Genomic DNA, 144,179 nt, shown 5'->3' with positions numbered 1-144,179 from the left:
AGGTGTGATCTGTAATATAGAAAAATTAAGTACTAATTTACACTGGACCAATGGAGATGGCATAGTATCAAAAGATCTCAAATCAGCCTATGGAAAGAGAAAAATAGGTTTTGAAATGCCTATTAATTTAAGGCAGAATTTGGAATTCAAATCCCTGAATGGATGTTAGTAAACCAAAAGCCAAAATAGAAAATAGGATCTTGGAATAATTGTTAAAGACCATTTTATTGTTATTATTATTGTTGTTTTTGCAGAGGCAATGTGGGGATAGGGAGAGGGAGGTCATTATACCTGTTTCCTAAATTACAATATAGAAAATATAGCGAACTCACGCTGGACAATATGAGTCTTTATTTGTTTATTTATAAAATTTATTGTCTGCCCATCTTACAGGATAACAATTATTGAGATTGTGATTGAAGCCAAGAAAATATGAATGAAAGAATAGATGTGTCTCACCTATAGTCAACCACCTAGCCCAGGGGTAGGCAAAATTGGCTCTTCTATGATGTGTGGACTTCAACTCCCAGAATCCCTGAGCTAGCATGATTGGCTCAGGAATTCTGGGAGTTGAAGTCCAGAAGTCATAGAAGAGCTAACTTTGCCTACCCCTGACCTAGCCTCAAAGGCTCAGACTTTAGAATCTGTAGCCTTCCAGGGACAGCTTGATTATCTGCTAATATGCATCTCCACTTCCTCCTTCTAGTCATTAATAAAAATGTTGAGGAACACAGTATGCAGGAATGATTCTTGCATCTCACTTGACCCTGCCCTAGATGACGAGCCATTGGTGAACGCTGCATTCTTAAATATGGTTCTCCAATCAGGTGTGAAACCTAACACCTAATACTGTTCACCCACATTTAAGCAGCTTACTAGTGAGAAAATAAAAACAACTATTTCCAGGCCTCTACACTTCTTTGATAATTTGTCTCTGTGCCTTCCACAAATGTCTATTTCATTTTAAGGTAATAGCTGGGTTATTTATTTATCTAATATTCAAGAGCCATAAATATATGGTTTTCTAGTCAGGTACTGGGGAAAGAGATTTGTAACCAGGCTTGGTGCTTATATCATGGTATTACTCTTTTTTATTTTTAAAAAATATTGCCTACGGTTGCTTTAGTGATTGAGCAGCTACCTTGATTAAAATAACTAACTAAATAACGCAATATACTGTGCCATATCAACAACACTGAGTCAACATTGTCTTTAGAGGGATAAGTAAAGCAACCCTCCCTGCCAGGTTACTATTGTCTTTGCTTGTAGATAGCGAGCAGGGAAGATAACAAATGGCAATCATCTGATCATGAGGAGCTGCAACTGCCACAAATGCAAATCCCAAGAGCCTGAATCTTAACTATGTTGTGGTTAGCTCTGGCCCAGCTATTGCCCCAAGGACTGTGGATGTGGGGGAGACATCCACATGCTGCAGGCCTGTTTTGCCGCCCCCCCCCGGTGGAATCTGCTGATGAAGGCTCCTCTGACCAAGAAGACATGAGTGACAGGAAGGAGGAGAGTGTGGCAGACAGCTCAGAAGGAGATCAATTATCTAGCTCCTGCTTGGATTCAGAACAAGAGTTAATGATACAGCCACCCATGCGGAGAGCGATGCATAGGTAACAACAACTGAGAGATTATTATCAAAGAAAATGAGGCCACCTGTGGTTGGGTGGGGCTGTGGTAATTAGTGAGGCTGCTATAAATAGCAGCCTGTGGGTTTGGCCATTGTGGAGGATTATCTGATCATTGTGTTTCGTGACTGCTTTGCTGACTTTGACCTTTTGTGTGCTGATTTCCCCCTGCTTTGAGACTAAACCAGGGCAAAGTTTGTTCCATTTTGTGAAAGAAGAAGGACTGTGAATTGCCTCACAGCTGCAAGCTAAGTATCACAGAACTGATAAGGGACTTGTACAAATTACCAGTTTGTTTGGAGACGAGTGCTCTTTGCTCTACAAAAAGAGGGCTTAGTTTAAGTGAATTTTCATTATAAAGAACATTGTTTTGAATTTTCAAACGTGTGTGTGTGTGTCTGAAATTTGTACCTGTGAATTTTCGGGAGGAATCTACCAGAGAGCCCGACAGAACAAACTATGTCACCCAGCTGCACTACGACAGCAGAAACTGCAACGGTCTTGTAAGTACCATTCACTGCCATCAAAACTTTAAAGGTGACTGAACAAGTAGTCTTTAACCAAGAACTACCTGTACAGTTTAGTATGTAATCTTGTGAGAAGCAACATAGTAAACTACTAGAGGAAGAGAAAACAATATTACTCTTTGTTCGCTTCTTGCTAAGTTTTTTTTCCCTTGAATCTCAGTATGTCTCATATTCACATAATGTCCAGTTTGGATCCAATCCTAAATATCTATGGAACAACATATGCTTCTGCTATTTTGGCAAATTAAAGCTTTGTGAGCTATAAAGCCCTTTGTGGCTTAACACCTGCAGATCTGATGGATTGCTTACTCCAATCAAAATTGGTCCACTCCTTCCTATTAAATCATCTCAGCAAAAGCTATTTTTAACTTTCCACTTTTGGGGAAGTAAAAGGAGCCGAAGTCAGATCTCGCTGCCTTTTAGTAGCAGCACCAGCTGTCTGGAACGGCCTCCATTTAGAGAGCAGACTGGCCTGTCCCTGACACATTCAGGAAAATGCCAAAGACCAAGCTGTTCTGAAAAGCTTTCTAGTTAAGGCTTGTCATCTTTACTTTTTTTACTGACTGACTGAATGGGAGGGGTACTGCATTTTTCAGACTATAAGATGCACCAGTGTATAAGATATACCAAGAGTTCAAAGAAGTTAGTAAGAAAAAGAAAAAAAAGGTTTTGTCCTCCCCAACTACCAGAAACATTTTGCAGGCCTCCCAGATTCTCTGTGTGCCACATTTTTTTTAAAAATGGGCCTGTTTTCCACAACGACAACACCCCCCCCCCCAAATGGGGAACACAGAGGTTTTGAGAGGCCTGCAGAGTCCTTGTAGGGGCTGAGGGAAGGTAAAACACAATTTTTGTGGGGAAAATGACCCATTTTTTGCTGATTTTTGCAAAAACAAGGGCATTTTGCCTCCAACCCAGCCCCCAGGAGCACTCTGCAGGCCTCCCAATTTTTTGTGAAAAACAGACCCATTTTTCGCAAAAATATATTAATTAATTAATTAATTAATTAATTAATTGGATTTGTATGCCACCCCTTTCCGTAGACTCGGGGTGGCTAACAACAGTAATAAAAAACAGCATGTAAATCCAATACTAAAACAACTAAAAAACCCTTATTGTAAAACCAAACATACATACAAACATACATACCATGCATAAATTGTAAAGGCCTAGGGGGAAAGAATATCTCAGTTCCCCCATGCTTGACGGCAGAGGTGGGGTTTAAGGAGCTTACGAAAGGCGAGGAGGGTGGGGGCAATTCTAATCTCCGGGGAGAGTTGGTTCCAGAGGGCCGGGGCCACCACAGAGAAGGCTCTTCCCCTGGGCCCCGCCAAACGACATTGTTTAGTTGACGGGACCCGGAGAAGGCCCACTCTGTGGCACCTAACTGGTCGGTGGGATTCGTGCAGCAGAAGGCGGTCCCTGAGATAATCTGGTCCGGTGCCATGAAGGGCTATATAGGTCATAGCCAACAATTTGGCTTCAGGATGCCAAAAATGGCTGTATTCTGTGTATAAGATGCACCAATACTTCCACCCTCTTTTAGGGGTGAAAGGTGCATCTTATACTTTGAAAAATACGGTAGTTGTTTGTTTTAAACATTTGTTTAAAATATTTATTTTAACTTTTACAAATATAAGTTTAATTTTGTCTACATTGTGTAAACTATAAGGAATTCTCACTATAGTGAGACATAAATGCAATCAGCAATATCACATGAGAGAGAGAGAGAGGTAGAGAATCATATCTTAAAAACATACAAGTGTTAAAGGTGCTCACTTGGATGGGTTCAGGAGCCAAACTTTTTCTCTGCTGAGCTGATTTCTCCATGGCTTCGCTCAAGGACTCTGCATACTTCATCATTGCCTTCAGCTGGGAATCCGTCAGCACCCACAACAAGTCATCGAGAAGGAACATGAGCTTAGAGGCCACCACATTGCAATCCTTGGTCTGGCTCATAAACAGAAAAAGATCAGCATACTGTCTGAAAGGGTTATTTATTTATTCCCAAGAATAAGCAGCTTCATTGGGTAGCAGCTTTTAATTATTTTTCCCATAAATTGGCAATGGGGCTAATTCCTAGATAACCTCTGAACACAATAAAATATATCACTTTTATCTGAAAAAGTGATATTTATCAATATTTCAAAGAACTTTAAACAAAGCCCACTGTATGATTTTTCAACATGTATTTATAGAATAAACTGGCTTCCTTAATAATATGAGTTAAGAATACAGCATTTTTAAAAGATGCATGATACAAACTGCTGTTCATAAGAACTCTCAGAAATACAAGAAAAAATTATCAGAGTGACTGTAAATATGAACTGAGCTCAGGTAAGATGTTATACTTTATTTGGAAGACTACCTGAGCATTTAATGGAGGCATTCCTCTCAACCTTTTAACAACTTTTAAAAAACTATTAAAACCTAGTTTGTCAAGTTTCTGTTCAGACCCTTTTTAAAACCGCACGTATTGTAGTTCTTCACTTAATGAGTGGTTATTTAGTGACAGTTCGAAGTTATGACAAACCCTGATAATCACAATCCAGGTTAGAAGTTTCAGTGTCTGTTCTTTCCCTGACATGACCATATTTTTGGTCCTCAGCCTAAATCTGGTATTTAATTTTGATTTTCAGCAAAAAAAAAAAAAATGCCCATAGTGAATAATGGGTTCACTTAATGACTGCACTATTCACTTTATGACTGCTATTTGCCTAACAATCACCAAAAAGTCATAAAATTGGGCACAATTACATGATCACTTGTTTAATGACCATTACGACTTATGTCCATAATTGAGGGCTAAATTCTGGTTCTGAGACAAGAACTACCTGTATAACATATATCAAATCGTTTTTTTTAAAAAAAGTAAAAATCAGGGATCTGAAATTCTTGATTAACAAAATAACTGGGAGCTCCACATTTTGCAACTGGAATATATATATAGAATTTCAGATCCTTGATTTTTACTTTAAAAAAAAAAATATATTAATCCATAGGTCTAACTGTTTTCCAAACTCCAGAGCATCTCCATGAAGATATATTCCATTGCTTTATCTTATTAAGGGTGAGCTGGGAATTGCTAATGCTCATATCAAAAGATATTATGCATATTACCTGAACTCACTGTATTAATCATTCTACCCAATAATACTTTTCAGCAAAATACATACTCACTTTTCTCTTAAGTGATATTTGAATTTTGCCCTGGTTAGTAATAAGTCTTAGAGGGGTAGTGAGGGGATCTTGTTCTCCATTTTCTGTAGCATCAGCTTCAATTCGAAGAGTCTGCCAGGTGAGTTCTTTAAATGTTAAAACCTATACAGAGGAAGGGAAACAAAAAAAAAGTTCCTAAAATCGTCTAACGTAGTGTTTACATTATAGATTAGGAAGCAGGCAATTTAAGAAAGAACAAAGAATTACAAGCAACTTAGTTTATTTCAAAATGGTTGTAGCAAACTACAGAAATCAAACAGATGTGCAGAGCAACGAAAAAGGTAACCAAAGGTTAAAATCTTTGCAAGCCTACAGAAAGCATCCAGGTAGAAGGACACCTGTTTATGGGCCTACCTCTCCCTTATGTGAATCAGTGATTCGGGTAAAGCGAAGATCACTTTGCTGCCAGGTGGGGTTGACACTATATCCTTGAAGCTGCCATAATTCAAATGATGCATGGAAGGCCTTGGAGTGTATCTTGATAGTAATTGAATTGACAATAATGTACATTCCTTCAACAACCTTCTCTGCAAATCCATATTCACTGTAGAGGAGGAAATAATTTTTAATAGAGTATAAAGCTTTAGCTCATGTTAAAGCATGTAACTCGGAAATGTGTTTAGACTTTTGCAAACATACTGTATTTTTCGGACTATCAACTGGCTGCCGATCAGTTTCCGGTCACAATTCAAAGTGTTGGTTATGACCTATAATGCCCTACATGGCATCGGACCAGAATACCTCCAGGACCACCTTCTGCCGCACAAATCCCAGCGACCAATTAGGTCACACACAGTTGGCCTTCTCCGGGTCCTGTCGACAAAACAATGTCGTCTGGCGGGGCACAGGGGAAGAGCCTTCTCTGTGGTGTCCCTGGCCCTCTTGAACCAACTCCCCCCAGAGATTAGGATGGCCCCCACCCTCCTTGCCTTTCGTCAACTCCTGAAAACTCAGCTATGTCGCCAGGCCTGGGGAAATTAATATGCCCCTTAGCTATTATAATTTATGTATGGTTTGTTTGAGCTGTATGATTATTTTTGTAAGGGTTTTTTAAAATTGTTTTTTAACCATTTGATTTGTATATTGTGTATTGTCCTGTTGTGAGCCGCTCCAAGTCCTCGGAGAGGGGCAGCATACAAATCTAATTAATTTATTATTATTATTATTATTATTATTATTATTATTATTATTATTATCATTATCATTATCATTATTATATGATGCACCGGTATATAAGATGCACCAAGATTTCAAAAAGGTAAGTAAGAAAAAAAGTTTTGCCTCCCGGCCCGGCCCCCAAGAACATTCTACAGGCCTCCCAAAACTTCTGCACGCCCCATTTGTACAAAATATTGGCCCATTTTTTGCAAAAATGGGATGTGGGGGCCAGGCTTCGGGAGGCCAAAAATTGCAGTGTAAGGTGTATAAGACACACCAACATTTCCACCCTCTTTGAGGGGGGGGGGGTGCATCTTATACTCTGAAAAATATGGTATGTTATTTCTAGATCAGGATAGATAGCTAGATATTTTTTCTTTCAATTTTATTATTTAACTTTTTTTAAAAAAATCATTAACATATTAAACAGAATATTAAACATCTCCATACATGCACAAACAAATAAACTTTGCTTGCCCCATGAAGCCGATAACAAAAGAGGCAAGAACCATATGGTTTGTTTTTTAAAAATCTGCTATAATTAATGCTTCAAGCAAACACAAAGCACATTGTATATTGCATAGCTATTGTTAAATATTGGTCCCAAAATGACAATGTGCTACAGTTCCAGCTTTAGTACAGCTGCGACATATCTTATGTAAGTAAACTTTCTTTTTCTTTTCAAAAAGACAATTCCAGAGTATAAAATGGAATGCTTTCCTTTACATCGTTCTTCTTCAGCAGCTGAAAACAAAAGCCAACAAGATTTTTTTTACCGCCCGTCCAACATCTGGGAAAATTAACTGGAATCTGGGTTCCATCCATATAATAGATGCTACTCTTAGTTGCACCTTATTAGAAAAATATGAGAGTAGTTACAAGTCAAATCAAGGGGAAAAAAACTTGAGGAATCTGCTTGACACTTATAAGCTTCAAATTAACATGCATAACAAGGCAATCAAAGCCCATCTCATTTTAAGGGTGAAACGTGTTTTTAAAAGATGAGTCTTTGATTGCCTGGTCGCAGCTGTCATTTTTAACCCTGTTAAAAACCTGCAACAGACACCACGGCATCACAGTTCCTTTTGAACTAGAAAAGCAAAGATTTCACCAAAATGCACAGTAAGAAAAAATTTGAAGCATAATTTACCTCTGTCCTGAAGCAACAGCAATGGGAGATTGTCCATTGGGTGGCCTGGGCTCTTCACATGTCCGCATCTCCACTTCAACTTTATCCAAACACTGTGAAACAACAAAGAGAAAAACATGGAGAAGTAGAATGAAAGTACATGGAAGGAACTAGGAGAAAACAAGGTGACATTTTAAAATACCAGGAGAAAACAAGGTGAAATTTTAAGAAAACAAGGTGAAATTTTAAGAAAACAAGGTGAAATTTTAAGATTAAGAATTCTTTCCTAATCTAGTTACTGGGTTACACTTCATACTAACAGTGATGAAGTTTGCTTTTCTTAGCCAAGCCTATAAATGGAGTAAATATTTTGGGATTAGATACTGACTAGGCTGTGGTTTAGCTTGGCATGATGCGCAAATAGAACTAATTGTAAGCTCTTGGTCCATTTCTGGTTTGCTTTTCTACCTTAATATAGCTTCTAATGAATCAACAAAGGTGCAAGGCACAGTTGTAAAAAAAAAACACTGAACAAACCAATTAGGAATTTGTAAATGACTAGGTTCGCTTGTGTGCATAACCTTTAGTAGTTCAACCAACCAGTCTGCCAACCCTAACTAAGAATGTGATTTGTATTTTTGACTGATTTTGATGTGCAAAACTATCAATTTATAATTTGTTAGCAGTAAACAGCAGTAAATCTGGGTTAGCATGGGTAAAAGTAATACTGTGATAAAATCTCACCTTTTTGTCACTAGTTTCAAGCTATTTTTGGATTGTTCCATATGCCGAAGTTTTCAACATGCTATTTCTGTTTAGAAATGCACATACTATCCCCCACACTAATAAATATCACTACTCTTACTATCTAAAAATAGCTAGCAAAAATTAGAAGTCAACTAAGTTTCACATCCTCAAAAATCACTCCCAACTCTAGCAATGATGAAGACTGTCATGTGGGACCTGAAAAAAAGAAGGGCCTTTAAATTAAGTCATTAATAACGTAGAAATATCTTAGCTGAATCAGGCCAAAGCCCATCTTAGTTCAGCATTTTGTTTCTCACAGCAGCCAAACAGGTTTCTCTGGCTTGCTCACAACCAGGAAGACTAAGAAACATGTTTCTTGCCACTGCTCCCTTGCAACCTGTATTTGGAGACATACTGTCTCCAATATGAATAGCTCTCATTAGACTTCTTCTGTATTAAATTATCTAATCTTCTTTTGAAGTCATCTAATTTAGCAATCATTATCATACTCGTGGTAATGAACTGCAGATTAATTAGGAAAATAAATAAAGAACATTATATATCTGTTCTAAATCTGATCATTTTAATCAACCCAAACAATGCCATTGGCCTAATTTTCTTTTCAAATTCATCCCCACAATAAGCGTATAGTGAGTCTGCTCATATAAACAATGTCAGATGTTGCTTAGGACAGCAGAATAATACATGTAAAATGCTATCAATTCACATTTTTACAGGAATATATGGCATGGTTTCCACCCAAAACTGGATTCTTACACACAACAATGTGAGACACAACAATGCTGAAAATCTAAGAGAAAAGATCAGTGTATTTTACCACTAGCTTAATTACTTACAACATTTACATGTTCATCACAGAAATTACGCAGAATTATGCTTACAACTATAATGGATCTATACAGAGACCAATGACAGTATTATCCACATTTATTTTCAGGTTTAAAAATAAACTAGATTACAAATTCTTACTAACAGATAAAGAGGAAATAAACAAGATCATTACCAGACAGATTGGGTGAGTCTTCAACTTAGTCCACTGGATCTGAAACAACAGAACTAATATTAAATAAATAGGAAATGCTGCAAGGATTATAGCTTTAGGGTGATGCTAACAAGATCAGTTCAAGTGGCATGACAAAATTTGCTGCATGGAAATACACAGCCATTAAAAACAAAACCATTTTTTATACAAATGCAGATCAGCTGAGGGAAATAAAGAAATAAAGTAATATTTTGATCTTACCAGTACTTTGTCAAATGTACATTTAAGACAAAAATTGTATTATTTATAGATTATATTAATTAAAACATTTCTGCTCCTGAAAGTGTATCACCTATGTCAGCCCTTCAATTAGGGAAATGATGCAGCCACTTCAGAAAATAGATGAAGTTAGGTGAATCTGATGGTTGTGCCTCAAACTGCTACCCACATATTCATATTCTGGAACACATAATTAGCTATGTCCAAATCATAAGGATTTTGGAGTGCATTGCTCTAGGAAGATATTCAAAGCAATATATTATGTTGTGGTTGGCTCTGGCCCAGCTCCTGCCCCAGGGAATGGGGAGGTGGATGCAGGGGAAAATTCAACATGCCACAGGCCTGTGTTATTGCCGACAGAGTCAGTTCAAAGTTCAGTTTCCTCGGACGAAGAAGAAGGTGGGAGTGACTCGGCAGAGGGGGGCTTAGCACACAGCCCAGGCAGTCAATCTCCCTTATCTTCCCTTGATTCAGATGAAGATGTTTTGGACCCACGCAAGCGCAGAATTATGCGTAGAAGAGACCAAGTAAGGACATTTTACAGGAGATAAGAGCGGCCACCTGTGTTTGCGTGGGGCTCCAGTAATTAGGGCTGCTGCTATAAATAGCAGCATGTGGGTTTGGCCATTGTGGAAGAATATCTGATCGGAGTTCATCAGGAATCCTGGGTTGCTGGTTTCTGGAATTTGCTTGTTGATTTTTCACGCCTTTGAAAACAAAGCAGAGCAACGTGTGTGTGTGTGTGTCTCACTTCGTTGGAAGAAGAAGGGGTGTGAAGTTTCTTCACAGCTGCTAGCTAAGTACTTAATGACTGCTTAAGGTTAATTGTACAGACTACCTGGTTGTTTTGGGACGAGTGCTCTTTGCAATACAAAAAGAGTGCTTAGTTTATTTTGACTTTTGGGATAAAGAACATTGTTTTGAATTTTCAAACGTGTGTGTGTCTGAAATTTGTACCCTTGAATTTTCGGAAGGCTACTACCACAGAGCCTGGCAGAACAATATTACCGTATATACTCGAGTATAAGCTGAGTTTTTTAGCCCCAAAAATGGGCTGAAAAACACAGCCTCGGCTTATATTCGGGTCATTGACAAAGTCACCACACGAGGGCGCCATTGCTTGAGCCAGAGCGAGGAGGCACCAGCTTTTGTCCCCTCTGGCACGCCGTAGTTCCTCTCCCTGCCTCAAGCAAAGAAGGCAGCCATTTGCAATGGTGAGTCGGATTAAAAAGGCCCCCTGCTGTCAGATTCTCTTCCCCCTCCTTTGAAAGGATTTAAACTGTTTAAAAAATGGTATTTTGTGGTAGTTGCTGTCCTTGCTTGGATAGGATCTAATAATGTGTTATGAGACAGAGCTAGACAGGAATTCTTTTTCTATCTGTCTATCTTTCTATCTATCTATTTTTCTATCTATTTTTCTATCTATCTATCTATCTATCTATCTATCTATCTGTATCTATTTCTATCTATCTATCTATCTATCTATCTATCTATCTATCTATCTATTTTTCTATCTGTCTGTCTATCTTTATATCTATCTGTCTATCTATCTATCTATCTATCTATCATCTATCTATCTATCTGTATCTATTTCTATCTATCTATTTTTCTATCTAACTATTTTTCTTTCTTTCTATCTATCTATCTATCTATCTGTATCTATTTCTATCTATCTATCTATCTATTTTTCTATCTGTCTGTCTGTCTGTCTATCTTTCTATCTATATCTATCTATCTATCTATCTATCTATTTTTCTATCTGTCTGTCTGTCTGTCTATCTATCTTTCTATCTATATCTATCTATCTATCTATCTATCTATCTATTTCTATCTATCTATCTATCTATTTTTCTGTCTGTCTGTCTATCTATTTTTCTATCTATCTATCTCTATCTATCTATCTATCTATTTCTATCTATCTATCTATCTATCTATCTATCTATCTATTTTTCTGTCTGTCTGTCTGTCTGTCTGTCTATCTTTCTATCTATATCTATCTATCTATCTATCTATCTATCTATCTATCTATCTATCTATCTATTTGGTTTTCTATGCTGATAACCTCACAGCAGCTAATGCTGAAGCTCTTCTTTGGATACACTTATTTGTTTGTTTGTTTGTTTATTTATTTAATTGGATTTGTATGCAATCCCTCTCCAAGGACTCAGGGTGGCTCACAGCATATATAAAAACAGAACAATAATGTAAATCCAATTAATGATGAGAAGGAATCCAGTTTTGAAGGATTTTAACTCTTAGGTTTTAGCTTTGTTCCTGATCGAGCTACTTTTTTTACTTTTTAATTTATTGTTAATATTGTTAATTTGTTTACCCTCTTTTAAATTTACAGAGCTAGTTTACTGGTTTTCTTTAAAATAAATATTCTAAAACATGTCTCAATTAATGTAATTTTATTGTTTTCCATTTTTATAAGTTACCAGTAGCCACTGCATTTTCTAACCTCGGCTTATACTCGGGTCAATACGTTTTCCCAGTTTTTGTGGCAAAAATTGGTGCCTCGGCTTATACTCAGGTCGGCTTATACTCGAGTATATACGGTATATAAAAAATCTGTGGCCTCTGTCAGCATAACAATACACATACAGTTAGTTTTATTACGGTTGCTTGATCAGCAAAAAAGATATTGCTTACAGGATACTATTCCCACCAAAGAAAAATAAACAGGGGTGAAAAATCTTTCTCCTTCCTCAAGCACTCTTCCTTCGTAGTCTGCCTCTAAAGATCACAAATTATCCTATCAGAATTCTGGTCCATGTGAAAGCTGGTTTCAGAGAATTAGCTGGCCCATTAATATATTGTAGTGAAAGGATACAAATTAATCACCCGCTTTCCAGTACTAATGAAAGTGCAAAGAAATATATGATAAAAATTCATAATGGTCTTTAAAACTATAAACATAAGTCAAACCATAGAATGAATTGTTACCAATTTCACAAAACTTTGTTTATGTAATGAAGTTCACAAACATTATCCTTTACAAAGGGATCCACAACCCCCAGGCCATGGACCAATACCAGTCCGTTGTCTGTTAAGAGGTGAGCAGGTCACAGTAAAATAGCAAGTGAACCTCCCCCAAAAGTCTGTGGAAAAATTGTCTTCTACAAAAAGATTAGGGGCCACTGTTTTAAACAATTGTTAAGCACTAAAACAATTAGCAAGTAACATTTTAAAATCAGTGAAATCTCATTTTTGTATTTTATACTGTTTTCTGTTGCTGTGAGCTGCCCCGAGTCTGCGGAGAGGGGCGGCATACTAATTAATTAATTAATTAATTAAACAAACAAACAGACAGACAGACAAATAAATAAATAAATAAATTTTTATCTTGTTCTTCCCTTTTTTCAATACACATAATATATTTATAATGCGTTTACCAGTTACTAGTCTTCTTCCAAACAAAGGTAAAGATAAGTTTGGAAGAAAATATTAAACATTTAATATTAAATAAAATAAAATTAAATAAATAACAGGTAAATAACATAGGCTCATATAGGCCAAACTGATAAATTATTGCAATGTTACCCTTTAGTGTTTCCCACTCGTTGATATAACAACAATGAAATTGAAGATAGCAGAGAACATAAAATATTATTGTTATTATTTATTAGATTTGTATGCCACCCCTCTCCGAAGACTCGGAGTGGCTCACAATAATAAAGCACAGTACAAATCCAATGATTAAAAACAATATACTGTATACCCTGTTGCAATTGTAATATTGTTGTTTGGCATGTACATCTTTCCTAACTTACTAAATGTTGGGTCCTAAGCCCATTGCGTAAGAAATTCTTATGTTCCCTTAACTATGGAGCATAATCATTTATTACTGTAACTTATTTGAACTTAGCTCTAAAAACAAATAAATTACATAAATCTATCGGCAAGTATATTGACCTGTCAGAAAAGAATACATATAAGAAGCTTACAGAAGCTAAACAAAGTAAAATATACAAAAAATATATTTTTTTTTCATTACCAAATAGTTTGTCTGAGCATGTAATTGAACTGAGTAGACAATTACTAGATGTTAGAATTTCCCCCCGTAAAATGTTTCAATTTGGACCATCATCTTTTGGCTGTGGTGAGGGGGGCGTTTGCCCAGGTTCGCCTGGTACATTAGTTGCAACCCTACCTGGACTGGGAGTCTCTACTCACAGTCACTCATGCCCTTATCACCTCGAGGTTCGACTACTGCAATGCTCTCTACATGAGACTACCTTTGAAGAGTGTTCGGAAACTTCAAATCGTCCAAAATGCAGCTACATGAGTGGTCATGCGCCTCCCCATACATGCCCATGTCTCTGTAACACTCCGCGGCCTGCATTGGTTGCTGAATGGTTTCCGGATACAAATCCAAGTGTTGGTAATGACCTACAAAGCCCTACATGGCATCGGGCCAGCTTACTTGTGGGACTGCCTTCTGCCATATGAATCCCAGCGACCGGTTAGGTCCCACAGAGTTGGCCTTCTCCAGGTCCCGTCAACCAGACAATGTTGTTTGGCGGGGCTGAGGGGAAGAGCCTTCTCTGTGGGGGGCCCACCCCTCTGGTATCAGTTCCCCCCAAAGATTCGCACTGTCCCCACCATCCTCGCCTTTCGCAAGAGTCTCAAGACTCACTTATGCCACGCTTGGGGCAATTAGATATAGACCTCTTGGCCAATAAATGTGATGTATGGCTGCGATTGAATTTGTTTGATTGATTTTAATATATTGGGGTTTTAGCTTAATTAGTTTTTTTTAATTAATTAGATTTGTTTTCGTATTCACTGTTTTATATTGTATCCTGTGAGCCACCCCGAGTCTTCGGAGAGGGGTGGCATACAAATATTATTATTATTATTATTATTAATAATAATAATAATAATATTAATAATATTAATAATAATAAATCCTCATCTCAAGAAAACACAGCAGGTACACTTAATTTTGCTACTCCAGCAGAAAAAGATCAAGAACTATACTTTTTTTTAAATTAATGAATCTTTCAATTGTTTTTTCATGAAGCCTCTAGCCCTAACACCAAGCCTAATGGTGCTTAAATGATTATTTGCTTACATCAACTGAAAATGTAATTTTATTCCCAAGAAGCCTACGGCATTTTTTTTCAATAAAAGAACACTGCGTTCTTTATATTAATGTACAAGTATGACCACAAAATATAATCTCTCTAATTATGCATGAAAGTAAGTGTCAGATATGGCAAGATATGTCAGTGTCAGATATAAACTTTTCCAAACATCAGAGGATAGGACAAGAAACAATGAATGGAAACCGATGAAGAATAAAAACAACCTGGAATTAAGGAGAAACTTCCTAACAGTGAGAACAAGTAACCAGTGGAATAGCTTGCCTTCAAACATGTGGGTGCTTAATCACTGGGTTTTTTTAAAGAAGAGGGCTGTAGGGTGGTGAACATCTCTTCCAGTTCTATTCTGATTGATACTAAGGTGTGAAACCTAACAGCAAATTGACGATCAATTTAAAACTGAATGTCATCAGAGTGCTTATGCTATAATTTCTCTAGCATCTGGGATTCAGGATGTTCTGACCCAGCCTTAGCAGAAGCAAAAAGCAAACTCCTTATCACAAAAATACCCTCTTTATTTACCTCTTGTGAATTAAGCTCCCAGACAAAAGGCTGGAAATTAAGATCTGATGAGCAGTCTGTTGCACAAAATACAATGAGCAAAATATTCAGAAAAACAAACAGTTGTCTTCTACGACAACCACTCCCCTTTCTTTGTAATTCCCTAACCAGGGAGTGTGTCTGTGTTTGCTTTGCTGCCTGAGTCGACTTCTTGTTCCCATTGTTTACCTAACTGCTCTGCACATACGTGCACCTGGAACAGGCCCCAGCTGTTCTTCCTCCTCACTCATCTCAGCTTCCAAAGGCAACTGCCTCTCCGGTGGCTGGGACATGTCAGACGGCTCTGGCTCTATCTCTGTGTCTGATGCTGAGCATCCATCAGAGCCTTCCCCAGGCTCCAGAACCGCCCAAGTTCTTCCCTAACTTCCTCATTGTTTGAGTCTGCCGTCAGCTCCACTGGCAGCTGGCAGACCAAAAAATAGAACTTGATATTATTTTGTCAACTACTATAGCACAGGCGTCCCCAAAACTGAGCCGGGCAATTGGCAGACAAGTATACATGTTCCCTCGTTTGAGCGCAAATGGAGCTTGTGCACACACCTACCACTCGCATGAAACCATCCCCTCTCCCTCTCACCGCGCCGGGCCAAGCCAGAAAGGTTGGGGACCACTGCTTTAGCAGATCTCAAGTGCCTCTATGAGAATATTTGTAGAATAAGCAGAGGAACATTTACATCCAAATTAAAAAAAATCAGAAAAACGATTAAGACAGGAAGATACTAAATATCATATTAATAGTTATGGGAATTTTGGCTTACCCTGATGGAGGCCTTGTTACAAAACACTCGAGTAATAGCTAGCCAGGTGGGCAGATCCAGCAAATTCTGCAGAACTTCCTCATCCAGTTCTAGGTTTGTCAACTGCCCCTGCCCTTTGAGAGTGCTCAAGTTGATTTTATCAGGGGAGAGATTCTTTGTAAACCTGCAGTTGATAAAATTGGAGATAAAATTGAGCATTTCCATTGATCAGAACATTGAATAAAAATTTGGATTGATATAGATTTAAATTGCATGAAAGAAGCTGGTGGGATGCCATTACCTTAGTTTCAGCCAAGGTTTCATATCACAAACATTTATAGCATGAAAATAATAAGAGTGAAAATACAGTGTTCCCTCGATTTTCGCGGGGGATGCGTTCCGAGACCGCCCGCGAAAGTCAAATTTCCGCGAAGTAGAGATGCGGAAGTAAATATACTATTTTTGGCTATGAACAGTAGCACAAGCCTTCCTTTAACACTTTAAACCCCTAAACTGCAATTTCTCATTCCCTTAGCAACCATTTAGATTATTACTCACCATGTTTATTTATTAAAGTTTATTAAAAAATATATTTATTAAAGGCGGACGAAAGTTTGGCGATGATGTATGATGTCATCAGGCGGGAAAAACCATGGTATAGGGGAAAAAACAGCGAAGTATTTTTTAATTAATATTTTTTTTAAACCGTGGTATAGCCGTTTTGCGAAGTTCGAACCCGTGAAAATCGAGGGACCACTGTATATCATTGTTTTAATATAAATACAATCTACCATATTTTTCAGAGTATAAGACACATTTTTTTAATCCCACAAAGTGGGTGAAAACTTGGGTGCATCTTATACACTGAATGTAGCCCCACCCAGCCACACCCACTCTTTGGCTTCTGCCTCTCAGCAATTTACCTCCTTGCAGCAAACAGCGCAGAGCCTGATTAGCACAAGCAACTGATTTTCAGTCTCCCAACCCACAGCTGATTCAGGAGGCTGCAGGCAGGCCACCTGCTAAAACTGAAACTAGCTGCAGAGAGGCAAATACCTGGGTGGGAGAGGTAGAGGCAAAATCAGAATGTTATTTTCTTGTGCTATTGAGACTACTGAAACAGAATGCAAGGAGGTAGGTCAATAACTATAAATGTCTATAGACATTTTTTTTCCAGGAATTTAAAAAAAAAAAAATTATCCACCCCAACCACATATGCAATATAATATACCATCAATCTTAAAATACAATACAATGATAAAAAATTTAAATTGGGTATACATAATCCGTCCAGTACTACCTCCTGTACTTTTAACATTGGGATAAATTATTTTTTAAAGACTGCTTTATTATTGTTCTAGACAACTTAACAAAATGAAGAAGCTTTTTAAAATAAAAGCTTGATCTGAAGAGGCCCAGTGCTATTGTATCTTCTTTTAAATAGCAGAGAATAATGTATACTTCCAGAAAGCCACATTAATTTTAAAGAACTGTAAAAGTATAATCTGAAATGTAACAGTGCCCTGTTTTAGTATTAAGATAAGGCAGCTGAGTTAAATCCTGACTTAATCATGTTTGGAATAGATCTATTGAAATAATTGGGAGGAGTTAGTATGATTACATTTAAGAAAGCTTTCTGGCATTAATATACTGCCATAATGTACATTTCTCCAATTCTTTACTATTTCTATGGTTCAGCCACACAAGCACCAAAATACACAGCAAACAGGGTATATCTACTGTTTTGCTGGGAGGAAGAGGCAGATTTCCCCCCTTGTTTTCCTCCCCCGAAACTAAGGTGTATCTTTGCCTCGAGCCACCCAAGCTTATATCCCACTTATACTCGGTATAAGATGCACTGCTTAAGTTTACCCTACCAAGAGAATGACATTTCTCTTAAAATGTAATTGTTTTTTATAATTATATTGGACTTCAATGTTTGGTGGCAAGTTCTTAAAATTAGGGACAGTGATTCATAGTTTTATTTCGGGGGGGGGGGGAATATTGTACAGAGCCTGTTGTGCCCCCTTCAGCCTCCAGGCACTGGGATAGGACATCAACAGCATAATTCAAATGGCCTGGAACGGAGAAGTAAAGCTGGATATCATCAGCATACTAGTGATACCTCCTCACACACCATCCGATGACCTTACCCAACATCCTCATGTACATGTTAAGCAGTTTAAAACTGAGCTAGCTATCTTCTATAAAGTAAGACCCCTTCAGAATTTTCCTCCATGCCCAATAAAGATGTAACTAGGATTACTGGAAAATTATTTTTAATTTTAGTTAGATTCATCAATAAGTAATCTGCAACCAACAAGATAACTTTTCAAGAAAATGTTCTATTTATAAAACATGATTCAGCATCACAATGCAGTGATGAAATAAGGATGTTACCAGCTGCTAAATGTGATCATACAAACTGTACAGGGATCATATGCTCCTTTGCACTTCGTTCCATTCTTAAGCACAGAACTTAAGCAATACAGTGATCCCCCGGGTATTGCGATCCCGATCATTGCGAAACGGCTATATGGCGATTTTGCAACCCGGAAGTAAAAACACCATCTGCGCATGCGCGCCCTTTTTTCTATGGGCACGCATGCGTAGATGGCGCCGGGCAGATCAGCTGCTGGGCGGCTTCCCTAGGTCTTCCCCCTCTTGCTGGCGGGAGGGCGAGCGGCGGGCATCAGCGAGGAGTTTCCCCACCGCCCACGCAAACTCCTCGCTGCCGCTTGCCCGCCCTTCGCCCGCCCACGCCGGTTATTCTCGCCGCTTCCCAGCTGAGTCCTGAAGCGAATTGGCTTCAGGACTCAGCTGGGAAGCGGCGAGAATGAACGGCGCGAGCGAACGGCTTGTCCGCCGCCTGCCTGCCCGCGCGCCCACCCGCCCTTCGCCCACCCATGCCGTTCATTCTCGCCGCTTCCCAGCTGAGTCCTGAGCGAATTGGCTTCAGGACTCAGCTGGGAAGCGGCGAGAATGAACGGCGCGAGCGAACGGCTTGTCCGCCGCCTGCCTGCCAGCGTGCCCGCCCGCCCTTCGCCCACCCACGCCGTTCATTCTCGCCGCTTCCCAGCTGAGTCCTGAAGCGAATTGGCTTCAGGACTCAGCTGGGAAGCGGCGCGAGCGAGCAGCGTGGGCGGGCGAAGGGCGGGCGAGCGGCAGCGAGGAGTTTGCGTGGGCGGTGGGGAAACCCCAGCGCCGCTTCCCAGCTGAGTCCCCTTCCCAGGAACCTCAATCTTCGGCTCCTCACTAGCGCTGCGGAAGTTAAAAACACCATCTGCGCATGCGCAGATGGTGTTTTTACTTCCGCAGCGCTACTTCGCGAAAAATCGATCATTGTGGGGGGTCCTGGAACGGAACCCTCGCAATGATCGGGGGATCACTGTATACCTATTCATGTATACATATTCATCAATCCATTCTGTTTCAAAATAAATAACACTGCACACCAAGACAACTAGACACAAGAACAGTTTTTTTCTGAGCGCCATCACTCTACTAAACAAATAATTCCCTAAACACTGTCAGACTTTCTACTCAATCTGCACTTCTATTCTACTAGTTTTTCTCATCATTCCTATCACCCATTTCCTCCCATGTTGACTGTATGACTGTAACTTGTTGCTTATATCCTAAGATTTTTATTAATATTGCTTTTTCATTGCTTATTTGACCCCCATGACAATCATTAAATGTTGTACCACATGATTCTTGACAAATGTATATTTTATTTTATGTACGCTGAGAGCATATGCACCAAGACAAATTCCTTGTGTGTCCAATCACACTTGGCCAATAAAATTCTATTCTATTCTATTCATATAGAGTGCAAATTAGTAGGCAAAATAAATTAAATACAGAGAAAAGAGAATTTAAATTACTTTATAGCTTTATATTTTTATACCAACATTGTAAATTCCTTCCTTCCAAAAAACCTTGCTTTTATATCACTTCATACATAAACTTTTGTTTTTTACATTTTTAATTTATTTTTGAGGATTTTATCAGTTATTTCCAACCACAGCTTACTTAGTCTATCTTTCTTCCCAACATTTTCATTCTTTTTTCACATTTTTTGTGTATCATTCTTTTCGTATTATCAAAATATTTCAATCTCTTTTGTAACACCCATTCCATTTTTCATATTTATTAGATTTTTAAAATCACCTGTATTACTTTATAAGTCAGGGGTGTCAAACTCAAGACCTGCGAGGTGCTTAGATCAGGCCTACGGGGCCACTCTGAAACAATAAAGGATCGGTCCGTGATGCCTCTGCCAGTGAAAACGGAGGTTGAGAGGCCTGTGCGCGGCCCTCCCAAGGTCCATTTTTGCTGGCAGGGCACTCAGTCCACCACAGGTGCTCCCGACATGAGGTGCCAACACATCCACCCAGCCCCCCGAGGTCAAACACAACCTGGATGCGGACCTCAATGAAATTGCGTTTGACACTCCTATTATAAGTAATGCAAAGCATACCTAATATTCCTTCCTTCTTTTATTTCCTTCATAACAACGTCCTGCCTGTCAGACTACTTCAGCTTCAACCATAACAACATAAAAGCTTACAACATATTCAAGCTTAATATTAACTGCTCCAAACTTGACTGTAAAAAATACGATTTTAGTAATCGAGTTGTCGAAGCGTGGAATTCACTACTGGACTCTGTAGTATCATCCCCTAACCCCCAACACTTTACCCTTAGACTATCCACGGTTGACCTCACCAGGTTCCTAAGAGGTCAGTAAGGAGTGTACATAAGTGCACCAGAGTGCCTCCCCTCCCCTGTCCTATTGTCTCTCCCATATCTCATATATCTTCTCTGCAAATCTAATAAATAAATAAAATAAATAAATATATTTTTCTGCTATTCTCTCATAGTTATATTTTACTCCTTTATTTTCTCCTCTATTCTCCCTTTAATACATTTTACTTGATTATATCCTCTGTAACCCTCATTGTGTATTATACTGTATTGGATAAAACAAACAAACAAACAAACAAACAAATAACAACCTGTGAGGTGGGTTCAACTACTAAAAGACAGTGAACTGGCCCAAAGTCACTTGCTAGCTTTCATTCCTAACACAATATTAGAACTCACAGTCTTCTGGTTTCTAGAGCAGCACCTTAAGCATTGCACCAAATTAGATGTTAATAACCAACATCAAGGTAAATTAATACTTGTTGTTTTAGTCTAATTTTATTTATGGATTACATTCCTGATTACATTCCTGCATATGTTTCAAACTTTCATGCGTACAACCGAATCATCGCTTTCTTTAGTTTTCTTTAATCATATATGTACAAACCTATTAAACAAACTAGGTCAGTGATGGTGAACCTATAGCACGCATGCCACAGGTGGCATGCGGAGCCATATCAGAGGGCATGCGAGGCATTTTCCTATGTCAGTGCTGGCCAGCTGATTTTTGACCTTAGGGAAGGCCGTTTCACCCTCCGGAGGCTTCAGGGAAGCTTCCTGAAGTCCCGAGTGCGAAAAACATCCAACGGGCAAACCGGAAGTTTGAAAAAATAGACTTCTGGTTTTCCCGTTGTGCTGCTTTTCACATTCCGGTGCTTCAGGAAACTTCCCTGAAGCCTCCGGAGTGCAAAAAAGAGCACAATGGGCAAACCGGAAGTCCATTTTTCTGAACTTCTGTTTTGCCCATTGGGATGTTTTACGCACTCCGGGACTTCAGGGAGCTTCCCTGAAGCCTCTGGGGGGGGGTGAAGCCTCCGGTTTGCCCTTTGGGACATTTTTTCACCATTTCAGGCTTTAATGAGGCCTGTGCACATTTGTGGAGGTGGGGGGGTTGTGTGCGCATGCACAGGGGCAGCATGGGGGGTATACATGCATGGAGGAGAGAATGGATGTGGGCACATGTGCATGCACTAGTGCACACACACACACACCCTTCTGGCACATGAACCAAAAAAGGTTCCCCATCACTGACCTAGGGGAACATACAGATTTTTATTTCACTGTTCAAATATTGATTATTCCTTACACATGCTTTATTTTCATCGTATTATCATATTCAGCAGCCAACCTTAAATTCCATATTCATGCAAAACACGGTATAATTCAAGATTATTCGCCTTATCATATGCTTTCTTTAAAGTCAAACTTTTACTGCAGTTTATTTCTACTAGTTTTTTCTCATCATTCCTATCATCCTTTTCCTCCCACTCAGGACTGTAGGACTGTAACTTGTTGCTTGTATCCTAAGATTTTGATTAATATTGATTGTTTCTTCATTGCTTATTTGACCCCTATGACAGTCATTAAGTGTTGTACCACATGATTCTTGACAAATGTATCTTTTTCTTTTATGTACACTGAGAGCATATGCACCAAGACAAATTCCTTGTGTGTCTAATCACACTTGGCCAATAAAGAATTCTAAATTAACAAATATGCAATAATTTTTCATATTCACATATTTCTTAAATACCTGCTGAAAAGCAAAATCTGGATTGTAAATCCTCTGTCTGGCATAAAACTGAACTGCATTTCCTAAATTTTACTGTAAATTTTTGTACTTCTTCTATTAGAATCCCAACGATTTCCCATGCATACTTAATAAATTATCTCGTGTCACCAGGGTAATTGAATAGAAAAAAAATGACATATTCCTCCCAGTCCTGCCACTGCCTCTTGTAGACATTCATAAAAAAATAAATTTGATTATGCTGATAAAGCTTTTATTAATGACATGACAAACCAGATTTATAGCTTAATTGCAAAAGAACAAATTAATATCTGCTGCATTTTTAACACTAAAGAGGCTGCTTGCTATGTTGTCCCTCATTCTATAAATCTTTGAAAACAATCTACATACAGTAGCTGCCCCCTTTGCAGTAATAACTCTAGTTGGCAAACAGGATTAAAATTAAGGATAATACAATTTACACAAATAACAACACCTCATAAAATAAGAAGACATATATCTTAGGTCAATCCATTTTTAATCAATAAATCAAATGTTAACATATAAATAGGTTCTCTTAATAGGTATCCTGGAAATAATTTGGCATTGTCTACATAGAGCTTTATACCCAACAAGCAGCATCTTGAACAAAACTTGACACTATTCTGGAAATCATTAGAGCTTACAAAGCAGAGGTGTGTTACATGATTGTTAAAAAATATCTGAAACTGCTACGCTCCTGAATTCTGGACCAATTGCAGTTTCTAAATACTCTTCACAGGCAGCCCCATGTAAAGCACATTACAATAATCCAAACAGGGATAAATAAATAGGACATGAGCTACTCTGAGTATGACCTCGCAATCCACAAATAGGTACAATTGGCACACAAGCTAAACCTGGGCAAAGGCTCTTTTAAGCATGGCTGCCACCTGTTCTTTCAACAAGTGACACAATTTGATCAAGATTCCCAAAGTGTACACCATCTCTGTCTGAAGGAAGGCAATCCTATTCAAAACATAAGCAATGTTGGTTATGACCTTTAAAGCCCTACATGGCATTGGACCAGAGAACCTCCGGAACCGCCTGCTACCGCACAAATCCCAGCGACCGATAAGGTCCCACAGAGTTGGCCTTCTCTGGGTCCCGTCGACTAAACAATGTCATCTGGCGGGCCCCAGGGGAAGAGCCTTCTCTGTGGCGGCCCTGGCCCTCTGGAATCAACTCCCCCCGGAGATTAGAACTGCTCCCACCCTCCTTGTCTTCCGTAAACTACTCAAGACCCACCTATATCGCCAGGCATGGGGGATTTGAGACATCTTTCCCCCAGGCTCTTTATAATTTATGTTTGGTATGTATGTGCTGTTTGGTTTTTTAATTATGATAGGGTTTTTAGTTATTTTTAATATTAGATTTATGCCATTATAATATTGTTTTTATCATTGTTGTGAGCCGCCCCAAGTCTTCGGAGAGGGGCGGCATACAAATCTAATAAATTGAATTGAATGTGCTGTCAAATTGGACGCAGGACCCATCTTAGTCCAGCAGTCTGTTCTCCAAGTATCCAATTAACTGCAAAAAGAAGCCCACTAGTTTCCTAATCTTCTGTGTCCCTGATCCCTTAGAGACTGCCTCCAACACGTTGTGTTTTACTGCAGCTCAGAACTTTCAGTTGTTGAAATTCCAATTTCCCATTCCTAGCAAAATGAAGGTTCACAACCCAACATCCAGTCTCTAACCCTCCATAATGTTGTGCAAACTCCCAAAGTCCTGCACGGTGGATTCTGGTGATGTGTGGTTTTTAAGCAGCACATTGGTTCAGCAGGAACCAACAACATAACAAACAATCATCTTTTAAACAGTCTGTCTTTTCTTTTCTCCCTTATTAACAGAAAAATGTTATGTTTAGCTGTCCATCAGGTAGCCCAGAGTTTTCAAAATTAATTGAAAGAAATTATATTATAATCAAAATCACACCAAATTTGTGTGTAGAGTTTAAGCAATTGCAGTGGTGACAGAAACTTAATTGCAGCATCTGAAAGCTAACATTCAAACACAATACTGTACACATTTATAGCAACCTTGAGGATCACAGTTTGATTATAAATTATATAATTTGGTAGCATAATTGGATTTTGAAATCATGAATCATAAGGCCTGTTAGAAACCTAACTGATCCCATAAAACGGATTTCCCATTTCCTAATTAATGTGAATTATTTCATATATTTGTAGTATGCTGTGTTAATTTTAGTCACATTGACCTAGCAAATAAACCAATAACAGTTTTTGAAAGTAAGAAATAATTTCTCAAACACCGTGTACTGTATTACCTTTCTGTTCACAGACTCCTGAACCACTGGCACTAGGCTATTTCTGCCAATAAATTGAATACATTGACACTAAAGTTGCTATTCCAGATTCTCTATCACTATTTTTAGTTTTCTATCAAAAGTATGAAAAGGCTTCATTGTTGAGTTCCTTGGGTTAATGACAGCACTTGTGATTTTACTTTAGTTTGAAATTTCTGGTCCACAGCCAAATTCTAGGATGCTATTATATATGTTCAGAATTACTGGCAGATGCATAACATTTAAATCAGATGTTTCTCATCTCATTCTTTTCTACCCAATCAACCAGTTCCAAGAAAAATCATCTAAACGTGTCTGATAGTGGTCTATCAGTCATCCTGGACATTTGAATCCTTTGCTTTTACATGTTTTAGTGATAATCCACCTTTGCTTATAGACAGTTACTTAATCAAAAATGGGTCATTACTCACAAGAAACCATTTTAGCAATTAATCCCAGATGATTAAATGTTGTATTACATATAGGACTAATAGACTGGTTCCTATCTAAATACTTGACCATATATAATATTTAATACTATATGTATTAAAGAAAGCTTGAAATTCTTCATTATTTATGTTTTAAGTACTATGTTTTATTTTAAGCAACTTTGTGCCTGGATGTTTTGAAATATGTATCAACATTTTTCCTAAATACAGTAGTCCCTCACCTATCGCTGGTGTTACGTTCCAGACCTGGCCGCGATAGGTGAAATCCACGATGGGGAATTTATCGACTGATAGTACTTATTTAAGTATTTATATTGTAATTGTTTGGTAAGTTTTCATTGTTTTAAGTGTTTATAAACCCTTCCCACACAGTATTTATTTTAGATACAGTATTTAAATACGATGAAGTGAAGCCGCAGTAGGTGAAGCGCGGTATAGCGAGGGACTACTGTAACCAATTTATTGTAACATTAAGAAACAATGCAATATTGTACAAGTACAGGTCAGCCAATGGGAAATGCAGAATAAGTTTCTTGACTCCCTTTTTAATGCTATATTAGTGCTAACTCTTATAAAGTGTAGGGGGAAAGAGAAATTGCTCAAAAGTCAATTACTTTTCACTGTTTCTTTACTGGACAGGTAGTCCTCAACTTACGACCACAATGTGGACCAGAACATCTGTTGCTAAATGAAGTGGTCATTAAGTGAGTTGCTCCCCCTTTTATCTCTTTTGCTATAGTTGTTAAGTGAATCATCACAGTTAAGTAAACCATGTGATCATTAAGAAAATCCAGTATATCCCATTGACTTTGCTTGTTAAAAGCTGGCTGGGAAAGATGGTCATGTGACCCCAAGATGCTGGAGTCATTGTAAATACATCCTGGTTGCCTACTGTCCAAATTTTGATCATGTGACAACAAATATGTTGCAACAGTTGTAATTGTGAGTAGCGGTTGTTAGGTTTTCACATTGCATCGCAACTTTAAACAGTTGCATCGCAACTTTAAACATTTAAACAATATCATAAGCTAAGAATTACCTGTAATTTTGACTCTTAAAATCAGTTGTGCAGAAGATGCATTTTTACATTCCTTCAGACCAAAATATTACATCAAAGGCTTAATTTTTGGGCAAACTAAGAAAAGCCCAGGCTAACTTTAGTTTCTCAGAGCAAGGAAAGACCAAAATGTGATTAGCAGAAATACTAATACATTGAAAAATAAATCAATAACATATGAAAAGCATATATTAAATAGCTGTAATTCTTCTTTAGAAATGAGTATATGATTAATGAAACAAAAATAAATAAAGTCTTGAATTTACAAAACACATCCTTAAAAGACATTTATCTCATAGTAAGATTGTCACTTGGCTCAAATATCAAATAAAACACATAAAATAGTAGAAGCAGATTCATAATAACAAAATTGTCTCGAGTATGATTTCCTTATTTAAGAATTTTACATCACTGACTTCACATAAACTCTCAGTTTATGATGATTGCATAAAAATGTAAAACTATAATATCGTTACATATATCCTTCCTCAAAAGTAAAATGTTTCCCATTCCTTGCGAGGAATGCTTCCTATAATTTGAGAATCCAAAATAGTCTCATGGGCACCATTCATTTGCCAACTGTGCCGCCAATCATTTGCTTCCAGAATGTTTTCTCACTCAAACCTTAGGAATACTAAAGTAGACATTACTGAATAAACTGAAATACAAATACCAGTACGTATGTACTATTTATCACAACTACAGAGAATATCCATGACGTCCAGATTTTTAAACATATTTTAAAGAATAGAAACAATATTCATCAGAGAGAAAAACAATACAGTGTTCCCTTGATTTTCGCGGGTTCAAACTTCGCGAATAGCCTATACCACGGTTTTTTAAAAAAAATTAATTAAAAAACACTTTGCTGTTTTATTTTCTATACCATGGATTTTCCCACCCGATGACGTCATATGTTATCGCCAAGCTTTCGTCTGCCATTGCTGATTGGCCGAAATTTCGGCCAATCGGCATTGTTATCGCAAAAAAAATAATATATCAGGATCACTAAGTGTCTTATTTAATGGTGAGTACCAGTAATAATGGTGAGTAAATGGTTGTTAAGGGAATGGGAAATGGTAATTTAGGGGTTAAAATGTTAAGGGATAGCTTGTGATACTGTCCATAGCCAAAAATGGTGTATTTACTTCCGCATCTCTACTTCACAGAAATTTGACTTTTGCGGGCAGTCTCGGAACGCTTCCCCCGTGAATATCGAGGGAACACTGTATTGTAGATGTTCTGGGAACATCTGAAATGCCATCCACTTTTACCTCTCACTAGAATATGCTAGATGCCATAACTTTAAACATCTGCCATTCTTGCTGAGGAAGTAAAGCAAATGTTCAGTTTTTGATTTGTCTTTGTCTCTGAGGCTGGTTCCTTAATTGTGGGAAACTGTATTTTAATAAAATGTTGCATATTGTTATCATTTGTATACATTTTTATCCTGCCTTTTGGACATCAGTGCTCAGTTTCAAATGTACAACTTCTTTGAGGATTTCAGAATGAAGAAAGTACATTCCATAACTTAATGTGAACTGAGAGTATTATGTCACTTCAGCATTTACTTTCAGCTACCGGTACCAGAGTTATTTCAGGCAATTGCAGTCTATAACTTAATGGGGTAATGCAAATTCCCCAGCTAATTCAAAAGAGGAAAAACTAGAAATGAAAAAAACAAAGAGCTTTGTTCTCTTTTTATCTTATCTGAAAGATACTTCAAGTATAAACCTTCATTTTATTCCATATTAGTAGCATGTGACCTAAGTAATAATGTTATGTCTTGATATTTCCAGAGGTATAAACGTTAAACAAAGCAGAGACTGTTAGCCAATTGCTCAAAATAGTTGAATCCTTTCTTCTCTCTTGAAAAGAGTATATAGTGATTCAGATCAGTTTCCGGTCACAATTCAAAGTGTTGGTTATGACCTTTAAAGCCCTACATGGCATTGGACCAGAGTACCTCCGGAACCGCCTGTTACCGCACAAATCCCAGCGACCGATAAGGTCCCACAGAGTTGGCCTTTTCCGGGTCCCGTCGACTAAACAATGTCGTTTGGCAGGCCCCAGGGGAAGAGCTTTCTCTGTGGCAGCCCTAGCCCTCTGGAATCAACTCCCCCTGGAGATTAGAACTGCCTCCACCCTCCTTGTCTTTTGTAAACTACTCAAGACCCATCTATACCGCCAGGCATGGGGGAGTTGAGACACCTTTCCCCCAGGCTCTTTATATTTTATGTTTGGTACGTATGTGTTGTTTGGTTTTTAAATATGATAGGGTTTTATATGCTTCTTTTTTAATATTAAATTTGTTTCGCTATCATATTGTTTTTATTATTGTTGTGAGCCGCACCGAGTCTTCGGAGAGGGGCGGCATACAAATCTAATAAATAATAATAATAATAATAATAATAATAATAATAATTATTATTATTATTATTATTATTATTATTATTATTATTACATGATTTTCTGCTTGGGACAACCAACCTAAATAAGGATGATGTACCATAATCTAAATCTAGCCCAGAAAAATACAAAAGAATCGGGTTTGGGAGCTTCAAAGTGTGAGCCTTCGAGTTTGAAAGAGACTGAGAAGCAGGGAAATGGTAAGTTATTTGCTCTAAAAGTCTAAAGGAATCTTGAAATAATGCTGAGATTCCTCTCCAGGGATCTGATACAGTTCAGTGAACTTGGAACTGAAACAGCAGCCTGCAATCTTTTGGGCCCTGCAGACCAGTTCCATGGAGACGTTTTTTTCCGCAACCAGGTAGAATGCCTGCAATACTGCATTATATGACTCTTATAGATATGGTGCCTATAGCAATATTAATAATGAGGAGACCAAGAGAATGTAGAGAATATAGTCTTTGTTGACTATAATAAGACCTTTTACTGTGAAACTTAAGCCAGAATCCTTGATTATTCCTCTGTAGAATACCGTATAGAGTTTGGAGAAACAAAATGTTTCAGAATAAAAAGGTGGAATGTAACCAGGATACATACCTGTGTTTAACGTATATTCATTGTAAATATTAAAATGATATTATAAAAATTTAAGAATTGTATGATATCACAAATGGAATCAAAATCGGAGTCTGAAACAGGAACGATTTTGTACATTGATGATACCAGTTTATTAGCTGAAAGCAAAGACAATCTAGAAGTGTTTTTTAAGAAAATAAAAATGAAACGTGTAAAAAGTTAGATGTGATATCAACCAATATGCTTAATCAACTCAGTGTTTGTCTTAAGAAATAAAGTAATTGTCTGTATAATGGGACTCAAAAATAAAGAGGGAGAATAGAGTGGAGAAATAATCATTCCAGGAAAGATAATGACAATTTTACACAAGATCATCAAAGATAAAGATATTTCTACAATAATGAAGATTAGAACAATTAAGGCAATGTTGTGAAAATGGACATTGAGAAAGAGCAAGAAAAAGTAGATAGATGCTGGGGAAGACTATCTGCTTTCTTGAGGTGATAATCAACACATAGAGACTCATAAAGCTGGTTATGTCATCCAAAACAATAATGGTCTGGAAAACTAGTAAGCTTGATATTTACTGATAAAGGCAGATGGGGGGGAAAAACATTGGCATATCTTGAAAGAATCAAGATCACTGGGAACATGCAGATGTCATAAGTATTTGTCCACATACGTCAAGACTGGGATTAACTCAACTTTAAAGCAAATGAGGGGAAAAAAATCAGTGTGATGGTACTAAATCAGAAGCTGGAAAAATCTTGTCACCCAGTAGTAGTGTCTAAGAATATAGATTATGTATATTAAAGACTAGATGCTGGCTCCTAAAAATGTTGCCATTTCTACAACCAGTGCTTATTATTATCCATAATACAATTTTCTACTCCCCCTCCCCACCTGAAAAGAAATCTGATCCAAATACAAAACACAAGCAGAGGAGAGCTGTTTCAGTTTAACTTCACATCAGCAAGCAGGGGCTAGCATAGGGGAAGCTTCTGTGAGGCAAGCCTAAGGGAGAGAAGGGGATAAGATAGGGGAGGATTCTGTGGGGCGTTCCTGAGGGAGAGAAGGGGATAAGATAAGGGAGGCTTCTGTGCACAAGCCTGAGGGAGAGAAGGAGATAGCATAGGGAAGGATTCTATGAGGCGCTCCTGAGGGAGAGAAGGGGATAGGATAGGGGAACTTCTGGGCACAAGCCTGAGGGAGAGAAGGAGATAGGACAGGGGAGGTTTCTGTGGGGCGTTCCTGAGGGAGAGAAGGGGATGGGATAGGGAAGGATTCTGTGGGACGTTCCTGAGGGAGAGAAGGGGATAAGATAGGGGAGGCTTCTGTGCACAAGCCTGAGGGAGAGAAGGGGATAGGATAGGGGAGGATTCTGTGAGGTAAGCCTGAGGAGGTGGAGTGGTGGCCAGAAGAACAGAGGTGGGTAGCAGAGAGCACTGTGAGGGGAATTGAAGGAAATCCTGTAGTTGTAAATGCAGGCAAGTTGTCATGAGCCAAATTTTGATCATATGATTACAGGGATTAGGGTCAGGGTTAACTCTAGCTTTAAAGATCAGAAGCAAATGCCATTCACTGACTGTTTGAAATTATGATGGCACTTCTTCTAAGTCCTTGAAGTACTTAAAAAGTACATATGGGTAGTCCTTGCTTAAGATCATGTCATTAAATTACATTTGTTGAGTGTCATGGTCATTAAACAAGGGCCTATTTGTACTTTTTAAGTAATATACTTTTTTCGTATTTAATCCCCTTTGAAAGTAATCGTTTCAAGTGTTATTTTCAATATATTTTAATGTATCAGACAACCTGGATCTAGCATATCCAAGAGAAGGATTTCTCTCCTATTCATTTGTCCCACATTCATTCTGTTCAAGATATAAAAACTGGAAAAAGTAAAGATGGAGTAAAAATTCCAAAAACAGTATTATGTTTACATTAGTAAGTGTAATATTCTGCATGTATATGGCTGTTTGCTGTGTTCCATGGTCGAGTGTTTCAACAATAGTTTTGCCCAAAATCAGCACTTCCAGTTTTCAGCAAAATCCTGCCTATAGTGAACAATACATTTGTTTACTGACTGTGTCATTTGGTTTTTGACCACCATCTTCACTTAAAAGCTGAGGGGGTGAGGGTGGGTTTGTCAAAAAATCCTCACAACATACGACCATAATGGGCAAGGGTCTGCAACGGTTCTATGCCGAGGATTACCTGTAATTATAGTTCCCAGTGGATTAGTCTGTCCTCATGAAACTGATTTCTCCTCTTATTTATTATTTATTATTTATTACTTAGATTTGTATGCCGCCCCTCTCCGAAGACTCGGGGCGGCTCACAACACGTAGAAACAAATAATAAATAATCTAACAATTTAAAATATTAAAGATTTTAAAAAGACCCCATATACTAACAGACATACACACAAGCATACCATATATAAATTAAACATGCCCAGGGGAAGATGTTTCAGTTCCCCCATGCCTGACGGCAAAGGTGGGTTTTAAGGAGTTTACGGAAGGCAGGAAGAGTAGGGGCAGTTCTAATCTCCGGGGGGAGTTGGTTCCAGAGGGCCGGTGCCGCCACAGAGAAGGCTCTTCCCCTGGGGCCCGCCAACCGACATTGTTTAGTTGACGGGACCCGTAGAAGACCTCTTAAAACTATGTTTTTTGTTTCACCTAGAAGATTATTGTCTATTATCTATCTTGATTTTTATAAGTCATTAGGCTTCTTGGCTCTTTAGAAAGCATTGTGCAGCAAGTCATTGGTGAAAAGAGAGCGGAAGAGAGTGAAAAACGCTTCTTTTAATTTTTGTTTTAACTTTCTTCTACAAACCTTAATTTAAAAAAAAATCCCTTAAATTGACTTGCTTTTATTTCCTGATGCATTATTATACAATATTATTAGTAAAACCTGAGAAAACATTTCTAATGAGAATATGTGGTAACTATCTAATGACAAATATGCCAAAACAACAGGGTTTTTTCCTCATGCAATCACTGGGACAAGTAAGCTCTGGTTACTTGTCCCAGCTTCTGCCAATCTAGCAGTTCAAAAGCATGTAAAAATGCAAGTAGAAAAATAGGGATCACCTTTGGTGGGAAGGTTCAACACTCCGGTGCTTGCACTGGCTGCCGATCTGTTTCCGGTCACAATTCAAAGTGTTGGTCATGACCTTTAAAGCCCTATATGGCATTGGACCAGAGTACCTCCGGAATCGCCTGCTACCGCACGAATCCCAGCGACCGAAAAAGTCCCACAGAGTTGGCCTTCTCCGGGTCCCATCGACTAAACAATGTCATTTGGCGGGCCCCAGGGGAAGAGCCTTCTCTGTGGCAGCCCCGGCCCTCTGGACCCAACTTCCCCTAAAGATTAGAACTGCCCCCACCCTTCCTGCCTTTCGTAAACTACTCAAGACTCACTTATACCACCAGGCAGGCTTTTTTATACTTTGTTTTATATTTGGTAAGAATGTGCTGTTTGCTTTTTAAAATAATTATAGGGTTTTATATGTTTTTAATATTAGATTTGTTCCACTGCTATATTGTTTTTATTACTGTTGTGAGCCGCCCTGAGTCTTCGGAGAGGGGCGGCATACAAATCTAAATAATAATAATAATAATAATAATAATAATAATAATAATAATAATGGTAACAGTATTCCATGCACCTTTGACAGTTAGTCATGCCAGCCACAAGACCATGGAGCCATCTTCAGACAGCACTGGCTCTTCGGTTTTGAAACATAGATGAGCACTACCCCCTAGAGTTGAGAACAATTAGCACATATGTGCGATGGAAACCTTTACCTTTTATTATGATTATCATTCTGTTGCTTTGCATGTACACTAAGAATGTCTGCACTGAAGACAAATTCCTTGTAGGTCTAATAAGGTCTACTCTCCTCTCCTCAGCCAATGAACTCTCTATTCTTTTTATTATTCTATTATCTCAAACCCTCCTTTCAACTTTGCCCTTAAAGTAGATTTAAGGGCTTAAGGAAACTGTATGGATTGCATTACAACTCAAAACAATTCTCTTTCCTTTATCTCTCCAAAGTTGCATGCATTTTGCAAGTCTACTATTGCAATATGACTGATAATTCCCCACCAAAACAAGAGCAGATGGAGAAACAAGAACATTTAAATTAATAGGATTACTACCCTTTTGTTTTGATTGTTTATTGGAAACAATACAAGTGAATTGCGAATCACTGAATGGTGTGGGCAGAGATTTTTCAGTAATATCCTTCTACTTTCAACCCACTCCCTTACTCCCAAAAGACATTATTTACTAATATTTGCCAATGGCTCTTTAGAAAACACACTGGTATCAATACAGGTACTCCTCAACTTACCACCATCCATTCAATACCACTCTATAATGCCCTGGTCAGACCGCACCTGGAGTATTGCATCCAGTTCTGGTCACCACACTTCGAAAGAGATATAGAGACTATGGAAAGGGTGCAGAAAAGAGCAACTAAAATGATTAGGGGACTAGAGACCAGGCCATACAAAGATGGAACTGGGCATGGATAGTCTAGTAAAAAGAAGGGCCAGCAGGAACATGATAGGTACAGGTACTTAAGGGTACTTAAGGGGTTGCCACAGAGAGGAGGGGGTCACACTATTTTCGAGGGCACCAGAGGGCCGGACGAGGAACAACGGTTGGAAGCTGACCAAGGAGAGATTCAATCTAGAAATAAGGAAGAACTTCCTGATGGTCAGAGCGATCAACCAGTGGAACGGCCTGCCAGCGGAGGTTGTGAATGCCCCAACTCGGGAAGTTTTCAAGAGGGGACTGGACTGCCATCTGGCTGGGGAGGAGTAGGGTTTTCTGCTTGAGCAGGGGGTTGAACTTGATGACCTGTAAGGTCCCTTTCAACTCTAATAAATAAAAATAAATAAATTTAGTGACCACTCTAAGTTACAATAGCACTGAAAAAAGTGATTAATGATTGTTTTTCACATTTACGACTATTGCATTATATCTGTAGTCATGCAATCAAACTTCAGATGCATGGCAATTGGCATATGTTTATGATTGGAGTGCCCCAGGTCATGTGATTATCTTTGCAACTTTCTGACAAGTCAATGGGCGAGCCATATTCATTCAACAATTATATTACTAACTTAACAATTGCAGTGATTCACTTAACAACTGTGGCAAGAAAGGTCATAAAATGGAACAAGACTGACTTAACAACCACATTGCTTAGCAACCAAAGTTATGAACTCAATTGTGCTTGTAATATTTCCATACAATTAAGTTTTTCCCTGAGGAAACCAAGCACTTCCATTGCAAGAACCTCATACAGTATTTATCTAACATTTGACCTACATTGTTTTGTTTTCCATAAAATCACCTATTTTGCCAGCTAGCACCCTTATAAAAATGTATTTATTATGAAGAATATTGTTGATATTTCCTATAATTCTTTCCTGGCTCTTTTACTAGTTATCTCTAATACACTGTACATCTTTAGTAACTGTTTATGCAAGCAATGTTCTCTCTTCATAGATTTTGTGCATTATTGCATTTAATATTAAAGTGCTTTGGTACTTAAGGATAATCACCTTTTACAGAATCATTCTTCCAATATGTGAGGCAGTATAATTAATGAGTATGATTAATGCTAGACTGATAGTGGAGACACACGGCTTTAAAATGCCATACATCTATGAAAATTATTCAGTCAAACACTTTCTTTCCATTTAATCTACCTTATTATTGTTGAACATACTGTGCTAAAAGTCATAGTAAGTGCAACTGAGATCAAATCTAACCAAGTAATCAATAGGGATTGATGTCTTTGAAGAAAAATGTACGGAACATATAATAAATTAAAAAGTAGAACCATACAAGTCAGAAAAGTCTGCCTCTCTATGTACATTCTCAATTGTTGCTATTTTGTTTTCAAAGTCAGTGAGCTGAAGTAGGCCACTGTAACCAAAGGCAACTACACACTCCTGTACAAGAATCCCATTCATTCTACATTGCCATATGCAAGAAAACAGAATAGGGGGAAATGGCAGAATACAGTAACTCTGTGGCAAAGCTATTTATTTCCCATAATATGCTGATTGGGTATCAAGCTACCCAGGATTTGAGGAAGTTAATCTATTTTCCTTCTCTGTTTCTGGTTTTGCTTTCCTAGTCAGAATCATAAGCAAAACCATCTGGGGACTTTTAAAGCTTTTCAGATTAAACAATCACACTGTAATTTGCATTTTCCCCTTCAATCCATATTTAGCCCAAGAGATTTCATACTAGTAACAACTTATTAACAAGTGAAAATAAAAGCAAATGTCACACAAATTCCACAAGTTAACTACAGTAATGGGACTGGCAAATCTACCTGAAGCCATATAAATCTGAAATCAGATTCTCAGAGTGTCTATGTTCAATAATAGGTTATTGTTTTTCCCTCGGACAATACAAAATGCTTCATTGTTTTACTCATTTATTTGCTTTTCCATATAAACTCCTGGATTGCACAGTATTTTTTTTTCAGTTTTATTCTCCCTATAAAGTAGATTAAGCTGATAATATTTTTTTTAATGACGTAATGTTTCCTAGGTTTCATAAAGGAAACATTCATCTGAAATCCTTTGAAGGGTCTAAGGTACAGGGGTCTTCCAACCTTGGCAACTTTAAGACTTGTGGACTTCAACTCCCAGAGTTCCTCAGCCAGCAAAGCTCAAGCAAAGTTGGCTGAGGAACGCTGGGAATCGAAGTCCACAAGTCTTAAAGTTGCCAACGTTGGAAGACCCCTAGTCAAAGTTGGGAAAAGATTAAATAAACCCTTCAGGAACATGGATCCCTTCTTTACAAAACAAGAATCAGTAGGATCTTAAACCCTCCTCCGGGTTGGAAAGTCAACCTTCATCCATCCCCCTGGGTAATAAAAGAGGCAAAACACAAAGGACCATTTTAACAGACCTTCGTTTCCAGTGCAACGAATACAGTGGGAAAATATTATTGCTCAGGGCAAAGGGTGATAAATATAAAGGAGCCAAATGTAATATATCCACAGCTGGGTTTCTACTAATCCCTAGACAGGGGAAAGAAAGGCGTCAAAGGAGCAGGGGCAAACTGATCGTGGAGAAGGTGATCAAATATCACACACCTGGGAAGAATAAACAACAGCCGGGAAGGAGGATGGCGAGGAGGGGGGGGAGAGAAAGTGGTGGAGGAAACACCTTTGGAGGGTCAGAGCACCGTCCTCCGCTTTCCGCAGCGCCGTTTCCAACCGGGGCCGGCTCTCCCTCCGTTGAGTCCCCGGCCCGATCGTCCAGCGCCGAGCCCGCTCAAAACAGCTCCCACCACCACCACCCCGCCGTCCCCCTTTTTACCTGGACAGGTGCTTCAAGATCTGCTTCTTGATGAGACCAGCCATGACAGGAGTCGCGGGTCCTCTATCGCCCCGGGTGCCCTGTCATTCCCTTTGCAACCGGCCGCGGTTCTTGCAGCGCTCGCCGCGGCCGCCGGCAGCTTCGTCCATCCTCCGTCCTCTCCTCCACACCACCGCCCCCCCCCGCCACAAGCAGGCTCCGCCAGAATCCCGGCCGCCACCGCGGCGGAGTCCACCAAAGCTACCCGCGCCCCCGCCCTCTGGCGAGAGATTTGGGGGGGGGGGGGGGGCAGAGGCGGGAGGAACCGCCCGGTGTGGCAGCGCCCTCTATTGGCTCATAGGGCCAGTAGCAGCCTCGGCAACCTCTCCCGGTTGGCGGCGAAGCGGGCCTCAGGCGCAAAAGTTCTCGCGGCGCCGTCTGGGTTAGAGCTTGCTTGTTCCTCATCGGGCGCTAGGAAGAGAAGGCTGGTTTTGGAAGAAATACTTTAGTCCCGCGTCTTCGGGAATTTTGAACAGCACGTAAGAAAGAACCGCGTCCTACATTTTTTAAAAAAAGGAGATTTGGTCTCTGTTCGTGCAGAGACTGGATAGCCATCTGTCGGAAATGATCTAGGATTTCCTGCTTCAGCAAGGGGACGGACTATTGTTGTTATTGTTGTTTTGTTGTTGTAAGGGACCTTGTAGATCATCTAGTCCTGGGGAGGCAAATTTGGCTCTTTTGTGACTTGTGTACTTCAACTACCAGAATTCCTGAGCTCGCATGCCAGCTCAGGAATTCTGGGAGTTGAAGTCCATATGTCACAGAAGAGCCAACTTTGCCTACCCCGGATTTCTAGTCCAAACCCGCCCCCACGCCCCCCAGCAGAGTCCCTACACCCAGTAAAGGGCTGCAAAAATTTTACTACCACACTGTGAGCATGGCTTATTTTGTGGGTAAGGCTTGCAGGCCATGTGACCAGATGGGAATGACTTGATGATCATGTGACGGGTAGCGTAAAGGTCATGTGACGGGCTTAAAGTTGGCCGTCTTGACATCACTCACATTTAGGATTAGGGTGCCTGGCCTCTCCTCGCCTCAAAGAGATATAATTTCCCTATCTATTTACTATTACTCAACATCCAAAATATACTTTTTAATTCTATGTAGATATGCCATATGTGTACATACATATTACACACAGGCATACAAAAATATACATTATCTACTATATAAACTGTATGTGTACATACACACATGCATGCACAGCTCTTCTAAAATTATACACATTCAACTTCATTTACTGTGATAAGAAAAATATATTCAGAGCCCAGAAGGGGAAAAAAGAAAAAAAAATTAAAACTTTTCTACCAGTTCTGCTTACCTGACCATGCCCGTAGGAACCCATCACTGTCTACACCATTTCAGACAGATGTCCATCCAATCTCCCCTTGAAAGTCTCAAGTTTCCCCTCCCCCCCATGGTTTATAGAATTTATACATGGTATGCTTGTATGTATGATTGGTTCTTTAAATTGGGGTTTTTTAGATTATTTTTAATATTAGATTTGTTTACATTGTCTTTTTATTGTTGTTAGCCGCCCTGAGTCTTCGGAGAGGGGCGGCATACAAATCTAGTAAATAAAATAAATAAAATAAGTGTTGGGGGTCTCACAATCTCTGCAGGAAAGCTGTTCCACTGGTTGATTACTCTCACCATCAGAAAGTTCCTCCTTATTTCCAGGTTGAATCTTTCCTTGGTCAGCTTCCATCTGTTATTGCTTGTCTGGACTTCCAATGCTCTGGAAAACAGCCTGACCTTCTCCTCTCTGTGGCAGCCCCTCAAGTATTGGCACACTGTTATCATGTCACTCCTGGTGGTCCTTTTCACCAGACTGGCCATGCTCACTTCCTGCAACTGCGAATGCTGGTTGGGGAATTCTGGGAGTTGAAGTCCAGATCTCTTCAAGTTGCCACGGTTGGGAAACACTGCTCTAGAGGCTCTACAAGTTCCCTTCCAATGGTGGATTGCTCCTGATGTGGTCCAGTTCAGCGAACTGGTAGTGACAGCAGCAGGAGGTTCCGCCCACCCACCTGGGATGCTTCTGCGCATGTGCAGAAACATCATGCGCTCATGAGCGAACCAGTAGCAATGGGATTTACAACCCACAACTGATCCCTTCCAACACTATTCTGTTCCAAACGCTAAGCCATGATTTATCTCAGTGTGGATAACTGAGCAAGTCTGAGTTCACTTAAGCTTCTAACCATTAAAACAGTTTGCAAGTCACGTTAGCAGAACCACAGACAAGCATTTTCAGTTTCCTAGGTCAGGGGTAGGCAAAATTGGCTCTTCTATGACATGTCGACTTCAACTCCCAGAATTCATGAGCTAGCATGATTGGCTCAGGAATTCTGGGAGTTGAAGTCCACAAGTCATAAAAGAGCCCACTTTGCCTACCCCTGTCCTAGGTAATTGGGAAAAAGTGGGATGAATGATCCCACTGCTAGATAGATTTGTTGAACAACAATATCCCCACATGTTGTCCATAATGGGTCTATATCCACATTGTGTGAGGGGGAGGTAAGCAAGGAGTTATGTCAGAGTTCAACTTGGGCCTAACAGTACTCAACCTCTTCATAAGTGAAATGAGGGAACAGAAAGGATATTCATAAACTTTGTGGATGTCCATAAAGCTGAGGCTGATTGCTAACACTGATGTAAAGAACGTAACAATTGAGTCAATCGTAGTTCAACCCCATGCTCAAGCAGGAGACCCATTTCAGTCAGTGGCTGTCCAGTCTTTTCATCACTTCCGCTGATGAAGTACCCACAATTTCTGAAGACAAATGGTTCCACTGGTTAATTGTTCTCACTTTTGGGAAATTTCAACTTAATTCCAGGTTGCTTCTTTCCTTGGTTAGTTTCCATCCATTGTTTCTTGTTTTGCCTTCTGGTGCTTGGAAAATGAGTCGACCCACTCTTTGCGGCAGCCCGTTAGTTATTGGAACACTGCTATAATGTCAACCCCAGCCCTTCTTTTCTCCAGACTGGTCATACCCAGTTCCTGCATCCGTTCTTCATATGTTTGAGTCTCCATGCCTTTTGAACTGAATTTGAATTGAAGAGGGACTTGATAAACATGAATACTGGGCCTTATTCAGCCAAATGTTCAGTATTAACAAATGTAATGTTCTGTCCTTAAGCAGAGAAAAAACAGATGCACAGGTACACGTTAAACTTCACGGTAGTACTTGCAAGAAGGAACTGGAAGATTAAGAATTGTGCTGCAGTTGCCAAAATGAAGTTTGGGGCTATAGCAACAGCTATATATGCTGCACTGGTCCAAATGTACCTGGAATATTATGTCCAGTTCTGATTGCCACAATCCAAAAAGGACACTAAAACCAGTGCAGAGAAGACAAGCGAGTACAATAAGGGACTTGGATGCTAAATCCTGCAAACAGTAAAGAACGGGACATGTTTAGCTTATGGAAGAGAGAGAAGGTTATAGGGAGACAACTAACATTCCTCCAATACATGAAGGGGTATCACAGAGTAGAGGATATGAATTTATTCTCCACAGCACCTAAGGATAAGAAAAGAACTAATGAGTGAAAGCTTTATAGAGAGAACTCCAAACTATAAATTAATTATGAGAATCCCTTGGGAGAGGTATTAAGGAGTCAGAGAGCCTTATATAAGTTTCCTAAGCCAGATATTACTTCCTCCAATCTTGCCAAATAGAACTGACCTTCTTTAAACCCCTTTACCCACTTGCACAATGTGTTCAAGTATGCGACTTTTGTGTGTTCATAATTACAGTGTTCCCTCGATTTTCGCGGGTTATATTAATTTAAAAATACTTTGCGGTTTCCCCCCCCCCATACCACGTTTTTTCCCACCCGATGACGTCATATGTCATTGCCAAACTTTCATCTGCCTTTAATAAATATTTTTTGAAATAAACTTTAATAAATAAACACGGTGAGTAATAATCTGAATGGTTGCTAAAGGAACGGAAAATTGCAATTTAGGAGTTTAAAGTGTTAAGGGAAGGCTTGTGATACTGTTCATAGCCAAAAATAGTGTATTTACTTCCACATTTCTACTTCGCGGAAATTCGACTTTCGCGGGCGGTCTCAGAACGCATCCCCTGTACTTCAAAGCAGCAATTAGTATTTATGGTATTCAATTTGGACTGTTTATTGGTTTTTGTCTATCAACTCCTGCTGGATTGATATTTAGAAGATAGCTATTGTATTGCTCTTTGTCTAGAGTCCAGCTTCCACTATGCTGCACTTCAATAAATAATATTAAATATATAAATATATAACTTTCATGGATATATCTGTATATCTGTTGTTAATTTTGTGTAAACTTGGCTTTGGCTTCCTTCCCAAGATTAAAGCCATTTTTATTTCGCTTACACACCAGTTTTTTCTTTATTCTTGAACCAAACAAAATGTATAACTTCTGTACTATATTAATCATCAAATTCAGCTGGTTATAATAGTGGTTATTATATTTTTGTTTTAATTCTGTTTTTACTTTCATAACCAACTTTTTAATATTTATCTATTGCCACCTAACAAAACTGGATTATTTCCAATCCTCTATATTTCAAATTATTACAATTTTGAGTCCTGTTTTAATCCAGCTATCATCTCTTTCAATTCTGTTATTCTTATAAAGTATTCATTATATTAAATAGGCGTTGATTGCTTACCTGAACGCCTCTTCTCGTACGGTGAGTGGGTACAGCAGTCACGTGGGTTGCTCCTGTCCAATCCGATGGGACTGAGCCTAGTATTAAAAAAGCCTGCTGGATCCGCCCCTTCCCCAGAATTCGCAAATCCGTAGACTAGGCTCAGTAGTGAAGCTCCATAATGTTCAACTCTCATGTGTTAGAAGAAAGGTAGGAATAGAAGTCATAGAAGACCACACAGAAGGGAGGGAAGTGACTGCTGTACCCACTCACCGTACGAGAAGAGGCGTTCAGGTAAGCAATCAACGCCTATTCTCCGTACTGAAGGAGTGGGTCCAGCAGTCACGTGGGACATACCCAATAGATAGGTCCCTAGGGTGGGATTAGATTGCTATCGTGAGAGATAACGGATTGGAGTACCCTTCTGCCGAAGGCAGCGTCCGCTGAGGCGTAAGAATCGATTTTGTAGTGCCTTATGAAGGAATTTGGCGAGGCCCAAGTGGCTGCTTTGCAGACTTCCTCCAACGGGGCTTGAGTCGCCCAAGCGGCAGATGTGGCAGCACTTCTGGTGGAGTGCGCTGTAATATTCCTTGGAATGGAGAGGGAGGCTGTCTCATAGGCCTTAGAGATGGTCCCTCTGATCCAACGGCCTATTACTGATGAGGATACTTTGGATCCCATGGATCTGGGATGATAGGCCACGAAGAGTGCTTCAGACCTCTGAATGGCTCCTGTGCGTTGAATATAAATTTTTAGCGCTCTAGTAAGATCCAGAGTGTGCCATCTAATTGCCAGGGGGTGCTCCCGTTGGAGACAGAAGGAAGGTAAGACAATATCCTGGGATCTGTGGAACATGGAACTGACCTTGGGTAGAAAGGTGGGGTCCAGTCGCAGAACCACCTTGTCCTGATGGAACTGACAGAGGTCCTGCCTGATAGAGAGGGCTGCCAACTCAGATATGCGTCGGGCGGATGTAATCGCCACCAGGAATGCTACCTTAAAGGATAGGTACCTGAGGGACGCAGATTTCAGGGGTTCGTAGGGTGCCTGAGTAAGGGAATGGAGAACCCGTGGCAAGTCCCAGGAAGGATATCTGTGGATCTTAGCAGGTCTGAGGTTGACCACTCCTCTGAGAAATTCTTGGATTTCCGGAAAGGAGCGGAGGGGCTGCCTGCGAGGCCCCGCCAAGACAGAAGAGATGGCTGCCAGGTGGCGACGGATGGTGCTGGTAGAGAGGCCTTGGTGGAAACCTTTCATGAGGAAGGAGATTATCCTGTGAATGGGAAGACACAGGGGAGATAAGCCCTCCTGCGAGCACCACTGATGGAATTTGGACCAAGTATGGTCGTATATCCGGTTGGTAGACCCTCTTCTAGACTTCAGGATGATTTCCACTGTGTCTGGGTCGTACCCTCGCAGGTCTAGGTCTCTCCGGATAATAGCCAGGCGGTGAGGTGGAACCACTCCGGATCCGGGTGGAAGGAGGCCCCCTGCCGCAACATATCCTCCGAAACGGGGAGTCGCCAGGGGTCCTGGACGGACAGCTGTTGGAGGTCCGCGAACCAGGGCCTGCGAGGCCAGTGAGGGGCGATCAGAATTACTCGAGCCCTCTCTAGGATGATCTTGTGAACCACGTCTGGCAGAATTGGAATTGGAGGGAAGGCATACAGAAGACCTGGAGGCCAAGGGATCCTGAGAGCATTGATTGCCTCTGCTCCCGGGGATGCAAACCTGGAGATGAAGCGAGGGAGCTGGGCGTTGGCTTTGGTCGCAAACAGATCCAGCACTGGATGGCCGAACCTGAGGCAGATTCGGTGGAACAGTGCTTGATGGAGATTCCACTCTCCTGGATCTATGGTTGCTCGCGATAGCCAGTCCGCTTGGACGTTGAGGCTCCCCGAGATGTGATCGGCTAGGAGCGACGAGATGTTTCTCCGCCCAAAGGCCTAACTTTAGGGCCTCCCTCATGAGGGCCTTGGATCTTGTGCCTCCCTGTCTGCAAATGTGGCTTTTGGTGGCTATGTTGTCGGTAAGAATCAGAACATTCTGGTTGGAGATGTGAGGTTTGAATTGCTTTAGAGCTAGAGACACGGCTCTTAATTCTAGCCAATTGATGGGCCTGGAAGCCTCCTCCGGTGACCACGTGCCCTGGGCTAGAAGACCCTGGGCATGGGCTCCCCAGCCCGAGAGGCTGGCATCTGTGGTGACAACAAACTGGTCTGGGCACCGGAAGGGAAATCCCTTGTCTAGGGCTGGAGAAGTCCACCACTTGAGGGATCTGCGAACTGTCGGTGGAATGGCGATGCGACGAGTCGAGTTGCTGTGGCCCAATCTCTGGAATGGTAACAGAAGCCACTGTAGTTCCCTGGCGTGAAGGCGGGCCCAGGGGACAATGCCAATACAAGACACCATCTTTCCCAGTAGGGAGGATAGGGTGACGATGGAGGCAGATTGCAGGGATAGGATACGAGTGATGAGATCCAACATGCTGCGTTTTCTCTCAAGAGAGAGGAAAACCTGGGATATCTCAGAATTAATGACAGTTCCCAGATGTAGAATGGAAGTAGATGGCTTAAGGTGGCTCTTTTTGAAATTTATAGAGAAACCATGGTTCTGTAGAACTGACATGGTGGAGGAGAGATCTGCAGCCACTCCATTTTTTGAATTCCCATGAATTAAAATGTCATCTAAATAACATAAAATATGAATGGGCGTGGCCCGGATATGAGCCGCCAGGGATCCCAAGAGCTTAGTGAAGACTCTGGGAGCTGAGGAGAGCCCAAATGGCATAGCCCTATACTGAAAATGCCTGCCTTGAAAAGCAAAACGCAGACATTTTCTATGGCCTTTGGCAATGGGGATATGGAGGTAGGCTTCCGTAAGGTCCAGGGAGACCATAAAATCCCCCGGATGCAGGGCGGCTAAGATGGAGGATAAGGAATGCATTTTGAATTTCCTATATTTTATGAATTGGTTCAATTTTTTTAGATCTAAAATGGCTCTCCAACCTCCAGAGGTCTTAGGGACCACGAAGAGGATGGAGTAGAAGCCCAAGCCTCTCTGGAGAGAGGGGACCAGCTGGATAGCTTTAATAGCTAACAAATGAGAAATAGCCTCCTCCATTCGGATACGAGATGTAGAGGAGCTGGGAGAAGGACAAGAAATAAAACGGTTAGGGGGAGGAGAAATGAACTCTAAACGGAGACCCCTTTCCACAGTATCAATGACCCAGGGGTCCTTACAAGAACGGTGCCAGGCGGAGGAGAAACAGGCCAGGCGACCGCCTATGGGAAAAGAGGGAGACTCACCATCTGGATTTTTTGGAGGCTCTGGTAGAGGAGGATCCCCTCTGGTAGCGGGAACCTCTGCCCCTGGAGTTTCTAGATTGGGATCGAAATCGAGGGGAATACTGACCTGGATTCCTTTGAAAGGCGAAACCTTGATCCTGTTGACGCCCTGTGCGCCGAAAGGACTGCGGTTTAGAGGCCTTCTTGGTGGTAGGTCCTAAGACCTTTTTCTTGTCCGTGGTCTCTGTGAGAGGGTCCAGAAGGTCTCCGAAGAGGAGATTGCGTTTCAGAGGACCCATGGCTAACTGCCACTTCTGCCTTACTCCCGCCTGCCAAGGGCGGAGCCATAGAAGTCTTCTGGCCGTTGTGGAGGCCGCTACTGACCTGGCTGCAAATCTGGAAGATTGGAGAGTAGCATCCGCTACATATTGGGCAGCTGCGAAGATTTTGTTGAAATCTTGTTGGCCTCATAGATCATCTGGAGGTAGATGTTGTTGGAGCTGACGAAGCCACAAGAGCATGGCTCTGGAAAAGAAGGATGCTGCTGCAGCACTTTTAATGGCCCATGAGTCAGCGAAGAAACCTCTTTTGAGCTTTTGCTCAAGACGCTTGTCTTCTGGACGGAGGACCTCCTCTGCTTCGCCAGGCATGGCAGCAGCCGAGTGAAGAGTCTTCACCGGATCATCTGGCCTGGGACAGGCTAGGAGTTCCTCATAGGAGGGAGAGAGCTTGTAAAGCTTCTTGTCCTTGGAAGTGGGAGTGAAGCCAGAGGTTGGGTGGTCCCACTGTTTGAGCAAGGCGTCCTTAAACAATTTGGGCATAGGAATTACCTCATTGTCTTCCTGTTCTTCCATGAAATAAGGAAGATTTTCCTCCGGAGGGTCTGTGGAAGGAGTAGCCTGCTTTTCGTGCGCGGCTAGCCCCGTGGATACTCTTGCCTTAAGAAGGAGAGATTTGAAGAGTTGAGGTGGAAAGATGGCAGCTGGGGCTGGAATCTTAATTTGAGAGTCCTCATCTTCCGACAGACGCTGAAAGGGGTCATCATCCTCTTCTGCATCCACGTCCTCATTCTCTTCCTGAGAGGAATCAGAGTCCTCCATGACTGGGGCTCTGTAGGAAGGAGAAGAACTCACGGGACAGGAGGAACGTGGAGGGGGATGAGACAAGGAAGGAACATTGATGGCCGAGAGTTTAGCATCAATGGTTTTAGTCAAAACAGACAAGATAGACTGAAACTCCGGAGGCAAGGAAGAAATATCAGCCGGAAAAATAGGAGGATCCCTGAAGGCCTGAGAAGGTTCTGGCTGGGAGGAATCCTCAGTAATATCTGGCTCCTCTGGACCTAAGCCCCATTGGTTAGGTTGGGGTGGATTTAGGTTTGGCTCATCCAGGGATAGCACAGGAACCCCAGAGAGAGGCAGGTTAGAGGCCTCTGGGGGGGGTTGGATTCATATGCACTTGGGCCTGCACCTTTAAACGTTTGGCTGATTTATCATGTATTTTTTGCAGGGCTAGGTCCCTTCTCTTCTCAGCCCTGGTGGACTTAGCCAAGGAATGGGCCCCTGAAGAAGAGGAGGAAGAGGCCTGGGGGATATTAGTAGATTCATCACCAGTAGGCCTAACCTCTCTGGGACCTTTAGTAGTGCCTCTCTTGGGAAAAGAAGCCATAGTCTGAACAAATTACAGAAGACGAGGCTTGAGCCAAGAAATTTAGGGGGGAGAAGAATTTAATGAGCTTCCCAAGAGGAGAGGTGACCCTGCTCCTAGGCCAAGGAGCGGCTGCGACTTAGGGGCAATCCGGACAATGCCAAGAGTTCGTGTCCCTAAATGCAGCGTGGCAGGCCTCACAAAACTTAACTTAAGTAAACCAAGGCACACTGGTTGGAGGCCACTTCCGTGGAGAATAGACCTGAGGGACTCACAGCTACTCCAGGGTCAAGCGGCGGACTGGAAGCACTGATGGCTGACCAAGAAGGGCAAAACCGAAAGTGCGAAGTTACTGGGCGCGAGGGCCTTCGCGCCAAAAAACCCGCTCCGTTTAATTTGCAATCGGAGGGAACTAAGTCCGGGAGACAATCAAGTCCCACACCGCAGGAGGTAAATAGCCCTTAAATCGTTATGTAAACAGTGGCTTGCCCCGGCAGGACCTCCAGGCCGAGAGGAATAAGGTTAAATTCCAGGCCGGCCGCAGCGACAGGACGGAGGGAAAATAAACCGTGAATGGCTGTGCCGCTCACTTCTCCCCCAAACTCGAAGCCCGGTAGGGCTGAGTAGAATCCACTGCCGGCAAGCTTTAATAATAGAATAATCTTACTGTTTTAGAAGAGAAAGATCGAAGGGAAGGTGTTTTGAGAGGAATGAGTGTTCGCACGACCGCTGGATAGCGGGACTGAGCGAATTCTGGGGAAGGGGCGGATCCAGCAGGCTTTTTTAATACTAGGCTCAGTCCCATCGGATTGGACAGGAGCAACCCACGTGACTGCTGGACCCACTCCTTCAGTACGGAGAATGGGTATGCGTCGTATTCCCTTCCCTATTCTTAACCACCATTCCTTCAGACTCTGAAGAGATCCCCCTAGTTACAGCCGTCAAATGTTGGTGTAATCTTAGATGTGAGTCTAGGACACCCAAATTGCGAACTCACTCGGGGGGCAATTTCTCTCTCCCCCCCCCCCAAATCAAGGGTGGACAGTCGATATAGTCTTTCAGAGGCAATACCCACAGCCACTTGGCCTTGTCAGGGTTAGGTCTAACCTCACATCCAGACCCTCACAGCCTCCAGTCACTAGTTCATCATATTCACTGCTTCACTGAACTGACACGGGGTGGAGATATATAACTGGGTGTTATCAGCATATTGCTGATACCTCACCCCACATCGTCGCATGATCTCACCCAATGGTTTCATGTAAATGTTAAAATAGGAAAGGAGAGAGGACCAAATCCTGAGACACCACACAAAAGGATCTAGGGTTGACCTCTGTTCTCCTACCAATACCTACTAACACATACTAAAATCAGTTATCAGAAATAAATTGCCATTCTTTATTTCCAACCTCTCATTATTTATCTTATATTAACTATTTGATTCCATTTATTTATATTTTCTGAAAAATACCCATTCACTTAGCACTCATTTGACAATTGGCATTGGCATCTAATTCTTGCTTTTGTAAGATTTTATGAAATAATTTCTTGCATAATGACTTGGTGCAATTTGCATATTCCCTCCCTCTCTTCTCCAGCATTTTCAAATCTCTAGGCCACATATTTCTCCATATCTGTTGGCACAGAGCTGCTAAGCCTCTAAAGTGCCCGTTCTTCTGCAGTTTTAAACAGTTCAGTTGCTTTAGTGCTTTCCTATTTAAAATGTACATTTTTACATATTATCTTACAATGGCTTAAAATATATTTAAATTTATATGACACAGCCAACATTATTTATTCTACTTGTTTTAAACAATTGTTCCTAAATAAATGTCATTCATCCACAGATTTTCTGGCTTTTTATAATTCTGTTTGTATAGAATTTCATACAGTATTTTCTTTCATCTTTATTGGAGCATTGCCATGATTATGCAAAGGTGGCTGGGGAATTCTGGGGGCTGGAGCCTGCCAGGCTTAAAGTCGCCATGAACATTTAAATATGTTAAAGGGTTAAATAAGGTCCAGGAGGGAAGTGTTTTTTATAGGAAAGTGAACACAAGAACAAAGGGACACAATCTGAAGTTAGTTGGGGGAAGATCAAAAGCAACGTGAGAAAATATTATTTTCCTGAAAGAGTAGTAGATCCTTGGAACAAACTTCCGGCAGACATGGTTGGTAAATCCACAATAACTGAATTTAAACATGCCTGGGATAAACATATATCCATCCTAAGATAAAATACAGGAAATAGCATAAGGGCAGACTAGATGGACCATGAGGTCTTTTTCTGCCATCAGTCTTCTATGTTTCTATGTTGAGCATATTTGGGCAACCACCCTGCTCTGACTATCCAGAGTGGTTCCCAAGAATCAGTCTATTCACCAGTCCTTCAATATTTGCTGTGGTTGTCAGCTCTGCTTTCACAGAGACATCTTTAGTCCACCATGCTTCCCCAAAATCAACAATTTCACATTTCCATTAGTTTATACTTTTCACGTTTCAAATGCATTTGTTCTTATAAAGTAAGATTACATACAGCCCTAAGTTAATGACAGTAATTGAGACCAAAATTTCTGTCATTAAGCAATTTTGTTGTGAAGCACATCATCACATGGCCATGTTGCTTAGCAACAATAATTCTGGCACTGCTCCTACCAGCTTCTACTGACTTTGCCACATCAAGTATTAATCCCGAAGGAAGAAGTTTATGAAAGGCTTTCTCCGATTTACAAGATATTTATGCGGATGCTCATGTATACATTTAAAGCACACTGGGTATGTTTTCAAATTGTTTAATTTTAACAGTGCATATATTTGCCTTGAAGTACAGAAATTTTCTGTATAGCTGAAGAAAGCAAGTGTAAGTTACTGAAATATTTACTATTAAGAACCCATCTTGTATACTGATCATCAGTTGTCATTCCACCCAATGTAACAAGTATCAAGATGCAACAAGATGCAAAATCACTTGCACCTCAAATTGTGCAAACTATTTTCTGGCCCACAGACTAAGGAGCAGAAAGTTTAATTTAGTCTTTTTCTCCTATCCCATTCACAACTAGCAGTACTATTCTAAACTCTGTATTGGAAGGAAGCCTTCAAGATTGTTCTAGATTGTTCTCGAATAGTGCTGAACCTTTTGGCTCGCATGCCAAAAGGGTGTGTGTGTGTGTGTACCCACACCCATTCCCCCTCCCCCCATGCATGAGCATCCCTCCCTCACTGCCCCTTGCACATGTGTACACACATCCCATCCCACACGTGCGCACAGGCCTCACTGAAGCCTGGGACGGTGAAAAAATGGCAAAATGAATAAACCGGAAGTTCAGAAAAAAAGGACTTCCAATTTGCCCGTTGTGCTGTTTTTCGCATTCCGGGGCTTCAACGAAGTTTCCCTGAAGCCTTTGGAGGGCAAGACGGCCTTCTACAAGGCTGATAATTAGTTGGCCAGCACACGTATGCGCGCTTGAGTTGACATAGGGCAACGCCTCATATGCCCTCCGATATGGCTCCATGTGCCACCACTGTTATAAAACAATGATCAGAGTGGTTAAGTGTAGGGTGAGGGAATACCCTAGACCAAGGATAGACAAAGTTGGCTTTTCTATGGCAGGTGGACTTCAACTCCCAGAATTCCTGAGTTAGCATGATTGGCTCAGTAATTCTGGGAGTTGAAGTCCACAGGTCATAGAAGAGCCAATTTTGCCTACGCCTGCCCTAGACCAGTGATGGCGAACCTATGGCATGGGGGCCACAGGTGGCACTCGGAGCCATATCTGCTGGCACGCTAGCCATTGCCTTACTCAGCTCCAACATGCATGTGTGTGCCAGCCAGCTGATTTTTGGCTTGCACAGAGGCTCTAGGAGGACATTTTTGGGTTCCAGGGGGATAGGGGAGGGCATTTTTACCCTCCCCGAGCTCGAGGGATGCCTTTGGAGCCTGTCGAGGGTGAAACAAGCTTACTGGGAAACAAGCCATTTCCAGCCTCCAGAGGGTCTCCATGGGGATGGGGGAAGCTGTTTTCGCCCTCCCCAGGCATTGAATTTTGGGCATGGGCACTTGTGCATGTGCAATGGCATGCACACATTTATTTATTTATTTATTAGATTTGTATGCCACCCCTCTTCGCAGACTCGGGGCGGCACATGCTCTTTTGGCACTCAAAGAAAAAAAGGTTCGCCATCACTGCCCTAGACATTATCATTTCACTGATAAAAACACACTAAGTATGAGAACAAGTTAGGAATTAAGTGTTAATAGAATGCCTATACAAGTTGGAAAGGTATGGAAAGAATCACCTACCATGAGAAATATACCACCATAAATTATTACTATTTTAATGGAATAATCCTAGTTTCAGCGCACAAAATATGAGAAACCAAATATCGAAATTTTATTTTAACAACAAACATGAAAAATTATTTGGGAAATACTACAACGCCGTTGTCCAATATTTATGGTTCCCCCCTCCCCTGGCTTTATCTCCCTCCCAATTATTTTAAAAACAGTTGATAATTTGGGCAATGCAACTTCCACATCTTATCAGAAAGGCATACATCTTTAAAAAGAAAAAGGAGCAGTATGTCCAATTCCACTTTATCTGTCTGGGCGAGCCATTCCTGGTCTGGCTGGTACCATCATGGGTCTGGATGGAGGTCTCATCATTGGTGGCCCTGGCATCATTGGCATATGTCCTCCCATAGGCGGCCTCATTCCTGGACCTATGAAAGCAAAGAAAACACGAACCACTAATTTATAGGCTAATATGTCACAATGCTTATCAAGTTGTGATGAAAAGGATCTTCCTATTTGTGTGGAGCATTTTCTATATTTTCTTAACATTTTGCAACACAAAAGCAAATTCCAAGAAGATTTTATAGGCGGTTTCCTAAATCTTATCAGAACCAACATACTGTTTCATATTCTTGCAGAAGGATGCATATTTATCTGCTCATTCAACGACTATTCATGTCTGTGGCCACTTGTATTCTATTGTGCACTATTCTTAAGTTCTTCAAGAGATTTTTCAGTGCAAATATAGAGCCCTTCATAGGAAAGTAGAAAGAAAGCAATGTTGTATGAATGGAACTCTTTTTAACAGAGGCGATATGTGGGACCAAAGTAATAGACATGTATTACATATCATTTATTTAAATTATGGTAATATATTATTTAAAAAAATAAACAGCAAAAACCTAATTACTTTGATCTTATAAATGGACTAAGGGACCAGATAAAATTGGAATAGTAAAACTTGTACAATAAGATATTAGAATTAATTTTAAAGAATAAACAACTTTTTGTGGGAAATAATTCTTTTAATTTTTATAAAACATAATGATAGACAATTTCAGGATTTCAAAAACGACACTAGAGAGAACTACAGTTCTTAGAAGAAGAATTTATTATCATATAATATGATGTTAAGCACTGATGTTAAACAAAAACACTGAAGATTTTTTTTTAATGGTATCAGAAAATAGTAGCTACAATATCTATGTCAATAGTGATGTCTGTTTCTATGGATAGACTATGCCCAAAAAGTGTTATTGAGGAAATGACAGAACCAATTTTATCTGACAAAACAGAGAAGGTAGCAAAAATAGATTTACAACTGACAGGCCAAAAAAAGGATGTTTCACTGGATCTACAAAAAAAATTAGCTGAGGTTTTAAAATTTAAAAAGGAAACACAAATGACAAAGTGGCCTAGATAATTTTTCCCACTGAATTTACAAAATGTGAAAGCCTTGAAGAATGGGACTAAGAAATAAAGAGAAATCATATCCACAATATGCCATATTTGAATGAACTAAAGATTAAAACTATTAGAAGTGTTGATTTATTTAAAAGAGAAGGGAGGGAGGGAGGAATATCATAGTTTTAGCCTATATTTCCTTCCTTCTGTAAACCTACATACATTATATATTTGATCAGTGAGAGAAGCTAATAAAGTAACTCCAAAGTAAAGAGGTCTGGAAATTCTAGAGAAGAAATACTGTGAGTTTCCCTGTACGATAACGATAAGAACTAATCTTTATTTCTAAACTTTCTAAGTCATCCTTCTACAATGATACTGGCGCAGACTTGTTTCTTTCATAAAATTTCTTGTGGCAATCCCCAATATATCACTTCTAAAGATGTTTTTCTTGCTATGGCACAGTCCAAATCCTGATCCTTGGTAGAGGTCAGTAGCCACTAGCTGTTCCAGAAAAAGGATATAATGTACAGCAGCTAGTCTTTTACTATATACATTTTCAGAATAGGAAGATGTAAGCATTTATTCAATATAACCTACCAGGTCCAACTGGCATCATTCCTGGAGGAGGTGGTCCCATCATTGGCATCATTGGTGGTCCACCCATATGAGGTGCTGGCATCATACCAGGCCGTGGAGGACCAGCTAAAGTATAACAAAAAACAAATGTCAATCAGTTTTATATCAATTCAGTATCTCATAATGAAAAAAACATTTTAGTTATGTTAAAATTTATGTGCAAGTGTAAAATTTATATGCAAGTGCCTATTGGATCATAACTTATTAGAAATAGCAGCAGTATCCTTTAAAATGAATAATAAACTAATATTAAAATAAAATAATGTTGTGAGCCGCTCCGAGTATCCGGAGAGGGGCGGCATACAAATCTAATAAATTACAGTGTTCCCTCAATTTCCGCGGGGGGATGCGTTCCGAGACCGCCCGCGAAAGTCAAATTTCCGCGAAGTAGAGATGCGGAAGTAAATACACCATTTTTGGCTATGGACAGTATCACAAGCCTTCCCTTAACACTGTTCTGTTTAAGAAAAGTAACAAATCTTATGTTCCCGGGTCACCCTGACCCGGACCGAAAACTCTTCATTTGCAGTGCTTATGTTTGGTCTTTTTGAAAGCTTTTTTCACTTGGAAAGTAGTCTGAACATTTCTGCACACAATGATATGAAAATTGAAATGAAAAAAGTAAATCTTATTGGTTTATTTTGCGGATATAATGCACGCCCCCCCTGTTTTTGTGAAATTTTTTTCAATTTATGGATAGTTTTGCTTGCAAAATGCATTCTATTTTACTAAAGTTGGTATGGGATTGGTAGCTTGAACATTTCTGAACATAATGATATGAAAATTGAACTGGAAAAATTGATGCATATTGGTTTATTTTGTTGATGAAATGCACGCCCCCCCCGTTTTTTTTAAATAGTCTTCACTTTATGGATAGTTTTGCTAGCAAAATACATTCTATTTTACTAAAGTTGGTGTGGGATTGGTAGCTTGAACATTTCTGAACATAATGATATGAAAATTGAACTGGAAAAATTGATGCATATTGGTTTATTTTGCACATAAAGTATGCCTCAATTATTTCAATTTATATAAAAATTATGCTGTTAATTTCAAACTTACATACTTTTTTTTAGTAAAATGGATTTGTTTCATAAAATTAGTTCTCTGGCTACAATGTGGTTGATTTTCAAAAGGATATTCCAAATATTTCTAGACAAATATGTATAAACAGTGACAATAATGGCACACAGCAAGGCCGAGGGGGGGTGGCCCTTTTGTGGCAAAAATAAACCAATAAGAACCATTTTTTTCAGTTCATTTATATTTTTCTTATATTCAGAAATGTTCAATTTAGTATATCAAACCTTTTGGGGGAAAATTCCTTAGGGATTTGTAGCCTTAAAAAATAGAAATTGACACGAAATTTAAAAAGGATGGGGGGAGGGGCTTTTTGATCAAAATAAAAATATAAGTCTCAATTTTTCCAGTTCAATTTTCATATCATTATGTTCATAAATGTTCAAACTAGTTTTCCAGTTGAAAAAGTTTTCAAAAAGATCAAATTCAAGTACCTAAAAAAATTATTTTTGGTCCGGTCACATACGAACAGAAACAGATTCAAAGTTATGATTTTTTTTTGCCCAGAAAACAATTAGCCACCACCCCAAAAATATTTTTTGATGATCAGCATTGTTAAATTGAGTAAATGAATGCCTAAGATTTTAAAGAATATTTCGGATTTGGAGCATAAAAAAATAAAAAGTGAAAATGGTTGCAAGCAGCCAAGGGGGGGGGGAGGCCTTATTTCTGATGTTAAAAAACCAATAAGAATCATTTTTTTCAGTTCCTTTATATTTTTCTTATATTCAGAAATGTTCAAGCTACCAATCCCACACCAACTTTAGTAAAATAGAATGCATTTTGCAAGCAAAACTATCCATAAATTGAAAAAAATTTCACAAAAACGGGGGGGGGGCATGCATTATATCCGCAAAATAAACCAATAAGATTTACTTTTTTCATTTCAATTTTCATATCATTGTGTGCAGAAATGTTCAGACTACTTTCCAAGTGAAAAAAGCTTTCAAAAAGACCAAACATAAGCACTGCAAATGAAGAGTTTTCGGTCCGGGTCAGGGTGACCCGGGAACATAAGATTTGTAACTTTTTTTGCCCAGCAAAAACTAAGCCCCCCACCCCCCCAAAAAAATTCTCATAGAGAGAACCCCTGAAATGATGAACCAGCATGAAATTTCAAGTTTCAGATATGCAGGGAAAATTTTTTACAGGGACTCAAACTTGGCTTCGGGTCACATACGACCCGAACAGAACAGCAGGGTTAAACCCCTAAATTACCATTTCCCATTCCCTTAACAACCATTTACTCACCATTATTACTGGTACTCCCCATTGATTAAGGCACTTAGTGATCCTGATATTTATAAACATAATTATTTATTAACAATAATAATTTTTTTTGTTATTTATTTGCAAAAATTATTAGTTTGGTGATGAAGTATGATGTCATCGGATGGGAAAAACCGTGGTATAGGGAAAAAAACCGCGAAGTATTTTTTAATTAATATTTTTTGAAAAACCGTGGTATAGGCTATTCACGAAGTTCGAACCCGTGAAAATCGAGGGAACGCTGTATTATTAAATTATTATATAATATAGTATTCTCTCTTAGATTTCTATATACTAGATTTATCAGAAATAGGGTAACAATATTCATACATACGGATATTAGGCGGTGGTGGTATCATTGCTCCCCCAGGAGGTGGAGCAGAGAACGGGGTAGGTGGGATTTTGCCTTGCTGAAATGCAGCCGCTATATTAATGGGAAAAATCAGAAAGATATAAATATTAACAGACTACTGAAAAAATATTTTCCCAATTGTTGTACAACATATACAGTGCAATTCTGTAAAGTTTCAAATAATCCACCTTATTATGGTATACAATTGTCTGGATTTCTTATTGAAAATATTTAATTTCAAAATCAAATTCTATCAATTTCATCAATTTTAAATATTTTCAAGTATAAAAATAAGAGATTACCACCTAATATACAAACACTTTTTCCAAGCTTCCACTTTTTCCACAATTTGCACACTGATACAAATTCTGTGAGAATTATTCCCAGCTACAGTATTTTTCATGGGGATATGATGCACAGGGGTAAAAGACGCACCTTAGTTTGGGGGGAAGAAAACAAGGGAAAAAAGCCTCTGCCTCCCAGCAATTTGCCAAATAACAAACAGCACAGCAGATATACACTGTTTACTGTGTATTTCTTTGCATGCGTGCCTGGCTTTTTGGAAGTATACATTATTCTCTATTATTTAAAAGAAGATACAATAGCACTGGGCCTCTTCAGATCAAGCATTTATTTTAAAAAGCTTCTTCATTTTGTCAAGTTGTCTAGAACAATAATAAAAGTCTATTAAAAATAAGTCTAATAATTTGAACATTCTATAGACATTTATAGTTATATCTCCTTACATCCAGATTCAGCAACTGATTAGCACAAGAAAATAAAATCCTGCCTCTGCCTCTTGCCTGTTTCCAGCTAAAGCTGCACTTTAGTTTCACTTTCATTTTAGCATGTGTCTTGCTTTGCAGCCTCAAGTCAGCTTAGGGCCAGTAAGATGATGCTGAGTTGCTTGGCTTAACAGGCTCTGTTCTGTTTGCTGCAAGGTAGTAAATTGTTGGGAGGCAGAGGCCAAAGGGAGAGGGTGGCTGGGTCTACATTCGTTATATAAGACACACCCAAGTTTCCCCCTCTTTTGGGGGGGATAAAAGGTGTGTCTTATACTCTGAAAAATACAGTGAGTCTGAAATCCTAATTATAATTACTAGCAAGTTGCAGTGAATTCATTGGGATCAACTTCCATGTAGAATGTTCATGAAGAACCTGAAAGCAGCGACTGACTAAAATAGAATTGCTTTTCAAAACTTCAAACAAGGTATCAATGTGTTCAGAAAATATCAAATAAAAATAATTTCCTATTTCTAATTTCTACAAATAACCATACCAGTTCTATACAAAGATATTGAATATTTCTCATGAAATACTGACTGTATCAAGAGTTTTCCTTTAGGATTTTAGAACATGAATTCAATATTTTCCACTAAAATAAAGCAGTTATTTCTACCCAGCTATAAACTTTTAGAATCCATTCCTAATACAGGAAGCTGAGGAAGATATGGATTTTCTATAGACATCAATCATAAGGTAAAGAAATCATGTAGAACATGACTTCTGAAATTCTTTCCAAACCCCTTAATGTTCTGGATTACATGACCAATAAGGAGAGGTTCTAATGGTGGAGGTGACAAGAATCCATATCACTACTAAATCCTTTTATCATGGGGATGCAATGAGAGTCCATTGCAGTTGGGTGGCAAATTGCTGACTACAAGAACCAGGAGCACTACTCAAATGACCCTGAGGACACAGATAAACTTCCAAGCGCTTTGGCTAAAAGGATGCAAAGGACTAGCTGTCTGCAAGGAATATAAATCATTGCATTCCCCACTATCCTGTCAGAGCTGAAGAAGCAAAACATCTTCAAAGAAAAAAGAAAGTCCAGTTGCCTCCTGAAAAAACATTTTTGGGACAACCATGACCTGGATTATTGAGAATCTCTGCAGACTTATGGCAAATAAAGGTTAAATAAATAACTATACAGTATTTAGATTCAGTCTGTTTTCAAAATGTAGATATCTTTTGCCAGTTCTCAGCACTTAATTTGGACTTATTCCTTATAGACTAAATCTTTGTCTACCATACGTTGTCCACCATTTTATGAACAGTTACTCTGCTGTCAAACACAATCCTAAATATCTTTATATAATTTCATTCCAACATTTTATGAGATTAGAATAAAATAGCGTCTGTACTTCATACCAGAACATCAGAACTAAGAAATACAACACTATTTGAGATAAAACTTACTTGTTTTATCTATCAGGCTCTGTGCTTGTTCTTCCATCCATTTTTGATAGTAATCTTTCACATTCTCTTTATGTTTCCTGCCACTGCAATGAGTTTTCCTCACAGATGGCTGCAAGAAAAGAACACCCCATTACTCTCCAAGCACTCATCATACTTACAAACCCCCAAATTATCTCCAATGCATATGTATCTGGTCATAAAAATAGCTTCCCAATAAATTCTCATAGCCTTTAGAATTTACATTTATGTTACACACGTTCATTTCTCTCTCATGGCTTTAATTATAACTGCAATTAAACACATATTTAAACAGATGCAGCCTGAGTATCTAAACACATTCATTCTCATTAAAACTGATAATAATCAGTTCAAAACTTTAATTCTTAAATAAGGAATATAATCAGAACTAATAATTGAATGGAAAACTACTTTTAAATTTCTGATCATAACAGTGTGAAAATTTCTACTTACAGAGTCATGGGTGAGATAAGTATCACAGTAATCACAATAAAATCTGAAAGACAAAACAAATATTCATAGGAAGTAGGAATAATTTGCTACTAAGTTCTTTAATACGTGTTAGAAAAAGGTTAATATATTTCAGTAAGCCAACCTATAGTAAAGCCAATTTTGCTTTTGTAGTAAAAGCTTATTTTTCTTCAAAAATCTTAAATGTTCAGTTGCATTTACTTCAAATATACACTGCTCAAAAAAATAAAGGGAACACTTAAACAACACAATGTAACTCCAAGTAAATCAAACTTCTGTGAAATCAAACTGTCCACTTAAGAAGCAACACTGATTGACCATCTATTTCACATGCTTTTCACATTCAACTTTGTACTGAACAAAGTATTCAATGAGAATATTTCATTCATTCAGATCTAGGATGTGTTATTTGAGTGTTCCCTTTATTTTTTTGAGTAGTATATTACTAAAGCTATACTGTATCTGTATCCATCAATTTTCTGTAATAGTTTAACATTCCTAGCAACAAAATTAGGAGAAAAAATGTGTCTCTCCTGTTTGTATATAAATGTTTACCTAGCAATCTTAGACCCAACTCCTGATTCTGGAAACATCAATCACACACAATTCATTTCAGCAAATAGCCAAAATGTATTTAATGTACTTGGCAGTCAAGGAAATTTATATTCCTGGAAATGTATTTCAAAGAAGGGGAGAAACTTCAACCGCAAATACTGGAGGAAAACCTAAAGCGATGTTCAAATAGAAATCCATTTAGCCAAGCTAATAAGAGACGCTTATTCGTATTGCAGAATCTTCTTTTTCAGAACACATTCCCCCACCCAGCCGTCCTGCATTTCCATCTGTGATCCACCCAGTTCACTCACTTCGGCATGTTGACTCCAGGCGATGCGGTTCCGATTCCCGCAAACGTTTATGGGAAATGACGTTTTTGTTGCGCGACTTGGTTTTTTTTAATACAAACATTAACAGCACTTCCGGTAAGCGTTCAACATTGTCGGTAAAACTGTCGGACTAGAGGAAGAGCTTCTTCCGTGTCAAAGACTTTGCCGCAGGTGGAAAGTCCTCATCGATTGCGGAGGCTTCTGCTTCGTACTCCAGTTTTCAATTTTTCACGTTCAATTTTCTTCAGTATTCGTAATCAGTAAATCATTAATTCGAGCATTATGTAAGAATTGCAGTTCAATCATTTTGGAGTACAGCTGGTTATAGTTCACAATATAGAGCAGTGTTTCCCAACCTTGGTAACTTTAAGATATTTGAACTTCACCTCCCAGAATTCCCCAGCCAGCGAATGATGTAAATAATTTCCTAATTATAGAAATAACAGCTCTTGCTCTTTTTTGCCTACCACTATTGTTTAAAGGTTTTTGCCAGTGATAGACATATTGATTGGTGCAATAACCTAATCGTGATTTCAGTGTGGAAACATAAATTTTCAATTTTTAACAGATTAACACAGTTGGAAGGGACCTTGTAGGTCATCTAGTCCAGTGTTTCCCAACCTTGGCAACTTGAAGATATTTGGACTTCAACTCCCAGAATTCCCCAGCCAAGTTGCCAAGGTTGGGAGACACTGATCGAGTCCAACCTCCACCCAGGCAGGAGTGGACTGTATTGTGGGTTTTATAATGGGTTTTTTAATAGTTTGGTATTCATATTTGACTTATTATATTGTTATTATTTATATACATTGTTATATTATTATTAATAATAATAATAATAATAATAATTTATTAGATTTGTATGCCTCCCCTCTCCGAGGACTCACAACAAAAATACACAATATACAAATCTAATGTTAAAAAACAATTTAAAACCCTTATTATAAAAAATAATCACACAACCTAACAAGCCATAGGTAGCTAAGGGTGTTTCAGTTTCCCCATGCCTGGTGACTTAGGTGGGTGTTCAAGAGCTTTCAAAAAGCAAGGAGGGTGGGGACAATCCTAATCTCTGGGGGGAGTTGATTCCAGAGGGCCCGGGCCGCCACAGAGAAGGCTCTTCCCCTGGGTCCCGCCAGATGGCATTGTTTAGTCGACGGGACCCAGAGAAGGCCAATTCTGTGGGACCTAATCGGTCACTGTTGTAAGCCGCCCTGAATCCCAAGGGACTGGGCGGCATAGAAGTTGAAATAAATAAATACACAATTTCTGACAGATGACAGTCCAGTCTCTTCTTGAAATTTTCCAGTGATGAAGCTCCCACAACTTCAGAAGGCAAGTTGTTCCAATGGCTGATCGCTCTCATTGTCAGAAAAAATCTCCTTATTTCTAGGTTGAATCTCTTCCTGATCACTCTCCATCCAGTATTTCTTGTCTGGCCTTCAGGTGGCAGACAAGAAATATTGGAAAATAGCTAACTGTAATTTGTTGATTGATGGGCTTAACTGTAACCTATATAGTGAGTAAACATGTGAGACAGCTGAAATAAGCAGATGTAATCAATCAACTCACTGGTAGATAAAAAAGGAACAAAAACTGAACCAACCAAGCTAATATTTCAGAAATATACTTTAATATTAACATCTGGAAGATATCCAGAACAGAACAAGCAGCCCCATCAGTTTCTGGGGGAATCAAAGCAGCTGAATTCATTAGAAATACAGAAATAGAATGGATTAAAGTAGTAACAATCAAAAACTTCAAGAACTATTCTAACCAGTATTTCATATTTCAGAAAAAATTGTGATGAACTAAATTTGACAGTTGCACTAGAAGGAGAGTAGAGTAAATGCTAAATCCTCCATAAATATTACTACCCATGTTGAGATTTTTTTAAATAATTGGCAAAATACTGACTTTTCAGTTAGCCAATCTTAGGGCTGTTTTTATGCTTTCTTCCCAATAATGAATTTTCATTCATTATTGGGAAGAAAGCATAAAATACAGCCATAAGATTGGCTAGTGCAATTCACAATACTTGTCTAATTATTTATAAATAAATGCAAAGTAAAAAACCAAAGTATAAATCTACAAATGATTACATGTTTAAGTAAATAAATAATTGTGATGAGCAATTGTGGAAGTTTATGCTTTAAGTATGAGTAAGTTCTCATTCAATTTTAATAATCAAATGCAATTTGCTATATATATTACAGCAAAATATATATTGTATATATTAGATATTAGTCATATATATATATATGACTAATATCTATAAACTACCTAGAGTCCATTGGAATTGAAGCAATGGATAAATTGTATAAAGAAAGGTATGCCATGTTATGTATTCCAAAGTAACTAATCTACTTGGTTGTTAAACATTACATAATTACATGATTAATAATAAAAATTCATTCCAAGTAAATTATTTTATACTTTGTACTTGGATTAGTATTTGACTGGAATTCTAGATACTGGTATGTATATATTTGTATCATATATTTCACTACTTCATTGAACTACTTCATTGTTTTTTTTCTTTTTAATGAAATGTTGATTTTTCTTTTTGGCAAACCTAGGTTATAATTAACTACTAGACTCTTGCTAAATATTCACCTTTATTTAGGATTAAAAATCTTCTCTGAATTTAATGGAACTTATTTCAGTTACAACTTCATCCATTACTATAAGTACTACATGGATATTTTATTTTTCTATCTCACAGAGTTAAGAATTTCACTGTGATAAAAATAAACAGCCTTATTAATAACCAATAAAATTTGAGTAAACATGTAGAAGTAGGCTGAATATTGGAAATGGTTACTCTCATATTTTAAAGAAAATAAAATTAAAACTTTAAAACCCATTATCAGTCATTTATTTGTGGTGGTCTCATTTTTTCATATGCAAAACATGAATATTCCTTTGCCTGTTATGAAGTTTTCATACCTGCTATGAAACACAAAATGCAACTCATTTCATAAGGTGCATGTCATCTGAGCCAGTTACTTAACCATCTTTATGGTAACTATCCCATTCTTTTTTAATGATCAAACAACAACAAAATCTAATGACTTTGTTAGAAGGGGAAGGGGAAGAAGAGGCCATACAATTTAGGAATTGCAATTGGTAATCAACTACAGTGGTACCTATACTTAAGAACACCTCTACTTAAGAACTTTTCTAGATTAGAACCTGGTGTTCAAGATTTTTTTGCCTCTACTTAAGAATTATTTTCTACTTAAGAACCGGAGCCCGGAAAAATTTCCCAGGAAATTTAAGAACGGCACGAAGGCCAGTTTTCTGCCATTCCCCCTTTAATCCTGGCCATCTCGGGCTTTTCTGGGCTGCCAGAGGAGCCTTTCAGTGGTGCTTAAGGAGGCTTTGGCAGCCCAGAGCGAACGGAGCGTTTTCCTTTCTCTGGGCGCTTGGAGAGGGAATAAACTACTTCGCTGTGGTGACTCCCTCGCGCTGCCTTCCATACACCCGGCGTGAGGTTGCCTCCCTGAGCATCTGGGTGCGGAAGATCAACTCCGCTTTAGCCAAACCGAGAGATCACCACAGTGTAGCGCCAGCTATAAAGCAAGTGAGAGGAGAGGGGAGCCCTTCAGCATGGGAAGGAAGAGGAAGCAAGTAGCAGCAGCAGCAGCACAGGGCTGCCTTTCGGTCAAAGGAGCGGGAGGTTCCCCCTCTTGCCCGCCTGGGTTTCTCTCTCTGGTGCAGTGTATGGGAGGCAGCCTCGTGCCAGGTGTATGGGAGGCGCATGCTCCTCGCCGCCTCAGAGTTGCTCTTTTAAAATTTTAAATCCTTAACTTTTTGGATTTTTTTGATTCCCTTCCCCTCACCTTCTTCCTTCGGCAGCAACTGTCGTCCTCCTCTTCTTCATCCTCCTCCCACCCAAATTCCAAGCTTTTATTTCTTTCCAAATGGGTTTGCATGCATTATTTGCTTTTACATTGATTCCTATGGGAAAACCTGCTTCTACTTAAGAACGTTTCTACTTAAGAACCTGGTCCCCGAACGAATTAAGTTCTTAAGTAGAGGTACCACTGTAATTTCTTCTTATTTGCACGGGACTGATTCACGGAGTAAAATGACCTTCCTGTCCAAACGGCGGGGAAAATAACACACAATACAAAAACAATAGAGCAACAAATACTTTAATGACCTTCATAAACACGGAAGTTAAAAGTCCCAGGGGATTCAAAGGAAGTCCCCAAGCAAAGAGGGACGTGGCTCGGCTTCGATCTAAGGTTACTACCGCAGCTCACATGTTTATTATAAAGCTTGAGCAGAACTGGTCTCCTTTGTGAACTTGATTCCCTGGTATTGGAGGCACTAAAAGGGAAGTTAAAAATTACCACTGTCCCTTCCCAAGGAACCGTTTGAATTTTTCCGTCGTGTGTGTCTCTCTCCAGCCCTGGACTCAGCCCTAACTTCCTCGCCTTCTTCGCAACTTCGGGGATTGTCACCAGCTGAGACTCGGGTGGGTGGGATCGCTCTAAGATCAGCTCGTCTAGCGCAGGAGTAGGCAAACTTGGCTCTTCTCTGACTTGTGGACTTCAACTCCCAGCATTCCTGAGCCAATCAATGCAGGCTCAGGAATTCTGGGAGTTGAAGTCCTGCGTGCTTAACGTATTTCTCACCCCCTCGCGTTGCAAGATTTGTATTTTGATCCCTCGGGGCTGACGTCATCACGTTTGTGAAATCACGGTACGCGCCTGACGTTGCGCCGCGGCACCGGCGTGCTTTGCGTGCTGTTCGCTCACTCGCTCGCTCGCTCTCCCTCACTCCCCTCCCCCCTCCCCCATGCAGCTTTGAGCAGGCGGCAGCGGCGGCGGCTCACGGGCAGCCCGGGGCCTAGTGGAAAGGGGGCCGGGCTGGCGCGGGAAGACGGGGTCGCGCCGCCATGGAGGGAATGGACGTGGATCTGGACGCCGAGCTGATGCAGAAGTTCAGCTGTCTGGGAACCACCGACAAGGACGTGCTCATTGGCGAATTTCAGCGGCTTCTCGGCTTCCAGCTCAGCCCGGCTGGCTGCGCCTTCTTCCTGGACATGACGAACTGGTACACGCCGCTGGGGGTGAAGGAGTGGGACGGGTTGGGAGGGGGAGTTGGAGGAGTGCGGGAGGGCCGTTGCCCCTCTCGGGAGGGCCGAGTTGGAGGGCGGGAGGGGCGACTCACTTCTCCAGGCCCAGCTTGTTCTCCCGAGCCCCCCTCAGGCCCGACTAGGGAAGTTATACCCCGCTTAATGGAGCGCGGGCGAGAATTTGTCCGCGGACGCTGAGCTTGTTTAGGTGAGGGAGTAATGTCAGGCGGAGCAGCTCTTGTCAGATGTAAACAACCCTGACGTGACGCTTCTTCACTTGTAGGACAAGTCATACAGGTGCAGTCACCTTCCCTGGACGAGGCGTCGTGTGAGGCCTTCTTGCTATCGTGGTCAGGCATCCCACAGTAGGGTTCAAACCCCGTTTTTTTCCTCGACCCGTCTTGTTCTTTTGTAGAATAGAATAGAATAGAATTCTTAATTGGCCAAGTGTGATTGCATACACAAGGAATTTGTCTTTGGTGCTTGTGCTCTCAGCGTAAGTAAAAGAAAAGATACATTGGGCAAGAATCATGAGGTACGACACTTAATGATTGTCATAGGGGTGAAATAAGCAATGAGGAAACAACATTAATAAAAATCTTAAGGATACAAGCAACAAGGCATACAATCATAAGTGGGAGGAAATGGGTGATAGGAATGATGAGAAAAAACTAGTAGTAATAGTAATGCAGACTTAGTAAATAGTTTGTCAGTGTTGAGGTTTTGACAGTGTTGTAACTAGTTCCCTCACATTGCTGGTTGTTGTTTTTAGGGTCTCTGTTGCTTAATCCAAAGGACAATCTTCTCCAGCATTTTGATTTTTAAAAAAATCTGTTCAGCCTTTTAAAGGCGTTTAATGCTTTTAAGAAGCTGAATGGGATATTTAATAATGTTAATACAACAAGCCGACCAGTGTGCTTCCTTCCTCGAATGCTGGGCTGCTTCTTTTTGCTTTTAAATTCGAAGTCAGTCCTGTTTTGATTTCTTCTGCTGATAGGGTTTTTGTGTAATGTTTTTGCTTTCCCTTTATTGCCCCCCAGCAGTATGGTGAGTCATTGAGGAAAATGAAGCTTGCACCCTGAATCCAGCCTTTTGTGTGTGTGTGTGTGTGTGTGTGTGTGTGTGTGTGCGTGTGTGTCAGAATGAAATTGTATTGTTATTAGTAATAAATAGAATCGTCTACAGTTTTGGCTGATTGGATCTGTGCAAACTGGCATTCTCAAACCTTTTATTCAGTTTTAGTCACTGCCTGTTTATTATAGAAATTCCTAGTTCACAGGTTTGTAAACACACATTTTAAGCTATCCATGCTGTCTGTGAATAGAAGTGGTGTGAAGTCAGGGCATGTTTTTCAGCCTATGAACTTTCTCTTCCTGATCAAATTTCTATTGTCTCATGGGTTTTTTTTACTTTTATGCAAATCGCATATCTACAAACTATTACTATCAGTGATTGATTGATTAATTATGTGCCATCAAGTTGTATTGACTCTTAGAAATCATGTACTGTAGATAGTCTCCAAAACAATCTGTCCCAAACTGGTCGTACAAGTGTTATGTTAGTACGGATTGCAAAAAAAAAAAGTGTGCTGGCATATTGAACACAATATTTGGTGTCAAGTAGTGATCTTGACTGATCTCAAAAAGCCCCCAAACTTGGATGGTAAAACCTTAGTATTGTAATGGGAGTCTGCCAGGAAATCCTAGGTCTCTTTACTAGAATGGAGAATTGGAACAAATGTACCATCTGAAATGACAAACCAGTTCCATAATATTATTGAGAAAACTTCTTGCATGTGATGATGTAATCTCTGGTAGCTGAGTACATGTCAAGCAAGTCTTCCCTTTATTTCATAAAAACCTAGCATCATAATGAAATAAATAGATAAAAATTCTTTCATCCCAGTTCAGATTTCCTTGGGAATAATTCAATTTGAAATTAAGATGACTTGTTTGTAAAGCAGCATTATTAGAACTGAGCTGTAAAAATGGGTTTGACTCTGGTTAATGGTAGTTCCTTAGTAATTTGTATTCAATACAGGAAATTCTCACTTTGCTGCTATATATTTTGTCATGTTTAAACTGAAATTTGGGTTTATTTTTGTTATTTCTGATGTATGGCAGAAACATAACTGGAATGTACAACTTTAAACTATTGGTTAAATTAACATACATGTCTGCCTGGCCATCTTTAAAAGATATTTTCATCTACACATGAAAAGAAATTGTGCTAGAAACGTTTAATCTTAATATCTAAGCTATGTTGTCATCTGGCATCTCCTCAACTTGCACTTTTTAATAGTGCATTCCAGAAAGAAGATACCATCTCATCTGTATGATAGCTTTATGCAAGATTATCCAATGAACTTTTGAGACAAATGGTGTTGAATCTAGATTTCACAAGCCTTTGTTGCCCCACAAAGTTCAAACTTCAGAAATTCCATTTAAAAATGTCATAACATTGGGGATCTCCATAGATCTATTGTACCAATATGTAGTAAACAGAGATTTGTTGCAGCATAATCCTTGATGTCCTTTAAACTCTATGTTTCAATATTCAAGCATATAAGCGCAGATTCTATACTGGTATTCTGATAATTACTGGATTCTGGTAGTATGTGACTACTACTGTTATATTGTAAAGAATTCTGATAACAGATTAATGTGATCATATATATGAAGAAAAAAGTCTTCGGTATTTTGACTATATTTATATTTTAAATTAATCAGATGACTTTGTATGCATTAATAATGCAGCTGGGGTGAGTAATGCACCAAGAGGGGATAGCGAAGTCCATGGACATGTTATTTATTTAACCCTGCTGTTCTGTTCGGGTCGTATGTGACCCGAAGCCAAGTTTGAGTCCCTGTAAAAAATTTTCCCTGCATATCTGAAACTTGAAATTTCATGACTATCCATCACTTCAGGGGTTCTCTCTATGAGAATTTTTTTTGGGGGGTGGGGGGCTTAGTTTTTGCTGGGCAAAAAAAGTTACAAATCTTCTGTTCGGGTCACATACGACCCGGACCGAAAACTCTTCATTTGAAGTGCTTATGTTTGGTCAATTTGAAAACTTTTTTCACTTGGAAAGTAGTCTGAACATTTCTGCACACAATGATATGAAAATTGAAATGAAAAAAGTAAATCTTATTGGTTTATTTTGCGGATATAATGCACGCCCCCCCGTTTTTGTGATTTTTTTTTTCAATTTATGGATAGTTTTGCTTGCAAAATGCATTCTATTTTACTAAAGTTGGTGTGGGATTGGTAGCTTGAACATTTCTGAATATAAGAAAAATATAAAGGAACTGAAAAAAATGATTCTTATTGGTTTTTTAATATCAGAAATAAGGCCTCCCCCCCCTCGGCTGCTTGCAACCATTTTCACTTTTTATTTTTTTATCCTCCAAATCCGAAATATTCTTTAAAATCTTAGGCATTCATTTACTCAATTTAACAATGCTGATCATCAAAAAATATTTTTGGGGTGGTGGCTAATTGTTTTCTGGGCAAAAAAAAATCATAACTTCGAGTCTGTTTCTGTTCGTATATGAGCGGACCAAAAATAATTTTTTTAGGTACTTGAATTTGATCTTTTTGAAAACTTTTTCAACTGGAAAACTAGTTTGAACATTTATGAACATAATGATATGAAAATTGAACTGGAAAAATTGAGACTTATATTTTTATTTTGATCAAAAAGCCCCTCCCCCCCCCATCCTTTTTAAATTTCGTGTCAATTTCTATTTTTTTAAGGCTACAAATCCCTAAGGAATTTCCCCCCAAAAGGTTTGATATACTAAATTGAACATTTCTGAATATAAGAAAAATATAAATGAACTGAAAAAAATGGTTCTTATTGGTTTATTTTTGCCACAAAAAGGCCACCCCCCACCCCCGGCCTTGCTATGTGCCATTATTGTCACTGTTTATACATATTTGTCTAGAAATATTTGGAATATCCTTTTGAAAATCAACCACATTGTAGCCAGAGGACTAATTTTATGAAACAAATCCATTTTACTAAAAAAAAGTATGTAAGTTTGAAATTAACAGCATAATTTTTATATAAATTGAAATAATTGAACACGGGGGGAGGCATACATTTATGTGCAAAATAAACCAATATGCATCAATTTTTCCAGTTCAATTTTCATATCATTATGTTCAGAAATGTTCAAGCTACCAATCCCACACAAACTTTAGTAAAATAGAATGTATTTTGCTAGCAAAACTATCCATAAAGTGAAGACTATTTAAAAAAAACGGGGGGGCATGCATTTCATCAACAAAATAAACCAATATGCATCAATTTTTCAAGTTCAATTTTCATATCATTATGTTCAGAAATGTTCAAGCTACCAATCCCATACCAACTTTAGTAAAATAGAATGCATTTTGCAAGCAAAACTATCCATAAATTGAAAAAAATTTCACAAAAATGGGGGGGGGCGTGCATTATATCCGCAAAATAAACCAATAAGATTTACTTTTTTCATTTCAATTTTCATATCATTGTGTGCAGAAATGTTCAGACTACTTTCCAAGTGAAAAAAGCTTTCAAAAAGACCAAACATAAGCACTGCAAATGAAGAGTTTTCGGTCCGGGTCAGGGTGACCCGGGAACAGAAGATTTGTTACTTTTCTTAAACAGAACAGCAGGGTTAAACAATACAGCATCATATTCTCATGTACATTTCATTTCCCATGCTGTATTTATTTTTCCATTTTGTATTATTTCTCCACCCCCCCAGGTGTTTGAAAAAATATTTAAATACTTAATCAGGGAAAAAATTATGCAATGTTGATATTTATTTTACAAAATTTTGAACATTGTTAATAGATGTTTGAATATCTCCAAGTTTTATGTATAAAAAAATATCTGTTCTTTGAAAAAGAATGGTACATTATACTATATATAAGCTTCGAGCGGACCATGCAGTAAATAAATGATCATAGTATACAAGAGTGAATGAATATGGCTTCAGTGTTGACTTCTGCATTTTACAAGTGCCATATTTTCCTTCTCACTGTGTTTATTATCTGTTCCTGAGTTCTTCAGCTGAAGGTATAATTAGTTGATAAAAATAGAGATGTCAAAGCTTGGCTCTAGTATTGTAACATATGTTTAAGTCTATGGTCAGGTATGTTACAATGCCTAGCTATGTTGCGGCATGAAAAAGTAGAACAGAAGTAGATCTTTGTACAGCAGTTCTGATATTTGAATTTATATGGTGTGAATAATCATAGATCCCTATGCTCCAGTTTTGTTCCTAGCCTTAAATTAGTGGATATTTCTGTGATTTGTTTGATTGTGCCAGCTTTCAATTATATTTTAGTTAGGATTTGCAAATCCTTAAATGAAAAACAACTTAAAATGTTCTGCATTAAGAAACTATAAAGAACCATCAGGAAGAAGTGATCAGTTAGCATTGGTCTTATATTTATATTGACAATAAATAGTATTGGAAGTCCCTAGTTAACAACTAGCCTTTTTAGCAACCTTTCAATTTCAACTAAAGTATATTGAAAAATACATTTGACAATATGCAGAAGTGCACACAGAATTTCTGTATTCCTTCCTCAGCCTTGAATAGATATATCCTGGAATTGTGATGAAGTGAGTGAATGAATTATAGAAGAAATGCTTCCATTCAGGATAAGAGTTTTAATAGTTTTTCTGGAATTAAATTCCAGAACTTGTTAGAAATTTCAGAAAAAAACCCCTAGAGGACATAAAAGGCTGAGAAGAGACAGAACATTTTTATTTTGGTCTTGAAACCTTTCTAAATTGTTTAACTCGTCAATATAAACTTTCTGTTCAGAAGATTATGTTTATGTCCAAGGATAAGCAGAAAGGCAACTGCCTTAATGATTGATATGCTAACATAAAATCCATTTTTAATTCAACTAAGAAGGCTAACATTCTTATTTTTAAATGATTGTATCTTTCTATAATTTTTTAAAATAAAATTTGGATTTGAAATGCATAGCAATGTAAATATACAACTAAATGGAAATGATTTTTTTAAAAAAAATAATAGTATACAATCATAATGGCAACTTGGAGCAACCATGGTGATGACAAAAATGTGGCAATAATTAAAAATAATATTTGATGGTACAACGTAAAATGTTCTGCATTAGGAAAGTATGCTTAAACTAGCTGTATGAAAAAACAGTCAGGAAGAACTGATGAGCTAGCATTGCTCTTACATTTACAGTATATGTTGACAATAAAAAGTACACATAGTCCTTGGTTAACAACTGTCCTGCTTAGCAACCTTTCAAACGGACGACAGCTCTAGAAAAGTAGTTTTACAACTGGTCCTTGAACTTATGATAGTCACAGTGTACATGGTCACATTTATTTATTTATTCGATTTTTATGCCTCCCTTCTCCTTAGACTCAGGGCGGCTTACAACATATTAGCAATAGCACTTTTTAACAGAGCCAGCATATTGCCCCCACAATCTGGTTCCTCATTTTACCCACCTCGGAAGAATGGAAGGCTGAGTCAACCTTGAGCCGGTGATGATATTTGAACTGCTGACCTTCAGATCTACAGTTAGCTTCAGTGGCCTGCAGTACAGCACTCCACCTTTTGTGCCACCCTGGCTCGTTATCACAGTTAAACTAATTTGCAACTGGCAAGCATTTATGACAGTAACTGCATCCCACAGCCACATTCGTGAGCTTCACACCCATCTTCCAACAAGCAAAATAGCTGGAAAAGAAGCTGGCAGTAAATTACAAGTTGCAGCTACTGATGTTTTGCTTAATAAACTTGAATGATTCATTTAATGACCACAGTGATACTGACAGAGGTCAGCATGATTACATATTTCACTTAATAACATTGATCATTGCTGGTATTGCCAGCCACAATCAGGATCATTAAATAAATCGGTAGTCCATAATTCTTTTTAAAGTGGTTGATTGTATTGTCATAAACAATACAAAGTTTTGTGTCCCAATCAGCTGTACATTTTTTTCTTATCAAGGAGATGGCTGAGTAACTCAGTAGCTTGATTATATTTATTTAAGAGAAGTAATTTGCTATTGCTATTAAAGTAACAGTATAATACATTTTTGACTGATACATAGCAAGCTGTGTTTAACACTTACTCCCACTTGGTTAAGTGATCAAGTTCCTTTTTAAAGGCTAGGTCATTAAATGAAATGATCGCTCAGTGTACACATGACTGAGAGATTACTGGTTACTCCCATACCATCCAAATAGTTCTTCCCCCCCCCCCCCATATAACTACATCTGCATTACCGTCACTTTGGCACACAATGTTGCCAAGTGCACAAAATTTAGTTGTAAATGCATACATTAGTAGGAAAAATATTTCATATTCCTTATTACTATATTTGTGAGTGGTAGCTATGTAGGTATAATAGATTATCTAAAACACTGAGCTTGTCAGCTGGAAAGCTGACACCTAGATTTGAGACCCCAGTTCCATACAACAGGAGTGAGCTCCTGTTACTTGCTCCAGCTCTTGCCCACCTAGCAGTTTGAAAGCATGCAAATGAGAGTAGGCAAATAGGTACCACTTCAGTGGGAAGGTAACACATTCTATACACCTTTGTCATATTGTCACGTTGGCCACGTGACCATGGAAATACTGTTATTTTCAGACCATGCTGACTCCCTCGGCTAAGAAATGCCGACGAGTGTTGTACATAACCGGATAAAGAAAATCTTTATCTTTAAAACATTTCTATACTGCTCTTAAATTTCCATAATGTTCTGTTTCAGGCGACACAGTCATGAACACAAAGAAAATTTTTGCCATCTTTACTAGGAGATTTTCAAGGAAATAAATAGCAAAGGAAAGGTGTGTGCAAATGTCCATACACACAAACATACACATAAGAAATTACGTCCCCATTACTCCAATAAACTTCCCCTTGAGCGATTCCAAATCCAAAACAGTTGGTATGAGATGTCAAGGCAAAGTTCAAAGGCCCAAATGTCGTAGCAGGGTTTTTATCTGGACCAGGTCCAGAATCAGTCTTCAGATTTCAAATCAGGAGGCAAGGTATGTTGAGTCTAGGTTAACAAATAGTTATTGCCAATAGGAGGGCTTGAGCCTGCTACTCTTCTTAAATAGAAGCAACTCAGGAATTGCTCATTTGGAGGGGTGGCATTCTTTTCTTGCAAGGAGATTTGCAGAGTGCCTTTGTTCTACCCTACTACTATCTGTTATGGCAATCCCTTGTGTGAGGAGGTGGAAATAGCTTAGGTTCCTGAACTTCTAAGACTGGCAGCAGATAGACATGGTTATTGGGCAGCAGTGCCTCTGCCTGCAGCTGCCCCAGGCAGCAGTTTGCCCAGCAACTCTGGAACTGATTGCTTGCTGTTGGTTTCTTTGTCAGAGTCTGAGCTGGCAATTATACATGGAGATTTACAATAACACACAGCATCTAGATTCTAAGCCATTTTAGGTTTTACATTTTGTATTGCGGTTAAGTATACAAGCCAAAGAGCTCAACAATGGCCTTGGGATTAATAAGATTTTTACCATAGAAGTTTTCATAGCTGGTTAATATTAGCCAGACTTCTCTGTTCGGGTGTAGTTGCAGCTAAAATGCCATAACCAGTCTTAACAGGTAAAATTGGTCACAGATCTGGATCAGTGACTCCTTCCAGGTGGTGATCTTAATTCTTCATAAACAGGAGCCTATCAGAGAAGAAATGTTAAAATGGTAGCCAAGAACCACAGTGGAACGAAGAGCTAGTCAATAGTCCAGTTCTTTGTAATTCAGGCCATCTATTTTGAGAGCCAGTCCAGAATAATACAGTGGTCATTAGTATTGAAAGCCACTGAATGATCAAGAAGAATTAGCAGAGCTGTACTCCTTATCTTCTCCTTACATGGATTACATGAGCAGCAATAAACAAGTTCTTAGGTAAGAATCACATACACATTGAAGTTTTATAGCAATTTTCTTCAGCATTTTAAGGATCACAAATAGTTACTTCAGTGCAATATCATTCTAGTCAAATTCTTCAGGAATGATTGTCCCTTAGAGCAGTTGGGCTTTCTTGTAAGAAATATATTACCTCTGAATGGTGAATACAGATAGTCCTCAAGTTGGAACTAGAATTTTTGTTGCTAAATAGTATGGTTATAAGTCATCATATGATTGGACCTGATTTTATGACAACTTTTCCCATGGTTCTTAAGTGATTCATAGTGATAATTTAATCTCATGTGGTAGTTATTTATTAAGAAAATATATATGGCCATTCAACTCCCTGGTATTCCAGTTAGTTTACATAAATTAAACAAATCCCATGGTTAAACTAATCCTGCTTTCCCAATTAATGTTGCTTGCTGGAACTGTTGCAAATTGCAGTCACATGACCAAAGTATGCAGCAACCAGTCATAAATACAATCACATGATCATGGAGGCAGTGCACTGGTTGTAATGTCAAGGACATATCATAAATAACTTTCCAGGCTATTGTATGAGTGGAGAATAGCAATCATGATCATGGAGGCAATGCACTGGTTGTAACATTAAGGATTTATCATTAATAACTTTCCAGGCTGTTGTATGAGTTGAGAGTATGGAAAACTCAACCTTGACAAGATGGAGTGGCTGTGGGTTTTGCCTCCTAAGGACAATTCCATCTGTCCATCCATTACCCTGGGGGGCGGAATCATTGACCCCCTCAGAGAGGGGCCGTAACTTGGGTGTCCTCCTCGATCCACAGCTAACATTAGAGAACCATCTTTCGGCTGTGGCAAGGAGGTCGTTTGCCCAGGTTCACCTGGTGCAGCAGTTGCGGCCCTACCTGGACCAGGAGTCAAAGCTCACAGTCACTCATGCCCTCATCACCTCAAGGTTCGACTACTGTAACGCTCTCTACATGGGGCTACCTTTGAAGAGTGTTCGGAAACTTCAGATCGTGCAGAATGCAGCTGCGAGAGCAATCATGGGCTTTCCCAGATATGCCCATGTCACATCAACACTCCGCAGTCTGCATTGGTTGCTGATCAGTTTCCGGTCACAATTCAAAGTGTTGGTTATGACCTATAAAATCCTTCATGGCATCGGACCAGAATACCTTCAGGACCGCCTTCTGCTGCATAAATCATAGCGACCGGTTAGGTCCCACAGAGTTGGCCTTCTTCCGGTCCCGTTGACAAAACAATGCCGTCTGGCGGGACCCAGGGGAAGAGCCTTCTCTGTGGCAGCCCCGACCCTCTGGAATCAACTCCCCCTGGAGATTAGGACTGCCCTCACCCTCTTTGCCTTTCGCAAACTCCTAAAAACCCACCTTTGCTGCCAGACATGGGGAAATTGATTCCCCTTGGCCGCTCCGTTTTATGTATGGTTTGTTTGGGTTGCATGACTGTTTTTAAATCAAGGGTTTTTAACTGTTTTGCTTTTTAATCATTGGATTTGTATTTTGTATTGCTGTTGTGAGCCGCTCCAAGTCTTCGGAGAGAGGCGGCATGCAAATCCAATAAATTATTATTATTATTATTATTATTATTATTATTATTATTTACAAGAAAATAAGCAATTACACAATGTGGAATGCACATTGAAAGGAATGTGGTGGTATGGGGAGAAATGAAATTACAAAAGATTAAGCAGGGCACACAGTGAGGTGGTGCTGGAGGAGAAGGAGCCACAAGCGTGCAAATGGCCCATTGTATTCCCCATTGTGTGCCTAGTTGTAATCCCTTCCTCTCCAGTGAATGTAAATACAAACATTTTCTTCGTGCTAATTATCTCAGTAGTGGAGGAAGCAACTAAAAGGATGAGGGAGTGGAAAAAAGGAAAACACAGTATGATTATCCGTTTAGTGACTGATTCACTTAATGAGAGAGTTGCTGATCCCAATTGGTGATTAAAATTTATAGCAAGGGAGAAATATAACATTCCAATATATAATATATTCAGTTGATATATGATGGACAAGGTAGATAAATCTTCATGCCAGTAGTTTGGGGAACAAAGTGAAGGTGAAGACTAGATTGATGGCAACCATTTGAGGCACTCCAAGTCAAGAAACAGATTCCCAAAGTTTGGACTGGAATTACATAGATAGAAGCCATAGTAGCAGATACGTGAGATAAGTCTTTCTATATAAATTACATATAAAAGTTCCCAAGGTCAAATAGCTTCCATAATAATATCAATAGTGTAAAACATTAACTGAATAGTACCAGTAATATTTATTATCATAATAGGTCTTGCCTATCATGGTCGTAACTCATGACAGTCATAATAGCCTCATTGCTTAGCGCTCAAAGTGCAGTTATGTGACCACGAAAGGAAGAAAAATATAGCTTCTACTTTAGTCACTATGGTATAGAAGATTTTGAACTTAGTAATGTAAAGAAGCTTGTGTTATACAGGTAGTCCTCACTAAATGACCAAATTACTGAATTGTGTTCAGTAATTAAAATTACAAAGGTGTTGAATTAAGGGACATAAACTAATGCCTGAAGTTATGAATGTTGCAGCACCCTACAGTCCTATATAGCAATCTGTACTGTTGGCAACCTATTTGCATTCGCAATGGAATGCCAAGATGCTCACAATCATGTGATCACCATTTGCAATCTTACCTGTCAGCTTCTTCTGAAAGTCAACAGGAATGCAGGCAAGGAAGTTTGCAAGCTATTGTTGCAGGACTCCTGGGTCCTGGAGGATGGCTGAAAATGGTCCATCAGGTCCAGTGGTTCTCAACCTGGGGGTCGGGACTCCTTTGAGGGTCGAACAGGGGTCGCCTAAGACCATGGGAAAAGACAAATTTCCCATGATGTTAGGAACTAAAGCTTCTATTCTGGTGCTTGGAACATATTTTTACAATCCGATCAATCAGGCGTTTGCGGTGGGGGTATCCCTCTTACCTTCCTGCCAATCAAGTTAAAGCTCTGTTGGGAGAATTGGCACTAGACTTATGGTTGGGCGTTGGGGGTCACCACAACATAAGGAACTGTATTAAGGGGTTGCGGCATTAGAAAGACAGAGAACCACTGGTTTATGGGATTTTAAAGCAGTATTTCCAAACCTTGGCAACTTGAAGATATTTGGACTTCAACTCCCAGAATTCCCCAGCCAGCGAATGCTGGCTGGGGAATTCTGGGAGTTGAAGTCCAGATATCTTCAAGTTGCCAAGGTTGGGAAACACTGTTTTAGAGGATGGGCTTCCAAACTTCGCAAGAGTTTTGGACTTGTAGACTTCAACTCCCAGTTGCTGGCTGAGGAATTCTGGGAATTGAAGTCCACATGTCTTAAAGTTGGCAAGGTGGGAGACACCTGTTTTAGAGAGTGGAAGGACTGCTAGATTGATTTTCCCTCATAAAGGGTGGAGTCTAGCGGTGAGTTCTACTTACCTTCCCCATTGGTTCACATCACGACAGATGTGCACATGTCCCTTCCCAGAAATGACCCTCTGTGCATGCACAGAAGCCTTTACACTTGCTCAGAGGGCTTTTTGTAAATCTGCGGTGACCGCAAGACCGGTTCAGGAGCGTGGACCACTGGTCATCGCTGCCAATTCGGCGAGCAGCACCAAATTTCTGCTACTGGTTCTTAAAGAACTGGTCCGCACTGGCAGCAGCCCATCACTGGTGGAACTCCTCCTCAGCTCTTAAAAAATGAAAGATGAAATGTCTATGACAAAAGCCAAGTGGGGGTTTAGCACAAGGTGTTTGCCAACCTGGAGTGTTTGGAGCCATGCTGGCTCCAAGCGCCCCATCCTAAAATCTCATTTAAATTTCATCATGCACTTTTTCAGCCAGTGCCTTTGAGAGAGGAAGGGCTGTATGTCAGATTGCTCATGTGTTGTCCCTCTATCAAGCAGCCTTGCCATTCTCAAAGGTGTTGGCTGGAAAAATGGCATTTACTAATTTTCTAGCCAGAAAGCTAGTGAATACAGTACAGTGGTACCTCTACTTAAGAACTTTTCTAGATAAGAACCGGGTGTTCAAGGGTTTTTTGCCTCTACTTAAGAACCCGAGCCCGGAAAAATTTCCCAGGAAATTTGAGAGCGACACAAAGACCCGACCAGTTTCCTGCCATTCCCCCTTTAATCCCGGCCATCTTGGGCTTTTCTGGGCTGTCAGAGGAGCCTTTAGATGATGCTTAAGGAGGCTTTGGCAGCCCAGAGCGAACGGAGTGTTTTCCTTTCTCTCTGGGTGCTTGGAGAGGGAATAAACCACGTCGCTGTGGTGGCTCCCTCGCGCTGCCTCCCATACATCCGGCGCAAGGTTGCCTCCCAGAGCGTCTGGGTGCGGAGAGGCAAAAGGGGATGCTCACCTCACCACCTTCCTTCAGCAGCGACTGCTCTCTTCCTCCTCCTCCCACCCAAATTCCGAGCTTTTATTTCTTTTCTAATGGGTTTGCGCACATTATTTGCTTTTACATTGATTCCTATGGGAAAAATGGCTTCTTCTTAAGAATGCTTCTACTTAAGAACCTGGTCACAGAACGAATTAAGTTCTTAAGTAGAGGTACCACTGTATTTCTAAAGGCTCGAAAGCCCCAAACCCAGAGTAGAGGAGAACTGGCATGCTGGGATGAAGGAAGGATGTTCAGGTGCCTCCTTTCTCCAGCCCAGCAGTATGGATTCCTTCTACACATGGAGGGGAAGGCAGGGAACGACCTGAAGTTGCATGGAGAAAGGACTCCTTGAGTTCCAAGCTTCATTTCTCATGATTCTTTGAGTGCATGAATGGAAGTGAGTGCTCTATTTTGGCAGGTAGCTCTTTTGCTTTATCAACTTAGTGACTCATGCAGTTAGTTAGCAAATGCACCTGGGAAGGCTGGGATTGTGGTCATTGAGGTGATCAGGTGGGTACTTCGCTTAATGACATCAATGAACTAGGACCAAATTTTCAAGTCCAGTTTTGGTTATTATGTCAAGGAATGCTTCTGAACACCTTGAAATAGAATGAAAAATCTCTGTTCCCTCTTTCACAGGAGTTCATTTACAGTGATACCTTGTCTTACAAACTTAATTGGTTCCGGGACAAGGTTCTTAAGGTGAAAAGTTTGTAAGATGAAACAATGTTTCTCCGTACTGAAGGAGCGGGTCCAGCAGTCACATGGGTTGCTCATGTCCAATCCGGTGGAACTGAGCCTAGTATTAAAAAAGCTTGCCGGATCCGCCCCTTCCCCAGAATTCGCTCAGTTCGCATATCCTGCGGTTGTATTGTGAATGCTCGTTCAACATTCTAACACCTTCCCTTCGACCTTTCCTTCAAAAAAGTAGTAAGATTTATTGTCTTTATTCATTTACTTGCACTATTTGCGCCAGCCGTTTTTAAAAGGAAAAAAATAAAAAGCGGCTAGGCTTTTTTACTTGGGAGAAGTTGCGGTTTCGTTTTCCCCCGGCGGTTTTGCCGGTTACGATTCCTGCGGCCGCTTGTGGATTCTTCTAATCCCTTGGCTTGGAGGTCCTGGTGCAAGTATTTATTATTGGATTATTGCTTAATTATTGTATAAAACTATATTTAAGGGCTTATAAAATACCTCCTGCGGAGTGGGACGCCTTTAGTCTCCTGGACTTAGTCGATCGCTTTTCCCCTTAAGAAATTCTACGAAGCGATTTTTTGGCGCGAAGGCCTTCGCGCCCTTTCTTAAAATATCTAGGCCTCTCGTGTTGGCCTTCTGCCAGCCGCGTAGGCCTCAGTCCACCGCGTGGATCCGGGAGCGGGCCTTGGGGGTCCCAGGCTAAATTCTCCACCGGCCTAGCCTCCAACCAGAGTGCCTTGGTTTTACTTAATTGCAAAGTTTAGGGAGGCTGGCCCCGCTGGATTTGGGGGCACGAACTCTGGGTTTGCCCAGATTGTCCTCACGTTTCAGCAGCTTCGAGGCCTCGAAGCAGGATCCATTCCTCTTGGGAAGTCCTTGAAATCTTCTCCTTATAATTTAATTATTGGCTCAGCCTTGTCTTCTGTTAATTGTCAGACTATGGCTACCTTTCCCAAGAGAGGCACAACTAAAGGTCCCAGAGAGGCCAGGCCTACAGGCGATGAGATTACTAGTATCCCCCAGGCCTCTTCCTCCTCTTCTCCAGGGGCCCGCCCCTCGACCAAGGTCACCAGGGCCGAGAAGAGAAGGGACCTAGCCCTACAAAAGATTCATGATAAATCAGCAAAACGTTTGAAAGTGCAGGCCCAAGTAATCAGTAGTCAAGACCCACCAGAGGCCTCTAGCCTGCCTCCTTCTGGGGTCCCTGTGTTATCTCTGGATGAGCCAAACCTAGACAGACCCCAACCTAACCTATGGGGCATAGGTCCAGAGGAACCAGATATTATGGAAGATTCCCCCCAGCCAGGATCCTCCCAGGCCTTTAGGGATTCTTCTGCCATTTCTGCTGATATTTCCAGTTTACCTCCTGAGTTCCAATCTATTTTTGCTGTGTTGTCCAAAGCCATTGATGCCAAACTCTCCTCCATCAATGAGCTTCCTTTACCTCTTCCTCCTTCTCGTTCCTCCCGCCCCTTGGGTTCTTCCCCAGCGGTCAGAGCTCCTATTCAGGATGACTCAGAGTCCTCCCAAGATGAATATGAGGATGTAGAGGAGGATGAAGACCCTTTCCAGGGCTTATCTGAGGACGAGGAATCCCAAATAAAGGTCCCTCCTCCCATTACTATTTTCCCTTCTCAACTATTCAAATCTCTCCTCCTCAAAGCTAGAATTTCTACGGGATTAGCGGCCCAGGAGAAACAAGCCTCCACTTCCACTGATCCCCCGGAGGAGAATTTACCTTACTTCACAGAGGAACAGGAGGATAACGAGGTAATCCCTATGCCTAAATTATTTAAAGATGCCTTACTTAAACAGTGGGATTTTCCAGCCTCTGGCCTTAATCCCTCTACCAAGGACAGAAAGTTGTATAAACTCTCCTCTTCCTATGAAGAGCTTCTATCTTTTCCCAAACCAGATGAACCTGTCAAAATTCTTCACTCGGCAGCGGCTGTGCCAGGCGAGGCGGAGGAAGTCCTCCGTCCAGAGGACAAGCGCATCGAGCAAATGCTCAAAAGAGGTTTCTCCGCTGATTCCTGGGCCATTAAAAGTTCTGCAGCAGCCTCCTTCTTCTCCAGAGCCATGCTGCTGTGGCTTCGCCAACTTCAACAGCACATTCCTCCAGATGACTTGAGAGGTCAACAAGACTTCAACAAGGTCTTTGCAGCTGCCCAGTACGTGGCTGATGCCACTTTACAATCTACTAGATTTTCTGCTAAGTCTATTGCAGCCTCTACAACGGCAAGAAGACTCCTATGGATTCGCCCTTGGCAAGCGGGAGTTCGCCAAAAGTGGCAGTTATCCCAGGGCCCCTTAAAGCGCGACCTTCTCTTCGGTGATCTTCTGGATCCTCTCCTCACGGAGACCACAGACAAGAAGAAGGTTTTGGGCCCAACCACAAAAAAGGTTACTAAAACGCAGTCCTTTCGTCGCCCAGGGCGCCAGCAAGATCAAGCGACTTCCTATCAGAGATCTCCAGGTCAGTATTCCCCCCGCTTTCGTTCCCAAGGTAGGAACTCCAGGGGTAGGGGTTTTCGTTTCCAAAGGGGAGCTGCCTCTAACAGGGCTTCAAAAAAACCTAGATGGTAACCTTTCCTCCATTCCCATAGGGGGTCGCCTAGCTCATTTCGCTGCAAATTGGCGTCTCACCTCCAAGGACCCTTGGGTCATTGACACTGTTCAATCAGGCCTTCTTTTAGAATTTATTTCTCCTCCCCCTAAACGTTTTATTTCCTGCCCTTCGCCCAGGTCATCCTCAGATTGTAACCGTATGGAGGAGGCCATTTCTCATCTATTGTCCATTAGAGCCATTCAGCCGGTCCCTTCCGGTCAGAAGGGCCTAGGTTTTTACTCCATCCTATTTATGGTTCCAAAGTCCTCCGGAGGTTGGAGAGCCATTTTGGATTTAAAGAAACTAAACCTATTCATCAAATATAGGAAGTTTAAAATGCACTCCTTGTCTTCTATTTTGGCCGCCATTCACTCGGGAGATTTCATGGTCTCCTTAGACCTCACTGAGGCCTACCTTCACATTCCTATAGCCAAATGCCACAGAAAATTTTTACGTTTTTCCTTTCAAGGCAGGCATTTCCAGTATAGGGCGATGCCATTTGGCCTTTCCTCGGCCCCTCGGGTTTTCACAAAGCTCTTGGGGTCCCTGGCGGCCTATATCCGGGCGTCTCCCATCCACATTTTATGTTATCTTGATGATATTTTAATTCATGGGAACTCCCTAGAGAGAGTGAAATCAGACCTTTCTGTCACCATGTCAGTCCTTCAGGACCATGGGTTTTCCATCAACTTTGAAAAAAGTCACCTCCAACCTTCCACTTCCATTCCTCACCTGGGAGCCATTATTGATTCAAAATCTTCCCAGGTTTTTCTCTCTCCCGAGAGAAAACTCAGTATAGTGGAGTTAATTTCTAACATTTTATCTAATCCTTCAGTATCCATAGTTACTCTATCTTCTCTTTTGGGGAAGATGGTGTCATGCATAGGCATCATTCCCTGGGCTCGCCTTCATGCTAGGGAACTCCAGTGGCTTCTGTTGCCTTTTCAGAGATCGGGGCACAGCAACTCAAATCGACGCATTGTCATCCCACTGAGTGTTCGCAGATCCTTCAAGTGGTGGAAGTCTCCGGCCATGGACAGAGGATCCCCGTTCAGGTGCCCGGATCAATTTGTCATCACCACAGATGCCAGTCTATCGGGATGGGGCGCCCACGCCCAGGGGATGATAGCCCGGGGCACGTGGTCCCCGGAGGAAGCTTCCAGGCCAATAAATTGGCTAGAGTTAAGAGCCGTCTCCCTGGCTCTGAAGCATTTCTCTCCTCGCATCCCCAACCGGCACGTTCTCATTCTCACCGACAACATTGCCACAAAAAGCCATATCTGCAGGCAAGGGGGCACGAGATCCAAGGCTCTCATGAGGGAGGCCCTCAAGCTGGGCCTTTGGGCGGAAAAACATCTCCAGTCGCTCCTAGCCGATCACATCTCGGGGAGTCTCAACATCCAGGCGGATTGGCTATCCCGAGCAACGATAGACCCAGGAGAGTGGAACCTTCATCAAGACCTGTTCCATCAAATCACCCTCAGATTCGGCCTACCAGTCCTGGATCTCTTCGCGACCAATGCGAACGCCCAACTCCCTCGCTTCTATTCCAGATTTCCATCCCCGGGAGCGGAAGCGATCAATGCCCTCCGGAGTCCATGGCCTCCAGGCCTACTCTATGCATTTCCTCCGATTCCAATCCTCCCGGACGTGATTCACAAGGTCCTCACCGAGAGGGCCCGAGTAATCTTAATCGCCCCTCATTGGCCCCGCCGGCCCTGGTTCGCAGATCTCCAACAGCTGTCCGTCCAGGACCCTTGGCGACTCCCCGTTTCGGGGGATATGCTGCGGCAGGGGGCCTCTTTCCATCCAGACCCGGAGTGGTTCCACCTCACCGCCTGGCTGTTATCAGGAGAGATTTAGAGCTGCGTGGGCATGACCCTGATTCAGTGGAGGTCATTCTAAAGGCCAGAAGGGGCTCGACCAACCGAATCTACGACCACACGTGGTCCAAGTTTCACCAGTGGTGTCTTCAGGAAGGTCTCTCCCCTCTGTGCATCCCCATACACAGAATTATTTCCTTCCTTATGCAAGGTTTCCATAGAGGACTCTCTACCAGCACCCTCCGGCGTCATCTGGCAGCCATTTCATCTGTCCTAGGGGGCCCCCGCAGACAGCCTCTCCGATCCTTCCCTGAAGTTCAGGAATTCCTCAAGGGCATAGCCAACCTCAGACCTTCCAAGGTCCACAGGTATCCATCCTGGGATTTGCCACGGGTTCTCCACTCCCTCACGCAGGCACCATACGAACCCCTAAAATCGGCATCCCTCAGGTACCTATCCTTTAAGGTAGCCTTTCTGGTGGCTATTACCTCTGCCCGACGCATTTCGGAGCTGGCTGCCCTCTCAATCAGGCAGGACCTTTGCCAATTCCATCAGGACAAGGTAGTCTTGTGACTGGACCCCACCTTCTTACCCAAGGTCAGTTCCATGTTTCACAGATCTCAGGATATTGTCCTACCTTCCTTCTGCCTCCAACGAGACCATCCCTTGGCAATTAGATGGCACACCCTGGATCTCACCAGAGCGCTGAGAATATATATCCAACGCACAGGACCCTTTCGGAGGTCAGAAGCACTTTTTGTAGCCTATCATCCCAGAGTCATGGGGGCCAAAGTGTCTTCAACAGTAATAGGCCGTTGGATCAGAGGGACTATATCTAAGGCCTATGAGTCGGCCTCCCTCTCAGTTCCAAGGAACATCACTGCGCATTCCACCAGGAGCGCAGCCACCTCGGCCGCTTGGGCGACTCAAGCCCCGTTGGAGGAGGTCTGCAAAGCAGCCACTTGGGCCTCGCCAAATTCCTTCATCAGGCACTACAAAATTGATTCTTACGCTTCAGCGGACGCTGCCTTCGGCAGAAGGGTACTCCAATCCGTTATCTCACACGATAGCAAGCTAATCCCACCCTAGGGACCATCTATTGGGTATGTCCCATGTGACTGCTGGACCCGCTCCTTCAGTACGGAGAATAGGCGTTGATTGCTTACCTGAACGCCTCTTCTCGTACGGTGAGCGGGTACAGCAGTCACTTCCCGCCCTTGTATGTGTCTTCTTTACCTTTCTATCTCTTTCTTCCTCTAACAATGAGAGTTGAACACTACAGAGCTTCACAACTGAGCCTAGTCTATGGATTCGCGAATTCTGGGGAAGGGGCGGATCCGGCAAGCTTTTTTAATACTAGGCTCAGTTCCACCGGATTGGACATGAGCAACCCATGTGACTGCTGTACCCGCTCACCGTACGAGAAGAGGCGTTCAGGTAAGCAATCAACGCCTATTCCCATAGGAATCAATGGAAAAGTGATTAATGCGTGCAAGCCCAAAATTCACCCCTTTTGCCAGCCGAAGTGCCCATTTTTGTGCTGCTGGGATTCCCCTGAGGCTACCCTCCATGGGAAACCCTACCTCCGGACTTCCGTTGCCAGCGAAGCGCCCGTTTTGTGCTGGGATTCACCTGCTGGGATTCCCCTGCAGCATCACAAAAACACGGAAGTCCGGAGGTGGGTTTTCCCATGGAGGGTAGCCTCAGGGGAATCCCAGCAGCGCAAAAACGGGTGCTTCACTGGCAACGGAAGTCCGGAGGCGGGGCATCCAAGCGGCGGTGGTGGGTTTGTAAGGTGAAAATAGTTTGTAAGAAGAGGCAAAAAAATCTTAAACTCCGGGTTTGTATCTCGAAAAGTTTTTATGACGAGGCGTTTGTAAGACGAGGTATCACTGTATTTCATAAACCTCAATTCATAATTATAAGCTCCTTCACAACTGTAAGTCTTACAAACTGTTTTGCATGTACTTACGACATTATAAATATGTTTATGAAGATATACCATCTTGAGTATACAAAAATAAATCTTTTTCCAGGTAGAGACTTTTTTTAACATGTTCAATTTACATGTGATGGTTAAGTGTAATTCAGGGAGATGAAGCATTTCTTCTTAGGTTATTATTTCCCAGAGTTCAACATCCTATGATTTAAATATATACCTGGAAGACTTGATGAAATAGTCTGCAATTTCGATGTCTGATTTGTTACTGGTTCTTTAATCATCTCATAACTTAAAACATCTGTGTTTTGCTGCAGCATAATTACACTGTACACTGTGGTTGGTTTTTTGTTCAGCTTTGTGGCAAAGAGCACTTGTTCAGTTGAACTTCAGTTAAATATTTGCTTTGTCATCATGACTCTGCTCATGTTTTTTTTCATTCTCCTTGTTGTAATCTGTTATCTCTCTGGGTTGACATCAACTTTTACTGAACAAATTGTATAATTTTTGAAATAATGTTTTCACTGCAGCTTGGTTTAGGAAACATGCTTAGAAGAAAAAATAGTCTGTTTTTCAATTTGTTTTAGCCTCAGTTACATATTAGCTGGAACAGATACTGAAACCATTCCAAGTGGCAATGCTGGGTGATGAAATATGACACATGGAAGGGAAGAGAATTGGCAATCAGCCTTGATGCATAAATAGCCCTTTCCCCTTTGAAGTATGTTTACAAGATTGAAAATAATGAAATTGGAAGCTGTATTTTTTTTTGAAGAAGCAATTAAAATGCTTTCCTAATGTATATTGTTGAGCGGTGATTCTCTGTAAATATACAGTTCTCCTGTGCTCTGCTAAGGAGAATCCAAGCAATGGGTTAACTTCCTCGGTTGCCATGAGAACTGAGTTAATTAATTAAACACGCCCTCTCTGCTCCACCGGCTTTGATGATCTAGTTTCAAACACAGTCTGTGCAAAGAGGGATGTGCTTTTCTGAGCTCTGATACTTTGCAATGCTGAAGTTTTTGCTTGGACTCTTCTACTTTTAAAGTTTGAATTACTGCTGGTGTATGTGTGCATGTTATTATTATTATTATTGTTGTTGTTGTTGTTATTATTATTTATTAGATTGGTATGCCGCCCTTCTCCAAAGATTCAGGGCAGCTAGCTGAGGTTAGCCGGTAGACTGGCAAGCACTGCCACCTGCTATCAGCTGAGGCAGCCAGAGTCACTGCCTCGAGGGACTATACTCCAGCAAAGTGGCAGCAGGAAGAGGCAAGTTTTTTCCTTTGAAAAAAGGGCTTGTAACTTGGAGGATTGGCATTTTCACTTTTTAACAGAGCGGTAAGGCTCGTCCTTGGTTCAGTTTGGCTCTGTGACTGGCGGTGGCCATTTTGGATTACATAGAGGCCAATCCATCCATTGCCTGTGAGTTCTGCTTGTTGCTATTTCCTCCCAGTGGCCATTTTATTTGGCCATTCTTGCAAGTTATTGGCTTCTTTTAGTGCCGGTGGCCATTTTGGGAGGAAATTTCTCCTGCACAGCTGCTGTCCACCATTTTCTTTGGCATTTTGTATTGGGAAGCTGCTGCTATTGTGCCTGCTTGCTCCAGCCGCTTACCACTTTGCCTTCTGAATGCCTGGGCTGAGTGCTGTCTCCAGGGTCCTGGGGTCAGCGTTGCTGATATACTTACCCAATTTCTGATAGGAGTCCCTGCCTCACATGGCATTACTCCTCCAGCCTTGGGGTGTAGTCCTTGGAATATTGTGACTGATACTGGACTTCCTTGATGTTACCATGTCTGGAAAATCTGTTCATGGAGAGGAACCCTCCTCTCCATCTCGCCCAAAAAAAGCCAAAAACCAGACCTCTTCTAAAGACAGGGCTGCTAAGGAAAAAATCTCCAAAACTTCTGAAAAGCAGGCATCTGCACCAGCCTTAAAGGATGTGGAGAGGAGGCTCCATACCTTAGAAAAGCAGTTTCCCAAGGCCTAGAAACAAGCAGAGGTGCCACAGCAGCAGGCACCTCAACATTCTCCCTAGGCTTTTCCTTTTCTTCCTCAAGTGGTTCCTCAGAACCCCTTGGCATCTCAGGTTGTAGAGGCAGGAATGGCTTCTGAAATGGATTGGTCACCAGATAGGCCCATAACCTTAAAAGGCATGGTGCAAGGTGAACCCCAATTATCTGGGAAGCAGTGTGGTTTGGCTCCAGGGCCTCTTACCATTTGAGTTCCCCCCTCAGCGACATTAATGCCTATTGTAGCGGGATTCCATCCTGCATATGATAGCTGGCAACACTTCTTAGCGGATGCGCAAGATATGATTGCCAATGCCTACTCCCAGGGGATTGCTGTAGGTGTTCTGCAGAGGCAGCCTTGCCAGGCCAATCCAGCTCAATTACAGGATGTTTGGTCCAATGTTGGTGATGCTTATTTACACCATTCTTCTGACATAAGTGGCGCTGCTCTTAGAGGTGAGGACAGCAACATCTATGAAGACTTGTGAGATGATGAGGGTCCGACTCCTGACCAGCTGGTCTTTACAGGCCTCTTTAAAGCAACTCTGTTTAAAATGCTCCTACACAAGGCTAAATTTGCAGCCAACATGGATGTATCCTCTTAGGCCTCGAACCCCCTGGTGGGTATTGATCCAACTGCAGGTTGTTCTCAGAACCTGAACGGGAATCTGATGTCATCCCATCTTCTTAGCTGTTTGTTGGTTCATCTGGTGTCCAGTTCCATCCAATGCCACCAGGCAGGCAATGATGGAGACAGAGATCTGCCACCTCCTTGACATTTCGGCTATAGAGAGAATGCCCCCGAGTCAGGAGAGACTAGGATTTTATTCAACCCTTTTCCCTGATGCCCAAGAGTTCAGAGGGTTAGAGAGCCCTCCTCAACTTGAAGCAGCTTAACATGCACATAACGTACAAGCGCTTCAAAATGCAATCCCTGAAGTTGCATTAGACAAGGAAATTGGCTAACATCAATAGATTTCAAGGAGGCTTACCTCCACATGCCTATCCGCCAGTCATACAGACAGTTCTTGAGGTTTTCTTTCACAGGTTTTCACTTTCGGTATCGTGTCCTGCCGTTTGAAGGCCCAGAACCTTCACCAAGCTCCTGGATATAGTGGCAGCATCTCTCTGGGTGTGCCCGTTATGCCTACAACGTTATCTGGACATATAATCATACAGTCACCTTCGCCCTGTCATTCATGCCTCCTCCTCCTCCTCACTATTTGGATCTTGCAGGCACACGTTTTTTGGTAAACTTTCCGAAGTCACCTCACACCCACCACCTTGTTCCTCCATCTCGGGACTGTAATCAACCAAGACTTTCAAAGTTTACCTGACACCAGACTGCTGGGCCAACATTGTTTCTCTGGTAGAGCTGGTGTGTCATCAATGCCAGGTGACCCTAGCACTGCTTTCCAAGTTGTTGAGGATATTCATTTTGTGCATCGACATGGTGCCCTGGACAAGACTGCACGCTCAAACCTTACAATGGAGCCTGCTTCCATTTCAACAGAAAAGATCAGTCATTGGGCCATGCTGGTGTGGGTGCTAGAAGTAGTCCAATGTTCATTGCATTGACCGTTGTCCCCGGCCACTCTGAAAGGCTGTATTTTCAAGGAGCCCGCCTGGGTGACTTTATTTTATTTTTATTATTTAGATTTGTATGCCTTTGTAGACTTTAACCATGGATGCCAGTTTGTTTGGTTGGGTTGCCCACACCCATTCTCAGGTGACCCAGGGATGCTGACAGCCATCTGACTTGGTCAACACCAACATCAGTCTGTTGGAGCTGCGGGGAGTGTTCTTAGCTCTACAACATTTGGAGCAGCTGGTGACCAATGCCCATGTCCCAGTCCTGATGAACAATGTGGCAACTGGATCCTACATCAACCACCAGCGAGGTACAAGATCCAGGCATGTGATGAAAGAAGCAGAGAGGATCGGCCTGTGGGCAGAGTCTCATGTGCAATCCCTTCGGGTGGAACACTTCTTGGGCACCTTGAATGTGCAAGCGGACTGGTTCTGCCATTCCACTATTCAGCGGAGTGGCCTGACCTGTTTGAAACTCTGGCCGGAATGTTTGATTGACCGGTGGTGGATTTATTTGTGACACAACACAATGCACAGCTGCCAAGGTTCTTCTCCCAGGCAGGGCATGGAGGGGGTCAATGCCTTACACTGTCCCTGGCCACCAGGTCTCCTGTATACCTTTCCTCTGCTTCCCTACATTCTGATGGTGATTCAGAAGATGCTCAAGGAGCGGGCAGAGCTGCTTCTGATCACACCTCATTGGCTGCAGTGACCTTGGTTTGCAGACCTGGTGGATCTATTGGTGTCTTGTCCTTGGAGAATTCCCAAGAACAAAATTTCCCTCAGCCTCCACTTCTTTATCCAGACCCCCAGTGGCTACATCTGGCACTCGAGGGGGCCCTTCTCCAGGACAACAGATTCTCTGATGAGGTAATAGCCATCATTCAGACTTCCCATCGTGTATCCACCAAGCGCAATATGACCTGGTCGGCTTATTACCAGTTTTGGTCCCAGTCCTATCAGGACCTGCTGTCCATGTCAATTCCGCAAATTTTCAACTTCTTGTGGGCGGGGTTTAAGAAAGTTTTGCTTCTTCACATGCTCCGCCAACAGGTTGCAGCCTTGTTGATGGTCTTCAAGTCAACAACATTTGATCCCTATACTGCCATCCCACCGTCAAGGAGTTTCTGAGAAGAGCCACTAATTTGAGACCCCAGGTTGTCCATACATATCCTTCCTGGGATCTCTCGCTGCTCCTGCAAGCTTTCACATCTTCTCCCTTTAAGCCATTGAGGACAGTGTAACTCTGGTTCTTGACTTTAAAGATGGCATATTTGGTCGCCATTACCTCGGCCAGGAGGGTTTCAGAGTTGGCTGCACTCTTAGTGTGTTATGACCTCTCACAATTTCCCAAGGATAGGGTCATCCTGTGCCTGGATCTCTCCTTTTTACTTAAAGTGAATTCCTAATTTCATTGGGACCAGGAGGTTATCCTTCCAGACTTTTGTTTCAATCCGAGTCATCCATTGGAATATTGTTGGCATATGGTGAATGTCTGGAGGGCTGTACGGATCTACATTCGCCAAATGGCTTCCTTCCAAAAACCTAAGGCGCTGTTTGTCACCTCTCAGTCAGCCTCCATGGTCACAAGGTCTCACCCCAGATTGTCAGCAGAGGGCTCAGGGCCTGCATCGCCAGTGCCTTCGAGGACCAGTCCAGGCCACTCCCCACCAGGATAACAGCACATTCCACCCATAGCGCAGCCACTATCTGTAGGGCAGCCACCTGGACAACTCCTTCACTGTTTGTCAAGCATTACAAACTGGATATGTTTGCTTTCTGGAGGCAGCCTTTGGGCAGCAGGTTCTTCAGAGGGTCTGCTCCACTTCTGCTCCCTGGGGCCAGCCTTTTCCTGCCCAGGAGACTTAAGCTTTGGGTGTATCCCATTGCTTGGACTCTCCTTAGCAGCGCACAGAAAAAGTGATGTTGGCTTACCTGAACGGTCTTCTCTGTGCACTATGGGGAGAGTCCAAACCAGCTGTTGCTTTTGCGTCCAGGGTAGCTGATTTCTGGATTCTTGTTGGACTTGGATGGATGTACGTACTTTCGTTTGAAACTGGATCATTACAGCTGATGGAGCAGTCCCAGTGGCAACCGAGGAAATTAACCCATTGCTTGGACTCTCCCTGCAGGGCACAGAGAAGACAGTTCAGGTAAACCAACATCACTTTTCTTAGTATTCATGCACTTTTTATGTATTTTATAATAATTCTGGAGTTTGAAGCAAGATGTCAAGGCAATTGTTGGGGAAGTATTTATTTATTTATTTATTAGATTTGTATGCCGCCCCTCTCCGTAGACTCGGGGCAGCTCACAACATACAATAGAACAATTCACAACAAATCTAATAAATTTAAAAAACATTTAAAAAACCCCATTATTAAGTATTCTGAATGTAATTCTGTAGCCTTCATTATTTTTATTTATCAATTTTCCTTTTTGTCACATTTGAAATAATGTGTTTAGACTGATTTTAACAGGCATTGCTTCATTCATCTGGTTGTAACTTAGTATAAATCTTACTTAGTATATTGTTATCTATTATCCTCTTAAACCATGCAAGAAAGAGAAGCAACAAGCAACTAGTGGAATATTTATCTTCACTTTTGTCAGCTTGGATCTATCCCATAGAATATGACTGAGCCAGCAGTTTAGAATATAATCCTCTCTTTCTCAAAAAAATCTCGATAGTTTATTTAACACACTTCACTGCCTAGATGATTGACTGCTATGGCATGTAATTATATCATTTTGCAATCTAAAAATAATATTTTTGACATGTTTTAAAAGAGATTAATGACAAGTATAATTCTTGATAGTCTTGTTATATTTATTCACTGTTGCATTCAGTACAGGGTTTGCTTATAAATATGTAAAAAACAGAACTGTCCAGTCATCACTTTTAAGAGCTGCTGAAAAAAGTATCCCCTTAACGACTTAAGGTAAAGATTATAGTATTTTAATGAGAAGCAGGGATATGGAAGTAATCATCACAATATAATGGAAGGAGGATGGGAGAATAATATCCAGAATTTTGTTGTAAGAGTTGAAGTAGAACTATAGGTAGACTTCACTTACTGCCTTGTTCAGTGATGGTTCTGTTTGCTCTCTATGTGTCCTTCAGCTTTCACGGACACATAGAGAGCAAATGGGGAAGTGGAAAGCTTAGAAACCCTCCGTGAAAGCTGGAAGACACATAGAGAGCAAGCGGGAAAGAGGAGAACTTGGAAACCCTCCGTGCAATCTGGAGGACACATAGAGAGGAATGGAGGACCAAACAAAGGCAAACGGAGTGGAGACAGGCAGCGAGGAGAAGCAGGGAATCAAGGACCAAACAAAGGGAAACTGAGGTGGCTGGAGAGGTGATTTTGGAAGCAAGATGGGGCGAAGGAAGCAGTGGGCGAGGGGGGATTTAGGCAGTGGAATGCGGCGGCTGCATGACGCACCATTTCGGCTGCAGCAGCCGAGAGAGAAGCGAGAGTTCGAGTTTGTAAGTAGAAAATGCTTCGTGAGTAGAGGCAAAAAAATCTACAACACATGGTTAGTATCTTGAAAAGTTTGAACGTAGAGGCGTTCATAAGTAGAGGTACCACTGTACATAGCTTCCAATCTTATTTACAGAAGGTATAAGTGCAGTTATAAATTTAAGCCTTGCTTTAGGGCAGTGATGGCGAACCTTTTTTCCTCAGGTGCCGGAAGAGCGTGAATGCACGCTATCGCACATGTGTGAGTGTCCATAATTCAATGCCTGGGGAGGGTGAAAACAGCTTCCCTGCCCCTGGAGGCGCTCTGGAGGCTGGAAGCAGCCTGTTTCCCAACTTTTGATGGGCCCAGTAGACTCATGTTTTGTCCTCCAAAGGCTTTCCTGGAGCTGAGGGAGGGTAAAAACGCCCTCCCCACACTCCCAGAGGCTCTCTGGAAGCTAAAAATGCCTCCCCAGAGCCTTTGTGAGAGCCACAAATCAGCTGGCTAGCAACACAGGCATATTGGAGTTGAGCTAGGCCACAAGCTGCCAGCAGATATGGTTCCGTGTGCCTCCTGTGGCAACTGTGCCATGGGTTGGCCATTACTGCTCTAGGGTTACAACATAAATCTCTTTTCCTATAATATATTGTTTCTAATCATTAAAACCATAAATCATATGTTCCATTTTTTTTCTGTCTCACATAAGTCTAAAGTGTCTTCCGGTCAGCAATAAAGGCAAATATTTTCTCTGATCAAAGGAGTTAATTTGGCCATCTCAACAAGTTCTGTATTTTTCACTATTTTTTCATTTGTGAATAATGGGAAATCCATTCTCTCCATCTTTTTCTCTCTTTTTGGGGTGGGTGGGGTGGGGGAGATATATCTTCCTATACCTTTAATAGTTTAATTTCTTTTTTTAAAAAGAAAATATAATCTTTATTGAAGATAAATAGAGGGGATACATAAAGCAAAAGGACTATGCGAATATTGGCACAAATGTATATGAATTTATACAGTTATAAATCAAAATACATGCTTACATATATAGAAGAAAATAAGGCGAGAAAGAGAGAAAGAAAAGAGAAAAGGGGGAAGGAAAGAGAAGAGAAAAAAAATAAAAAATAAAAAGTAGAAAAAAGAAAGAGATAAATTCATATCTATAAATTTATCAGATGTTGTAAATAGTGTCATCTGTTGACCCGATTACAGTTTTTAAGATCTTTACTATCAATGTAGATGGAAGTGTTAGGTTTCTAAACTTGGTTTACAGTTTAAGTTTTGTCATTTTGAATTTGTTCATCCTTTTATCAATGATTCATAATGTTACTTTATAAGTTTGTGGGATAATTGTTTGGATGAAGGGTAAAAGGATCATGTATGTTGTCTTTTATCCAGCCAGATGTACCATTTATTCCACCCTTTATAGAACTCTGATTCCTCTTTGTCCTGTAGTTCAAGGGTCATTTTCGTCAGCTCAGCACATTCATGAGTTTTATTAATGAAATTTAGGGTAGATGGGGTGTGATCCAATTTCCAAGATTGGGCGAATGTTATTCTTGTAGTAGTTAAATGTTTACCAGTAGGTATCTGGTACTTTAGTTTCTAATGGCATCCTGAAGTTATAGTCAGCATTACAATTCACATCTCCATAGTTATGGCCAACATCACAGTCTGGCTCATAGTACCGTATTTCCCCGAAAATAAGACCCTGTCTGATATTTTTTTTTGAACCCTGCAATAAGCGTTTGGGTTTAAAGCCCGATTGGGCTTATTATCAGGAGACATCTTATTTTGGGGGAAACAGGTATGTATAATGTATGTATAATGTTTTGTAAAATCAACCAATTGCCTATATTCTTTGATTTAAAAAAAACCCAATAAAAATCTGAAAGATTTGGTTCATTTGTCTAATTTCCAATTTATTAAAAACACTTTACTTTAAAAAAACAACAACCCTGTCCCAGTATCTATTTTAAACTTCCTTATTCAATTCCTTGTTAAGCTTTTTGCTAGAAGTTAAGTTTTAAAATCTTTTATTTTTATGATGTGTAATCCAGGGGGGGGGGGGAAGGTAATTCACCAAGTAGACTCTTACCCTACTATCCTGAAAATCTCTTTCTCTTTATTAGATTCTTATCCCGCCTTTATTACTTTAAAAATAATTCAAGGCAGTGAACATACATAATGCTTCCTCCTCCTCTTTTCCTTAGAATAACAATCCTTTGGACTGAGAGACAGTGACTGGCTCAGAGTTACCAGTCACTGCCAGCTTTTCTTTAGTTGTAAATTAGTTACAGTATATCCAAAAATGATTATGAAATGAGATATGGCTGAACTTTTTCTTCATATAGTCTACATTATATCCTCTCTATATATGTGCTGTATATATATTTTGTATCTTGGAAGCAACTATTCTTGTGAATGCTGGGTGACATTACAACATAAACACTTCTCCAAAATGTTGTTGTATGGGTTGATACATTTTATTTAATCCCATAAAGCTTATGTTATTATCTTACATTTTTGCTATGGCGTATGTAAATGATGTTGCCTTTCCCCTTTTCTTTCTAATCTGCCTTTTGAACTTTTTGCTTGTGTCATGAGAAATTCTGAAAACATGAAAGAGATTAAACAAGGAGAAGTTTAATATAACCTTCTGCTCTATGCAGATAATATAATTTATTTTCTATATGAGGTAGATTCATTAGTTATCTAATTTCAAAAGTATGTTGAGTTTGATATCTTGCTTGGTTACTTCCCTTTTTCCTTTCTTCTTCAGTCGATCATGTTCAATTGTTCCGGTTGCCTCAGCAGATTCCTGCCGGTTTCTTGGCAAGGGTTTTCAGAAGCAGTTTGCCATTGCCTCTTTCCTAGACTGAAAAAAAAGTGACTGGTCCAAGGCTACCCAGCTAGTTTTGTGCCTAAGGCAGGATTAAAGAGTTTTCTGATTTTTAGTTTGATGCCTTAACTGCTACATCAAACTGGTTCTGGTTACTTCATAATTTGGAGCAAATCAGAGTTGATTGTGGCATAACAAACAGTGAGCTGACCAAATTTATAAGTGTAGTGCTAAACTATGTGGGTGGTAAAATTACATGAAACGAACAACAACAAATGTGATACAGATTAACTAGATGTAAAGTGAGCAACACTGGGACATAGACACGTCATACCTGCAGTGATGGATTCTGAGTTGCCTATAAGTGTACAGGAAATGGATCTTGCGGTTACAGTGAGAACTCAGGAAGGGTGTCAACTCTGTGTGACAACTATGAATTTTTGTGTGTGTGCTAGGACCATTAAGAAAAGGTTTGAAAATAAAACTGCCAGCATTGCAATACCTTTATGCATATTTATGATTTATCCACCTCTGGAATAATGTATCTTGTTTGTTTACTAACTAGATTTATAGGGCTGCCCATCACAAAAAATGCAACTCTAGACAGGGTACAACAAAATAAAATAAACAATAACCCCTCCCAAAACCCACCAGCCACATAACATTTAAACATATACAATTTACAATCTATAGATTTACAATCTATAATACAAAGTATAAAAATGGCAACCAAGCACAATAATAAAACAGTAAAAAGGTGACCGCAGCCAACAGGTCACTAATATTAAGCTAAGTCTTAATAGCTTTTCTAAAAGGATTAGAATTGAGGCCTGGGGTAGGAGGAGAATAGTTCCAGAGAATAGGACAACCATAGAAAAAGCATGCTTATTAAGTCCTGTTAGATGACAAGAAGGAATCTGGAGTACACCCTCTTGGTGGGTATGTGTGGGGAGGGTAGATGTTTTTGGAAGAAAACAGCATCTCAAGAAACCCAGTTCTTCGCTTTTCTTTGGCCGAGTGCTCGGGTCATCACAGGCACCCTCGACACGAGTGATGTCATGCTGGCCATGTCCACCCTGGCCACAACCACTCCCCCCGCCGAGGTCAAATACAACCCTGATGTGGCCCTCAATGAAATCCAGTTTGACCCCCTTGATCTAGAATTATTTGTTTTCAGTGTTTTTCTGAATGATTTGTAGTTAACTTACAAATCACAAAAATTGCCTTTGTATATTTTGCCATCTGTAGCTTGTTTTATAATAATCTTTGAATCTATCCCCCTTTTAACTTTGATTTAAAATCTAGATTTAATTTATAAAATGCATTATCAATTCAATTTTGCATCCAAACACAATTCTATTGTATTCTAGAAGAATAACAGACATTTTCCCCCATAGATTTCTATTTATGTGTACATGTGTGCGGATTAGAACAGCATGATGTTGGTTAGCCTGCTTTTGACATGTTATTTAAGCTCCGTATCTTGAGCTTAACATAGATAATGTTATATAGCAGCAAGAGTGGGTTCCTAATTTTTTTTTACTACCCCTCTGTTGGCATGGCTTATTTTGTGGGTGTGGTTTGCGGGTCATGTGGCTGGGTGGGAGTGGCCAGCCCAGCGTTTAGCAAAAGACATTATTGCAAGGAATAAGCAGAAATGTCCCAGTTCTATGGAGGAAATGATTCATCTACGCTCCAATCTGTTGAAGACAAGACAAAACGAGACAAGAAGGGATTCAACTCTTTCCTCCTTTCACCTTCTGTCCTTCCCAACCCCCTTTCCTGTGTAAAGAGAGCACACACACATCAGACCCATCAGCCACAGTATGTGCCTAGAAAGTTTGGGGTAAGCCACATGCAGTCCCCTTCTCTCCCCAACTAAACACGTTATTCTCCCTGGCCCAGAAATCCTTAGCTGAGGTTAATCCGGTGGCCCCCCACAGCAAAATTTCAGGTGCCCGAGAGCCTCTGGCATTCATACAAAGGCACCTACATGTGCTGCCTTCCAGAGATGGTCCAGTCAGGGCCTGGGTTCACAGCAGAGGAGACTCCTCCTTGGCATGGCCCTGATTCACCAGGTACATCACTGGGGTTCGAGCAGAAGTTACTTGCCCTGGCACCAGGGACTATCAATCCAAACAGCCACGGCCCAGAGGAAGCCAAACAAGGGCTGCACAGGAATAGCTGCTACTGTGCTGAAAAGGGACAGAAGGGAAGCAGGGGAAGAGTCACGCAGCGATTGTTCTCCACAAGCAGCCAACATCCCATGGCTCAAGCCATTTCTCTTGCACACACACCCTCGCTCACTCCTTGATCCAGCTTAAGTTTAAATCAAGGGTGCAGCTTCTCTGAGTAGACGGCAGCAGTACTGAGCACCCAACATTGGTGCCGCCTGGGCTAGCTGCCAATCACTGCCGAGCGCTCTCTCTCCTGGCACAACTTGCCAAGTGGATTTTTCCCTGCCCCAGACATTGAAGCGTCTGCTTGAGCCCCAGGAATGACTGAGGCCTTCCTTGCTGCAATTCCAGGGGCTTGTGTAGATGGAGAAACCGGGAGCTGCTCCTCTTCACGGGCATGAAAATGGTGTTGGTGGGGTTACACAACAGAGTGGAGCCAACCTTCAATTCACTTCTACTGTGCTATGTAACACACACACACTCCTCTTCACTGGTACCATTTTTGCACCAGCAAAGAGGAATGTCTCATGGCTTCCTGGTCTACATGAGCCCTGGGAATTGTGGCAAGGAAGGCCTCAGCCATTTCTAGGGATCACATAGTTTCCTCTCACCCCCCTACCATCCGTGCTCACCTTACTTACCAAGGCAGTTGCAGGAGGAGGCAGCAATAAGTCAAGACTTCTTAAGGCAAGCCGGGAAACGGTGTGTGTGAGTGAGCGATTGGCGGGTAGGATGGTGGCACATGTGCAGTGCTGGAAACTCAGCTTCTGGACATGCGTAGAAGAAATTAAAAAAAAAAAATCAATTTTTTTTTAAAAAAAAGATTGCATGGCAGGGACCGGCACCAACCACACCAGGCTGATGGCGTCATCATGACATCACCAGCAGGCTGCTACTGGTGCGCTCGCACCAAACCTTACCAGTAGGAACCCATCCCTTTATAGCAGATATAGAAGAGCACAAAAAGCACAAAGGATAGGATGTACATCTAGCTATGGAAAACAACTTGCAAATAAGTGTTAATTTCATAATTAAATAAGTAGCAATTCTCCGATTAAATTGGGTTTTTACCCAATTTACCATTCTGTCGCTAAAAAAATCTTCTTTTGTTTTTATAGGAATCTACAGGCAGCCATTGGAGCATACTATGATTTTGAAAGCCCAAACATCAATGTGCCCTCCATGTCCTTTGTAGAAGATGTGACTATAGGAGAAGGAGAATCCATCCCTCCAGATACCCAGTTTACAAAAACGTGGAGGATACAAAACACAGGTGATTTCTGAAGGTCTCTTCTCTATGTTTATGTTGATTTAGTTTTCTTATATTTTTTTCTAGAAATAAAATGTTGTGCTTGCTACAAGAACTAATCAATACCTGTGGACACTTGTACCTGTGCCTAAGTTTTTTGGTTAGTGCCATCTTTTCTCAAAAGAAAGGATGTGGGAAAGGATTGGCTAAATAATTACTGTTGAAGGTGGAGGAAGGTTTCATCTCATACTTGTAGATTTATTTATGTTATGTTGTGTTGTGTTGTGCTATGATATGTACTATCTTATGTTCCTGTGATTTTCTTGGCAAGATTTCAGAAGTGGTTTGCCATTGCTTCCTTTGTAGGGCTGTGAGAGAATAACTGGCCCAAGATGAATCAGTTGGTTTTCTGCTTAAAATGGTACTATATTCTCCCAATTTTTAGCTTGAGGTCTTAGACCTACACTAAATTGGCTCTTAACATGTGCAGATAGATGAATATAAACAGACCTCATATTGTTGAAAGGGAGAACATGCTTTGATTCATTGGGCTCTCTATCTGGGTTGGAAAGGCTTGTATAATACAGATCATGTTTTAAGTCATATTTCTGCAGAAATATTGACAATTCAAATGGCACACAAACTTCAAAGAATGCTTAAAACGCACACGTAAATGTATGTATAAATTTAACATTCACCATGTTTACATAGGAAAGGCATAGGTGCCTGTGGAGGAGTAAGTGACATCAATTATATTATGTAAGATACATCATTGGCATAGTGATGTCATAAAACAAGACATTGGTATGGTTTCTAATAATACCTATGTTGAGGATCTTTAGGATTGCTTTCATCCTTGATTTGTGTACATGGAAGATAGTTGTAGAAGGTTATATGTTTTTTCTTACCATTATTCTTAATAGTTTTAAATTTATAATGATCTTCCATTAGGGTAAAAATAGTATTGAATGGAGAATTCATTTCTCTCTCCTCAGATAGCTTAGACTGACTAGTTCCAATCTGAGGAAACCTTCCAATATGATAAATGTTGCTTCCTCACTGTTATGTTGACTTCCTGAAGCTTAGTTTTTCTTTAGCTGTATTGAAAGTAGTCATGTTTTTGTAATTCAGTAAGAAACTTTAGAGAATGAGTCCAAACATATGTCATTACATTGCTACACATGTTTTGAATAGTCACACATTCTGATGTAAATGTCTATTTTGAGCCTTTCATTCCTTTGAAATTTATATTTTTTTCAATTACAAAAATATTTGGTTCAGAATTTTTTCCTTTCTTAAGTTAAGTAAGGTATAGTTAGTACATTTGGATTGTATTTCCTTGCTGTTTTTTTTAAAAAAAACTTTATAATGGAGAAAACTTTGAAAAAGTCACAAACAGCTTTTAAAATACAGTACTAAGCTGAAATAGCCTACACAACATATAAAAAAATCCCTGGAGTTAACATTATGATGAAACTTTGGGAAGAGATTAAATGAGATGAGATGTACTAGCCTTTGGGGATATGATTATATGAGAAAAATTAGATCTGATGCAAGAGAAATAACTGTGCTGACAGATATTGCAGTGACAGGATATAACTTGAACTGCTGAATCTACTGTATGTATCTATGAGCTTATTATATACATGAATGTTGTAGAAGACAATTGTATTACAAAATATATACAACTTTAAATAAAGTATGTTGTTATCCTTAAGTGATATACAATATTAAGTTTATAGTAACTGTTCTAAAGTTACAATCATAAGTTGAGGCACCCTCATGACTGGACCTGATTTTATAGCCATTTTTCTCATGATTGTTGAATAAATCACATGGTGATAAATGCAAACCCTTCTCACAAATACCATATTTTTCAGAGTATAAGACGCACCGGAGTATAAGACATACCTTAATTTTGGGAGAGGAAAATAGGGAAAAGAATCTACTTACCAGGTATTCATCTGGCTAGGGTCTTTAACCAGCACATTATTTTATCCCCTAGTTAGGGATTAAAAAAAACTTTATTCAAAGAGAGTAACAATGAAAGAGCTTGCAAGCCAGTAAGAACTGGGAACATCATTAGCACCTGGAAACAAACATTCAGAGAAAGTAGAGCAATAGAAAAAACCCTGCAAAGACTTAGGGCTTGGAAAACATTCTTCACAAAGAGTAACAATGAAAGAGCTTGCAAGTGGTAAGAGCTGGGAGCATTGTTAGTACCTGGTCAGGGCTGGAAAGAAACATTCAGAGAAAGTAAAGCAATGTAAAAAACCCTGCAAAAACTTAGGGCTTGGAAAACATTATTTGCAGAGAGTAACAATGAAAGAGCTTGCAAGCCAGTAAGAGCTGGGAACATTGTTAGCACCCGGTTAGGGCTGGAAAGAAACATTTGGAGCAAGTACAGAATGGGTAAAAAAACTCTACAAAAACAGGGTTTGGAAAACATTATTCACAGAAATTAACAATGAAAGAGCTTGCAAGTTGGTAAGACCTGGGAACATCATTAGCACCTGGTTAGGGCTGGAAAGAAACTTATTTGGAGCAAGTTAGAGCAATGAAAAAAACTCTGCAAAGACTTAGGGCTTGGAAAACATTCTTCGCAGAGAGAAACAAAGGTAAGAGCTGGGAAGATTGTTAGCAGCTAGTTAGGCTTGGGTGCGGGGAGCTACATTCAGAATATAAGACGCATCCAAATTATCAGCCTCTTTTAAGGGAGGAAAAAGGTGTGTCTTATACTATGAAAAAATATGGTAGTTAGTTTTTCTGGAAATGAGCAAAACCCACTAGATTAGAAATTAGCAAAAATTTACAAATTGGGATCATATAACAATGGGTTGCTGCAACCAGTTGTAAATATGCCTGGTTGCCAAGTGTCCAAAATGCAGTCATGTAATGGGAGGTGGGGTGGAGAAGGAGTGACATTTTGCAACAGCCAGAAGTGCTTACCTATCTGAGGCCATCACAACTGCAAACTGTTGTTAAATGACTAGTCTACAGTAAAAGACTATGTGTTTCTCCAAACTATGTAAGTTTTGTTATTTTAATATTTACATGTAAACATAATAAATAAAAATAGCCTATAGCAGGGGTATAAAACTGGCAGCCCACAGGCCAGATGTGTCACGTGCAGGCCACACCCACCCCAGCTCCGCAAAGGGAAAAACCATTGCAATACATCATGTGACGGCAAAGTGACACCATGAGTTTGACACCCGTGGCTTATAGGAAACCTAGGGAGGTAGTGTGTTTCTCTTCATTAAATATGTTTAAGAGAAGGTTGGACTGCGATCTGACAGATGGATTCTTTAAACTGGACTGAGCAAGAAATGGGTTGAATGGCCCAAACAAACCTTTCTGTGGTATGCTGAGTTGAGAATCTAAAGAATGGGTTCCCTCTGCTTCCTCTGCTTGGAGTCTGAGTCAATCAGGTCTTTGATCCCACCTCTCCATCTCTCTATTTTTCTGCCTGGAGACTGAGCACATGATATTTTTTTAGTCACGCCTCCCTTGCCTGGTGACCTCCCAGTTCGGTTCAGTCTTGAGCCAGAAGAGAGGTGTAAAATGAAGTGCTTCCCCCTTCGATTCCTGGATTGTCTTAACCATGAGCTCAAAAAGAAAAATTAGTTTGGGAATTGCTTTCAGTGATCAGGTTGACTAATTGGTCTGCTAGTTAGCTGCCTTTTCCGGCTTCTGATAGCTGAGGTCCTTGCTAGCCACATGGCAGTGGCGAGGGCTCCATTCCTTTCTGGCCCTGACTTACCAAGAGGCCCCAGGCATTCCAGCCAGGGCTGTGGAGGGGACTCAGTTACTGCCCAGTTTCCCCTTGGCACACTGTTAGCGGCAGGCACTTATTTGGAGCAAATTCAAACTAGTGTAGCAGCAGCCCATTGCAGGCCAGATCTGCCTTGCAATGCAGTAAAAAGTGGTGGCTCTGGCGCATTCCACCAGCCAGCAACCTCAGGTAGGGGACAATAGGGCTTGCCCTATAGCCTCCTTGAGCTACAGGATTTCTCCAGCCAGAGGGCAGCTGCCAAGAAAGCAGCAGAGAAGAGCCATAATGAAACAGCCGCTGTGAGCAGGCCAAAAAAGAGGAGCTGAAATTTCCTGCCTTACAGAGGACCAACCATTGGGTTCTTCTAATGAATCAAGCCTCTTACAACCTATATCAGTGATAGCGAACCTATGGTAAATGTGCGCGGGGAGCCATATCTGCTGGCACACAAGCCTAGCTCAGTTCCAACATGTGTGTGCTAGCCAGCTGATTTTTGGCTCATACAGAGGGTGTTTTTAGCTTCCAGAGAGCCTCCGGGGGGGGGAATGGGGGAGGACATTTTACCCTCCCCTAGCTAAAGGGAAGCCTTTGGAGCCTGGGGAGGGCGAAATACGAGCCTACTGCCCCCCCCCCCAAAATAAGTTGGGAAGCAGGCCGTTTCCCGACTCCAAGGGGCCTTTGGTGAGTGGGGAAAGTTGTTTTTGCCCCCCCCCCCCAGGCATTGAATTATGGATGTGGGCATTTGCGCATGAAAAATAGTGCACACACACACTTTCATCACCTGAGGGAAAAAAGGTTCGTCATCACTGGCCTACAGTGTTCCCTCGGTTTTCACGGGGGATGTGTTCCAAGACCGCCCGCGAAAGTCGAATTTCCGTGAAGTAGAGATGCAGAAATAAATACACGATTTTTGGCTGTGAACAGTATCACAAGCCATCCCCTTAACACTTTAAACCTCTAAATTACCATTTCCCATTCCCTTAACAACCATTTATTTACTCACCATTATTACTGGTACTCACCATTGAATAAGACCCTTAGTGACCCTGATATTTATAAACATAATTATTTATTAACAATTTTTTTTTTGTTATTTATTTGCTAAAATTATTAGTTTGGCGATGACGTATGTCGTCATCAGGTGGGAAAAACCGTGGTATAGAAAAAAACCTGTGAAGTATTTTTTAATTAATATTTTTTGAAAAACCGTGGTATAGACTATTCATGAAGTTCGGACCCACGAAAATCGAGGGAACACTATACAGTACAGTGGTACCTCAAGATACGAACCCCTCGTCTTACGAACAACTCGTGATACGAACCCGGGGTTCAGAAAAATTTTGCCTCTTCTTACGAACTTTTTTCGAGTTACGAACCGGCGTTCGGGAGGCTGCTGGGAAGCCCCCCGGCTGTTTTAAAAGGTGACAGCCGGGCGGCGGAGCTTCCCAGCAGCCTCCCGAACGCCGGTTCGTAACTCAAAAAAAGTTCGTAAGAAGAGGGAAAATTTTTCTGAACCCCGGGTTCGGTTCGGGAGGCTGCTGGGAAGCCCCCCAGCCCGGCTGCGACCTTTTAAAACAGCCGGGCGGCTTCCCAGCAGACGCCAAACGCGGAAGTTCGGGTTTGGCGTTCGGCTTCGGGAAGCTGCTGGGAAGCCGCCCGGCTGTTTTAAAAAGTCGCAGCCGGGCTGGGGGACTTCCCAGCAGCCTCCTGAACCCTGAACTTTTGTCGAACTTCCGGGTTCGGGGTTCGGGAGGCTGCAGGGAAGCCCCCCAGCCCGGCTGCGACCTTTTAAAACAGCCGGGCGGCTTCCCAGCAGCCGCCGAACGCGGAAGTTCGGGTTTGGCGTTCGGCTTCGGGAAGCTGCTGGGAAGCCGCCGGGCTGTTTTAAAAGGTCGCAGCCGAGCTGGGGGGCTTCCCAGCAACCTCCCGAATCCCGAACTTTTGCCGAACTTCCAGGTTCGGGGTTCGGGAGGTTGCTGGGAAGCCCCCCAGCCCAGCTGTCACCTTTTAAAACAGCCGGGCGGCTTCCCAGCAGCTTCCCGAAGCCGAACACCAAACCCGAACTTCCGCGTTCGGCGTTCGGAGACTGCTGGGAAGCCCCGCCGCCCGGCGGTCACCTTTTAAAAAGCCTGGGGGCTTCTCGGCGGCCTCCCGAACGCCGAACCCGGAAGTTCGGGTTTGGCTTCGGCGTTCGGGAGGTCGCTGAGAAGCCCCTAGGCTGTTTTAAAAGGTGACAGCCGGGCGGCAGCGTTTTTTTTTGCGGGGTTTTTTTTTTGGTTGCATGGATTAATTGACTTTACATTGTTTCCTATGGGAAACAATGTTTCGTCTTACGAACCTTTCGTCTTACGAACCTCCCCCTGGAACCAATTAGGTTCGTAAGACGAGGTATGACTGTATATGCTATCATACCTGGTCACCAGGTGGCGGTAGGGAGCTGCTTTCCCCTATTCCTATGGAATCAGTGGATAGATTTGCATTTTTTCCTGCTGCAAATCCCAACCTGTCTGGAGCAGGATCAGAGAGACAAATTCCTCTTTCAAGAGCAATAGCTGAGGTTACCTTTACCCCAACCGCAGCAAGGCTCCACCCAGAGGATGACAATGGTTCAGAATTACTCTGCATGCTCGCTCAAGCTATTTATGGACATTGTTCAGAGGCAATGGGCCAATCCAGGGGCAGGTCCTCCACCTACAGGAACTGAGAAGAAACACTAATGTAGTTGCAGACCAGGAACAGGTTCCAGTTGAATTTTGCTGTCGATGCACATCCGCACACACGTCCCACCACGTGATTTCACTTCCCCACATGCCCAGGACCATATTACAAGTGGAAACACAACTGAGGAGCTTCTCAGCTGTGCTTCAGAGATTGGCATTAAGACGAGGGCAGGCAGGTGGGCTTCTTCCGGCAGGGAGACACCAGAAAAAAAAATCACCAAAAATTGCACCATCATGGGTTTCTCCCAGTGCAGCACTCTGGTAGGAACCCACTACTTCTGCATACCTCTCTGAGGCCCTGACTCCTTCGGTAGATTAACCAGTGGCAGTGGCTGCGCTCCTGCCCACTGAGGCCATTGATTGCCTCAAGGCAGACAACAAGAAAGCAGAACTGGCTCTTCAAAAAGCCCACCAGGCGGCTGCCTGGACGGTCAAGTCCATCCCGTCGGCTTTGTTTTTAAATCAGGCCTCATTGCTTTCAGTCCAACATAACACATTGGGTAGCAAGGTCACACCATTGACCTTGGACAGGGGCATCCATCACCAAGACCTTTGAGATCCAGGTGCTTCTGTTGCCCGGATGAGTAACAGCCTATTTGACTAGAAGCGCAGACATGATGGCTGCATGGAATAAACAGGCTTCTATAGAAGACATCTGTAGGACAGCGACATAGAAACATAAGATTGATGGCAGAAAAAGACCTCATGGTCTATCTAGTCTACCCTTATATTATTTCCTGTATTTTATCTTAGGATGGATATATGTTTATCCCAGGCATGTTTAAATTCAGTTACTGTGGATTTACCAACCACATCTGCTGGAAGTTTGTTCCAAGCATCTACTACTCTTTCAGTAAAATAATATTTTCTCACGTTGCTTTTGATCTTTTCCCCAACTAACCTCAGATTGTGCTCCCTTGTTCTTGTGTTCACTTTCTTATTAAAAACACTTCCCTCCTGAACCTTTTTTAACCCTTTAACATATTTAAATGTTTCGATTATGTCCCCCCCTTTCCCTTCTGTCCTCCAGACTATACAGATTGAGTTCATTAAGTCTTTCCTGATAAGTTTTATGCTTAAGACCTTCCACCATTTTTGTAACCCGTCTTTGGACCCGTGGTCTTCCCCATCCCCATTCATACAACACTACAAGTTGACGAGTACTTCAAAAAGTTCATACAAAATTGGGGACTCAGGACCAGACTGCTCCCCACCCTTATGACAGCCAGTTTTGGTATGTCCCATTCCTTGGATTCTTGACTCAGCACACCAGAGAAAGGACACTGGTTTTACCTGACACGCTCCATCTTGGTGTGCTGAGGGGGAATCCAAACCCATCCTGGTCTTAAGTCCAGGAATGATCAGAATCAGTACCGACAAAATATCGTCAATTATTATCCCTTCATCAAATCTGAGCCTCTCAGAGAAGGTGGGGCCAAAGACCTGATTGACTCAGACTTCATGCTGAGGAAATAGAATAAACCCATTCCTTGGATTCTCTGTCAGCATACTCAGAAGGAGCGTGACAGGTAAGGCCAGTGCCCTTTCTAATTCTATGGTACACGTGCAGATTATTCATGCAGTACTGAATGCTTCATGTATACATCTAACCACATACACTTTATGCTAGTAATAGATGAATAACTCATTTGGCAGGATTTTATATGTGAGAGTGAGTCAAACAGCAATGCCATTTTATTTAGGACAGGTATAATTACCAACATAGGAACATGTAGCATACATAAAAATGAAGCTAATCCTCTGTAGATTACATCCCAACTTCTCAACATAGTCACCGTTTCTCTCAATAGCAATGTCCTACATTCGAATGAGAGCATGTATCCCTGCCTTGAGAAATTTTGTTGACTGTTCTTTGAGCCACTTTTTCACTGCAATTTTCACTTCCTCACTGGAATAATTTTTGCCTCTCAAGCTCTCTTTCAGGGGGCTATAATCTAAAGTATTGTCCTCAAACACATTTTGTAATCATCTGTGAATGTTCACAGGGTTTTCCTCCTCAGCAACAAGGAATTCAATCACTGCTCTTTGTTTTTGATGCAACTCTAAGGAGGAAGCCATTTTGAATTTTCCTTTCAAGTCTACAAACCTGAAAAGTGTGAAACAAAATATTTCAGAATGTAAATGATATAATCATTTATAGCTGGGAAAAACTTCTGGTATTTTTATCAAAAACTTCACCTGAAATAAATAAAATGGCATTACGTTTTAACTCACCCTTGTAATATACATACCGGTACTGTACTTGAAAATTCCCAGAAATTTTTGTAACTCAGAATTAGCCTTATTTTTGTGCCTAAATTATATTGCCAAAGTTATTTGAAGATATATTTTTCCACTAATTGGAGTTATATCTTGATATAGGATATCAAGATATTAACTTTCTATACTGTATCTTTTTTGTATTTTAAATCTACCCTATTTATTTTGTATTTTGTATCATCAATCAGCTAAAGACCATTGGTATTGCATACATTATTGAAACAGACCTTTACATGTATTACGGATATTTTACAGCTTTATCAAACTATTCTTAATTTTAGTTTAAGAAATACTTATTTTTAAGGTGATGGGGTCAGATGGATATTATTGCAAGTTCAGTGGATGCTACTACTGTCCTTATTTGTGAACTTATCTCTTTAAAATGATATTGAATATCAAGAATGTTGATTCAAGGATTTACAAACCTGGCCATTAATAATAATAATAATAATAATAATAATATTATTATTAATTAGATTTGTATGCTGCCCCTCTCCGAAGACTCGGAGCGGCTCACAACAATAATGCAAAATACAAATCTAATGTTAAAAGCAAAAACAGTTTTAAAACCCTTAGTTAAAAACAATCATACAACCCAAACAAACCATACATAAAACGGAGCAGCCGAGGGGAATCAATTTCTCCATGCCTGCCGACAAAAGTGGGTTTTTAAGAGTTTGCGAAAGGCAAGGAGGGTGGGGGCAGTCCTAATCTCCAGGGGGAGTTGATTCCAGAGGGCCGGGTGGTCCCGAAGGTATTCTGGTCCGATGCCATGAAGGGCTTTATAGGTCATAACGAACTCTTTGAATTGTGACCGGAAATTGATCAGCAGCCAATGCAGACTGCGGAGTGTTGATGTGACATGGGCATATCTGGGAAAGCCCATGATTGCTCTCGCAGCTGCATTCTGCACGATCTGAAGTTTCTGAACACTTTTCAAAGGTAGTCCCATGTAGAGAGTGTTACAGTAGTCAAACCTCGAAGTGATGAGGGCATGAGTGACTGTGAGCAGTGACTCCCAGTCCAAATAGGGCCGCAACTGGTACACCAGGCGAACCTGGGCGAACGCCCTCCTCACCACAGCCGAAAGATGGTGGTCTAATGTTAGTTGTGGATCGAGGAGGACACCCAAGTTGCAGCCCCTCTCCGAGGAGGTCAGTAATTCCCCCCTCAGGGTAATAGACAGACAGATGGAATTGTCCTTGGGAGGCAAAACCCACAGCCACTCCGTCTTGTCAGGGTTGAGTTTGAGCCTGTTGACAACCATCCAGACCCCAACAGCCTCCAGGCACCATTACATCACTTCCACATTACATTAAGTACAGTATCTTTCTTTTAGTTAATTAACTGATTAAATGTAATTAATTTTAGTTACGCACTTTTCATGTTAAAGAAATCTTGTTTCATGTATCATCCATATTTGTTCCTTTTCAATAAATTTTTGTATGTTTTTATTCAGTTTATAATAAGAATGGGAATCAGTCTTGTATCAGACAGGTGCATTTCCATCCTGAACAATGGAAGTCTTGAAAATGATCTGTCTTTTATCTGGCAGTTATTAATCTTTCTTTCATTATATAATGAAATGATGCACATGTAATGGGAAATGTATAATCTTATGCTTATATATTTTTTTCATGATTGTAATGAATGACAAATGGTTTAATGCTACATTTGCTAAACATAGGGACAGAAGCATGGCCACCAGGAGTTTGTCTCAAGTATGTTGGGGGAGATCAGTTTGGCCATGTGAACATGGTGATGGTCCAATCGTTGGAACCCCAGGAGATTACAGATGTCAGCGTTCAGATGTGCAGTCCCAGTACTGCAGGAATGTATCAAGGACAGTGGCGGATGTGCACTGCTACAGGACTTTATTATGGAGGTAAGTCCTACTTTCTCATTTGCAATTTTTATTAGCAGAGTTTGAAGAAATATTAGTGCTGCTAAGATTTCTGATTCACGTCAAACTAATCTTTCCTATTAGATACAGTCATGCTTAGTAAGAGATTGACATATCAGAGTTAACATCCTTTTTTAACATATTATGTCCTACTAAAATGGTCTACTGTTTTAATCACAATTGGGATGTTGAGTGAAGCAATCTTTAAGAAAACACTGTCATACTCAACGACTGCAATCCCACCTCTCCCAGTTGTGGTCATTAGGTAACGGCATAGGACATTAAGTGAATGGTGCAAAACCCCCTGCCTTCTGAGGGAGGGTAGGCAGCTCCCCTTTATGTGCAGAACATACAGGAAGAGAGCTCAGATGATTTTATAATATGTTTTAAATTGTTTATTGAGATGGGTGGCCATATCAATTTGATAAATAGAACCTATTAAAATGAATGAAGAAAGCAGATTGAAGGGGGCAACAATTTCAGAGGAACTATTTAAAAATTACATTCCACACTGTTTTGTTTTTGTTGCAAAAGTGAGAGCAAAAATGACTCTGCTTATGATTCTGTTTTGTTTAAGAGACTGCCATAGCCACTTCAAAGATAATCCACTAATACTTTTTTGACAACTGCTTTTCCAAGAACAGGAAAAGTATATGATTTTTCTTTTTACAATATAATGTAATTTTCCTCCATAGAAATGCTGTTGTTATGGAGAAAACTTAATTTCTTATTAAGTCATTCTTTCCTTTAAAAAATTATTCAATAATTATTTGATACAATCCCTAAAATTAACATATTTCAACACTCGTTCTTCATTATTTGATTTATATCCTGCCCATTTTACATACTTCTCATCTTCCTATTTTTGCCATTGTTTTCTTCCACACCAGTCTGTAAGATGGAATGGCTTAAGAGTGCATGCTTGATCCAAACCTACCACTTCCTTTGCTAAAAGTGGGCTGGAACTTTCCCCAGTTGCAGTACATCTTAACCATTACAATATATTAGTTTGTAGTGGGTTTTAAAATCCTTTACTACTGGTTCGTGCATGCAATGTTTCTGCGCATGCACAGAAGCTTCCCGAGCGGATGGCTGGAGCCTCCCGCTCCTGGCACTACTGGTTCTTAGAACTGATCCAAGCCAGGAGCAAACAATCACTGATATTAGTTCCCTTTATGTACATATAAATTTGCAGAACAATCATTTTAGTATTTGTTGAATCCTAGATAACTTTGTAATACTCCTAATAGAGTTTCTAAAAATTGTAAGGAAATAAGTTTTTTAAAGTATGTTTCTTGACTATATTCAGATCTGCTTTGGAGTCTTAATTAACTTTTTGTGGATGTTGAAGGGCTTAGTAAGAGATATTTGATCCATATGGTATCTCTCTTAATATTTCATCATCTTTTGGACCCAAAGGTGCTTTATCAGGAGGCAACTAGACTTTCTGGTTTTTCTTTGAAGAAAGCAACCCATTTTGGTTCTCATCCAAGAAGCTTCTTCAGCTCTGATTAGATTATGGGGAATGGAAGGACTTCTACTCCTTGCAGATAGCTGGTCATTTGCATTCTTTTAGTCACTTAGAGGTTTATCTGTGTCATCAGGGTCACTTGAGTGATGCAAATAGGTGTGGTGCCTTCTTGGAACTATTGAAAGGACTGTGTTGTAAACTGGAGATAAATGATGTCGTATTTTTCCCCCTCTGTTGAGAGAAGGCTGTTCAGTTTTCACATAGATGGCTTCTTTGACCCCTCTTTCAAACCAGTGGTCCTCTCTGTCCAAAATATGGACTTTGCTGTCTTTAAAAGAGTGGCATTTGTCTTTTAAATGCAGATGGACTGCTGAATTTAGTCCTTATGGGTTTGTTCTCCTATGTCAGTGATGGCAAGCATTTTAGAGACTGAGTGCCCAAACTGCAAGCCAAAGCCCCTTTATTTATCGCAAAGTGCCAACAAGGCAATTTAACTTGAATACTGAGGTTTTACTACCTAAAATAATTATAAATAAGGCAGAGTTCAGCTGATTGTTCTAAGAGAAACATGATAAATGCAGTTTTATGCCCCTTTTATTCCCCCTGCTTTTGAAATATTACGTTTAGCAACAATAAAAAAGGAAAACGTTTGTAATATCATTTCTCTTTCCCTCCCTCCCTATATCTTCCTCTCTTTGTTTCTCTCTCTCTCTTTCCCTCCCCTCCCTCTCTTTGTCTTTCTCTGTTTCTCTGTTTCTCTTTACCTATATCCCCCTCTTTCTCTTTTCCTCCCCCCACCTGTTTCTCTCTCTTTGTCTCTCTCTCTGTTTCTCTCTTTCCCTCCCTCTCTCTCTCTGCCTCCTTCTGTTTCTGCCCCCCCCCCCAGGGGGGGGGAAGGAACCCCTGAATTGGTGGTGGACGGTGGGAATCTGATGTCTGGCAGCCAAGAAGCCCAGGAGTAGCACGCCGAATCTCAGCTGGCGGGTGGGGAGGCAGGGCATCCCAACACAGGCAGCTCTGCAGGAAAAGCAATTGACCAGATGTCAGTTGCTTTTTTTTGCTGATCCGATGCAAAGTTGCGGCTCTGCGTCATAATGGGCTTCAGGAGGAGGGGACCCTTTTTCTCTCATTGTGAAGCACGCAAATGAAAACATTCATTCAATCAATTCCAACTTTGCAAGATCTTTTTTTCTTGCAAGAAGTTGGAATTGATTGAATGAATTTTTAAAAAATCTCACAAACTTTTGTTTCCCTGCAAACTACGCTGGGAAATGTGACAGAGAAACGTGATGGAACTGGGCTGGGGCAATGGCATGTGTGCCCACAGAGAAGGCTCTGTGTGCCCCCCTCTGGAACGCAGGCAAAGGTTCATCACAATGGTCCTAGGTTCCCCTAACATCTTCAAAAAGTCCAGTTGCCTCTTGAAAAAGCACCTTTAGGTCACTCATAGACATCACCTATTAGATTATTTTTTTTCCTGCTCAGTTGTTTCTGATGCTTTTTTAATTTGAGGAAGGGGTGGTTAAAGTTTTTCATTTATTTTTCTTTTCATATACAATCATACAATGTAATATACCCTCTATTTTCATTACAATAAAAGGCAGTATCATGTTAGTAAAACCTATATAATCACAAAAATTCTAAATTCATACTTATTTGATTTCAGTATACAGTGATACCTCGTCTTACGAACTTAATTCGTTCCGTGACCAGGTTCGTAAGATGAAAAGTTCATAAGACGAAGCAATTTTCCCCATAGGAATCAATGTAAAAGCAAATAATGCATGCAACCCCATACCAAAAATCACCCCTTTTGCCTTGCACCGCTGGGAATCCCCGCCTCTGGACTTCCGTTGCCAGACGAAGCACTGGGATTCCCCTGTGGCTCCCGTCACTGGAATTCAAAGCAGTACCGGCAAAAATGAAGGGATTTCCTCAGGGGAATCCCCGTGCTTCGGCTGACAACAGAAGTCCGGAGGCAGGGTATCCCAGCAGCGGCAGCTCGGGTTCGCAAAGTGAAAATAGTTTGGAACAAGAGGCAAAAAAATCTTAAGCACCAGGTTCATATCATGAAAAGTTCTTATGAAGAGGAGTTCGTAAGACGAGGTATCACTGTATATCATTTTTCCATATTGCCAAACTTTCTAATTTTGTCATCCAGATAAACCAATTTTCTTCTACTTTAACTTAATTGTTAATGTTTCTTCAAATAATTAATACAAACAATATCTCTATTATCTTCAGCGCTAAGCCGTAATGTTTCCTTCCTCTTATGCTTTTTTTCTAAAAGCTAAAAACTCTTATATAACCTATTATTTAACTCAAAAAAAAGAAACAGATACACCAATAAATTTCAAACTTTTTCCTTCTCCCTTTTAGTAATACAATATATAATAATAATAATAATAATAATAATAATAATAATAATAATAATAATAATAATAATAGAAAAAGAAAATGTCTTTGCAATTTTTTGACAAGGTTTTGCAGAAATTGTGGTTTGCCATTACCTCTTCGCTAAGGCTGAGAGAAAATAACTAGCCCAAGATCACACAACTGACTTTATGCCTAAAATGAGACTAGAATTCATGGTCTCCTTATTTTTACTCCGATACCTTAACCAGTTCATCAAACTGGCTGTCAGAGTAATAAAGAATGTTTTTTTTTCTTGCAAAAATATATTTAGATTAATAATATGACGGCATGCAATTTTTGTTTACTGTTATTAACAATTAACATTTCAATTGACAATAAATTGACTTTTCTTGAGAAGATTATTAATGCACGTAGTACTGGCTGATCTTGGAAAAATATGTAAAACTCATGTAGTAGGAAATAAATATATTTTGAAAACTACTGAATAAAAGCATTTCACATTCTTGTGTTCTTTAAGGTGCGATTCATCAAATTGACTTCTCATTTTATTTGTATTGCTTATTGATATAAAATTAATAATATTTGCTCCCAGATTTTGCTGTTCCAAATGAAGTATGAGAACAGCATTATTAATCAAAGTTTTACAATATGTTATCATATTAGGAAGGTAACTTTGTAAATACAGTATTACACTTACCAGCAGGTGTCAGTATATAACTTTCAAGTCTCAGAATATTTTTTTTAGAAAACTCTTTTGTAATGACTTTTATGTATGGGAAATTGAGTCCTGATTGGTTTTGGTCAGGGAGATTTTACTTGTTCTTTTTATTGCATATGCTTAGATCGGGGTAGGCAAAGTTGGCTCTTCTATGACATATGGACTTCAACTCCCAAAATTCCTGAGCTAGCATGATAGGCTCAGGAATTCTGGGAATTGAAGTCCACAAGTCATAGAAGAGCCAACTTTGCCTATCTCTGGCTTAGTTCATAAGCAGCATGCTAACTTGAAAAACTATGAGGTATATACAAAAGCTATAGCATCTACTTATCCAGAATCTTTTTTCACAGACATCATCTGGGTGATCCTTAGTGTGGAAGTTGGAGGACTTTTAGGAGTAACGCAGCAGCTATCATCTTTTGAAACAGAGTTCAACACGCAACCACATCGTAAGGTAGAAGGAAACTTTAACCCGTTCGCCTCTCCACAGAAGAACAGGCAACCAGATGAAAACAACTTAAAAGACCCTGGGGGTTCCGAGCTAGACACAATCAGCAAAAACACGTGGGGGCCTGCTCCTGACCAAATTGAACAAGATCAGACTGAACTGTCACAAAACTCTGTAAATCTCTCCCCCAACAGTCACTCAAACAACTTATCAGTAGTGACATACAGTAAGGTAGGTGCCCTGGGGATACAAGAGATGGGAAGACAATGAGTCAATGCCCTGTATTATGTCAGTCCTTCCTTCAGACAGTAGCTTCTCCTTGTTGCATCCGGTTGCAATGGTGGACCGTTGTACTGAATCCTACTGTTTATATTGCAAGGTCTTCTGAATTAAAAACAGGTTTAAACACGATTGTGCTAAAATGCTTTAAATTTTAAAAAAAGGATAACACATGCGAAAAGAGAAAATTAATTTTTTTAAAACTATGCTTAAAATTGGAGATCTGTGAAATAATTAAAACAAAGTTATGCAATTAGATTTGGAAAATAAGGGATAAATAGATGCTTAATGCTTTTATGACAAGGACAACATTATCTTTGATTTTTATTGAACTTTAATTTGTTACTTAGTTCACCCCCGGCTAACTGACATGCACACACACACACACACACATCTATATTGCCATATAGTCAGCCCAGTGTAATATAGTCTTGTATGTACTGACTCTGTCATAGTCTAATTTGCTGAATACAGCTTGTGTTTAAAATGAATCAGAACTTGGATAATTTACAGTTTTAATGTTATATACAGTATTTTTTTTAATTTCATACTCATTTATAGCTTGCAATGTTAAAAGAGAAGTAACTATGTCAGAAAAGATCTTGATGACATAGTGATGAAAGAAGGGGAGTATGTATAAGGGATTGGGGATTTTTATTTATTTTTTTGCTTTAGCTCCATCTACCTCACCAATTAACTTCTGATCCCTAGAGGAAAGAAGGCCTTGGCATCTCCCCACACCCTCCTCTCCCCAATGTGACTCTTCTCTGGCAGAAATGGGCTTAAGTCTAAGCCTATTCAATATGCCTTTTATGTTATTCTTGGCAGGGGGATAAATGTTGGATTAAGTTTGAAAATAGGATGAGCAAAAATGGTTGGCTTGCTTAAGAAAGAGGAAAGGAACTTAAAGATATATTGCAGTGGTCACATGACAGGGAAAGTGTACCTTGGAATTATGACAAGAACAACATCTTTGTCCATTGAATCAGGGCATCAAAGAATGAACAAGGGGAGAGACAAAAACTTCATTTTAGGCTCTAGTGTCAGATTTAATGTGAGGAAAGTATAAATTTCAATGAAAACTTCCTAAAAAGCTTGAGAACAGTTGAATTTACTTTTAAAGAAAAAGTTGTTTAATTTAGAGTTAAATAAAAAGTCATGCTATTATTTGTCATTCATTTTAATTTTCTTTTTTGTCAAATTTTGTCCGATTTTTAAACACTGGTGTCTGGCTGTCTGCCTTCTCAATTTTGCCTTTGGAGTCTTATATGTTTCCAAATCTACCTCTAAGATGCAGCTCCGTGTGGAAGAGTTAGTTTACTGGGATGTGTAAACAGAATGGATTGCGAACATTTGGAGATGGTCGTAGATTATATTTGCTCCAAGATGAAAATAATTCAGTTAAATATATCGATAAGTAGGTGAATAGCAAGTTCAAGGATGTAAATTATATATTTTAGAGTGCAGAAGCAACTATTGTAGTATATTCCAGATTATTAAAGCTAAAAGTGCAGGCAGTCCTCATCTTATGACCACAACTGAAACCAAAATTTCTGTGGTTAATCGAGACATGTGCCTCATTTTGCAGCCTTTCCTACCAGAGTTGTTAAGTAAATCACTGCAGTTGTTAAGTTAGTAATAAGATTAAGTGAATGTGGTTTCTCCATTGACTTGGCTTATCAGACAATCTCAAATGGTGATCACATGATTATGGGACACTACCATCCTCATAAATATGAACCGGTTGCCAATCATCTCAATTTAACACATAACCAAGGGGATTCTGCAACAGTCGTAAGTGTGAAAAATGGTCAAAAGTCACTTTTTCAGTGCCATTGTAACTTTGAATGGTCACTGAATGAATATTGTAAGTGAAGGAATATCTGTATGTGAAATTAAATATGATAAATGTTAATTAAAATACTTAAAATGCTCATTGAGTTGCATTACTGAATTCTGAGCATGTGTCAGTATACTTGATATACTGTATCGGCGGTGGGCTACGAGCCGGAAGGCTAAATTGCGTTGCCACCATGGCTTGTAAGTTCTTGCAGGGCCAGTGCGATTTTGCTGCTGCACCTGTGGAGGCAGATAGACCATGCACGGAGCTGCAGGTAAGCCCATGCTTTGGCGAGATTTTTTTGCTTCTGTGCATGCCAAAACACGGGCGTACCTGCAGTTCCGTTCACGATTTTGCTGCCTCCACAGGTGCAGCAGCAAAATTGTGCTGGCCCCGCAAGAACTTATGAGCCGCGGCGACGAGCGCAATTTAGCATTCCAGCTCGTAACCCACTGCTGTACTGTATGGCCTAGTTTAGGAGTGAAGTTAACAGTAAGCTGGTGTGCAAGGATATTCTTTTGATAAGAGATCCTAAATTACATAGCAGGATCATGCATGTGATTATGTACAAGATTTGCCCCAAATTTTCCAGAATTTCCTGATATTATCCTTCATGTTTGCAGGAACTACTGACACAACTAAAGCTGGTATCCTAGTTTGTATATTCTCTATATTAACTGTAAAGCATTATGCGAAGGCCTTGATTGACTAAGTTATGATGCACAGCAGAAATACCTTGGGACCAAGAGGTAATACCACATCATATAGAAGAATACAATTTGTAAGACAAATAAAAGGCCGGCATGAATTTTAAAAGAACGTGAATTAATAAAGAATGGCTGTAAATTAAGAGAAAAGAGACAAAAGTAATACATCTGAATGAAGGTAGTCTGCAAATGGGCAGAGGAATTGATAAATAGGCATATACAAGGAGATAAAGATAAAAAATTAACTATTAACTTTGAATAAAATGTTTCCTGCCGTAACTTGCAGGGAAAGAAACATTTATGAGACTTTTAAAAAATTCACTCAATGATAAATATTATTAGAACTGCAAACATTGGTATTTATAAAAATTTTATCTTGCCTTTTTGGTTATTAAAATTATATTTAACATTATATAGACCTGTGTAGATCTGATAGGAGGAAAGCAAGTCCAAGGACTGTGCGGGACTTGAGTGGGAAGAGGAGCGTTGGATGCCTCGGCAGTGCAGGAGGTCTTCCAGAGTATCTCACACCCCAAGGCACCTTATGTTCCACTTAATGCACGCATCAAATACAGCTGCATCAGGGTGAGCAGAAGTTGTGGGGGTCATTTGATGAGAGACAGCCATCATCTCTTGGGATGGGTAGGCTCCTACTTTCATAAGTTGAGGACTTGTATATTTAGCTAAAGCTAATTTTTTGAATGCCCATTTCCCAAAAATGAAAACAGAAATCAACACTCATGGTGGGTTTTCCATTTCTATCCAGTCTCATATTGTTTCTGAGGAAGTAGAAGTTACCAAATATGAAGAAAATGCAAATACAAAGACTATAGAGCAGACCTGGGCAAAGTGTGGCCCAGGGGCCGGATGCGGCCTGCCCGCTCGATGTGACCGGCCCGTGGAGGAAGGAAGGAAGGAAGGAAGGAAGGAAGGAAGGAAGGAGAAATGGAGGAAGGAAGGAAGGAGAAATGGAGAAAGGAAGGAAGGAGAAATGGAGGGAGGAAGGAGAAATGGAGGGAGGAAGGAAGGAGAAATTCTCTTTCCATGCCCTTTTGCAAATTGTTCATTGGTTTCATTGGCCTTTCCAAGAAATTTAAAGCAACCCCCCCCCCACCTCAGGGGAAACAAAGGGAGGAGGAAGAAGAAGAGGAATCCAAAGCTACTTTCAGGCAAAGCCTGCACTATGTTTTCTCAACTGACAATGTAGGTCAGTTGAAGAGAAGCACCTGAAATGAATATTTTGCAAGAGAAGTAAAGAACTGCCCAAAAGCAGAAATAAAAGGCAGAGAAAATCAGAGAGACAGAAGTTTCTCTCCATCTGGGGAAGGAAGGAAGGAAGGAAAAATGGAGGGAATAAGGAAGGAAGGAAGGAAGGGGTGGGCAATTAATTTATAATTATAATATAATTATAATATATAATATATATTATATAATATATATATAATATAAATATATAATATAATATATAATTTATAATTATAATATAATTAACTCAGTTCTACCCAATAATATACAGTATTGGGTAGAACTGAGTTAATTATATTAATCTGCCCCTCTAAAACCATCCCAATTTCTTATGCGGCCCCATGGCAAAATTAATTGCCCACCCCTGCTATAGAGCATCTGAAAACCAAATTTTTCCAGTGTAGTAATGAATCTGGCTTGTCCTTTGTTTCATGTATTTAAATTTGTACACAAAGCAGTTTGCAATTGGTTATTTTACATGCTAATTATTTTGAATGATTACTATCACTTAACATAATTATGCTTTCCAAGTATATGTTTATTTTATCACACTTGTATTGTGCCTTTCCTCTAGGACAGTGATGATGAACTGATGGCATGGGTGCCATAGGTGGCACGTGGAGCCATATCTGCTGGCATGTGAGCTGTTACCCTAGCTCAGCTCCAATGTGCATGTGTGTGCTGGCCAGCTGATTTTTCGCTCACACAGAGGCTCTGGGAGGGCGTTCGTGGCTTCCAGAGAGTCTCCGGGGAGATGGGAGAAGGGGTTCCCCTCCCCCCCCGGCTCCAGGGGAGCCTTTGGAGTCTGGGAAGAGTGAAACACAAGCCTACATGAGAAGTTGGGAAACAGGCCATTTCCAACCTCCAGAGGGCCTGGGGGGGGGGGTACTCAGGTATGTGCAATAGGATGCGCCCATACTTTTTGGGAAAAAAGGTTCACCATCACTGCTCTAGGATGTTAAAACTTTTCCAATATTACCTTTATAACAAACCAGTGAGGTACTTACGCTGAGACAGTGACTGGTCCACTGCCAGTAAGGAGCAGAGAAGGGGCATTTGCTATTCACAAAACACCGCAAAGTTTTAAGACTTTTTGTAATTATTTCTTAAAACAGTTGGTAAGTATGTGTCCATTTTGATAATGGGATTTAAAAATATGCCTGTTCACAATTGGAAGAGAACACTTGTGTATATTTCTGTGGAACATGTCATAGTTACGAATTTTTAAAAATCAACTATCTGGCTGATATGTCAGACACTCTTAGGCACATAATTTAATTCACTAGCTGGAGCAACAGCAAGCTCCAGACTGAATTGGTGGGCATTACTCATTTTGGGATAGAATAGATTTCATTAATTTATGTACTGTATATTTGGAAAACCCATATTGATTTTATTCCCGTACAAGTTGCATATATATACATAATTCAAACAGTTATATTATATATATGTATGTATTGTTTTACATTGCCCCAAAGTTACATAATACACTAAGAATATTCCTGTGTTCTTCCCAGGGAAACACTTAAGCCAAAATAGCTTAGTATTATGTAAATTAGTTGTTTTGCTTGTCCAACCGCAATTTTTCAGCAAGAATTTTGGCTTGTTAAGTTTCTAGTTTTAAGAAAATCTTGTTTAGCAAAGAGAGTGTAATATTTAGAAAAATGAAATCTATCCATATACTGTAAACAAGAAATATGTTTCATGCCATTTCAGTATGGTTTGCTGAATGTTAATAGAAAATGTTAAAACCAAGGAAGTTCTTCTGGAGGCAATTACTAGATTATTTATATTTATGATAAAGATAATTCTTTGATAGTAATACATGCAGAAAAGATATATAAGAAAATAGCATTTTATTTTTCTCTTCTTTCTGTGTTCTCCAGATGAATTGTAGGGAAGAGATTTGGGTTATTGCATTATATTTGTATAGTGAGCGTTTAACAAAATACAGTACAAAATGCTCTGTTCATTTGTGTTCAGTTTACATAAGTGACTCAGAAGAAAGGCCAAGATAGTTTAGAGAAGCAGTGACCAGGAACAGCCCAGGAAATGATGACAAAAAGAAGGTGATTGAGTGGTATTATCTGAGGTTACCATCACTGTAAGTTAGGATATTTTTGTTTTATTTTGCAGCCAGGCGTCAAAAGCTAATGTCTTCTTTTAAAAAATAAACTGTTCTTTTATTTATTCAAACTGTATGACAAACAAAAGCGAAATAGAGTCAATATAGTTCTCTAATGTTTTCTAAGTCTTGGTGTGGTAACTACATTTAAAAGGAAGCTAGATGAGATACGAGAATTCAAAATGCTGTCTCCCAGTTAATATCACCAATGATTGATGGGGGGGTAAGAACTAGTTTCTATTGAAGATTCTGAATAAGAAATGTTAACTTGACTGAACTTGGAGAACAACATAGGCCACCCTTTGTGTTTTGTAAATCTTATGTGAAATGGACATTACTTCAGAATTCTTTTATTCTTATGCTCATCTTTACTGTTTAAGGTAATTTTTGCTGTCAAAGGGAAAAACTAATTTTCTTTTATTTGAATAATAATATGAAAACTAATGAGTATTTTATTAAATAAAATGTACCCATTTGGCATGTGACTTCTGACAAAAAGGCATTGCTAAATTCGTTTGGCCAGCAATCCTGGTTTCTTAAACCAATATAACAAAATACTGTAGCTGTCCAGGATTACACAAAAAAACCCCATATTTATAGTGAGTCAGTAAGAAAACTAGTGGGATTATTATGAATAAATTTTAAATATGAAAATGCTTTTGCATTACGAGTTTGTATGTCACACAAAAATTGGGAATATTTTTTTAAAAAATAGTATTTATGTCATTTGCTATCATTTGTTGGTTTAGTTTTCCTTTTTCTGCAAATGCAGGGGTGTTTCCCCAGATCAACTGAAAATTTATTTTCCTCTTTCCTCTTTTCCTTCTCCTCTTCTATTTTCCCATTATTCTCTCTTTTTTTCTCTTTTCATTTCACTATTTTATATTTTGACTAATAAAAAAAATTAAAGCATCCCACAAAATGAAATTGATCTTATCCATCAGTTGTGACAGAAACTGACCAACCAGCTTGTTGCCAAAACTTGACATCCTGGGTTGAGATAGAAAGTAGCTGCCCCGGGTAACCCAGCCAGCTTTCATGCCTAAGATGAACTCTAGAATTCACAATCTCCTGGTTTTTAGCCTGGTACCTTAACCACTAGACCATTTGTTTAGTACTCTAAATATATCAGGGGTATCCAAACTTGGCAACTTTGTGGACTTCAACTCCCAGAATTCTCCAGCCAGAATTCTGGGAGTTGAAGTCCACAAGTCTTAAAGTGGCCAAGTTTGAAGATCTCTGGAATATATTCTACCCTTGCTAAAGGAATTCAGTACAATTTGAATGAATATTTTGCTTCATTTTTCCTTATCTTACAACCTGTGAAACAGATTGGGATGAAAGAGAGTTGTGAGCCACTCCGAGTCTCTGGAGATGGGCGGCATACAAATCTAATAAATAAATAAATAAATAAATTCCCTGTAATTGCGAGTAGAATTGAATAGGAATTTTCCCAATCCTGTTCAAATACTTTGATCATAACAGTGTTCCGGATCACTTCCACCTTCCATAATCTGGTGATCTGGAGATGAATCATGCTGGAGGCCTGCTGACTCAGTGTAAATAGATACACAATCTTTATGTCCTATAAAGATTGTACAGTATTTGCTTATTACTATGCTTTGGCAAAAGCTGTCTTATTTTTCTGCTATTTATGTTATTTTACAGTTTATTAAAATACATTACAAAATATAGAGATAGTAAAACATTGTTGTAATGGGCACATTTAGAAGTTTGAGAGGCACCTCTAAAAAAATTGAAGGGATGCCTTGCTTATCCACAGGTTGCTTACTATGAAAGATGTGGCCGTTCCCAAAATAAGTTGTCAGGAGACAACTTAGTGAAGTTGTTTCTGTATAGTGTCTATCAATCTCCCTTCCATCCAATTTCTAGGGTTCCCAACTCCAAAAATAGCTCTTGATAGCTTTAGCAAATTAAAAGCAGGTGAAAAGTTTCAATAGAACCAGGGTGGCGCAGCACATAGAGTGCTGTACTGCAGGCCACTGAAGCTGACTGTAGATCTGTAGGTCAGCGGTTCAAATCTCATCACTGGCTCAAGGTTGACTCAGCCTTCCATCCTTCTGCGATGGATAAAGTGAGGACCTGGATTGTGGTTCTATTAAAAAGTGCTATTGCTAACGTGTTGTAAGTCGCCCTGAGTCTAAGGAGAAGGGCGGCATAAAAATCAAATAAATAAATAAATAAATTGCTCTGAGAGAACATATTTAAAAGCTTAAAAACTTTAAAACCTCCAACCTAAAGGGGCCTTCCAGCCTCCAACCTAAGACCTAAAGGAAGAGCTATGATTTAAAAACTTACTTGAAGGCAAGTAGAACAGGCATCTAACAAAAACAGACGGTTTCTTGCTCACCTTATTGCTTCTGAACAGGTATCCTACTTTGTTCAGCAACCTGTAAATACACAGGTGTTGCCATTAAAACAAATGTATGGCTCTCAACAATATGGATAGCAAACTGGCACTATTTTTCTCTCTCACACACACACACACACACACACACACACACACACTTTATTGTATTGTTCCAAATTTTAAAAAAATTAAAACTGTTTTGATATTATGAACACACCCTATTGATTTTCAGAATCATGTAAATAATAAATATTCTAAATTTAAAGTGTGATTCAAGAGATGCTTTGGCTATATCTGTGGACGACTGTACCAGATTATTATGATTAGAAAGGAAATGATAGCAATAAAATATTTTGGCAGTCTTGGGATTTATTATTGAAATGTGAATAAAATAACTAAGCAAGGGACATATTTTCTGGGAATTCTGGTCCTAATGTGTCTAATTGCAGAAATCTGAATTAAACAGCTGCATACAAATTTGAGAAGAGTAAAGTAGCATAGTTGCAGAAGACTTTTAAATTTTAAGATTTGATTTTTCAAACATAATGAAGTCGACTATGTTTAATATATTCTCAAGCTGAAATTAATTTTGTTTCTTGTTCTTTTCCAGGGTTTTCATGGTCCTTATCCCTTTGGACAGTCTTAAAAACAAAACGGGTATCGTCAAGAAGAGAATTTGACAAAGAACGGACATTGGAGAGAGGGGAAGTTCTTGTGGCTCGTAGAAGATACAACATGAACTCCCTTCTTACTCTCCATATCCTGGGATAAGAAGAAAACAAACAATAACTTAAGACTAGTTGTTTCCAGAAAAAAAACCCTAAAGTATGCATGTGTGAATGCTGAATTTCAGGAGTGCTGTTCAGTGCTATGAGAGAGAAAAATACACCAATGTTTTGTTTAGAAGTTATTGTCACAGTTAATTAGGTAGCCTAAAAGAAATTTTTTAAAAAGATTAAAATGGAGAAGCCATCTCTTTTTAAAAGAAGTTATTTTGCCTACAGAGCAGTTGTAGACTGAGCAAATGTTATTTTTTTCCACAACTTTTAAAAGGGACAGCGTGCATTTTTATAGAGATGTGCTTGCTATGAAATAGATGTTTTGCTTAGCATTTTCTTGGTTGGTGCAGCTGCTATTTGTGTGTCAAGTGATATTAATTTCTAGCTGGATTCATAACCAGGTCCATGACTTTTACTGTTTTTTTAATTGCTTTTTAATTTGCTGTTGGCACTATGCAATAGTCACCTGCTTGTTCTTTTCCATTTAATAAAGTTGTTCAATTCCAGTTTCACCATTCACAGATAGATGAGAAAGTAGAAAGGAGTATGATGACAGTGGAGATTTGAGTATGTACCTGCTCATGCTAGATTTTAAAACTTTTTCCTGAATAGGTTAGAAAATTGCCATATTCTCATTTTCTTAAATATGCTGTGGCTGTTGTTGAAACATCTGTATGTCTATGTCCAAGTTGTGCCAAGAAGAACTTTGATTTTTAGAATGTTAGAGCACATCTTATTACTGTTTCCTGGCATTTTTAGATGTAGCGGTAAGTATCACATCTTCTTTTCTGTAGAGAGAGAATTGATTTTATTTCCTCTGTTGAAAGCAATTGAGTCCCATAGAATATGTAGGAGAAGTAATCGGCAGCTGCCATTCAAGTAATTTATTTTATCAACTTTCTATTTTAAACCTTTATTTTCTAGTTTGTATATGAAAAGCTAGTGTTGCTTGAAGTCTGCCTATGTGCAACCCATGGAGAATGATAGCCATATATAACTGAGGCCAAGCCGTCCAGTTAACAGTGCATGGTCTCTTGAAATTCTTCGGGTTTGCATCAGTGCAAGACTTTGAAAAAGTGGGCGGGGAATCTGTGTAATTCAGAAACTTGAACTAGCAGCCATCTGCCAAAGAGAGAAAAATATGCAATACCCCCTTTCTTTGATTTCGCTCAAAAGACCAAACTGCCTATTTTGTGTTTGAGGGAATGGTGTCAAAACATATTCTGATGAAGATGTAATAGAGATTATTGCTGGACTAAAAGTATTTTCTTCTAAATTAACGTTTTTTGTAGGCTGGTGTAAAGAGCCTTTTATGATACTCTTGACCACAAACTTGCTTCCTGCCAGATCATATAGATAACTTCTGCAGAGTCTGACTGACTTTGAAGAAGCAAGTATTGAGAGATGCAATTTTCCTAGGATTGGTTAGCCATCAAAGACTGTTTGCTCTTTTGAGGGATATTTTTTTCTTGTCACTTAATTTTATTTATCAGCCATAAACACTGGGAGATATTAAAGCAAAAATTTAAAAAAACCCTTACATTGAAAAGGTAAAGGATGGAGTAGAGGCACTAAAATGTATTTTCCATTACTCCTCAGCCATTTTTCCTAATACACATCTCTAAATATTTACCTTAATCACTTCAAGCAATATATTTTCCAAATTCAAAAAAGGACGTATAAACTGATTATGTACAGAATTACTCCTGATTTTGTTTTAATTTCTCCCTTGCTGTAGGCAAGCACCTTTCTAGATAGGCCAGCAGATGGAATATATGTGTATGCAAATGAGTGAATGTGTTATTTGGCAGCAATGAGGGAAATCTTAAAATAAGTAGTCGTCAACCAAATCCAAACAATATTAGCTTTTTGTTTGAAACAGTTACCCACATATTTCACCCACATAAACATCCAGCTTTTATTGTAACAATTGTGTACCATTTTTAACAGTGTGCAGAAGGAAAATTGATAATTACCAGTCAACGGCTTACTTGTTGGTGGCCTTTGTCTTTGGTAATTTCAAATATTTTCTCTTTTCTGCTAGTGCTAGTGACTTATACGAATTGAACAAGTCTCCAATATTAAAAAATGCAAAAGCCAACAGCAGTAAAGAGTTACAGCAGGCGTCCCCAACCTTGGTAACTTTAAGACTTGTGGGAGTTGAAGTCCACAAGTCTTAAAATTGCCAAGTTTAAGACCTCTGAGTTACAGTATAAACTACTTTTGAGTTTCCAAGATTGTTTTCCTCTTTAGGAATGAACTCCCTTCAGCTATGAAATTAAATCTTTGAGTATTTTGGATAAGGGGATGGCCCTTTTAGAGATGGCAATAGGAAGATGTTTAAATTGTTTATAATTCTTCCTTTGGTTTCACCGTCTGATTTATCCAATAGTAAGATCTTAGGGCTCAGAGTATAATTTCAGAGTTACAAAGCCCCTTATGATGATTTTGGGCTTATGACAAAATCATGTTGATTAGGTTGGAAGCAGCACTTTCATGTTTGAACTGTTAAGGACATATATCTATCTTGGCGTGAAGGCTTTATTTTCAGAACTATATAATGCTTATATCCCAGAACCAACAGGGAAAGTTTATGCACTGTGTTGCATTTTTCCATTCCCAGTGAATGAATGGGCTGTGGCTTTTAACCATTGCATGGCAGCAGGAACTACTAAAGTGCAGATTGACAAAGCATGATCATTCAGTAACATAAGAAAGCTGTTCTTCTAGAATTGCTGCATGATATGCAATCAAGGCAGAGATCTCTTATCAGAAAAATGTCATAGTGTTAGGGTTGAAGTTTTTCGTGTCGAGCTCACTCCAGGCACCGCTCCTGTACAGTTTTCAGTTTATCTCTGCACACTGTCAAATTTGAAATTGGCACGAGTGTTTAGAGTGCAATCAATATACATTTGAAAGTTGTAATGGCTCTCAGAATGTTGTTAACTAAAACAAACACTTCCATCATCTTCAAATGTTACAGTGTACATACATCTCCTTATTGCTTATAGCATCTGTAGAAGACCATTAATGAAATAGCTGTTAATGCCCTTCTACTGAAGTGATAATAGTATTTGGTCATGAAGGAAGCTTGAGCCTGCTTGATCCATGTCTGTGTTCACTTGTACTTCATTTCTCTTGTGTGATTAGAAGAAATTATGATGGATTCCTGCAAAGAATAAATGCCAGTAATTATAATGTAGTAAGTTGTTTTCAAATTTAAAAATTTTTTAAATGCAAGCTTAACTATTGAATTTGAATATGTTGGTAACCAACTTCTGTACCTGGAAATATGACTCCAGCCTGGAATGGAAAACACCCAGACTCTTCACTGGAAAATTGGACAATGTCCCCTGATAGAAGCTGCTGGGTGGGAATATCAAGCTTGTACCAACAGACTGGCCTGGGTTATTGCCATTAATGTGGAGAAAATAATAAGTGCAAAGTAAGGTGGATCCAGAGATTTGGAAGTGTGTACTACTTATCCTTCCCTGTTGCAAATAAACCCCGTCTTGAAACTTATTAGGGACAAATATAGCTGAAGTTCACTGGGATAAGAAATGCACGCTGTCCCATGTCCAGGTTTCCTTTTTTTTTTCTCCTCTTGTGTGAATGATTGATTCTGCAGCCTGTCTTTATTCTCTCTGGGGGGAGTGCATGTGTAGAGCAGGATGGTGTGTTGCTTCATTGAGTCTGGGAAGAATCCTGTAATAGCACATTGTGGGGAAAACAAAGACGCTTTTTCCTTAATGTATAAATGAATATTTGTATGATTAAATTAACACAAAACAATTGTATAGTGGTTGAGTTTTTATTGGTGGTGAGGACGCTGCTGTAGCATCTGTTTGTTATTTAAGGGACTACTTTCATTTCTCAAGTTATAGACAAACAAGAACTGATCTGAAAATTCATTGTTCTTATGGAAAATTGTGATGCAGTTTTACATCAAATATGCTTCAGGATATTCCCTTCGCATCCACTAACCTTTTTAAAAATCAAATTGTAAATCCCGGTAATAAAACAATAACTAGAATACTACCAAGCGACAACCATTATTTAGCATACAGTAGTCTTGTTTTTATGAATGTCTTTTGCCCCAGAGATGTTAGAAAATAAAACAGTTTGTGACCACACCCCTCTGTTTTATTGGAAATATGCTCATCTGCTTGGGGAAAAGAAGGGAAAATGTGGGAAGGTAGGGTGACGTATTAGAATGTTTCCTGGTGATAGCTAGTTTGATAAGGAGCAACGTCTTGGAATTATGAATGGCCATACTTTCCATAACATCCTGACTTCCCTGTGTATCTAGTAATGTTGTTCAATAGATCTTTTGCACTATCAAATGTCACCTAATATTTGAACTGCATCCACCCAAGTAAACTTTTTAAGCATCTGTGCAAATTTTCTGTAATGTCAGCTATCAACTGACTGGATTTCATAGGTCAGTTGGGATAGACCTTGTGAATGAGAGCTGTTTGCAATATTAGAACAGAACAGATCCTAAAAAAAGCTGGTGCAAACTTTGGTGAGAATTATATATGGTTTGCCTATTTCTCCGTAAATCAAATGAAAACTTCTGTTTCCAAATTAAAAGGTTGACAAAAGAGAATTCATTATTGCTGGCCCTTAGTTCAAGGATATCTCATTGGAAATACTTTCTTTTGTATTTTAACAGAGAACAAGTATAGTGTTAGAGAACACAATATTCCCATTGGTAGCTGTGTTTTAAAATGTGTGGTTAATGGATTATGTGACATTTTCCTTTTCTCTTCTTCACATTTACTTGTTTGCTTTCAAAATTGTTTGCATTTAGGGTTGCAACCTGTCAGGAGTTCAAAAGCAGGCAATCAAAGCACACCTTCATTATAATGCAGTGTTTCGATCAGGCAAATAAATTGTACTATCATTATGATGCTCTTGTTTTAAATGAAGCAATGGTCATGACTTTTACATAGTTTGTACCATAGGTGTGGTGCAGCAGGAAGAAGCTAAAACAAATAACTACCAAGTAGAACAGTGCAAAGAACTGAATTTAAATGTGAAAAAAAAATCATTTAGTTTTCCACTGTAGACAATGTAATGATTAATGCCCCCCACAGAGATGCAATGTTTTCTTATAGTCTAACTATATTTTTCCCCCGGTGTGCAAGAGCCTAGATCATGAAGTTACTAATAATACCATCATTCTCCAAGTCCTATAATAAATGTTCATTATTGTATAAAAGCTGGGTTTGTCATAAGTTCTATTAATAAGCTCAGTGAGTCCTTTCGAAGTTGGATGGTATATAAATTAGTTTAAATAAATAAGTGAATATTTGAAGTAGAAAAAAAGAAACTAAATTCCTGTTTATTCCTGTTTGGGGAACTATATATCAGGATCTTTCCCAATTGATAATGTGTAGAACCCCTGTTCTGTAAGTCCAGGTAAAAGGAAATGAAGCATTTTTTAAAAAGCCCCATTCCTCTTAACGACTTTGTTCCAGAAGATAATTTAGATTTTCCGAAAATATAAGGTGTATTGTGTTATTTCAAGATACTGTATATAGATAGGTGAAGATAGTTAGAATACAGTGTTCCCTTGACTTTCGTGGGGGATGCGTTCCAAGACCACCCGCAAGAGTCAAATTTCCATGAAGTAGAGATGCAGAAGTAATTACACTATTTTTGGCTATGAACAATATTGCAGGACATCCCCTAACACTTTAAACCCTTAAATTACAATTTCCCATTCCCGTAATAACCTTTAGATTATTACCATTATTACTGGTACATACCATTGAAGAAGATACTTAATGATCCTGATATTTATTAACATAATTATTTATGTTATGTTATGATTTTGGCCAATCAGCAATGGCAGACGAAAGTTTGGCAATGACGTCATGGGCGGGAAAAACCGTGGTGTAGAAGTATTTTTTAATTAATATTTTTGAAAAACCGTGGTATAGACTTTTTGCGAATGTGGGACCCGCGAAAGTTCAAGGGAACACTGAATTAGATATTCCACATCATGTTGGGAATAATCTATTCTATCTTTTCAGGCATTGGAGCATTTTCCACATAATGCGTCCAAAGTAAAATTTCAGCCAGGTCACTTGTATCTCAAGTAAAATCTGGATTAATTTTGCGCAGTGATTCATTGCTTTGTTTTCTTGGTGGAATCTTCTCTTGGTGGAATCTTCTCCAACATCATAGTTCAAAAGTATCAATATTCTTCCTATTTTGTGTCTTTTGCTTTCATAGGGTATCATATAGAATATATGATCTTTGTAAGCATAGAGACATCCCAGCATTTAAATCTTTTTTCCCTAAAGCCTTCATGGATGCTTGACCACTCATTCAATTGGGATGTTTTTGTAGATTTCTAGGCTACTATGATAAAGGAAAAAATATACAGCAATTAGAAACATTACCGAGCAGAGCAATTTAATGATTTCTGATGTACTCTGAAATGATTTGATAGAAACATAGAAACATAGAAGACTGACGGCAGAAAAAGACCTCATGGTCCATCTAGTCTGCCCTTATACTATTTCCTGTGTTTTATCTTAAGATGGATATATGTTTATCCCAGGCATGTTTAAATTCAGTTACTGTGGATTTACCAACCATGTCTGCCAGAAGTTTGTTCCAAGGATCTACTACTCTTTCAGTGAAATAATATTTCCTCACGTTGCTTTTGATCTTTCCCCCAACTAACTTCAGATTGTGTCCCCTTGTTCTTGTGTTCACTTTCCTATTAAAAACACCCCTCCTGAACCTTATTTAACCCTTTAACATATTTAAATGTTTCGATCATATCCCCCCTTTTCCTTCTGTCCTCCAGACTATACAGATTGAGTTCATTAAGTCTTTCCTGATACGTTTTATGCTTAAGACCTTCCACCATTCTTGTGGCCCGTCTTTGGACCCGTTCAATTTTGTCAATATCTTTTTGTAGGTGAGGTCTCCAGAACTGAACACAGTATTCCAAATGTGGTCTCACCAGCGCTCTATTTGATGTAGAAACTACATACAACCACAGCACTAAAATACTCCCATTGTTTTTCAGACCTTACTTTTAGGTTAGAACACACAAGTATGTCATAGTGATGTACAGAATGATTTGCAATAGCACAGTTAACGCGCTAAATCAGGGGTAGGCAAAGTTGGCTCTTCTATGACATGTGAACTTCAACTCCCAGAATTCCTGAGCTAGCATGATTGATTCAGGAATTCTGGGAATTGAAGTCCACAAATCATAGAAGAGCCAACTTTGCCTACACCTGCACTAAATCCAAGGTGATCCACAAGTGGTTTGTTTTTGTGGAAGAGTGATGTTAGATATTTTTTCTAAGTCAGAACCAGCAAAGTCAATGGGGAAGCCAGATTCACTTAATAACTGTGTTACTGATTTAACACCTGCAATGATTCACTTAATAACTGTGGCAAGAATGGATATAAAATGGGGCAAAACTCAATAACTGTCTTGCTTAGCAATATAACTTTTTTTAGCCTACTTGTAATCACAGGTTGGGGATTACCTGCAGTTTGAAACCATAAGTTGTTCATTTGAAAATGCGAGCTTGGTTCAATTATGGCTATGTAGATAGATAGAATTCTTTATTGGCCAAGTGTGATTGGACACAAGGAATTTGTCCTTGGTGCATAAGTCCTCAATGTAATAAAAGAAAAGATACATTCATCAAGAATCATAAGGTACAACACATAATGATAGGCATAGGATACAAATAAGCAATCAGGAAATGATATCAATAAAAATTGTAAGGATACAAACAACAAGTTACAGTCCTGCTGTCATAAGTTGTGTGAGAAGACTAATAGTAATGGTAATGCAGTCTTAGTAAATAGTTTGACTGGTGAAATTGTCACAGAGACAATTCTAGAGAGTCTTGTTTTAGTGCTGGTTTGTGTTTCATTCATTTTAGGTATTGGCTGAAATGAAAATAGTAATCTATGAGCAAATCAGGATCACTCTGTTCCTGTCCTGATCCTGACTTTTTTTTTATTAAAGCAAATCTTGACATCATACTATGTGATATGTGTCATTGCTGGTCTATTAAATAAGCTAGCTTAAAAATAAAGTGTCTGTTTACTTAAGTAAGAATTCAAATTGCCTCCAATCTGAAAGCCGTTATCTTTTTCTATATAGAAAATATTATGCTTGCTAGCTTTATGCATTGTGCTGATAGTTGTGTTTTCATGCTCTTCCAAAACATTGCAATATCTCAATATTACTAAAAATGATTATTATGTCTTTGCAGGATTTATTTAGTTCATAATTGATCCATGCATAATAAGCAAAAGTCAGAATGGAACCATTACTTTAAGTGGTCATGAAATCCAAAAGTATGCATATTCCTAATATTAAAAGTTTCTATATAATTAGTTTATATTAAAAGGCAGCATTCCAAGAAAAGAAACTGTGCGCCAAGAGAAATTCATTAAAATTATTTAAAATATTATAATAATGAAAATTTATATAATTTATAGGTCATAATTGACCTAGATCAGCAAAAGTTTCCATATTATATTAAATAATTACTACTTGGATTCTAATCTTGCTTTATTTTTAAGTCAGGACATTTTGCCATTGTGAGACATATTGTAGCAAGAAATGTAGCATGGTATAGCATTTCCGTAGCATTTCTTACTATAGCAAGAAATGTACTGTGGCATGGTGTTGTTTTCATTTAATTGTGAACACTAGGAATACAGCCAGATGTCCGTGTAGAAGTGCAATCCACATAGTCCTTAAATCAGCAGAAATAAATGTCAACATTATCTTGGTGCTTTAATGGCCAAAGCCTATTGTGGCAGGTGATAGTGTCCTTACAGTTTTAATATGGGACAAGTGAAGCGAAGTCATTTGTGGTATTGTTTCCACTGCAGTATCTGTAAAGAAAAAGTGATTAAGGCACCAGGGCTAGAAACCAGGAGGCTGTGAGTTCTAGTGTCACCTTAAGCACAAAAACAGCTGGATGACTTTGGGCCAGTCACACTCATTTAGCTCAGTTCACTTCACATGGGGGAATAAAGGAGGATAAAGGAGTATTAAATATGTTCACCACCTTGAGTTATTTATAAAATAATAAATGGGGATTAAAAATTATTTTAAAAGCCTCCAATAACCAACAACTGATCTCCCTAACACTTGGTGTGATAGGGTTGCCTGATTGTAGGCAGGTTTTCGGAAAGGCAAGTTTAGCCAAGTTGACTAACTAGGAAGTTGCAGGTGTGGAAATATGGGATGAAGTGGCCTTTTCCCATGCTTATGATAAATCAACAGGGCTACTTTTGGATATGATTATAACCCTCTTTCCAAGAATTCCAGACCCATTTTTATATATAGACTGTCCACAGCCTTAAATAAAGACTGATCTCATATCTTCAACCATATTGGCAGTGAACCATGCTAGAATTTGTTCAGGGCAAAAATAATGTTGAGAGGACAATGTTGTTTTTGTGGAAGAGTGATGTTAGATATTTTTTCTAAGTCAGAACCAGCAAAGTCAATGGGGAAGCCAGATTCACTTAATAACTGTGTTACTGATTTAACACCTGCAATGATTCACTTAATAACTGTGGCAAGAATGGATATAAAATGGGGCAAAACTCAATAACTGTCTTACTTAGCAATATAACTTTTTTTAGCCTACTTGTAATGCTATTGTATGTTAAGACAAAAAATGTTAACTATTATTATTTATTAATTGGATTTATATGCCACCCCTCTCTGAGGACCTTTAGTCATGGATTGGGAAAGAAACAATATGCAATATTGTAAAAATATATCTCATAAAATGTGAGGATGAATCCAACATCACTTTCAGTTCAAGCTCAGGACCAGAAATAATCCCAGTGGAGTGAGCTTACCTGTAAGGGCTTTTGTTTTTGTCATAAAAGTCTTACTTTTCCTTCAAAAATCTCAGATTAACCATTTCTAGCATCTTCTGAATTGCCTCTTTTTGCCAATGTGAATCATTCTGTTCTCAAAGATTTTTATCTTCAGTGCTGTTTCATTTTTATTGTTAGCTTGCCATGCCTTTTGTTTGTTGGACTATTCTAAGCAAACATTACACTGCTTCTCAAGCCCATTTGCGGCTGTTATGTAGAAATCCCATCCAACTGTCAAACATCCAACTGCCAGCCTGCTTTATGAAAGTAGCATAATATGAGGTTTGTAGGAAAAATAGGTTTTTCTATGAAACAGAACTATAACTGGTAGACACCAAATGAGAAAGAAGTCTTGTCTTGCAAGCAGTAATGGGCAACCTTCTGCAAAGCCTTTGATTCAGTGGTCCACGACAAACTACTCCTAAAACTCAAATCCTATGGCATCTCAGGATCCCTCCACAGCTGGATTACAGCATTCCTGTCAAACAGACAACAAGTGGTCAAAATAGGAAGCACCATATTCACCCCCGTCCCAGTTAAAAGCAGTGTTCCCCAAGGTAGTGTACTGGGACCAACGCTCTTCATACTCTACATCAATGACCTTTGCGATTATATCACAAGCAACTGTGTCCTCTTCGCCAACGATGTGAAACTCTTCAACACCACCGATAACACAACTACTCTCCAAAAAGACATGAACTCTGTTTCTGAGTGGTCTAACACATGGCAACTCCAAATCTCAACTAGCAAATGCTCTAGTTCTACACATTGGGAAAAAGAATCTGAACTCCAAATACAAACTGAATACTCAAATTATCACAGACAACCCCCACTCGGTTAAAGACCTCGGTATACTAATAACAAAAGATTTAAGTGCCAAAGCCCACTGCACAACATAGCCAAGAAGGCTTCAAGAGTTGTAAACCTAATTCTATGTAGCTTCTGCTCTGGCAATCTCACACTACTTACAAAACTTTCACCAGACCCATCCTCGAATACAGCTCATCTGTTTGGAATCCATATCGCATCTCAGACATTAACACTCTTGAAAATGTCCAAAGAAGAGCCCTTCACTCCTCCACTTGAAACAGAATACCCTACGAGACTAGACTTTCAATCCTGGACCTAGAAAGCTTAGAACTAAGATGCCTTAAATAAGATCTAAGTATTTCCCACAAGATCATATGCTGTAACGTCCTGCCTGTCGGCGACTACTTCAGCTTCAACCACAACAACACGAGCACACAACAGATTTAAACTTAATATTAACCGCTCCAAATTTGACTGTAAAAAATATGACTTCAGTAACAAGTTGTCAAAGCGTGGAACTCATTACTGGACTCCATAGTGTCATCCCCAAACCCCCAACACTTTACCCTTAGATTATCCACGGTTGACCTATCCAGATTCCTAAGAGGTCAGTAAGGGACGAGTACAAGTACACTAGAGTGCGTTCCGTCCCCTGTCCTATTGCTCTCCTATATCTCCTATACCTTTCTTCTATTCCTATATCTCTTCTATTCTTTCATTGATATGTTCCTATATCTTCTATTATTTCTTAGATATATTTTACTATGAGTATATCCTCTATAACCTTCATCGTGTATTTTACTATGTGTATACCCACTAAAACCCTCATTGTGTATTGGACAAAATCAATCAATCAAATAAAAATAAATAACCAAAAGTTTGATTGCCACATTGTGGGTGTGGCTTATTTTATGGGTGTGGCTTAATGGTCACGTGACTGGGTAGGAGTGGCTTGCCAGCCATGTGATCAGGTAGGAGTGGCTTGAATGATCATCATTGTTCAAGTGAACTGTTAAGTCCTCAACTTACAACCTTACCAGTGTCACTCACTGGGGTGACAATTTGCTTCGCGTTTCCCACACTCTCCTTCCTGGGTCACCCTCCTGCCTCAGGCTGGGCAGCTAGGCGAACGGGTGCTGCCAGAAGCATAAATGCTGCCAGCGCCGCTTCCACCCACGCTTTCTGCTTGCACTTTAGGCGGGAGGTGGCCGCGTGAGGCTGGAGGAGAACCGGTCAGGAGAGAGGGAAGCTCGTCCAAAGCCAGGAAGAAGGAAAGAGGAAAAAAGCAAGGAGCGCAGATGCAGCAGCAGGGGGGAAAAGGAGAGCTGAGCCTAGACCAGTAATCCAGGAAGTGACAGACGTCGATCAGCTGGAGCTACACACACATTTTCATTTCCGCCGGTGGAACTGTGTTCCACCCCATCCTGCATGCTGCCCACCCCTGCTTGCAAGTTTCTGTAGCAATTGTAATTCTGGTTAAAAAAAAGTATATTTTTGTATATTGTGGAAGAGAAAATGATGGTGAAAAGAGATAAGCAATAGAGGGTTGCTTAGGGATCCAGTATAAGGATGGCATGCATGTATAATTCATTACAAGACTGAATGTCTGATGTGACATTCAATCCATTTATGCTAGCTGTCAAACAGGTGACCAATCCAAAACAATTATAGCACCCCCTGTCATGGCTAGACATGAGGGAAAACTTAAAGACATACCACTCCTTCCTATCTAGTGAGTGCATGTGTAGTCAACAAAATAGGTGGGGCAGTGCTGGACCTGCCCGGTAGGCAGAGTGTAAGGCTGGGCCTTTTCAGTTTCTGGATTCAATGGGGACCGCTTCACTACTCTCACTGGTTGGGCCCATGTTGGACTATGGTCAGGATCTGCTGGTAAGTCTTCTGCTCATTCATCGTATTACTCATCATTGACGGTGAAAGGCTCTGAATGAAATTTGGACTGCTGGCGTCAAGTTGGTAGGGCTTATTTATTTATTTATTTATTGGATTTGTATGCCGCCCCTCTCCGCAGACTCGGGGCGGCTAACAACAGCAATAAAACAGTATACAGTGATCCCTCGATTAGCACGGTCTCGATTAGCGCGAAACGCTGCAACACGGTTTTTCAAAAAATATTAATTAAAAAATAAGTCCGCGCTAGTTCTCTCTCTCTTTCTCTCCCTGTTGCCGGCGTGGTATATGAGAGAGAAAGAGAGAGGCAGAGGTCGGGCGCATTACCGGGAGGTGGAGGCGGCGTGGGGACGCTGGGTGCCGGGGACACCGAGGAGGGGGTGGACGTGGCCTCTCAGCTGCAGAGCCGAACAAGGGCGGAGGCAACGGCGGAGTCCGGTGCTGGGGCCATGCGGGGCCGCTCATCCAGGGGGGCGTGGACTGGCAAGTCGCCCTCCTTTCTCTTTCTTTCTCTCTCTTATACCACACCGGTAACAGGGAGAGAAAGAGAGAGAGCGGAGGGCACCTTGCCGGTCCACGCCCCCCTAGATGAGCGGCTCCGCATGGCCCCAGCGCCGCCCAGGCAAAGGGGAAACCCCAAGATCGCTTGCCGCTTGCCGTATTGCAGCGAAGGAGGCGAAGCAAGGCTCCAAGCTGCAATACGGCAAGCGGCAAGCGGCAAGCGATCTTGGGGTTTCCCCTTTGCCTGGGCGGCGGGAAGACCAAGGGAAGGTTCCTTCAGCCGCCCAACACCTGATCCGCTCCGCAGCGCGGCAGCAGCGAGGAGCCGAAGATGGGGTTTCCCCTTTGCCTTTACCCCATCTTCGGCTCCTCGCTGCTTCCGCGCTGCGGAGCAGATCAGCTGTTGGGCGGCTGAAGGAACCTTCCCTTGGTCTTCCCCGCCGCCCACACGCAAACTCCACCATCTGCGCATGTGCGGCCATGAAAAAAATGGCGCGCCTGCGTAGATGGTGTTTTTTACTTCCGCACCACTATAACGCGGAAATCGATTAGCGCGGGAGGTCTTGGAACGTAACCCCCGCGCTAATCGAGAGATCACTGTATAACAAAATCCAATACTAAAAACAGTTAAAAACCCATTATATAAAAACCAATCATACATACAGACATACCATGCATAAAATTGTAAAGGCCTAGGGGGAAAGAGTATCTCAATTCCCCCATGCCTGGTGGCAGAGGTGGGTTTTAAGCAGCTTTCGAAAGGCAAGGAGGGTGGGGGCAATTCTAATCTCTGGGGGCAGTTGGTTCCAGAGGGCCGAGGCTGCCACAGAGAAGGCTCTTCCTCTGGATCCCGCCAAGCGACATTGTTTGGTTGACGGGACCCGGAGAAGACCCACTCTGTGGGACCTAACTGGTCGCTGGGATTCGTGCAGCAGAAGGCGGTCCTAGTTTGGACCCACTCAAAGTAAACCGCTCCAATCTTGACTGTAGGAAATACGACTTTAGCAACCGAGTAGTTAATGCATGGAACTCACTTCCTGACTCTGTAGTATCATCACCAAACCCCCAAAACTTTACCCTTAGACTATCCACTGATGACCTCACCCGATTCCTACGAGGTCAGTAAGGGGCATTGCATAAATGCACCAGCATGCCTTCCATCCCCTGTCCTAATGTTTCTCTCTTACTAGTACCAATATCATGTATATAAACAATGTTATATCATTCTATACCAGGGTTTCCCAACCTTGGCAACTTGAAGATATTTGGACTTCAACTCCCAGAATTCCTGGCTGGGGAATTCTGGGAGTTGAAGTCCAAATATCTTCAAGTTGCCAAGGTTGGGAAACACTCTTCTATACTACCAATATGCACTTGACAAAATAAATAAATAAAATAAAGAGGCTAAGATGTTTCAGTCAAAGGGTTGAAAATTATGCATGATTGTGGGAAGGCCTGTCTTATTCAAAGGACAGAATTCTGAGTATTCAGGATCAAGTCTGATCTTTGCAACACAAGTATGTGGAGGTGTGGCAGATTTCTGAGGATTATTGAAACTACTGGTTACTGAAAAAAATGTGTTAATATAAATATATAGCTTTTAATCATTTTCCACAAATCAATTGAGAAGTGTAATTTTTTTGATTCATTTGTTTAACTGGGTTCTCTTTGTCTAGTTTTGAAATGAGTTTTGGAGAACACATTTTGGGTCATGTTTATGGAAAAATACTGAAAATTCAAAAAGGTTTACAACTTGTAAGCACCACTGTACATAATTCAAATGCACAGACGAGACAATAACTGAGAAACTCAGTTTTAAAAGATTGAGGGAGGTAGAGGCATTCTTCTATTAACAGATATTAATATGACCACTAGAGGGAGACGCATATGTTTTGAAGATGAATGATCGTGGAATGGATATTTTCCCAACTAAAGAAATGTGGTAGATTTTTTTTTTTTAAAAAAAACCTACTACATAGAAATAGACATCACCTGAACTCAGCATATTTCTTATTGAATTGAAAAAAATACAGGTTTTTCTCTTAGAGGAGAATTGTTCAGGTATTCTAGGTTTGATTGTTGCTCAAAGATGTAAATTATTACATACTAGTGTTCCTGGCCACGCATCGCCGTGGCTCAGTGTGCTTAACTGGAAAAGGAAGAAAAGAGAATTCATATGTTTTATTCAGAATAAGAATTGAAAGGAACCTTGAAGGTCATCTAGTCCAGCCCCCTGCTCAATTTGTTCAGAATAACAGAGTTAGAAAGGACGTTGGCAGTAGTGGGGCCCTGCCAGTATGGATAATTGCATGCAGCTCCGTGGCTCTGGCGCGCGAGTGCGGGATGAAGCACAATTTTGCTTCCTGCACCTGTGCAGGTAGCAAAATCTCACATGGGGATGCACGTGCACATGTGTTTCTTTGAGTTTTTCTGCTTCCCCGTATTTATTTATTTATTTTATTCATTTGTCCAATACATAATACATATGGAAGACAATAGACATGAAGTAATATATATAAAGATAATATGTAAAAATAGAGGAGAAGATATATGAAAGGAAGAAAATATATATGATATATGAGATAAAAGAAAGACAATTGGACAGGGGACGAAAGGCACACTAGTGCACATGTATGCCCCTTACTGACCTTTTAGGAATCTGGAGAGGTCAATTGTGGATAGTCTAAGGGAGAAATGTTGGGGGTTAGGGGTTGACACTATTGAGTCCGGTAATGAGTTCCACGCTTCGACAACTCGATTGTTAAAATCATATTTTTTTACAGTCAAGTTTGGAGTGGTTAATATTAAGTTTGAATCTGTTGCGTGCTCTTGTGTTGTTGCGGTTGAAGCTGAAGTAGTCATTGCCCGGTAGGACATTGCAGCATATGATATTGTGGGCAATACTTAAATCATGTTTTAGGCACCATAATTCTAAGCTTTCTAGACCTAGGATTGTTAGTCTATTTTCATAGGGTATTCTGTTTCAAGTGGAGGAGTGAAGGGCTCTTCTGGTGAAATATCTTTGGACGTTTTCAAAGGTGTTAATGTCCGAGATGTGGTATGGGTTCCAGACAGATGAGCTGTATTCAAGGATGGGTCTGGCAAAAGTTCTGTAGGATCTTGTGAGTAGTGTGAGATTGCCGGAGCTGTGTGCAATTAGCCATACCGGCAGGAGCCCATCTTGGAGGTGTTCTAGTCCAGCTCCCTGCTCAATTTATTCAGAATAACAGAGTTTGAAGGGATTAACGTTAGAGAGCAGAATGACATTTTGACATCTCTCTCTTTCTTTCTTTCTCCCTCCCTGTCTCCCCCCCTGCTTTAAGAGCCCAGTCCGACCCATCTACCAAAAGATGATAAGATTGGCCTACCTCTCAGGATTCTTGGTTCCACCCAAACACGCAATGTTTAGGAGGCAAATCGCATGGTTTGTAGCCAAACCAATTTTTAGAGCAATTTTCTAAGCAATCGGTGAAGAACTTGCCGAGATTTTAGATCATGAACACACATTTACATTTTTATTTATATAGATTGCAACAACCACAGAATTATTCAGCTAGTAGATGGCAGTGTTTAGTTTGCATCTGTGGTTATAATCTATGGTTCATTTATGTTCTGAGGAGAGTTTCCTGTGGCAGTTGAAACCATTAAGCAGGAAGGCCCATGGTGACTGTACACTGTACACTTTATTTGATTTCTATGGCTATGTAACCATCCTAATCTACCAAGCTGTATGGCTATATAATAATCCTCTGCTACCATCTATCTATATATTAAATTCCCTTTTGAATCTCTCTCCTTTGCAAGGCCGTGCCCATATTCCACTAAACTCCCTGGTTTAAATTATCACCACCACTGCCTCCTATCTTTTTCACCAGCCAATCAAAACACACCTACTATGTTTTTCACTAACCAATCCTATGTTTTTCACCAATTTCACCAATGCATCCTAGTCAATGTACAGGACCAATCAGCAATTAGGGGAAACATTTACTATAGATTTCCAAGAGGGGCAATGACTTATTCAGCTTCAACCTCAATAATACACAGGCAAACAATGATCAATGGCTGCATAGTTAGAGGTACAGCAATCAGGAAGAGGGAGATTGTGATCCCGCTATATAGAGCGCTGGTGGGACCACATTTGGAATACTGTGTTAAAGTTCTGGAGACCATCTACAAAAAGATATTGATAAAATTGAACGGGTCCAAAGATGGGCTGCAAAAATGGTGGAAGGTCTTAAGCATAAAACTTATCAGGAAAGACTTCATGAACTCAATCTGTATAGTCTGGAGGACAGAAGGGAAAGAGGGGACATGATCAAAACATTTAAATATGTTAAAGGGTTAAGTAAGTTCAGGAGGGAAGTGTTTTTAATAGGAAAGTGAACAAAAGAACAAGGGGGCACAATCTGAGGTTAGTTGGGGGAAAGATCAGAAGCAACGTGAGAAAATATTATTTTACTGAAAGAGTAGTAGATGCTTGGAACAAACTTCCAGCATACGTGGATGGTAAATCCACAGTAACTTAATTTAAACATGCCTGGGATAAACATATATCCATCCTAAGATAAAATACAAGAAATAGTATAAGGGCAGATTAGATGGACCATGAGGTCTTTTTTTGCCGTCAATCTTCTATGTTTCTATGTTTCAAAGTAAACTGCTCCAAACTTGATTGCAGAAAATATGACTTCAGCAACAGAATGGTCAATGCCTGAAATGGTCTATCCGACTCCATTGTTACATCCTCAATCCCTCATAGCTTCAACCTTAAACTGTCTATTGTGGACCTCACCCCTTTCCTAAGAGGTCCATAAAGGCGGCATGCATAAGCACACTAGTGGGTCTGCCATCCCTGTCCTACTGTTCCTATTCAATTGTATTCATTTCCTTCATGTCCATATTCATATTCATACCTGCTATCTTCTACATGTTTGACAAAACTAATAAATACATAAAATATACTTTTTTGGCACATAAATATATAGCTTTTAATCATTTCCCACAAATCAATTGAGAAGCGTATTTATTTTTATTCATTTGTTTAACTGGGTTCTCTTTGTCTAGTTTTGAAATGAGTTTTGGAGAACACATTTTGGGTCACTAACCAATCCTATGTTTTTCACCAATTTTTACCTGTCACAGGTGTCACATCTATAATATTGGTATATTAAAAAGTCTATAATCGAATACCACACTGTGTCAAAAATTGAGGTCATAAACAAACAAACATTTACATTTTTATTTATATAGATTTAATTCATATTATATAAAAAATCTTAGTTTCTGTAGTTTCTAAGCCTGTGAGCCTCTTCCTTTTCTCTCTTGATTCCTGCTTCATTTTGATAGAATTTGTAAAGCATGAGTCTAAGTGATTCTGCATTATTTAGCAACTAAGTTCAGCTGTTGTATAGCACTACTTTTCCACTAATGCAAATGAATTAGCACTTTTATTTCTGACAGTTTTTTATTTTATTTTTTATACTGGTTTGATTAAACATTATAGTTAAAGAGAAAACACTAATGCAAACTACAAAAATAAAAGAATGAAAAGAAAAACAGAAAATGTAGAGAGAGAAAAAGAAAATATAGAAAAAAAGAATAAGAAATAAAAATATAGTAAAAAATATGTTGTGTGGCCCGTCCACATCCCACACAGCTGGTCACGGATCCCAAGGATCAAGAAACGATTGTGATGTGGTATCATATGCCTGTGCATCTGGCACCTGAGTCCGATAGCGAGGATGATGGAGAGGATGTGGGGTCAGAGGCTAAAAGCCAACCAGGACCTTCTGCACCTCCTGAGGTGCACATGAGTGATTCAGGAGAAGAGGAGGAGCCTCTTTTTGATGCTACGGCACGCAGAGCTGCTAGAAAGCAGGAATGGTTAAGCAAGAGGAGATATTTGGGTGAATAGATCTGTAGAACAATTGGTTCCTGAGTAGTTGTTGCAGTTGATGTTTGCAGATTAGTCTCCTGCACTCCCCTCCAACACCCACAGAAAGCAAACTGCCACACGTCATAAACACATAGCCAGACCACAAACACAGAATCAAACCAAAACCCAGGATGTTACACCGCAGACATACATTACAAAACAGCTGACTAATCTGCAAACATCAACTGCAACAACTGCTTAGGATATCACCCCTAATCTACAAACATCAACTAATCTGCAAAAATCAACTGCCTGAACTACTCAAGGTGTTATCCCATCAGCTAACCAAGATGTTACAATACAGCCAACCAACCCGCTTACAGCAATTAAACCAGCACTCCATACACACCCACCAATATTTATAGAAAGACGGCAGCTCCAACCACACTTTGTTTGTCCTAGCATGAAGCCGAAAATACCAGCTTGAAAATGACAAGTGATACCTCATCAAAACATCGCCAAGATTCTATCAAACTTACACGGGAAAAGACCCGAATACATCAAGGCCTACATGTTTGTGTGTATACATACATACATACATACATACATACATACATGCATGCATACATACATACATACATTACCACTAACTCATCATGAAATCTCCAGAGCTGTAAAGTCTACAAAGTTAAAACTTGGCAGATATATTCCTCTTGGCTTTAGGTACTCACTAAGAAAAGATTTTTGAAATGATTATCAGATCATTACTATTTCTTACACAGTATTAACATGACCTGATGCTAGGTAGTTATACAGTATTATATTAAAACGCCCTGAGGCTAAGAAGTTAGATGTTCTACTTCCCCTCCTCACCTGAAAAGAACTCTGTTTCAATTGCCAGTTGTCTTATATTAACACTCTCTGATGCTACTCCTTTGCTAAACGTGACTCATCCAGCTGGTGGTCTGGGGGGTTTAGACATTCTACTCCCCCTCCCCACCTCAAAAGAACTCTGTTCCAATATTAACATGCTCTGATGCTAAGGAGTTACATATTCTACATAAATATTCAAGCTTTAAGTGTCAACATATCAAGCTTGATCACGTAGTTTGTAGTCAAGCACAGGTATCCAGCTACTAGTATACATATAAAAAGCAGTTAAAATATTTACAAAGTTGATTAAGAAATGAAGCTTGGCAGAACTTCTTGTCCGTAAGGCTATATTGCAGATATGAGCTTTGTGAAAATCCCTGAACTTCAAGCTACTTTATTCATGAACCAATTAGTCATGAATAACAGCCATCCAGAACGTAAATGGCCACCCCATCATCTCTTCTTTATCTGGAGAGACCTAGCTGGCAAGAAATCATCCAGCTGCCACTCTTTGTCAAATTGCTTTGGAGACATCCAGTTCACACTGAATCCTCATTGGATATGCCTTTCCCCCCCTGGCAGTTATGTGAGGGGTGAATAAAAAGGACTTCCTCTACTTCTTTATATTTAAACAGGGATATTTTAATTAGCAAAATGGGGAAATAATTCTTGAAATGAGTTCTTTTATTACATCTGTTTACCACCATAATCATCACCAGGTGCTATATTTTGTCAATGATGGACAAGTCTTAAAGAAAACATTCTTTTTAAAAATGGGGAAATGTAGAGTTCTCCATGGCTACAGTAGGGCAGATAAGATGGTGAGATCTAATGTTACAATTGCCTTGGATGGCTGCAAGGTGTGAGGCCTAGCCTTGTCATATTTCAGCAGCCTTATGCTTCTGAACTTTGCTTATTCATTTTTCAAGTTTTGACTAGTGCACTCAGAATTGATACTGGTGCCAGCTTCAAGGAAATCCATGTGAATAATACCATTTGCAAAACAAAAAAAATATGTAAACATGGATTTTGTTCCTGTAGCCTTTTAATATTTCACCCCCCCAAAGTAAAGTTATGTGATGATGATTTGTGAAGTTTCAGTTCTGATCATATCAACAAGCCCATGTTTTATTGATTGTCATGATGTGAAAAAAATTCTCATCTTAATTAATTAATAATAATAATAATAATAATAATAATAATAATAATAATAATAATAATAATTTATTAGATTTGTATGCCGCCCCTCTCCGAAGACTCGGGGCGGCTCACAACACGATAAAAACAGTATTATACAGGCACAAATCTAATATTAAAAAAAACTAAAAACCCTATCATAATTAAAAACCAAACAGCACATACATACCAAACATAAATTATAATAAGCCTGGGGGAAAGGTCTCTCAAATCCCCCATGCCTGGCGGTATAGGTGGGTCTTAAGTAGTTTACGGAAGACAAGGAGGGTGGGAGCAATTCTAATCTCCAGGGG

General features: G+C 40.1%; 3 protein-coding genes across 11 annotated transcripts in view; 1 reads left to right on the top strand and 2 right to left on the bottom strand.

Annotated features, from left to right (window-relative positions):
- Positions 1-36,905, bottom strand: part of BLTP3A (bridge-like lipid transfer protein family member 3A) — a 64,359-nt gene extending 27,454 nt beyond the window's left edge. For 5 of the 6 annotated variants that reach the window (XM_070745290.1, XM_070745291.1, XM_070745292.1 and 2 more), the window contains exons 1-8: positions 36,744-36,887; positions 16,124-16,286; positions 9,439-9,477; positions 7,689-7,780; positions 5,735-5,924; positions 5,342-5,482; positions 3,941-4,111; positions 1-9 (exon numbers count right to left, since the gene is read on the bottom strand). The exon at positions 1-9 is cut by the window's left edge and continues 163 nt beyond it. In XM_070745290.1, coding sequence (XP_070601391.1) covers positions 1-9; positions 3,941-4,111; positions 5,342-5,482; positions 5,735-5,924; positions 7,689-7,780; positions 9,439-9,477; positions 16,124-16,286; positions 36,744-36,787 — 849 coding nt within the window. In that variant the 5' untranslated portion in view covers positions 36,788-36,887. Of the gene's footprint in view, positions 10-3,940; positions 4,112-5,341; positions 5,483-5,734; positions 5,925-7,688; positions 7,781-9,438; positions 9,478-16,123; positions 16,287-36,743 lie in introns of all 6 variants that reach the window. The other variant, XM_070745289.1, reaches the window with a different exon arrangement.
- Positions 36,906-49,139: 12,234 nt separating this feature from the next.
- SNRPC (small nuclear ribonucleoprotein polypeptide C) lies at positions 49,140-59,044 on the bottom strand. Of its 2 annotated transcripts, none has more exons than XM_070748876.1 (6): positions 58,957-59,044; positions 58,073-58,115; positions 57,602-57,710; positions 55,382-55,471; positions 52,660-52,764; positions 49,140-51,083 (listed from the first exon to the last, which is right to left on the bottom strand). In XM_070748876.1, exons 1-6 carry the CDS (start codon positions 58,962-58,964, stop codon positions 50,959-50,961), a joined length of 480 nt encoding a protein of 159 aa, XP_070604977.1. In that variant the 5' UTR covers positions 58,965-59,044; the 3' UTR covers positions 49,140-50,958. The 2 variants fall into 2 exon arrangements, with proteins under 2 accessions (XP_070604977.1, XP_070604976.1); XM_070748875.1 differs by having other exon boundaries at positions 50,734-51,083; positions 58,646-58,995.
- Positions 59,045-63,689: 4,645 nt separating this feature from the next.
- ILRUN (inflammation and lipid regulator with UBA-like and NBR1-like domains) lies at positions 63,690-126,614 on the top strand. Of its 3 annotated transcripts, XR_011558542.1 has the most exons (6): positions 63,690-64,041; positions 97,655-97,809; positions 108,248-108,445; positions 113,379-113,707; positions 116,219-116,344; positions 122,654-126,614. XR_011558542.1 is itself a non-coding variant. In XM_070745286.1 (5 exons), exons 1-5 carry the CDS (start codon positions 63,884-63,886, stop codon positions 122,687-122,689), a joined length of 876 nt encoding a protein of 291 aa, XP_070601387.1. In that variant the 5' UTR covers positions 63,698-63,883; the 3' UTR covers positions 122,690-126,614. The 3 variants fall into 3 exon arrangements, 2 of the variants coding, with proteins under 2 accessions (XP_070601387.1, XP_070601386.1); XM_070745286.1 differs by lacking the exon at positions 116,219-116,344 and having other exon boundaries at positions 63,698-64,041; XM_070745285.1 differs by lacking the exons at positions 116,219-116,344; positions 122,654-126,614 and having other exon boundaries at positions 63,709-64,041; positions 113,379-114,929.
- The last annotated feature ends 17,565 nt before the right edge of the window (positions 126,615-144,179 follow it).

Source organism: Erythrolamprus reginae, chromosome 3 (assembly GCF_031021105.1).
Source record: "Erythrolamprus reginae isolate rEryReg1 chromosome 3, rEryReg1.hap1, whole genome shotgun sequence".
In the NCBI taxonomy this organism is placed as follows: domain Eukaryota; kingdom Metazoa; phylum Chordata; class Lepidosauria; order Squamata; family Dipsadidae; genus Erythrolamprus; species Erythrolamprus reginae.
The sequence above is the reverse complement of the archived record's forward strand: the minus strand, read 5'-3'. Positions and strand labels throughout refer to the sequence as shown.

What these genes read in the sequence shown, in the direction of transcription:
- SNRPC (XM_070748875.1), bottom strand. Translation starts at nt 58,683, where the DNA reads ATGTTTCCAGAATCAGGAGTTGGGTCTAAGATTGCTAG. An exon ending in ACCACCACCGCCTAATATCC is followed by an intron (nt 52,765 to 55,381) that starts GTATGTATGAAT and finishes GTTATACTTTAG; the next exon opens with CTGGTCCTCCACGGCCTGGT. An exon ending in AATGATGCCAGTTGGACCTG is followed by an intron (nt 51,084 to 52,659) that starts GTAGGTTATATT and finishes TTGCTTTCATAG; the next exon opens with GTCCAGGAATGAGGCCGCCT.
- ILRUN (XM_070745285.1), top strand. Translation starts at nt 63,884, where the DNA reads ATGGAGGGAATGGACGTGGATCTGGACGCCGAGCTGATGCAGAAGTTC. An exon ending in TTCCTGGACATGACGAACTG is followed by an intron (nt 64,042 to 97,654) that starts GTACACGCCGCT and finishes TTGTTTTTATAG; the next exon opens with GAATCTACAGGCAGCCATTG. An exon ending in TACAGGACTTTATTATGGAG is followed by an intron (nt 108,446 to 113,378) that starts GTAAGTCCTACT and finishes CTTTTTTCACAG; the next exon opens with ACATCATCTGGGTGATCCTT.